The sequence below is a fragment of the Lathyrus oleraceus genome, chromosome 3 (assembly GCF_024323335.1).
Source record: "Lathyrus oleraceus cultivar Zhongwan6 chromosome 3, CAAS_Psat_ZW6_1.0, whole genome shotgun sequence".
NCBI lineage: Eukaryota > Viridiplantae > Streptophyta > Magnoliopsida > Fabales > Fabaceae > Lathyrus > Lathyrus oleraceus.
Window position 1 is genome coordinate 504,627,102 of NC_066581.1, and position 144,179 is coordinate 504,771,280.

General features: G+C 35.3%; 2 protein-coding genes and 2 long non-coding RNA genes across 4 annotated transcripts in view; 2 read left to right on the forward strand and 2 right to left on the reverse strand.

Moving 5' to 3' along the window:
• The first annotated feature begins 51,425 nt into the window (after positions 1-51,425).
• Positions 51,426-53,638, forward strand: LOC127128419 (pentatricopeptide repeat-containing protein At3g02490, mitochondrial). Its single transcript, XM_051057717.1, has 2 exons — positions 51,426-53,400; positions 53,585-53,638. The coding sequence occupies exons 1-2, from the start codon at positions 51,519-51,521 to the stop codon at positions 53,593-53,595; spliced, it is 1,893 nt and encodes a 630-aa protein (XP_050913674.1). The 5' UTR covers positions 51,426-51,518; the 3' UTR covers positions 53,596-53,638.
• Positions 53,639-85,061: 31,423 nt separating this feature from the next.
• LOC127128420 (uncharacterized) lies at positions 85,062-87,210 on the forward strand. The gene is made up of 2 exons (XM_051057718.1): positions 85,062-86,440; positions 86,731-87,210. The coding sequence occupies exons 1-2, from the start codon at positions 85,702-85,704 to the stop codon at positions 86,760-86,762; spliced, it is 771 nt and encodes a 256-aa protein (XP_050913675.1). The 5' UTR covers positions 85,062-85,701; the 3' UTR covers positions 86,763-87,210.
• Positions 87,211-139,634: 52,424 nt separating this feature from the next.
• LOC127128421 (uncharacterized) lies at positions 139,635-140,647 on the reverse strand. The gene is made up of 3 exons (XR_007805895.1): positions 140,615-140,647; positions 140,368-140,505; positions 139,635-140,095 (listed from the first exon to the last, which is right to left on the reverse strand). It is a non-coding gene; the product is annotated as an uncharacterized LOC127128421 (long non-coding RNA).
• Positions 140,648-143,602: 2,955 nt separating this feature from the next.
• The window catches only part of LOC127128422 (uncharacterized), a 1,757-nt gene continuing 1,180 nt past the window's right edge, over positions 143,603-144,179 (reverse strand). The window contains exon 2 of the long non-coding RNA XR_007805896.1: positions 143,603-143,888. This is a non-coding gene — a long non-coding RNA (uncharacterized LOC127128422). The remainder of the gene's footprint in view (positions 143,889-144,179) is intronic.

A 144,179-nucleotide genomic window follows, 5' to 3' on the forward strand; every position in this document is an offset into this window, starting at 1 on the left:
TTATTATCGATGTGCATGCAGTTCATACGGCTGCAACTTCATCGTTGACTTCATGGTCATTATCCAAATTTAGGTATGAATGCCAAATGAATTGAAATGTGAAAGTAACTTGGATTACAAACTTGGTAGAAGAAGTTAACAAATTATAACGAAATAATGAGGTTATTATCCTTACGTCTATCGTTCGAAGGGGATTCAACAGATTGCGATACTGGGTAATACAGTGTCTAGGACACCTGTTATAACTCATACCACGTGTCGACCATCTGCACCAAAAAGGTAAAAATATTAGTTAGAGATAATAATCGTTAGAGAAGTAAGTAAATATATAGCAATTTAAACAACTTACTTTTGTCCATACAGGAAGGTGAAAAGGTTGTTGTTGACGGGTGCTAGGGACGGTAGTCTTGACCAACCCCGTGCTTGGAGCAAAACAACACATCCAGAAAAGATAGATGTGTCTTTGTGAGTTTTTACACAAAGAGCTATAAAGATAGGTCAGACAAGCGGACCCCTGATCAGTGCATTTTAATGCACCTTCTTCTACAATTATACTTAGGAAAATCTATAGTTTATTATATTACTTTTACTATTTTAGTGTGTTTTAATATTTAAGTTTATTTTTGGCTTTATTTAATTTTCGTATTTTATTTTCAGCATAAATAGTTATTTGATACTTTATCACTATGCGAATCATAACATGGGTTATAGGAGTCGGATTAACGCGTTATAATATGTGTTGGAAAGATAAGAGAAAGAACTACAAGTTTCATGTTGAAGTCAACAGCTGATTATAAGTGAAGGAGGGTCGAATAATTCGTTGAAGTTCCATACTTAATTAAAATAGTTAGTTTGGATCAGTTTTTGTAATTTTCGGGTTGGATCCTATAAGGGCCCGAATTTTCCTTTCATTATATTAGGTCTTTCACTACTATAGTAATCGTAATTCTGAATTTTGATGATACAATATTGCTTAGAAGATTTCATGGAGAGTTAATTCCCAAAGAGCTGATCTTTTGTATTCGAATTCCACTTTGAGGTTTTTATTAATTTCAGTTTAATTTCAATTTATTTTCAATTCTTCCTATAAACTCGTTTGCTTAATTCGATTACTTTCGTTTTCTTAATTCGATTGTTTATTATAGGATAGAGTTGATTAAATTTGATTGTTTGTATGATCCTTAACTATAATCACGTTAGCGTAGCTTTTTTGTTATCGTGTTTGATTAAGTCGTGTTTGCTTAATTCGCGCCTGCTTAAATCTGTTTGCTTAATTCGGAAATTAGGAACATACATCATAATACCAATTTGCGCTTGTCAGTGGGTATTGTAATCAAATGGGATTGAATCCGCTAGGGAATTGAAATTATAAGAATCGATGATAAGTCAGAAATCGATACAATAGATTAGCTTATTTATCAACTTTATTTTACCCTTAATCATCTTCGATTTAAGTTTTGAACCTTTAAAAAACCCCTTCTTTTCATTCGTTTGGTTATAATATTCAAGAGTCCTTGTGATACGATATTCGAGTGCCGCTTCCGTTTTACTACACTTTTAAACTCGTTTTTGACCCGTGTGCGACAGCGGATCAACCCCCAACTGTAACTTCCTATTCTATCTACATGTCTTAGTAAAGGTAAATACATAATATGCATACTAGAACCACTATCTTTGGGAAATAAAAAAGAACCAATTAAAAGCATAATGTAACACCTAGTTTTTATTATTCGAGCATGGTAGAATGCTCATCTAAATGTAAACTGTGATAATATGACTTAAGGCGTGAAAGGAGTATACATTGACCTCTTGAATTATCATCTAACAAATCAGTATCCAAGAGGTCCATGCAAATTGAATTCGCATAGTTGGTTTTACCATTTACAACTTTACCTTCAATAGGCAGTCCCAAAAGCATGTAGACGTCTTCTAACATCACGGTACACTCACCGGTTGGAAGCCAGAATGTGTGTGTCTCAGGACGCCATCTTTCACACAAAGAAAGAATGAATTTATTATTCACCGGCCAAGACATAATTTTGCTTATATGTCCAAAATTGGCGAGTTCAACATAAGGTTGAATCATCGGGTCCATGTGGACATATTCGTGGACCCGAGTACGGAACCTTGAAACATCCTATAAAAGAAATAAAAAAGTACTTTACTAAGTTGATATGTTATTAAAATGTACTCTATTAAAAGGTACTCTAGACAAATAACAAAATAATAAAACGCTTACATAAGTTATTATGTTTGCAACTGTTCTTCTGTGTGATTCGCCCATTGTGAGGATAGACATCTTGTCGGAGATGAAAGAGGTTGGTGCAGATGAAAGAGGTTGTTGCAGATGAAAGATTTGATGTTGCAGAAGAAGTAGTGAGTGATGGTATGAAAGAAGTGTTGATGGTGTGGATGAATTTATATGCAAAAGTGTGGAGCATAGAAAAATATGTTTCCATGTGGTAACCAAATGAATTAGCGCCCATGTGCATTTTGTACATGGTGTCGCCATTCAAATTGGCGCCTCCATAGGTACATGCATGACACACCTAGGTCTGAATGCTTGGTTACGAGGTCTGCATACATGCAAGACATGGTATAGCCAAATGGATTGGCGCTCATGTGCAAGGATTGTAAGGAGGCGCCAATTCATTTGGAGCTAGTGCTTGCATGTGTGACACGTTGTTTTCCTCTCTCTTGCATGCTGGACATGTCACTTCAGAGTAGCTTGCATGTTTGACACATTATTTCGGACTAGCTTGCATGTGTGACACATCACTTAGGACTAGCTTGCATGTGAGACAAATCACTTACCTATTTAAGTGTCTTACTATCTACATCCAACACTCAACACACATTCATCTGCAGCAAGAAATTAATTTTCATCTGCATCTGAAATATTACAATGTCATCTTCACCGAAATATAGTGTTAGTGTTCATTGCAATGGTGAAATATACGAGTTTGAGTTATATGAATTTTGTTTTCGAAACACCGATACCATTCGACTTACGATCAAGAGAAATGCAACCTTCTTGCATTTGAAAAAAAGAATACAATCTTGTATAGGATCGGGTATTGTGTCAAAGATCACGTATCAAAATCCAATATTTTTTTAGAACAGTCAATGCAAGTTTTTCCCGCTTAAGGTACGGGATGATGAAGATTTTGAATACATGTTTGTTAGTCATGAATATTCAGGTTCCAATTATATTGAGTTGTATATTACTCTTCAACCATGTATACCATCTTAGTAGTCTCAAATAACCAGTCAGGATGAATCTGGTGAATTTGATTCACAATGCTCAGATGACATCGACCCAGAAGTAGAAGTCAATGTTGTTGATGAAGAAGAAGAGGAGACCGAGATACAGGTCGATCATATGTTGACAATGACATTGAAGATGATGATCAACCAGCGCCAATACCTCCTAGTCATGTCTATAATCCGCCTCAACATATGACAAACACGGATCTGCATGACAATGAAACATCCAACAGTGTTTTCTATAACCCATATCCATGATCAGAAGGCGAGTTAAAGGTGGGAGACATGTTCCGCACTAAATAAGAATGTGTGCGAGTTATCAAAAAATTCCACATGAACAACTCTGCTGATTTAACAGTGAAATGCACTGATTCAAGAAGGTATATCATCGAATGTCGTAACATCCTTTGTAAGTTTCGGTTGACTGCGTCTTACAAAAAGAAAAACGACTCTTGGGAGATAGCTTTAATAGACCCACATCACAGATGCATTGCAACTAACATTGAACAAGATCACCGTAAATTAAGCGTTGCATTGATATGTCAAGACATTCTGCCGCTGCTTAACAAAGACCCATCAGTGAAGGTTAGTATAATTATATCTCATATCAGAACAAAATATGATTATACTCCATCTTACAAGAAATCCTGGATTGCAAGGACAAAGGTTATTGAACAGGTATTCACCAACTGGGAGGATTCATACAAAGAATTAACACGGTTTTTGTGGGCATTAAAAACATATGTGTCGCACCTCGAAAAATATGGGAATACGATCTAGCGAAGCGCAATCGCACGCTCGCATGATGGACTAAACAGAGTCGCCACCGATATTTATTTATTCCTAAAAAGGAAAGGGGAAATATTAATAAAACCCAAGAAAGAACGACAATGATTATGGTCGTCGCAACCAATATTAGGGTTCGGGAGTCGATTACGCAAGGGGAAGGTATTAGCACCCCTTACGTCCGTTGTACTCAACGGGAACCATTAGGTTAATTGTGTACGTTATTGTTAGCTTAGAAATGTTAGGCTTCTCGAGTTATTAGGTGGGAAAGAAAGAAAGGGTGAGAGGAGAATATTTTTGGATTTTTAACGAAGGATTAAGCCTAAGTTTTTTATTAGTGGGCCTAACAAGATTTCGCAATCCTGCTCCTACGTATCTCAATAGAGAACTCAAGGCTTACGTAGTTATGGGTAGAAAATGTTTGTTTGTTGGTCGATTTTAGCGAAAGCTATATTGTATTAATCGACGAAAACATTGTTTTACCCAAAACAGATGAGGAGCGGACGTGTACCACACATCGAATGGATTTACAAATCAACATTCGGAAAACATCACTTATCTCAACTCAACAATTATGGCCAAAGCATTGCTTTACATCACCTTAAAACAAGATGTCTTTCGTTTATAAAAAGGGTTTTTCTAATCAATCGCACGGCGGCGAAAAAAGAGTTTGATTGGTTGAATGTATTTTTGAGCTTGAAAGACGAGTATTTATGAGTGACAAGCTCTTACAACTTGTGTCTAATACTCGGGACTACGACTGGATATTCCACCCAGGTAATCTTTTTCTTCCAATTTTATTAAGAAAAGACGTTTGAATATTTACAAATATTTTAAAGAGAAGACGAATACATAGGGCTTACAAGCTCTTACAACTTGGGCCTAATGTTCGGGATTACGACTGGATATTCCATCCGGGGCAATCTTTTTCTTCAGATTTTATTTATGAAAATGGTTTGGATAGATTTGAATTGAGAATGGTTTGAAGTGATTAAAATGATTATCTAAAAAGTTATTTGAAATTATTTTAAAATTGATTAGAGGTGTTAGTGAAGTTGAAATATTAGTAAGATGTTGAGCATTATTATTTACAACTGAGAGTATGAACATGGGAGAGATAAACCCTAATTAGAATGATTAAACATAATCTAACAAATCAATTAGTAAAAATAAATAAATATTAAAGCACATAAATAAATAAGATCTAAATAACAAAATAAATAAAGATTTTTAACAATTAAATAAATACTAAAATAATTAAACTAAATCAAAAAATATATAGAAAAAAAATATAAAGAAAAGAAAAGGTGAAATAGGGGTACAAGAATCACTTGGACCTGAAAAAAGAAGAAATGTTACTTGGCCCACTAATTAATTTACATATTATAATAAAAATTAAAAAAAAAAAAATCAATTTACATATTAATATTAAACTAAAGATATTAGTAAGAAAAAAAACAAATTGAGAGTGAAGGGACTCAGGGGACAGTGCCCCATTTTATTACCAGAAGAGACCAAACACATTTTTTATTCAAAACAAATTGGCCAGTGTAATGATGACACATGGCGTGGCAACAAAACAAAGTAAAATCCACTTTCTCTTTTTGTTTCTCTATGCTCTCTCGTGGCCGTGTTTTTTTAGAAAATAAAATCTCATGTTCATCTTTTTCAATCCTTTCTTCTCTCCTTCATGTTTTAAAACAAACAAAAATAAAACTAAGTAACAAAACTCAAATAGACATCGAAATAAAACCACAAACATACAAGCAAAACAAATAACAAAAAGAGAAGTAAAAGGAGCTACCGAGTCGGAAACTTAATGACAGATCCGGACAGCGGTGGTGGCAGTGTGTTTCGCGTCCTGTGAGGAGAGTTTGGTGGTGTTTTAATCTTGGTGCAACGGTAGTCGTCGCCCTTGTTACTGCATCGTTGATAGCATGAGGGTGGAGAAAATGTTGTCGGCATGTGGTTGTTTGTCGGCGACGTGTGTTTGGTGTTGTGAATGGAGATGCGTTTTATGTGGATGTATGAGGTGATGCTTGTATGATGGATTTACAGTGAGTATCTTGATGGCTTGTGTGTTTTGTTGTGGTATTAATTTGTTGGGAAAAAAGGAAGTAAATCACTGCTTGTAATAAGATAATGTAGGTTAATTTTCTTTGCTATAAAAAAAGGTGGTTCTTCCCATGAAGATGAAGTATTCTGTCTCATTTTAAGAGACATTGCAGCAAAATCAAGAAGACCAAAATCGCACTACCCTTTTCACTATCGGTTTTTATCTTTTCTTCCTTTTTCCACTCACTTTGATTTGAATTGGAGAGAAAGGATTGGAGGATGGGAGATGGCGCCGTTGGCTTTTTGGTCATCTCAATTGTGGATCACTCTCCTTAGTATATATATACATGTGGGATTTAGGATTTAGGGTTACTCTACTTTTTTAAAAATGTCAATAGTATCCCTTTTTATGTTTTTAGTGAATAAAATGAATTTTGAAATTAAATTAAAAAATAACAGATAAATAAAATCAAACTGAATACATCATTAATTCTAATTACTTTTTATGAACATTTTGACAACAAACAAAAAATATACGGACTCAAAATGAAAAAAAGTTGGGCGCAAAAGTGCTCGAAAAATTAAAATGAATGAACTAAAATGATCAGTGCAAAATAAACTTATTGGAAAAATACAGCGTTTCTTTTAATTTTGAAATAAATTTTGACCGGTTAAACCGGCTCGGGCTAATCAAACAGTGGCCAAAAAATTAGCTGAAAAATAAATCGAGCATATCAAATTAAACTACGTGAAACATAGATTAATAAAGCTGATGTCTGGAAGCTTGATTTTAAAAAAATTCGTCCACTGATTTGATGCACATCCATCAATTAGTTCAACCGGTTTGCCTGTAGATCCGAAAAAATTATTTTGACTGATATTCTAGGCACTATGCGGTATAGAATGCATGATATGCTATGTAGAGATGCAATAGCTATGGTGAATGTATTGAATCAGCGATTCAGGGTCAAAATTGGGGTGTGACAGTTGCCCCTATTTAGGTATCTTCAACATGAGAATATGAAGGAGTACACTGTTCATATGATCATAGTGGGAGATAGTTAAATACTAAGAAGACCTGGATTTTGATCCTGAAATGCAAATGATATGATATGAGATGAGATGCTATGAATGTATGAATAACTCGTTTTTGTTTTTGGTTTGCTAGGGATATGATCATACATAAGATAAACCCTAGCATGATGTTTTATAATGGATGCAGAATGAAACAAAGAGATATGTGATAATGATGGAAACATGTGGTAAAAAATGGCCCATAGAAAAAAAAAATAAGGGTAGAAATTCAATGGGGATAACAATCCTGCTGGAGGAAAGACAACTGAGGAATATGCAAAGAGATTTTAACAACAGGTTCATATATGACCTGACAACACTGGAATATTAAAAGACTTTTCAACAACAGGTTCAAACATCACCTGACAACACTTAAATATTCAAAGAGTGCTCAATTAACAGGTTCATTCATGACCTGACATCATTAGGGAACATACAAAGAATGTTTGAACAACTGGTTCAGACATTGATCTGATGACAACCTGAATATATAGGTAAGTTTAGTCAACAAGTTCATACATGACCTAACAACACTGGAAAAAAATCAAAGAATCCCATCAATAGGTTCACACATGAACTGACCATTGGAATATTCAAAGAGTTTCAATATCAGGTTCAAACATGACCTGATAATGTTGGGGGATATCAAAAGGTTCCATCAACAAGTTCAAACATGACCTGACAATACTGGAAACCATACAAAGAAAGTCCCATTAACAGGCTCATACATGACCTAACATCGTTGGAATATACAAACCATTTTAACAACAGGTTCTGACATGACCTGTCAATACTTGGAAAATTCAAAGCGTTTAAATAGCAGGTTCAGACGTGACCAGACAACACTAGAAAATCAAGGAAATTTTAATCAATAGGTTGATACATGACCTCAGCATTAGGATATTCAAAGAAAGTTTCACTCACAGGTTCATACATGACCTGACAACACTTGGTAAAAACCAAAGTCACATGTTTGGACATGACCTGACAACACTTGGGAAAAATCAAAGGGAGTTTTATCAATAGGTTCATACATGACCTGACGACACTGGAAAATTCAAAGAAAGTATATCCACAGGTTCATTCATAACCTGATAATTATGGAGGTTTCACGGATATTTTAACCATAGGTTCATACGTGACCTGACAACACTAGAAAGCCCAAAGAAAACTTCAACAACAAGTTCAAACATGACCTGAGAATATTGGAAAACATACAAAGCAAGTTTCATCAATAGAATCATACATGACCTGACACTTTAGAATACATCTGATAATTCTGGAGATTTCTCATAAGAAATTCATCCGATCAAAGATTTTGGAGATTCCTAATAGGGAATTCATACAAAACAAAGATAAACGGGAGTCTTCTTATAATTAGATCATCCACGCAAAAGGCTACGATGATTCTTTACAAAGAAATTAAACAAAACCAACATCATTGGAGTTTTCTAACACGAAAAACCATCCAAGCTTCTGGGAATTCCTCAAGATGATGAGTCATACATGACTTTCACGGAACCATCAGGAAAGACAGGGTAATCAAACTCTCTGTATGTGCCAACAACAATTGCACTTTGACCGTAAGCAATGGATTATAACCAAATTTTAACGGATTTTGCCAACAACAATTGGACTTTGACCGTAAGCAATAGATTACAACCAGCTTTTAACGAGTTTTGCCAACAACAATTGGACTTTGACCATAAGCAATGGATTACAACCAGCTTTTAACGGATTTTTCCAACAACAATTGGACTTTGACCATAAGCAATGGATTACATCCAACTTTTAATGGATTTTGCCAACAACAATTGGACTTGACCAAAGGAATTAGTAAAATAATTACCGACTACAATGGAGTTTGCCAACAACAACTGAACTTGAAATGGTGTTGGTGACAACCAAACTTTAGATACTAATAACAATTGTATTTATAAACAGAGTGACAGTGATGCCATCGATAATTGGGTTTAAAATGAGTTCTAGTAACCATTGAGCTTGGAATAATTCCTAGTAACAACTGAATTTTATGAGGCACCAATGAGTCTTGAAATAATGCCAGGGAATGAGATAGAGGTTCTGGAAGTGCGTCAGAACAAAAACGTCATGTCCGGAAATTCATCGGAGAGTAAAAGAAGCGAATTCTGGAAATATAACATAATTATAAGTGATATTCTGGGAAATACATCAGAATACAGACACATCCGGTAATACATCGAGGAAATTCTGGAAATACATCAGAATACAAGACAGACATATTTGAGAATACATCAGATAGGTGGGAAAACATCTGGAAATACATCAGACAAGTTATGGAAATACATCAATAAACAAAGGAGTAATCCGGAAATTCATAGGATAATCCAAAAATGAATTGAACCTCATGGACAATTTTTTTGATAGGTGCCAACTGAGTTGGACTTGAAAATGACTACGGAAACTGGATGATGGTTTAAGGGCACCAAAGAAAAACTAGAATTAGAGGTCAAAGAATATAGGATCAACAACAAGACCTGGGTCAATGCAAAATGAGCACGAAGTACATTTCGGCTATGCATGATTTGAATTTTTGGTATGCATGATATATGAATGATCATGATTATGAGAATGCTGACACTTGAGTGGACTGGGAGTTGTAAAACCTTTTTAATGGATATCATGATTCCTCAACACCAAGAACTCAACCAAATACATGTGATAGATATTGTCAAAGGAGAATCCTATCAGTCTTGAAATCCACAAACTTAGCCAATGGGATCCTTTTTGAGGATTAATGAACTATACTAGCATGATTTTCGGACACTCGTCTCAAACTCAATAGTTGTTGACGTATGGCAGAATTTGTTTGAGCAGTTTGAAAGCATGAAGGGGGTATGCCCCTCTGTGGCTCATCTTTCCCCAGTCTGTTGGATCTTTGAAAATGTTCACCTTGAAAGTGATTTTGGAACAGCTTGACATGAGACGATCTCGAGATGGCTTGCCCCAATGTTTGAATACCGCAATGATCTCACCCTGATTAACCAAAACCTGGAATGATAGACGTTTGATTGATTGTCCTTGTCTAGTTGGACTCAATGAGCTTTTGAGGTGGCTTGCCCTAGTCCGAGTCTTGAAGCAAATTACTCTTGGCTAACTGAACCTTGGGGTGATTGGCTCGGGACGATTGATGCTCAAAGTGATTTTCCCCTGACTAGACTTCTTTCACTTTATCAAGTTCTTCAACTGTATATTGTTGGAATTTCTTTGATGCTAAATGCTGACTTGCAAATAAGATTGTTCAATCAAAAAATGGCAATTTTAATGCAATGCTTATGCAAAAGTTTGAAATTAAAATTTATTGATATGAACGGGTGAAATACAGTGAACGGGTCACTGATAAGAACACAGTGATGATATAGATAATTCACAATACACATATTAGTGTGATCAAATGATTAACAAAAATCGTTTGGAGTCAGGTTAACACAACCTTGTTGTAGTATGCTTTCAAAATAGACTCTGCCTCAATTAGGTCTTTTAAGGGTTGTAATGTGGTCTGGTTCACGGTTTTTTAAACAAAAAGGATATAAGGCTCAAAATTTAATTTTTACCCACCCCTTCTTCTTGATGATCTCCAGTTCCTACGTTCAGTTAAATCAATACACGCATTCGACTTCGAAGGTGCGAAAGTGAAAATGAGGATTCAATATGAGATTTTCTATAGATGGAAATCACCTTATTTTGTTTTTGTTGAGGATTTTATTTACCTCTTTTGATTGATTTTCTTTATCCCTAATTTTTCCTGGACCGCTTCTTTGAAGCTTTCGATCCATCGGGATGCCCTGATTTTTGCCTAAGTCATTTTGTGGTATTTGACTTAGCGGACTTTTTTTCTGTTTTTTTTAAACGTGTTGATTGCCACATTATTGGTGGATGAGGATCAACCAACACTAATTTTAGCTTTTCTCAACTTCTTCGACATTTCAACATGTGCGCGAAGGATAACATGTGGTTGAACCTAATTGGAGGGCGTACATATGGACGAATTTTTTGAAAGATCGAATGCACGGTCAAACTATTTGAACACAACTACCCTGCCCCAGGTTAAGATTAAGGGTTTTAGATCCGAAATAAACACCAACTTCTAGGCTCAAAGTGGTTGTCTAGGGATTAACTCCTTATCACTTCAGTGTTTGGGGATTTGAAACAATGCCTTACATCATCAACAAGGTTTTACTCAAAAGCATACCACAACAATTTCAGGTGTTTCGTTTTCATCAACCTCCTTCCAATCTTTGTTAACATAACGGTTTGATAAACAAAAGTGAATGAGAGGAGTATTTTTGTTTTTAACATGAATGAAAAACGAGTGAATACGAATGGATTAATTCAAAAGATGCATAAACATTTCATTAATCTTACCAATTCAAAGAAAACAACAATGCTTAAAAGCAATTAACAATCAACATGCGAGGAAACTACAAAAGAAATGTTGAAACAACCAAATGATTTCCAGCTTTAGGGAATGACTTCTTCAAACTTGATCCATTAACTTATGGGGACACCCCTTGAGATCTTCACACTTATCCGGTTGATGGGTTAACGTTTACCACCAAGCTTCCTTCTTGAAAAGCTATGTACCCGTTGTCAATCAACTGTTATACTTTAGCTTTGAAAGCGTTGCAGTCTTCGGTTGAATGCCCTTCTGATCCGGCATGATATCCACATTGCACATTTGGGTCATACCCGGGTGGGTAAGGTTGTGGAATCGGCTTAAGAGACTATGGAACCACCAACGAGTTTTGAATCATAGGCTGCAGAAGTTGGCTATATGTCATGACGCTTGGATGACGAGGGGCATTTCTTCTTTCCAAATTAGTTTGGGGCCTAAGCTGATTTTGACGTTGATTTCGATATCTCGGGCCTTGGGCTTGTTGATTTGGATGAGGAGCAAACCCGGACTGTTTGTAATGAAGACCAAAAGGTATGGTTTGCTGGTATGGCACTTTGGGCATTGCTAACGGCTCATTTTCAGCCACTTGAAGGTTGGGATCAACAAGCTTTTTGACATTGGCACGATGATCTTCAAATTCTTTTCCTTCAATCTTATCGTTGAATGCAACCCTCTTGGATCCACTACTCACTTCTCTTTTTCTTTTGTTGGTATGGGTCGTGACATTGGAAATCCAAGGCGATATCTCAATGCTCTTACCAGGAAATAATGATATCTCATTAGCCACATCCTTGACCTCTTCCTTGTGGTATAAAACCTTGAGGGGTTCCAGGGGTCCTTTCCCTTTCTCATTACCTGACCCAGAAATCAAGATATATGTACCTGAGCCTTCCTCCTTGAGTGTTGGTGACCTTATGTCAATCAATCTTTGCAGCTTGAGCTTAAAACTCTTGCATTCCTCGATGGAGTGCCCCATTGTTCAAGTATGGTATCCACACTTGACCTTCAGGTGATCTTCTTCAAAGACTAAGCTCTTTTTGTTAATTAGTTCTCGTACCAAGGCTTTCAGCGCTAAGCAAGAATCCATGTCATATCCCACTGCCCCTTTATGGAATTCACATGTTGCATTTGGATTGTACCATGGCAGGTATAGTGACGTAGGTGTGAGAGCTCGAGAGGTCATCAAAGCATTCTGGATCAGTTACTGGTAGAGCTTGCTATATGGCACTGGAATCGGGTCATGGTGATCTTTGTTCCTCTTGTTCTGATTCTGATTTTTGTTCTGAACCTGACTTTGGTGATTTTTAGGAGGAATAACCAGAGGATGTTGATGATGACATCCTGAGGGAGGGTCATATGTCGGTAGATGAGGAGTTGCCACATAGAATTGCCCTTGACTTGGGGTAACACCTGATGGATGTGGAGTAGTAACTCCCTTTGTTACCGCAATGGGGGATGATCCTCTTTTCTCAATATGGCTTGCAGGGTTTCCAAGACCCATCCCATTTGGCTCTTCAAAATATTGAGTTCCTCCTTCAATGCTTCTTGACTTTTCCTTAGCTCGTCCATCATCTCTTGAGACATGGTTTTTTGTTCTAAACGTGTGTCAGGAATCACTTTGTTACTCATGGACAAAGGATGGATGAATTTTTTTGTATTTTGTCTGGAAAATGACATGCATTATGATGAGATGCAGATGCAATGGAATGTGAATGAATGCAATGCAAGCCATGCATATTTGTGTTTTCCTCAATACACGGGTTCACAAGTCTGAGGTAGTGATGAATCAGATTACTTTCCAAGAATAGGTTCTCACTGGGTATGATCTTGGGTTTCAAAAAAGTTCCTAGAGTCATGGATCCATTAGACTCTTTGCTGCCTATGGTAACTTACTTGCCGGGCATCAACTCCATCCAAAGAATCTACTCTAAGTGAGGTTCTCACATCGATCCAACGAGAAATTCATCTCGTAGACCCACACTACGCAACCATCTTTCCTAGTTGGACACATGATTAAGGTTCTACAAATGGTCCTCAGGGTCATGGATCCTAAAGAAAATATCGAAGCTTACGGCAACTTACTTGCCGAGAGACAACATCCTCTCAAGAATCTACTCTAAGTAAGGTTCTCGCACTGACCCAACGAGAAATTCATCTCGCGGACCCTCACTACTCAACCTCGTCCTATCTTATGTTTTTACTCGAGACTCGGGTAAAAAGTCTTTCCCTCAAGGTTTGCAATTAGAGTATCCAAGTACCAAAGCATAATGGAACCAATACAACAGATTTATATCAATATGACAATAAAGATAGCATAAGCAAGAAAGAAAATCCACACATGTAAACAAACAAAGGCACACAAACGACCTAACTAGGCTTGACTCACTTAGGGAGTTTCCCCAGCAAAGTCGCCATTTGTCGCACCTCGAAAAAAATGGAAATACGACCTAGCGAAGCGCAATCGCACGCTCGCATGATGGACTAAACAGAGTCGCCATCGATCTTTATTTATTCCTAAAAAGGAAAGGGTAAATATCGATAAAACCCAAGAAAGAACGACAATGATTATGGTCGTCGCAACCAATATTAGGGTTCGGGAGTCGATTACGCAAGGGGAAGGTATTAGCACCCCTTACGTCCGTTGTACTCAACGGGAACCATTAGGTTAATTGCGTGCGTTATTGTTATCTTAGAAATGTTAGGCTTCTCGAGTTATTAGGTGGGAAAGAAAGAAAGGGTGAGAGGAGAATATTTTTGGATTTTTAACGAAGGACTAAACCTAAGTTTTTTATTAGTGGGTCTGACAAGATTTCGCAATCCTGCTCCTACGTATCTCAATAGAGAACTCAAGGCTTACGTAGTTATGGATAGAAAATGTTTGTTTGTTGGTCGATTTTAGCGAAAGCTATATTGTATAAATCGACGAAAACATTGTTTTACCCAAAACAGATGAGGAGCAGACGTGTACCACACATCGAATGGATTTACAAATCAACATTCGGAAAAACGTCACTTATCTCAACTCAACAATTATGGCTGAAGCATTGCTTTACATCACCTTAAAACAAGATGTCTTTCGTTTATGAAAAGGGTTTTTCTAATCAATCGCACGGCGGCGAAAAAAAGAGTTTGATTGGTTGAATGTATTTTTGAGCTTGAAAGACGAGTATTTATGACAGACAAGCTCTTACAACTTGTGTCTAATACTCGGGACTACGACTGGATATTCCACCCAGGTAATCTTTTTCTTCCAATTTTATTAAGAAAAGACGTTTGAATATTTACAAATATTTTAAAGAGAAGACGAATACATAGGGCTTACAAGCTCTTACAACTTGGGCCTAATGTTCGGGATTACGACTGAATATTCCATCCAGGGTAATCTTTTTCTTCAGATTTTATTTATGAAAATGGTTTGGATAGATTTGAATTGAGAATGGTTTGAAGTGATTAAAATGATTATCTAAAAAATTATTTGAAATTGTTTTGAAACTGATTAGAGGTGTTAGTGAAGTTGAAATATTAGTAAGATGTTGAGCATTATCATTTACAACTGAGAGTATGAACATGAGAGAGATAAACCCTAATTAGAATGATTAAACATAATCTAACAAATCAATTAGTAAAAATAAATAAATAATAAAGCACATAAATAAATACGATCTAAATAACAAAATAAAGAAAGATTTTTAACAATTAAATAAATACTAAAAGAATTAAACTAAATCAAAAAATATATAGAAAAAAATATAAAGAAAAGAAAAGGTGAAATAGGGGTACAAGAATCACTTGGACCTAAAAAAAGAAGAAACGTTACTTGGCCCACTAATTAATTTACATATTATAATAAAAAATTTAAAAAAAGAAATCAATTTACATATTAATATTAAACTAAAGATATTAGTAAGAAAAAAAACAAATTGAGAGTGAAGGGACTCAGGGGACCGCGCCCCATTTTATTACCAGAAGAGACCAAACATATTTTTTATTCAAAACAAATTGGCCAGTGTAATGATGACACATGGCGTGGCAACAAAACAAAGTAAAATCCACTTTCTCTTTTTGTTTCTCTATGCTCTCTCATGGCCGTGTTTTTTTAGAAAATAAAATCCCATGTTCATCTTTTTCAATCCTTTCTTCTCTCATTCATGTTTTAAAACAAACAAAAATAAAACTAAGTAACAAAACTCAAATAGACATCGAAATAAAAACACAAACATACAAGCAAAACAAATAACAAAAAGAGAAATAAAAGGAGCTACCGAGTCGGAAACTTAATGACAGATCCGGACAGCGGTGGTGGTAGTGTGTTTCGCGTCCGGTGAGGAGAGTTTGGTGGTGTTTTAATCTTGGTGCAACGGTAGTCGTCGCCCTTGTTATTGCATCATTGATATCATGAGGGTGGAGAAAATGTTGTCGGCATGTGGTTGTTTGTCGGCGACGTGTGTTTGGTGTTGTGAATGGAGATGTGTTTTATGTGGATGTATGAGGTGATGCTTGTATGATGGATTTACAGTGAGTATCTTGATGGCTTGTGTGTTTTGTTGTGGTATTAATTTGTTTGGAAAAAAGGAAGTAAATCACTTCTTGTAATAAGATAATGAAGGTTAATTTTCTTTGCTATAAAAAAAAGGTGGTTCTTCCCATGAAGATGAAGTATCCTGTCTCATTTTAAGAGACATTGCAGTAAAATCAAGAAGACCAAAATCGCACTACCATTTTCACTACCGGTTTTTATCTTTTCTTCCTTTTCCCACTCACTTTGATTTGAATTGTAGAGAAAGCATTGGATGATGGGAGATGGCACCGTTGGCTTTTTGGTCATCTCAATGTGGTTCACTCTCCTTAGTATATATACATGTGGGATTTAGGATTTAGGGTTACTCTACTTTTTTTAAAATGTCAATAGTATCCCTTTTTTATGTTTTTAGTGAATAAAATGAATTTTGAAATTAAATTAAAAAATAACAGATAAATAAAATCAAACTGAATATATCATTAATTCTAATTACTTTTTATGAACATTTTGACAACAAAAAAAAAATATACGGACTCAAAATAAAAAAAAGTCGGGCGCAAAAGTGCTCGAAAAATTAAACTGAATGAACTAAAATGATCAGTGCAAAATAAACTTATTGGAAAAATACAGCGTTTCTTTTAATTTTGAAATAAATTTTGACTGGTTAAACCGGCTCGGGCTAATCAAACAGTGGCCGAAAAATTAGCTGAAAAATAAATCGAGCATACCAAATTAAACTACGTGAAACATAGATTAATAAAGCTGATGTCTGGAAGCTTGATTTTAAAAAGTTTCGTCCACTGATTTGATGCACATCCATCAATTTGTTCAACCGGTTTGCCTGTAGATCCGAAAAAATTATTTCGACTGATATTCTAGGCACTATGCGGTATAGAATGCATGATATGCTATGTAGAGATGCAATAGCTATGGTGAATGTATTGAATCAGCGATTCAGGGTCAAAATTGGGGTGTGACAATATGTCCCAGGAACTATGACAATTATGGAGACATTGTCAGCAATGATGCCAGACGGAACCTGTGTTACAAGTAATAGAATCTTTCACCATCTCTTTTGGGCGTTTGACCCATGCATCAAAGGTTTTGCATTCTACAAACCTATTATTCAAATTGATGGCACTTGGTTATACGGAAAATACAAGGGTACTATGCTTATGGCGGTTGCACAAGACGACAACAATAATGTCTTTCACATTGCCTTTCTCTGGTTGAAGGTGAAACGGCTGGTGGATGGGGTTTCTTTCTTCGATATCTCATAACGCATGTGGCTCCATAAGCCAATCTCTGTTTGATTTTTGATAGACATGTTGCCATTGAAAGTGCCTACAACAACCATGACAACAGATGTCATGATCCTCCTTTTACCCATATCTATTGCATTAGACATATTGCACAAAAGTTCATGCGTGCAATAAAAGATAAGAATCTTCGCAATAAGGTGGTGAATGTTAGGTATGCTCTAACTCAGTCGTCATTTCAATATTATCGTGATGAAATTAGACTGTCTAATGAAGATGCAGGAAGATGGCTGAATAACATACCTGTAGAGCAGTGGACAAGGGCATTTGATGGAGGTTGTCAATGGGGTCACACAACAAACCTTGTGGAATGCATGAACGGGGTATTCAAAGGAATTAGAAATCTGCCAATAACCGCCTTGGTCAGATCGACCTATTATAGGTTAGCTTCGCAACTAGAGGTGAAAGATGGAATGCGGTGTTAATGTTTGGGCAAGTATTCAGTGAGTGTTGCATGAAAGTCATGAAAGAGGAGAGCATCAAAACTAGCACATATGCTGTAACAGTTTTTGACTGTCATAGGTAAAATTTCAGCGTCCAGGAAACAATGGACCACAACGAGGGGAGACCAAATTTAGCCTATGTTGTTAGACTAAACAGAAGTTGGTGCGACATTGGAAAATTCCAGGCCTTCCGCATTCCTTGCTCCCATGTCATTGTAGCATGTGCATATACTCGTCAAGACGCTTACAGCCATTTATCTGATGTGTACAAGGTCGTCACCGTCATGAATGTATATAATAAAAGCTTCTCGGTGCTACCAATGGAGGAATAGTGGCCTCCATACGAAGGTGACATAGTTTGGCACAACGATGAGATGCGTAGAAAGAAAAAAGGAATGCCAAATAGCACATGTATCAGGACAGAAATGGATTCGACAGATAAAATGATAAGATTATGTAGTATCTATCGTCAACCAGGACACAACAAGAACAACTGTCCCAATCGAGGAGCATCATCTGGGTCATAATCTTTTTGTAACATTGTATTTTTGTAACCTTCAATTATTATATATCATAAAGTTTTTGTTACAACGAGGTTCACAACAAACATCACTACAAACTAAGCTAACTGAAAACACAATATTTCTAACTGATTACAACAATTAAGGTGATGTCATCTCGACCGAACATTATTTCTCTAGCATCCTTATCAGTTTTCATTCGCACCCAACCAAAGATATTGTCGAGTCTCTCAATACTTCTAATTTTTTTCCCTTCTGGTATTTTCCCATCTAACTAACAAACCAGCTTCCTCTTCAGTTGATCGAAAGTAGTGATGTTCCAGAAGAGCATCAAGAGCTGAGGTTTGTCTATCGCATAAATCACATTTCCGTAGCGGCGACGAACACCAAACATGATTGCCAAATGATGAAATGAGATGTGGAAAAATGATTCACACAACACCTCAATTTATAACAAAAAAAATTGTATTTTACACTGAGGTGTCAATTCAATTGGCGTCTCCTTTGGAAAAATACACATGGGCGTCAATTGAATTGGTTGCACCATGTGCCCTAGCCAATCCAATTGGCGCCTCCACTATATTTTTAAGAGGAGTCGCCAATTGAATTGACGCCTCCTCCTAAAAGTGGGGTACTTTGGATTTTTTTTTAAACAGAGTTATTTTAGAATTTTTCTTTAAAAATTGAATTATTTTGATAAAAAAATCAGACAAAGCCAATTCTCGAGCTCAAATGAGAGTGAATTAAATGAATTAAAAAATTTATTGGTCAAATGAGTCCAAAATGTGAAAAGAAACTTTGTTAAAGTGTTATTTGATTTACGTGCAAAATATGTGTACATTTGCATTTTTTAAATTAATGTCATGTCACTTAAAAATATTAAGTGACCTATGTGAAATGCCTAAAAATTTCTAATTAAGTAAATTTCAAGTAGCTACGGATACGACAATGTGTTATTCGTTTGTGGTCTCTGTGAACTTCAATGAGTTGTAAACTAGATGTGGTAGTTGGTTCGTAGAGAGACAAATAAAAAAATATTTTTTAATATTTTAATTTATTTTTATTAAACAAAAATTATTTTTTAATTTTTTAATTTATTTTAATTTTAATAAGGTGACAATTTTGTATTAGTTGTTCCTAAATTTAAATTTAAAATGTTAAGTACATTTTCACCTCAGAATTTCTCATTCGTGAAATGTATATTTGTGTGGATTATATTCGATATTAAATGTGAATGTACTTTTTTTTTATAAGCAATAAGAAAAGAAATAGAAAAAAATGTAAAAAGTTGATCAACCCAAAAATACAAAGACAACCAATCATAAATAGAGAGTGACACATGCAAAAGCAACAAACTACACAAGACAAGCACCGGATTTACACACCAATCCGGCCACCAATCACCCTCCTAAATTTATTAGAGGCCAGAAGTCCAAGATAAATGTTACATCAATTTTGATTAACATCCTCATTGAATAGAATAGAGTTCTTACAAGTCCAGATGGCCAAACGGATTTCTAGACCAAACAACCATTGGAAATCAAAGCCAGAAGAAGAAGTAGTATGCAACTATCGCATAATGAAAAATACAGAGTCGTCACCAAATTTTATTTATTTTAAAGAAAAGGGAAATATCGATAAAACCCTTGGAAAAAAATAAGATGATCATCGCAACGAAATTCGGGTTCGGAAGTCGATTATGCAATGAGAATGTATTAGCATCATTCACATCTGTTGTACTCAACGAGAACCATTTTGATTGCTTTCCGAGGATGAGTGTTATTATCTAAAGGTTACTTGCGATTGGTTTTAATTAAGAGGAAAATAAGATTTTAATTAATGTGTTTGCCAATATTTCAAAAACATGTGCCTACGAGTTATCATATTGTAATGAGAAAATCAGAGTTCTGTAGTCCATGGGGTAGAAAATAAGTGTTTGTTGGTTGTTTTTATTGAATGATGTTAACTTTCACATTCTAGCAGTTAAATGTTGCTAGTATACTCGCATGTGGAAGGTTTAAGTGTTGTTTGTATTGTGGTAGAACATGAGTAACATGTTCGTTTGTGAAAAGCTTTGAATGCTCTATGGCAAAAATAATGAATTTGATTGGTTGTGATTTATTTTAGTCTGAAGACGAATATTCAGACAGGGAGTTCTACAACAATGTCTGAACATTCGAGGAGAGGGAGTCTACATCCTCCTCCCTTTTATTCCTTTTAATTATGAAAATCTTCTTGATTTGAATTGCACTATTATGAATGGAGGTGAATACTTTAGACAACTGGGTCATGTGTCCCGTATCCAAAGATATTCAGAATGAGGATATGAATACACTATCTCATTCTTCTCCATTTTTTAAGGCTCATGACGCATAATTTGCATCGTATTATTTTAATGTACTTTATGGTTTATTAAGAAAAGGAGTTTTTGTCTTACATGAACAAATGAAAAGACACGATTAAAAGAATTAGGGTACCAAAAGATAGGGGATAAAGCTTAATGTTGTCATGTAAATATTTACCTATTTTTTAGGGTTTTAGAATGTGGGATTTGTATTTTTTTTTCTAGGGGATGATACATGGTACAAGTCCTAATGTTAATCTAATTCAAATTAAATGATTAAGGGGCTTTTAATCACCAAATCTAATAAATTATTAAGGGATCGAGTAATTGTTTACCTACTTTCTAGGGTTTTGATCATATAACTTATTAATCAAAAGGATTAACTAATATGATCAATGTCCTAAGGTCATTAACTTAATTAATTGATCAAAAATATATTTTAATCAATTAGTTAAATCAACAAAGGGGATCATGCAAGAAAAATAAGGAAAAAAACAATGCATGCACACCAAGCCATGCAAGAAAGTATCGTTATTAAACTCATGAAATTTTAAAGACAAATAAATCAAGATTAAAGTCATGGAACTCTAATTTTCTTTTACCTAATTCCAATATAATCCTAGTTAGGAAAATTAAATCCTAATTAACTAAGACTAAACCCAACTATAACTAGAAGTGATTTTGATGTATTAAAAAATTAAAAATGAGAATAAAAATAAATTTCCTAAGAAATAAATAAACCAATTTGTCAGGGGTGTGCAGAGTTGAAAATAGGTGCAAAGGGAAAAGAGGGCGATGGACCCAGAGTGTATGGCCCAAGGTTATTTGTCATTATTGTTTCAGAAGGGGTGTATAAGTAAAAGGAATGGTACGTTAAGCACAATGCCAATGGGTATGGGTTTATGGCCCATGGGAGGAGTCAGCATGAGGTAAAAGAGAGAAACACTCTCTCATTTAGCAATATCACTTTCACACTCGTCTCTCCCTTCTCTCACTCTCCTTAGGTCACCTGGAATCGCTTTCGTCGCACTGAGAATCGCCTCCGGTAGAGGATGAGCCTAGAAAACAACCAAACCACCACCATAGCCTCATTTCCTCACCCTCTCTCCATCCCCAACCTTCATTTCTCCTAATCATCAACCAAAACACTTATTTCACCCCAAACATTAAAATCATAGAACACTTCACATATAAATTAAATGCCACTAATCCATGAAATCAGAGCGCAACCTTATGGGTTTTGTTCAGCGGCATGGGCTAAAACATGGTATCAAGAATCAACAGAAAAGAAGAAGAATTGGAGGAGCTCGTGTTTATCTACAAGGCGGAGAAGTGCACTGGTTAGAGTTGCAAAGCGAGATGAAGATGAAGATAAAATAAGACTAGAGGAGAGATTCCAATGCTCGGGTAAGAGTATTTCCTTTATTCGTTACTTTTAACTGAAACTCTCTTCTTCTACCCCTTACATTGAATTTCTTGGTTCTTATGAATTTTGCAGTGTAATTATATTTTGTTGTTGAATAGAAGTAGAATAGGAAGTAATAGATGATGATGCTTGTAGGATATATAGAACTGTTCATGGCCACGAATTGTTAGGGTTGTAGGTTGAAGGTTAATGCTCAATTAATTCATAGCTTCAACTTGAAGCTTTGATCAATGATGGATTTATGAGCTATAAAGTGAGGCTTTGTGAGGTTTGGGGTGACAAATTGACAAAGTAATCTTAGGATAAAAATGACTTTTGAGTGAAGCAATGAATGTGTGTTTATATAGAATGAGAGGTGTTGGAATTAAGAGGGACAATCAATTAGAAAGTTAGTTGGAAGAGAGTGATTTGCAGCCACAAGATTGTGATATGTGGCTCACTTTGATCAAGGGTGGAAAATGTTTGAGAAGTTAGTTAGGTTTAGGTTTTGTTGAGTGTGAGAAAATTGAGAGGAATGTGTTTCTTTTTTACTAATTTTAGTGTAAAAATTGAATAGAGGGTGTTTTAGTTTGGTAGTTAGGAGGTTGTTAGGGTTTGAAATTGGCTGGAGGGAAACAATGATAACAAACTCGAGCAAATGGTTATGGCAATGGGCCAGGGTTAGTTAAATGGTTAACTAACTTAGTTGCAGGGAATTAATTTGAGGGAAAATGGCATTGTGTCAGTTGGAGGATTGAAACTAACTTGGGATGTTAGTTAGACTAATGGGCAGTTGGTCATGTTGGTTAATTACTGAAATTCGACAGATAGTTTTAGGGTTTATTAGTTGGTTGAGAATGGTTTAAGGTAGTTAATTGCAAGTTAGGTCAGTTTTTTAGGTTGGAAATTGGTTATAATGATTGAATGATTATGTCAATTGGAATGACAATGTATGTGGACCTTATGTCATGGTTGTTATGTATGTGCGGCAACTGAATGTAATGATATGGCTATGTTTGTGTCATGATGCATTTTATGATGATGTATTGTTTGTGGTGGGATGGATGCTTGGTTATGTGGTATGGTGTTTTGAAATGACATAGCATGGAAAACGCATTGTATTATGTTGATGTTATTGGGTTTGTTTGTCTTTTTGAATTTATGTTTGGACTGGTATGACTATAATGAATGGCATACCATGATGAATGCATAGCACTATGTTGTATTGACTTGCATTGCTCTTGGTCTTCTGAGTTAGATTATGTATGTGTTTGAATGCATTTCTTAGATGTATTATATGTATGCATTACACTGATTGTTAAGCTTGTACTATGCTTTGATGTATGTTTGGATTAAAGACCTATTTTGAATAGTATTTAGTGCATTATTATGGAATTGTATATTATGATATGGATTTGTTTGTGTTTTGGTGCTCAAGATATGCATTCTACATGCTGAACCGATGTATGTTTTTAACATTTTGTGTACATGAACATGCCTTTGGCTAATGGTGCAAGCTTGTTTGAGATGCATTGCTTTGTGTGTGTTGTTCTGGTTTTGAATTTGCATTGTTTGCATTTGAACTTAGGCATGTGAAATCTATATGGCTAATGTATTTTCATCACTTAAATTTATGAGTTTGAAGCTTATTTGGTTGCAAACTGATGCGTGTTCATTTGTGCAGATTTGTGGTGATATGGAATCAAGGTTAGCAAGTTTGTGGTAACTTTAGTTGGATAAAGATGAAGGGTGAAAGATGAAGGTCTTGGAAGAACAAAATGGAGGATGAAGATGTAGGTCTAAGGAGATGTGGAGTCAGATTCTACCTTTGGTTAACTGTTTGACCAAAAGTCAACAATTCACCAAAAATCAATTGTGGGCCAAAATAGTGTAATTTCCATGTACTTTTAATTTTAATGCTTTGATCCTTGTATCTTGAATATTATAATGAGTATTGACCTTTGACTTACAACTTTGATTTTTGTACCTTGTTCTCCAAGTAATTAATTTGCTTAGTATTTTCCCATCAATTTGAACGAATCCACTTAAATGAGGAACTTTGACCAAAAGACTAATAGCCCATCCATAGTTTAAATAAAGAAGAAAATCTAAAAGACTTGGTCAACTATTTTGACAAAAAGTCAACAGTTGACCAAAAGTCAATTGTGTCATGAATGACTTTCAAACCCTTTCCTTCTATGATGTACATCAATACAATAACTATGCCTTGAACATGAATGGAGATTCCAAAGATTAGGTCAAAAAGTCAACATTCAAAGTTGACTTTGACCAAAAACTCAACGGTAACATAATAGATCCTTTTCCAAGCAACCCTCCATACATGATGACTATTGAACCAAAGCAGCACAAAAAGAAACCCTAGTTCATAGCCTTTTCTGAAATATCTTGTACCATAAGTAACTAAGGAGAACCAATAAATCCTTTGATCAAATTACCCATATAAAAGTATTGAGAGATCTAGTTGAATTCATGAACCTTTTGAACTAATGATGCTACCTTATGCAAATGAAAATGAATGGTTGGGATAAATGAATGCTTAAAAGAAACATGTATGCAAATAAGTAGAGCATAAGCCAGATGAAATTGAATTGAGGGTAGGGTAAATTTGGGGTATGATAATTGCCCCTATTTAATCTTCTTAAACCTGAAGGCGTAAATAGAAACGACTTTCAGGCATTCGAGGTAGGAGATGATTAAATACCAAAAGACCGAAAATTTATACTCCGAAGAGAAGAGGAGGGTAAAAGTGTTTACGATTTCCTTTATTTTGCCTCCACTAACAAGTTTTGGCAGGTATTTATAGTTGAGATATTCCTGCAGGGTTCCATTAAGGTAAGAGAGACATGATTGAGTACTTGCAAAAGGCAAGGTATGGTAGTAATTTGAAATTTTCTTCTGCAAAAGGCAGAGAGATCTTGCAAAAGGCAAGTATTGAGATTTTCTTCTGCAAAAGGCAAAGAGATTTTGAAAAGGGCAAGTGAGACTTTGCTGGGGAACGATGGGATTTTCTGCTACAAAAGGTAGAGGATACTTGCAAAAGGCAAGTAAAATAGTATGATGTTTCCTCATGCAAAAGGAAAATGAGGATTCTTTAGTAAAATGCCAAGAAGACATCTGAATGTGAGTGTGATTTTCTCACGTAAAAGGCAATGAGAACTCTTTAGCAAAAGGCTAAGAAGAAGGATGAAATCATGTAAAACACAATTATATGCAGAAAAATTAATATAACATGTTATGGGTCTGGCGAAAAATATACCAAGTGGAAAGAAAGCCTAAATTATAAACTCATCAAATGTGGTGTGTGAAAATCAAGCATCGACTTATAATTAGTCAGAGAAAAAGAAATCAGTGACATCCAAGTAATCCTACGACTCATTGTGTTTTACAAAGTCCCTTCCCAAAACAGTTATAATGAACCCCTATATAAATTGGGGGAAACGCGCCATTTGAGGGTAATCTCCCTCTCATTCAAATTTCCTTATCCTAACTTGGGTTTTGGAGTTCTAATCTTGCAGGTTAGCTCTATCCACTGTATTGGAATATAGATCTACCATAACACAACACTCCAAGTATACTGTTCTGATTCATCATTTAGTTCTCCCCCAGAACATTGACATCATCTGTAGGAATCGATGTTGTAATCTCATGACTATCATGATTCTTTGATTTCAAACCTAGATTCACACTGATCAAGGTGCAAATCTACACTCCTAATCAATCTTATTGAATTTGCAACCAGATATCGTTTCACTAGAGGTGTCACATGATGGCACCATCGAAGGTTACCTCTTCCACCGCTCATTGATTTATTGTGGAAGCCATAGGCACCGTGCAAAATTTCCTTCAACCTACTCCTCACATACATCAATAACTTTTAACACACATGATGTTCTCCAAGGAACACTTTCATCCTCCTCAATTCACAATGAATACCCAACAATAAATCTCCTATGCCATTTCTGAAACTCACTCAGATAAAGGAGAGTCTATAGAATACTTTGTCAAGAGACTATAACATCCAAGAAGCGACCTCACAGAAGGTCTCAGAACCAAGGAAGGGACATGAAGAATCCCAAAGATTGCCTCTCCATCAAGAGCTCAAATAATGTACCCCTGTGCCTAACTACGAGGGAATGAATAATAGTCACGCTCTTCTGAAAGATGTAGGTCATCCAGAAAAGAAGGGAAAAGGGAATCCATCTCAACACAACCTAAGAAGAGGAATCCGTGAGCATTCACACCCTGGATGACAAGATTCCACGCTCCTTGGTGTCGCATCTTGAAAAATATAATCCTTCACGATGGTCACGGAAAAAAATAATTCGAACAGAGTCGCCACCGAACTTTATTTATTCTAATGAAGGAATAGAAAAATATGGATAAAACCTTAAAAATGGAAAATGGTTGTCGCAACCAAATTTAGAGTTTGGGAGTCGATTACGCAAGGGGAAAGTATTAGCACCCCTCATGTCCGTTGTACTCAACGGAAACCTCTTAGTTAAATTTGAGATTGAATGTTAGCTTATGTTTATTATTTTCTTCGAGTGATAAAATATGCAAAAGAAAGGGGTCGCAAAAATGTTTTTATTAGGGTGCTTGACGATATTGTGGGTCTCGCTCCTATGTATCCTCGAGTACAATGAGGAACTCAAATCTTCGTAGTTTGGGGTGCTACGGTTTGTTAGTTAATTTGTTTTAGTAAACAAGTGTTTATATCACATTCGAACGATTAAATGTTGCTTGTCCTCGCAATTGGAGACCTAAAGCGTTTATTTGTATTCATATTAGAATGGATTAAACAATATTCTTTCTGAAAAGGTTTTGATCGCACGGGGGTGAGAAAAAGAGGTTTGATGTGTTGAGTGTTTTATTGGATGACGATTACTCAGATAGTCGAGTAAGGGAGCTTGTATCCAAATAATCGAGGAGAGGAATGGAAGACTCTAAACCATCTCCCTTTTTATCCTTAATTGCAAAAGGATTTATATGGTGTTCGGGTATTTTGAATGAACGATGAATACTCGAATGATCGAGTAAGGGAACTCGTATCCAAGTATTCGAGGAAAGGAATAGAATGCTCTATACCACTTCCTTTTTCGTCTAAGGTATTGTAAAAATGATTTGGATTTGATCGGATTAGGAATATTTAAGAGATGACAATTGTTTGAATATTCGAGTAAGGGAACTCAACCCAAATAATTGAGGACGGGAAACGAAGGCTCGAGACCATCCTCCTTTTCATCTCTAAATGAAATGGTGTTTTAAGTATAATTAAGTATATTAGTTTAATTTGGATAAAATACTCGATATAGATCGAGGTTTTGATTTGCACTTGAAACAGAAAAGGATTTGAAAATGATTTTGAAAAATGTACTTGATGTTGATCAAACACCTTTGATTTTAGTATTTTTGAAATGTTAATTTTAATAGTTATTTTGTCTTTTTGAATTAACAATTATGCATCAACTAAAAATATAATAAAATAAACTAAAAAATAAAGCAATAAAAAGGTAAAAGAAATAATAAAAGGGAGGGGCGCATTATCAACACAAGAGGTAAAATAATTAAAAAAACTAAAGGAAATAAAAGAAAGAACAAAAATAAATAGATAAAGCAATAATAAAAAAACAAAATGTATACAAAAAACAACAAAACAGACTGAAAATTGGGGGTGTGGCTAGAAAATTGTTCTAGGCCCAAAGGAGGGGGGGGGGCACAGGGGTGTGCTGAGCAATCAAGGGGTGTGGGGAGACTTCATCTTCCTCAACCCCACATTTGGTTACTAATCCCGTAGCAACAAAAATGGAAGAAAAAGGTTACAACAAAAACGTAAAAACACCATAACTTTCTCAATTTTTCATAAAATTAAAGCAAATAAATAATGAAAATATATCTACTTGATCTCCCAAACACAATGGTATATTCAAAATCAGAAAATAAACAACAACAAAAATTCGAAAATCAACAAAATACAGCAGCATATATTTGCTTTATTTGACCATTTTATTCACCCTCATGACAAACGAACTATGGATTTATGCTTGGGGTGATGTTGGAAGTTATTTGATACAATATTTATGTAAAACAAGCATCAATTTGCATTTGACCATTTTTGTTCATGGAGGTTCAAGAACTCTTTAAACTCTTGATTTTGAAATCAATTGAGTTTCCATACAAAATGGTGATTATTAAGATACTAAATAAATAAAGTAAAAGTAAAAATACAATATAATTAAATAAAGAACAAGCATAAGAGTCATTTAAACAACAATAAATCACTTTTGCTTATGAAGGTTCAATAACACTTTTCAACTCTTGATTTAAAATCAATTGAGTTTCCATGCAAAATAGTGATGATTAAGATACTAAATAAATAAAGCAAAAGTAAAAATGCAATAGAATCAAATAAAGAATAAGCATAAGAGTCTACCTATTCAATAAAAAGAAATAAATGACTTGAAAGAAAATGAAGAGAAAAATGGAGAGTTTTGACTTAGTTTTTGTGAATGATTGGTGATGTGATTTGTGAATGAGAATAGTTTTATTTATAGACTCTAAAAATGGTAGTTTATGAATTACACAAAGAGTGTGAGTGCCTTTTAGAAACTTATTTAATTAAACAATGAATAATGATATAATATATGTGTGGAATAATAATGTAATATATGTATGGAATAATGATGTAATAAATGAGAGATATTTTGGGTCTTCTAGAAACATTAATTCTTGCTTTATGATGCATGCAAATGATTAATAAAATTCAAATGGATATTTTGATGATAAATCAAATGATCATTAATTTATTTTTTAAAATGCATAATGAAAAAAAATTCAATTTTAGTCAATTTCTTCAACATGTAAAATATTGACTTTATGTTGACTTTTTTTCACTATATATGCATAATTATGGTGACTTTATTTGATGATAAAAATGTATATGACTAAAAATGCAAAATTTGACAAATGGACATATATTAGATGAATTTAAAATGCTCGGACAAAATTGGAGTATGAGAGTTACCCCTATTTAAATATCTCCAACTAGAGAATATGAAGAAGGTCACTATTCATATGATTGCAATAGGAGATAGTTAAATACTAAATGACCCAAATTTTGTCCTTCAAAATATAGAGATAAAATGCAGAGATAATAGTGATGAAATGAAGAGACGAAATACAATGAAGTTAAGAAAATAATTTTATCGGGATAGGATACTGGATCAATATCAACCCTCAAGTTGATACTAATCAAACTACGTAGACTGTCATCACCAAAAGGATGAGGGTAACATCATAATGACCAAGATCTCCATTACCAAAAGGATGATGTTTAAAATGAATTCAACAATCGCCATCACCAAAAGGATGATGGTTAAATCATAACTTCAAAGATCGTCATCGCCAAAAGGATGATGGCAAGATCAAAATGACTTCAAAGATCGTCATCACCAAAAGGATAACGGTAAGATCAAAATGACTTCAAAGATCGCCATCACCAAAAGGATGATGGTAAGATAAAAAACAACATCACCATCACCAAAAGGATAATGGTTAAATAAACTTTAAAGATTGATATTACTAAAAGGATAATGGTCATCACTAAAAGCATGATGATTAATTCACAATGACTTCAACGATCATCGACACCAAAAGGATGGCGGTAAGATCAAACAACAAAACATGTTATCACCAAAATAGTGATAGTAAGACCAAAATGATTGCAAAGGTCACCATCAACAAAAATATGATGGTTAGACCACAACTTCAAGGATCGCTGACACCAAAAGGATGACGGTAAGATCAAATAATAAAACTTGTTATCACCAAAAGGATGATAATAAGTACACAACTTCAATGATCACCATCATCAAAAGGATGAAGGTAAGATCTACAATAATGATTTCTATCATCAAAAGGATGATAGTAATACCATAACTTCAACGATCACCATCACCAAAAGGATAAAGATATGATCAATCAAAAAAACTTGTTATCACCAAAAGGATGATAGTAAGACCACAACTTCAACGATTGTCATCACCAAAAGGATAATGGTTAGATAATACTGAAAAAGATTTGCCATCACCAGAAGAATGATGGCCAAAACCAAAAGGATGATGATAACATGATAATAACAAAAGTCGCCATCACCAAAAGGATACTGATTAAACCAAACTTCAAGAATCTTCATCACCAAAAGGATGATGGTTAGATTACAATGACATATATCTCTATCACCAAAAGGATGATGGTTAAACCAAGACTTCAAATATCACCATCACCAAACGGATGGTGGTTATCACAATAAATCTTGTCATTACCAAAAGCATAATGGTAAGCCACAAAGATTTCAAAGATCGACATCACCAAAAGCATAATGGTAAGCCACAAAGATTTCAAAGATCGACATCACCAAAAGGACGATGGTTAGATCACCACTTCAAAGGTCATCAAAAGAATGATAGGAAATACCAATTATCAAAACTTTTCCACCACCAAAAGGATGATGACCATCACCAAAACAATTATGATTAGATTAATGACTAAGGGACTATCATCAAAAGGATGATAATAAAAGACTTGTTAGGTAGTATTGAAACATCAATGGGTAAGACTTGCTTGGGGATATCATTAACAAAAGGTTAAATAAAAAGATTATTATTAAGAAACCCCTTCCTTATCAATAAAATGTTAAAGGGAAATATTCACTGAAAGATATAATTTCCATAAATAGAAGCTTAAAGGAAACAACTCACTAGGGAACGCTCAATGAGAAAATAAGCAAGGTGGGAACTCATCAGAGAAATATCAATGACTTAGCTAAGGATTGACCTAGATACTTATGATTAACCCTGGATCCTGATTCGTGTTATGTGCATTTGATTTTTGTATGGTATTTTTCATGTAGGAATCAAAGTGATTGACATGATTTTGTATAATGTCTCATCTTAGCAAAAATGTTATGTGTGCAGTGATGCATGGTATATTTTTTACTTTTGTTTAAACTTCTCTTTTTGGACGGAACGTTATGCATGAAATGGTGCATGTGATGAATGTTTGAATGCAAATAAAATGATTGGATGTTTAGGATTTGTCTCCCTTTTTCGAAGGTGAGATATTTTATGGATACCATTATCAATTGGATTTGGTTTTATGATGATGCCAACAATGTTGACTTTGGTTTTTTTGGTAGTTGCCAATATGATTTCTACTTTTGTTGGTAAAAGGATTTGACTTCCTAATACTCGGTCTTTGACGATGCGATGATTGAAGGAAACGACCGTGGATGCTCTTAGTGCCCCAAGTTTGAACTGTTGTTGATAGGTTGCATGTTTGTTCTTGAGAGAACCTCAACTTCCTTGAACGATATGCCATGACAGTTGGCCAATGACTTTATGAGCGTAGCGACGTGATCAATGCATAACGACTGATTGGGGCTCTCGTATCAACCCAAGGATCAAACGTCTCGTAGGTTCATACTACATAACCACCACAAATTTAATAGGTTAAAAGATCCCTAGAGTCATCAATCCAGCTCAAAAATATTATCATCTTGGCGAAGGCTCTTCGGACAATAACATCTCCAAGAGAGTCTACTCAAGGCAGGGTCTTCGTATCATCCCAACAAGGAATGCTCCTTGCGGGCCTCTACTACAAAACCACCATCCTAATCCTATGGTTTTTCTCAGACTCGGGTAGAGAGCCTATCTCATAGAGTACCAATAATCAGAGAGCCCCAATAGCAAAATTATAACCAACAACCAATTACAAATAGTAATAATACAATGAGATAAAGAAAAATATATAGAAGAAAACAAATAAATAAAGCTAACATTAATCGCAAATTCAACTAACTTAGGCTCGACTCTCTCTTGCATGGAGCATTGTCCCCAATAGAGTCGTTAGTTATCGCATCTAAAAAAATATGATCATTCACGATGGTCGCAGAAAAAAATGATTCAACAGAGTCGCCATCAAAGTTTATTTATTCCAATGAAGGAATAGGAAAATATCGATAAAACCTTTAAAAATGGAAAATGGTCGTCGCAACCAAATTCAGGGTTCAGAAGTCGATTATGCAAGGGGAAGATATTAACACCTTTCATATTCGTTGTACTCAACAGGAACCTCTTTGTTAAATTTGCGATTGCATGTTAGCTTATGTTTATTATTTTCTTCTAGTGATAAAATATGCAAAAGAAAGGGGTCGCAAAAATGTTTTTGTTAGGGTGCTTGACGAGATTGTGGGTCTCGCTCCTACATATCCTCGAGTATAATGATGAACTCAAAGCTTCTTAGTTTGGGGTGCTACGGTTTGTTTGTTTATTTATTTTAGTGAATACGTGTTTATATCGCATTCTAACGGTTAAACGTTGCTTGTGCTCACAATTGGAGACTTAAAGCGTTTGTTTATATTCACATTAGAATGGACTAAACAATGTTCTTTCTGAAAAGGTTTCAATCGCACGGAGCCGAGAAAAGGAGGTTTGATGTGTTGAGTGTTTTGTTGGATGATGATTACTCGGATAGTCGAGTAAGGGAACTCGTATCCAAATAATAGAGGAGAGAAATGGAAGGCTCTAAACCATCTCCCTTTTCATCCTTAATTGCAAAAGGATTTATATGGTGTTAGGGTATTTTGAATGGACGATGAATACTCGAATGGTCGAGTAAAGGAACTCGTATCCAAGTATTCGGGTAAGGGAGTATAAGACTCTAGACCACTTATTTTTTCGTCTAAGTTATTATAAAAATGATTTGAATTTGATAAGATTAGGAATGTTTAAGAGATGGCAATTGTTTGAATATTCGAGTAAGGAAACTCAATCCAAATAATTGAGGAGAGGAAGTGAATACTCGAGACAATCCCACAGGGGTGTGTTGACTAATCAATGCATTTTGATGCACCTTATTTTACTATTGTACTTAGGAAAATCTATAGTTTATTCTATTATTTTTACTATTTTTGTGTGTTTTTATATTTAAGTTAATTTTTTACTTTATTTTATTTTCGTACTTTATTTTCAGCATAAATAGTTATTTGATACTTTGTCACTATGTAGATCATAAATTGAGCTATAGGAGTCGGATTAATGCATTATAATATGAGTTGGAAAGCTAAGAGAAAGAGATACAAGTTTCATGTTGAGGTCAAAAGAATATTCAGAGTGAAGAAGAGTCGAATAATTCATTGAAGTTCCAGACTTAATTAAAATAGTTAGTTTGAGTCGGTTTTTGTAATTTTTGGGTCAGATCTCATAAGGGTCCAAATTTCCCTTTTATTATATTAGGTCTTTCACTGTTATAGTAATTGTATTCACTATTCACGAAATATTTCTAAAGTTTTATACAAACGAACCTATGGATAACTAACAATCTCGGAGTTGATCTACTGTAATTGCGCCTCCATCATACTTTGAGGTTTTCATATTTTTCAATTAATCTATTTTCTTGTAAATTCTTCTAATTGATAATCAAATGCTTAATTCGATTTCTCTTAGGGTTGATTTATTTATTTCGATGATTGTGTGTTTCTTTACCTTAAATCGCGTCTGCTTAATTCATGTTTGTGTTATCGCGTTTGCTTAATTCGCAATTGTTTTAACCCGTCTGCTTAATTCAGAAATTAGGAATATATATCTTGTGGTGTCAGTTGCGCTTGTTTGATTGATACTGTAATCGAAAAGGAATAGAGACCGCTTATGGATTGGGAATTATTTGGATCGATGATAAATTAAGAGACCGAACAGTAATTCAACTTATTTCATAATCACTTAGAATCACTTTTTATAATCACTTATTCTGAATCAAATCGAACCCCCTATTTCGTTTTATTATTTGGTTAACTTTCTAAGAGCCTTGCGACACGATACTCGAGTGTCGCTTTCCTTTTTACTATGTTTTGTCTTAAACTCGTTTTTGAACCGTGTGCGATAGTAGATCAAATTGTCGCTGTTACCAGATACTTTTGTCGATTTTAAGCAATATTAGAGTCATAGGTATTGTGTTTGAGCATTCTTGCCCTAACTTTCTTGCGTTCTAGCATTTTTGCGTTTTAGCATTAAAAAATCGATTTTTAAGAAAACTGTCTCAGATTATTCCGATTCTCTGTCGATTCGTTAGAAAAAAATCAAGGATCGAAAACCTCTCTATTTAGAGACTAAATAGTGGACGTCCCCTAAAAATCTGAAATTCCTTATTTTTTTTTTCTGTTTTGATAGTTTCAGAAAATTCCGAAAAAATTCTCAAAAATCTTATTTCACTTAATTAGATTAAATTTTATATTTTTGTATTTTTCTGAATTTATTTTAATCATTGTTTCCATATTACAATTGTTTTTGCTTAATAGGGACATTGTCAATATTTTCCTATTTGTTGCTGCATTACTGAATTAGTTATGTGTTTTCTCATTACTTGTTGATTGTTTTTTCCTTTTCTATTGAGTTTAACATGTCTGACCAAAAAACTCTGAGAGAACTTGTTGCCCCTAATGTTAATTATAATGGTTTATGTATTGAATATGCTGATGTTGTTGTTCCTTTTGAATTAAAATCTGGTTTAATACACTTGTTGCCAATGTTTAGTGGTCTTGTAGGTGAGGATCCACATAAGCATCTGAAGGAATTTTAGGTTGTTTGTTATACACCATTGAGGTCTGAAGGAATCATAAAAGATCATATCAAGCTGAGAGTCTTCCTATTTTCACTACAGGGTGCTGCCAAAGATTGGTTATACTATCTTGAGCCAAATTCTGTCACAACCTGGAATACTTTTAAAAAAGTCTTCCTAGAAAGATACTTTCTTGCCTCTAGAGTTGCATAAATCAGAAAGGATATATATGGTATTAGACAGGGCAATGAGTCATTAGCAGAATACTGAAGAAGATTCAAACAATTAGTGTCCAACTGTCCTCAACACCAGATTACCGAGCAATTAGTTATCCAATACTTTTATAAGGGATTGATACCAATGGAAAGAAACATGTTAGACACTGTTAGTGGTGGAACACTTGTTGATAAGACTCCAACTGTTTCCAAATCCTTGATTGAGACACATGTCACTTAACTCCCAACAATTCACAACAAGGGATAATTTTATGGTCCAAGCAAAATGTGTGAGTGAGATTCATGTTTCTTCTTTCAACAAAGCTCTAGAAATCAGAATTAATGAACTTACCTCTTTAGTGAAACAGTTGATGCTACCCCTGCCACCACCACCATAGAACCCTACCCAAGTAACCACCTTTGCACCTTTTGGACCTTCACTTGAGGATCTTGTCAAGCAAATGGTTGTAAATAATCTGCAGTTTCAATAAAAAAAAAAGATTATAGTATTCAGAATTTGCAAACACAAATTGGACAACTTGCCACTTCAATGAATGCCATGCAACAAGCTCAAGAATCGAAACAATTACATATCCAAACAGCAGTGAATCCATAAGGCCCCAATGTGAGTGCAATTTCCTTGAGATCCAGAAAAATTGCAGAACCAACCCCAGAAAAAAATAAAAAAAATGTTATTGCAGCACCTAAACCTTCTGTTGTTGTTGAGGCTGAAAAAGAGTATGTACCATCAATCCCTTTCCCACAAAGGGTTCTAAAAATGATAAAATTGATGAGGAAGACAAAGAGAGAGAAATTTTGGATGTATTCAGAAAGGTAACAGTGAATATTCCACTACTTAATGTGATTAAGCAGGTCCCGAAATACGCAAAATTTTTGAAGGATTTATGCACATACAAGAGGAGGCTTACCATAAACGAGAGAGTGAATTTGGGACGAAATGTTTTGGCCTTTATTCAGCCTAACACTTCCCCTACCAGTTCACCCCCCAATCAGGTCATGCCACAGAAATGCAAGGACCCTGGAACTTTTGATATTCCATGTACCATTGGAAATAGTAAATTCAAAAAATTGCATGCTTGATATAAGAGCGGGCATTAATGTTATGCCTACTTATGTGTATAATAATCTTGACCTTGATCCTTTGCAATATACAAGTTTAATCATTCAACTGACGAACAGAAGCAATGATCGCCCTATTGAAGTAGTGGAAGATGTGTTTGTTCAAGTTAATGACTTGATTTTCCTACAGATTTTAACATTCTGAACATGTATGGAGAACACAAATTCAAGCAGATCACCAATCATTTTGGGCAGACCGTTCATGAAAACGGCGAAAACAAAAATTGATGTTGACAATGGAACCATGTCCATGGAATTTGGTGACATTATCGCAAAATTTAACATTTTTGATGCTATGAAACATCCCTTGGAAGAGCATTATGTTTTTCAAATAGAGTTGCTTTTTGAAGTTGTTGATGAAGCTTATTCTGATTTGTTTTCAACTGATTTTCCAACTTATTTGGTTTTGATGATATTTACTCATATGATGATTGTACTAACACTAACCTTTGTGTTGTTTGTGTTGAGATTGAGGTTGCCTTGTAGGTTGACATTTTTTCTACAAATGAAGTTGTAGATGAAGTTGTTTATGTAGTTGAAGCTCTCTCCATCCCGTCTTCCCCAACCAAACCGTTCATTGAACAACCACCTTCTCTAGAACCTAAACCACTTTCTGAAGATTTATATTGTTCATCAAAGGTCCTATTTGAGAAGGAAGATAAATTGTTGCAGGAACATAAGAAGGGAATTTGATAGACCTTGGTTAGAACTCATAATATTAGCCCATCCACGAGTATGCATATGGTATCACTTGAAGATGGAACAAAAATAGTGGGGCAACCCCTTAACCCTTTGATTCATGATGTTGTAAAAAATGAGATCACTTTCACATGCCCATTCAACACTTTTACTTATCGAAGATCCTTCTTTGATCCTGAAATATAAGATGAAGGCACTACTAAAAATTTCAAGAATAATGGACATTGTCCAAAGCTACTCCATGAGAGCTCCATTTTGGAAGTAGAGACTGTATAAGAGATCTCTTTGGGAAAGACTACTTATGTGATCATATATCCACCTTGACTCCTCGGGTGTGTTCTTTCATATCTCTCATCTCTTTTATTTTATATTTATGTTCTTTCATTAAGGACACTGTATGTTTTAAGTGTGGGGGAGAAAACCATTTACTTTGTTTTATTTCATTCAGTTTCTTTGTTTTTGTTTGTTTTCTTACATGAAAAGAAATGCATGTTTTTCTATGGTTTTTGAGTTACAATTGTGAGTATTTTCTATGTTCTCTTGATTAAAGACTTGTGGTGTGATGTGATTGATTACTTTTGTGCATTCTTAGTATGATATGAAGGACTAAACTCTAAGTTATACATCATCTGTGGCAGATCAATTAACCTTGTGAGATTTTGAGCCTTTTAATGAATAACATTAAAAAATCCATCTCTTTCTTTCTTGTGTGTTTCACTCATGTCTGTTAGTCTTTAGAACTTGAATTGACTCTTGTTGAAACTTTTTGTTTACTTATGCATATTGATATGATAAAGGAAACTTGTTTTTGTTTTGTTTATTTTTTAGTCAGTAGCCAAAAAGTCAACCTTGAATAATATCATCCCTTATTTGAAACCCCCTTGAGCCTATTATCCCATTCTTTGCTTAAACTCATTATAATCCTGAAAGTGAAAAACAATGTTATCACTTACTTATAGGATTGAAAAAGTATTGTTGGAGTTGTGTATGGTTGAATAATTATAGTTGTGATATTTGATTAAAAGAAAAAGTTGGCAGAACAAAAGAAAAAAATAGAAAAAGAAAATAAGGATGTCATTACATATTCCTTCTGATCTGAAAAAAAAAAGAATAAAAAGATAAAAGAGAAGAAAAATAGCTGAGAAGTTGTTGTTTGAAAGTTAATGGAATGTTTTTAGTTCAACTCCCACAACTCTTTCAATTTTCTTTTGACCCTTTGAATTTTAGCCTAATACCTCTTTAGGATTTATCTCACTCGTACCCTGACTAAGTTACAACTGAATAAAAGTTCTTTTGATATTTGTGTGCATGTAATTCAATTATGGATGTTAGAGTCTTTTCAAGCTTATGGTAGTACTTTCTTTCATGATGTGCTTTGAGTGTAAACAGTCAACCTAAACACTTGAGAGTTGAGTGAATTTTATCTTGTGAGGATCTTGCTGCTTTTGATGTACTCTTTGGTAATCCATTTTTCATATTTGCTTTGAGTGTCACAAAAGAGTTACTTACTAATTCTATTCTCTTGAAACTTAGACTTAGAATTTTTCTTGCACCTTGTATCTTCATAATCTTTGGAATTGCATGTTTTGTTTGTTCTTCTTTTGAGTTTTGAATTTATAATTTTGCTCGGAGTATAAAAGTTCAAGTGTGGGAGAATTTCATTAGTACATTTTGATGCACCTTCTTCTACTATTGTACTTAGGAAACTCTATAGTTTATTCTATTATTTTTACTATTTTTGTGTGTTTTTATATTTAAGTTTATTTTTGACTTTATTTTATTTTCGTAATTTATTTTCAGCATAAATAGTTATTTGATACTTTGTCACTATGTAGATCATAAATTAAGCTATAGGAGTCGGACTAACGCGTTCTAATATGAGTTGGAAATCTAAGAGAAATAGCTACAAGTTTTATATTGAAGTCAAAAGCAAATTCAGAGTGAAAGAGGGTCGAATAATTCGTTGAAGTTCCAAACTTAATTAAAATAGTTAGTTTGAGTCTGTTTTTGTAATTTTCGGGTCAGATCCCATAAGGATCCGAATTTCCCTTTTATTATATTAGGTCTTTCACTGCTACAGTAATTGTATTCATTATTCACGAAATATTTCTAAAGTTTTGTATGAACGGACCTATGGATAACTAACAGTCTCGGAGTTGATCTACTGTAATCGCATCTCCATCATACTTTGAGATTTTCATATTTCCCAATTAATCTATTTTCCTTTCAATTCTTCTCATTGGTAATCAAATGCTTAGTTCGATTTCTCTTACGGTTAATTGATTTATTTTGATGATTGTGTGTTTCTTTACCTTAAATCACGTCTGCTTAATTCACGTTTGTGTTAATGCGTTTGCTTAATTTGAGATTGTTTTGACTTGTCTACTTAATTAAAAAAATTAGGAATATATATCTTATGGTGTCAATTGCGCTTGTTTGATTGATACTGTAATCGAAAAGGAATAGAGACCGCTTAGAGATTGTGAATTGTTTGGATCGATGATAAGTTAGGAGACCGAATAGTAGATCAACTTATCTCATAATTACTTATAATCACTTATTCTGAATAAAATCAAACTCCCATATTTTGTTTTATTATTTGGTTAATTTGTCAAGAATCTTTGCGATACGATACCCGAGTGTCACTTCCCTTTTTACTATGTTTTATCTTAAACTCGTTTTTGACCCGTGTGCAACAATGAATCACTGAGCAATCAAGAGGTGTGGGGAGACTTTATCTTCTCTAACCCCACATTTGGTTACTAATCCCGTAGCAACAAAAATGGAAGAAAAATGTTACAATAAAAACGTAAAAACACCATAACTTTCTCAATTTTTCATGAAATTAAGCAAATAAATAATGAAAATTTATCTACTCGATCTCACAAACACAATGGTATATTAAAAAGAAAAAATAAACAACAAAAAAATTCGAAAATAAAAAAAACACAACAATAAATATTTGCTTGATTTGACCATTTTATCTCCCCTCATGACAAACAAACTATGAATTTATGTTCGGGGTGATGTTGAGAAGTTATTCAATACATTATTTATGTAAAACAAACATCAATTTGCATTTGACCATTTTTGTTCATGGAGGTTCAAGAACACTTTAAACTTTGAGTTTCTATACAAAATGGTGATTATTATGGTAATAAATATATAAAGCAAAAATAAGAAATAATCATAAGATCCATTTAAACAACAACAAATCACTTTTGCTTATGGAGGTTCAAGAATACTTTTCAACTCTTGATTTATAATCAATTGAGTTTCCATGCAAAATGATGATGATTAAGGTACTAAATAAATGAAGTAAGAGTAAAAATGCAATAGAATTAAATAAAGAACAAACATAAGAGTCATTTAAACAACAATAAATCACTTTTGCTTATGGAGGTTTAAGAACACTTTTCAACTCTTGATTTAAAATCAATTGAGTTTCCATGCAAAATGGTGATGATTAAGGTACTAAATAAATAAAGCATAAGTAAAAATGCAATAAAATTAAATAAAGAATAAGCATAAGAGCCTACATATTCAATAAAAAGAAAGAAATGTCTTGAAAGAAAATGAAGAGAGTTTTGACTTAAATTTTGTGAATGATTGGTGATGTGATTTGTGAATGAAAATAGTTTTATTTATAGGCTCTAAAAAGGATAGTTTAGGAATTACGCAAAGAGTGTGAGTGTCTTCTAGAAATTTATTTAATTAAATAGTGAATAATTATGTAATATATGCATAGAATAATGAAATAATATATTGATGGAATAATGATTTAATAAATAAGAGATATTTTGGGCATTCTAGAAACATTGATTATTGTTTTATGATGCATGCAAATTATTAATAAAATTCAAATGAATATTTTGATGATAAATCAAATGATCATAAATTTATTTTTCAAAATGCATAATGAAAAAAAATACACTTTTAGTCAATTTCTTCAACATGTAAAATATTGACTTATTATTATTATATATGCATATATACATAATTATGGTGACTTTATTTGATGATAAAAATGCATATAACTAAAAATGCAAAATTTGACAAATCAACATGTATTAGATGAATTTAAAATGTTCTGACAAAATTGAGGTATGGGACTTGGAACAACCACTAAAATTGCAAGATTACAATGAAGAGGGAGATCCTGAAGAACACCTCGAGCATGTGAAGAGTCATCTAAACTACTACCATGCAAACGAAGATATAAAATGCAAATTGTTTGCGGCGCATGACAAAATCTTCACGAGATTGGTACAAAACCATTTCTGATGGAAGCATATACTCGTGATCGGAGTTTTATGAGACGTTTATAACATATTTCACCTCGAGGAAGAGACAACTAGTGAGTAAGACCGTCCTTAGTGTTGTAAGTCAAGACAAGAAAGGAACTCTCCAATCGTACATCGACCGCTTCACCAAAGTATCAGTAGTTATGGGTGGAACCGATGAAAGTCTTAAGTGTTAGATTTTTGAGAGGGGGCTCCAAATTGATAATATATTTAGAGAGAAGCTGAGTCGCAAAGAGACCCATAAGGCTTAACAATACATGTTACTAAAAAATCTCAAACCTACAAATCCACCATCACCTTATAGAACCAAACACTCATATATTTGAAGTTTTAAGAAATAAATACAAAATGAAAAAATTAATTCGTAAATACTACCATCACGAAATACAAAGATTTGATGGATAAGGTGTATGAAGAAAAATTTACCTATCACCATCATACCTATACCTTTCACCTCTACATCATGAATGAATTGATTGATTTTCTTTAAACTTTTTAAGTAAAAGAGATCATTTTTCTTTTCACAATTTTCCGCATGTAAATGCGAAAAAAGTTGTATTAATTTTTTGAATTATGTGTTTTTTTTACTACATATTTAAGTTAAATATGCAAAAAAATTAGTAACCATCAACTTATCATGACTAAACATAATTTAAAAAAATATATATTATCATAACTAAATGCGAAATATTTGCATTCGCTTTTTTCAAACTAAACATGTTTATTGCAAATTTATGCTAAATATATAAAAAAATTATAAAATAAAAAATTGCATAAAATAAAAATAAAAATTATTTTTAATTAAAGATTAAAAGACAGGGGATCGTGAGCCGGGTTGGTTCGGCTTCGAGAGAATTCAATGCCCAACTTGATTAAAAATATACATATTAATTTTGATTGAATTTATAAATTTTTTATAAAACACAAACTCAACCGAGCTTAGGAACAACATGTTGGTTTGGTTTGAATTGATCGAATATATTAAAAAGATGCAAAAACATTTGAATAAAATAATTTACAATTATTTTTTGATAATATTATAAAAAATCATAGTATTAATAATGTTCAACTATAAGCACTAAGTGTAACACCCTTCTAAATACCCCAAATTATTTAATTAAAATAGCAACATATCAATCAGAGTAATTATGCCCCGAAGGGTGTCACACAATAATTTCACAACCATCATCAACATATCCTGTCATGCTCATTTATTTAATCAAAATAAGGTTCTTTGCATAATTCGCAGCGGAACAAAATTCAACTCAATGTAACACATGTAACACAATACATGTAACTCATCAACAACCAATATCAAATCAATTAAGACATCCCCTCCCGATGTTACATCTATCAGAGCATGACCATAAGAACTACTCTAGACTCCAAGCATTAGCTTCTACTCAACTCATTTCTCGTTACCTGAAAAATAGGTTGTAAGGGTGAGTTCCTCAATCAATATAATAAGCATTATAGAACAACATGTAATGCTAAGTAAATAACACATTAATTCACCCTAACCAGACTACGCATTCAGCAACGGCAATATCCGTCCAAACATCATATTCAACAATAATATATATCATATGTATAATCCTCAAACCATATTCAACACCAACAACACAACACAACGATTTACTCACTAATTCCTCACAATGGGAATTAGCTACAGCCCCACAGGCTATGCCATGCATTCATTATGCAATGAGACTCAACATATGCGGTACCGACTATTCTTGAACATATAGTTCAAGCTCACCGATCAATCCAGATACGGCTACTAAGCTCACTAGTCCCACTCATTTGAGATCTAATGACTCACTCACTAATTCCTCACTATGGGAATTAGCTACAGCCCCAAAGGCTAGACTCCACAATGATTCACTCACTAATTCCTCACTATGGGAATTAGCTACAGCCCCAAAGGCTAGACTATGCAAGCTAATCATCTAGCATGCAACATCAACAACAATTATCACAACAATTCACTCACTAATTCCTCACAATGGGAATTAGCTACAGCCCCACAGGCTATGCCATGCACACTAATCATCTAGAAATGCAGCATCAACAACAACTCACAATGGACATATACTCACACTCTAAGCCATACAACAGTCCATTCACAAATACATGCATAATATATACATTCACAACATTTTGCATATCCTCATACATCATCAATACATGTATCAACACATCATCAACACATGTATAAAACACTTCCTCAACACATGTATGAAACACCTCAGCAACGCATGTCTAAACACTTCTTCTGCCTTGCTCGCTAGGCGAGGCAGTGGCGAAGCTCTGGTTCGCTAGGCGAGCTCAAGGCGAACAGCTCCAGGAAATTGGTAAATTAATTCGCTAGGCGAGCTCAAGGCGAAGGTAATAGCGAACTCATTCTGTTTTGGTGAAAAACACAGCTAGCACTCACTCGCTAGGCGAAGCTCCAGCGAGTCCACAGCGAACATTACAGTAGCAAAACCTCTCAAGCTCGCTGGGGCGAGGTTGAGGCGCGTTCCTTCGCTAGGCGAAGGTTATGTTCGCTAGGCGAACATGACAGTTCACCAGACGCGTTTTCTCTGGGCAGGGATCTCATGTGCCCATCCCAGACCCTTCCCACTCAAACTTACTCGTCGCCATTCATCACCAATTTATCGGTTTGATTACACACAATTATCAATTTGATTACGGTTTTCACTCAACCTATTCATCACAAATTTTCAGCATTTCAAATCCCAATTAGGGTCAAATTGACGGCTTATCACTACCCATGACATATTATCCCAAAATACCCATTAATCGACGATAAACCCCCCTTACCTTAACAATCCGGCAGAATCTTTGAGCTTCAAGCTTTCGTTCTCCAACCTTTGCTCTTCAGCTCCTCTTCTCTGCCCTTTTTCCCTTTTTCTCACGATGCTTCTCTGTTCTGTTTTCACGTGAAATGCCTTTCCCAATGAGAACTTTTCCTTATTCCAACATATATATATTTTCCAATTTATTTTATTCCAATAATAATAATAATTCAATAATTCCCAAAAATAATAATAATAAAAATTCCAATTATTTAATTAAATTAATAAATATATTATTAACTCAATTTAAATAATTATTTTATTATTATCGGGGTGTTACAACTCTCCCCCACTAAAAGAGTTTTCGTCCTCGAAAACATACCTCAAGCGAACAACTCTGGGTAAGACCCCTTCATCTTACTCTCAAGTTCCCAAGTCACATTGCCACCTGCTGGTCCTCCCCATGCTACCTTCACCAAGGCAATCTCTTTACCCCGCAACTGCTTCAACTCTCGATCCTCGATCCTCATAGGTGGTGTTTCAACAGTCAGGTTATCTCTCACCTGTACATCATCTATTTGGACTATATGCGACGGATCATGAATGTATCTCCTCAACTGAGACACATGAAAAACATCATGCAAATTCGCAAGCGACGGCGGTAAAGCGATACGATAGGCTACCTCTCCTATCCTTTCTAAAATCTGATAGGGACCAATAAATCGAGGTGTCAACTTCTTTGACTTCAAAGCTCGACCAACACCAGTTATCGGAGTAACACGAAGAAACACATGATCTCCCTCTTGGAACTCAAGTGACTTCCTCCTCTTATCATGATAACTCTTCTGACGACTCTGAGCAATTCTCATCTTCTCCTGAATCATCTTAATCTTTTCCGTAGTTTGTTGAACAATCTCCGGTCCAACCACAGCACTCTCACCGGACTCATACCAACATAAAGGTGTCCGACATCTCCTACCATACAAAGCTTCAAACGGTGCCATACCAATACTCGAATGAAAACTATTGTTGTAGGTAAACTCAATCAAAGGTAAATAACAATCCCAAGCACCTCCCTTTTCCAAAACACAAGCTCTCAAAAGATCCTCCAATGACTGAATCGTCCTCTCAGTCTGACCATCAGTCTGCGGATGATATGCAGAACTCAATCTCAACTTAGTTCCCAAAGCCCTCTGCAAACCTTCCCAAAACTTCGATGTAAATCTAGGATCTCTGTCCGAAACAATACTCGACGGAATACCATGTAAACTTACAATCTTCTCAATATACAACTCAGCCAATCTCTCTAACGGATAATCCATTCTGATCGGAATGAAATGAGCCGATTTTGTCAATCTATCCACAATCACCCAAATAGCCTCAAAATTCTTAACTGTTCTCGGCAAACCAGAAACAAAATCCATACTGATACTGTCCCACTTCCACTCTGGAATAGCCAACGGTTGCATTAGCCCAGACGGCTTCTGATGCTCAATCTTTGACTTCTGACAAGTCAAACAAGAATACACAAAACTTGCAATTTCTCTTTTCATTCCCGGCCACCAAAACAACTTCTTCAAATCATGATACATCTTCGTAGCTCCAGGATGAATACTCAAACCACTACGATGTCCTTCTTCCAGAATACTCTTCTTAAGTTCCATAACATCCGAAATACACACTCGATTACCAAATCTCAAAACACCATTCTCATCAACTCTGAATTCACCACCTTGGCCTTGATTCACTAAAGTCAACTTATCAACCAAAAGCATATCAGATTTCTGACCCTCTCTGATCTCATCCAAAATACCACTTGTTAACTTCAACATTCCCAATTTAACACTATTGTGAGTACTCTCACATACCAAACTCAAATCTCTAAACTGTTCAATCAAATCAAATTCCTTAACCATTAACATAGACATATGTAATGATTTCCGACTCAGCGCATCAGCCACTACATTTGCTTTACCCGGATGGTAATTCAAACCAAAATCATAATCCTTCAGGAATTCTAACCATCTCCTCTGTCTCATATTCAGCTCTTTCTGATCAAACAGATACTTTAAACTCTTATGGTCACTGAAAACCTCAAATCTTGATCCATACAAGTAATGCCTCCACAACTTCAAAACAAATACCACAGCTGCCAACTCTAAATCATGCGTCGGATAGTTCCTCTCATGAACCCTCAGCTGTCTCGAAGCATAAGCTATAACCTGCTTATTCTGCATCAACACACCACCTAAACCCAACAATGAAGCATCACAGTAAACTTCAAATAATTCCGACGAACTCGGTAATATCAAAATAGGAGCAGTAGTCAACCTTCTCTTTAATTCCTGGAAACCTTCTTCACATCTTGAGTCCCAAACAAATGCTTGTCCCTTTCTAGTCAACATCGTCAACGGTAACGCCAACTTGGAAAATCCCTCAATGAACTTCCTATAATAACCAGCCAACCCAAGGAAACTTCGAATCTCAGCAACCGACTTCGGAGCTTCCCACTTAGATACCGCTTCTATCTTAGAAGGATCAACAGCAACACCACCTCTTGAAATCACATGACCAAGAAAACTAACCTCTTCTAACCAAAATTCACACTTAGACAATTTAGCAAATAACTGCTTTTCTCGCAGCACTCCTAAAACCACTCTCAAATGCTCAGCATGCTCTTCTTCAGATTTCGAATACACCAAAATGTCATCGATAAACACCACAACGAACTGATCTAGATACGGATGGAAAATTCTATTCATGTACTCCATGAATACTCCAGGCGCATTAGTCACACCAAAAGGCATCACAGAATACTCATAATGTCCATACCTCGTCCTGAAAGCAGTCTTCTGAATATCCTCAGTTTTCACACGTATCTGATGATACCCAGATCTCAAATCTATCTTGCTGAACACACTCGCACCAACCAACTGATCCATCAAATCGTCAATCCTCGGCAAAGGATACCGATTCTTGATCGTCGCTTTATTCAGTTGCCTGTAGTCCACACACAACCTCATAGTACCTTCCTTCTTCTTAACCAACAACACTGGTGCACCCCACGGTGACACACTTGGACGAATAAACTTCTTATCCAACAAATCTTCCAACTGACTTTTCAATTCAGCTAACTCAACAGCAGACATACGGTACGGAGCCATCGATATCGGTCTAGTACCAGGTACCAATTCAATCGAGAACTCAACTTCACGCTCTAGCGGTAACTCATTCACTTCTTCCGGAAACACATCAGGAAAATCACACACCACAGCTAAATCGCCAATCACCAGTTTACCTTTAGCCTCCAAAGTCGCTAACAGCATAAACAACTCTGCTCCACCAGCTACTTCCTCATTCACTTGCCTTGCCGATAGAAACAAACTCTTTTCTTCTTCAATCTCAGGAAAAATCACAGTCTTATCAAAACAGTTGATATAGACTCGGTTAAACACCAACCAGTTCATACCCAGAATAACATCAATTTGCACTAACGGGAGACACACAAGGTCTATCCCAAAGTCTCTACCAAAAATACTCAAAGGACAATTCAAACAAACTGAAGTAGTAGTCACTGAACCCTTCGCAGGAGTATCAATCACCATACTACTAAACATCTCAGATATCCCTAACTTAAGTTTCACAGCACAATCCAAAGATATAAAAGAATGAGTCGCACCTGTGTCAATAATAGCTACAAGAGGAAAGCCATTAATATAACACGTACCTCGGATCAAACGATCATCTGCAGAAGTCTCAGAACCCGATAAAGCAAAAACCTTGCCTCCTGACTGATTCTCTTTCTTCGGCTTAGGACACTGTGGACTGATATGACCCACCTCTCCACAGTTGAAACAAGTCACATTCTTCGACCGGCACTCTACAGCCAAATGACCACCTTTTCCACACTTGAAACACTTCATCTCAGCACTGGTACACTCATGAACACGATGTCCAGCCCGACCACATCTATAACACTTAGCAGGAGCACTAGAGTCTCCCCCACTAGGCCTCTTCATCCCACTCTGCTTCTGAAAACCTCTGCCAGCTGCATACGGTTTTCCACGATCCATCTGATTCTTACCCTTCCTATCAACCCTCTGCTGATAGCTCTCTGCTCTAGCCTTGGAATCCTGTTCAAAGATTCTGCAACAGTCAACCAAGTCAGAAAACACCCTGATCCTCTGATATCCAATAGCCTGCTTGATCTCGGGACGCAACCCGTTCTCAAACTTCACACACTTCGAAAATTCTCCAGCAGCCTCACTATAAGGAGTATAGTACTTTGACAGCTCTGTGAACTTCGCAGCATACTCAGTAACAGACCTGTTACCCTGCTTCAATTCCAAGAATTCTATCTCTTTCTTCCCTCTGACATCCTCTGGAAAATATTTCCTCAGGAATCTTTCCCTGAACACAGCCCAAGAAATCTCAGCATTCCCAGCAGATTCCAACTCAGTGCGGGTAGCAACCCACCAATCATCAGCTTCTTCTGACAGCATATGTGTACCGAACCTGACCTTCTGGTTATCAGCACACTCAGTTACTCTGAAGATTCTCTCAATCTCCTTCAACCACTTCTGAGCACCATCTGGATCGTATGCTCCCTTGAACATTGGAGGATTGTTCTTCTGGAACTCACTCAACTGACGAGCAGCTCCCATTCCCGCAACATTCGGATTTCCTCCAAGTACTCCAGCTAGCATACCCAGAGCCTCAGCAATCGCAGCATCATCTCTACCTCTTCCAGCCATCTCTATTCTGAAAACCCAACAAGCCAAAACAATAAGTACTGATAGGGTTACACAACACCTATCCCGTACAGGGGAAACAGAATAATTACGACTCGACACGACCGACTATGCTCTGATACCACTAATGTAACACCCTTCTAAATACCCCAAATTATTTAATTAAAATAGCAACATATCAATCAGAGTAATTATGCCCCGAAGGGTGTCACACAATAATTTCACAACCATCATCAACATATCCTGTCATGCTCATTTATTTAATCAAAATAAGGTTCTTTGCATAATTCGCAGCGGAACAAAATTCAACTCAATGTAACACATGTAACACAATACATGTAACTCATCAACAACCAATATCAAATCAATTAAGACATCCCCTCCCGATGTTACATCTATCAGAGCATGACCATAAGAACTACTCTAGACTCCAAGCATTAGCTTCTACTCAACTCATTTCTCGTTACCTGAAAAATAGGTTGTAAGGGTGAGTTCCTCAATCAATATAATAAGCATTATAGAACAACATGTAATGCTAAGTAAATAACACATTAATTCACCCTAACCAGACTACGCATTCAGCAACGGCAATATCCGTCCAAACATCATATTCAACAATAATATATATCATATGTATAATCCTCAAACCATATTCAACACCAACAACACAACACAACGATTTACTCACTAATTCCTCACAATGGGAATTAGCTACAGCCCCACAGGCTATGCCATGCATTCATTATGCAATGAGATTCAACATATGCGGTACCGACTATTCTTGAACATATAGTTCAAGCTCACCGATCAATCCAGATACGGCTACTAAGCTCACTAGTCCCACTCATTTGAGATCTAATGACTCACTCACTAATTCCTCACTATGGGAATTAGCTACAGCCCCAAAGGCTAGACTCCACAATGATTCACTCACTAATTCCTCACTATGGGAATTAGCTACAGCCCCAAAGGCTAGACTATGCAAGCTAATCATCTAGCATGCAACATCAACAACAATTATCACAACAATTCACTCACTAATTCCTCACAATGGGAATTAGCTACAGCCCCACAGGCTATGCCATGCACACTAATCATCTAGAAATGCAGCATCAACAACAACTCACAATGGACATATACTCACACTCTAAGCCATACAACAGTCCATTCACAAATACATGCATAATATATACATTCACAACATTTTGCATATCCTCATACATCATCAATACATGTATCAACACATCATCAACACATGTATAAAACACTTCCTCAACACATGTATGAAACACCTCAGCAACGCATGTCTAAACACTTCTTCTGCCTTGCTCGCTAGGCGAGGCAGTGGCGAAGCTCTGGTTCGCTAGGCGAGCTCAAGGCGAACAGCTCCAGGAAATTGGTAAATTAATTCGCTAGGCGAGCTCAAGGCGAAGGTAATAGCGAACTCATTCTGTTTTGGTGAAAAACACAGCTAGCACTCACTCGCTAGGCGAAGCTCCAGCGAGTCCACAGCGAACATTACAGTAGCAAAACCTCTCAAGCTCGCTGGGGCGAGGTTGAGGCGCGTTCCTTCGCTAGGCGAAGGTTATGTTCGCTAGGCGAACATGACAGTTCACCAGACGCGTTTTCTCTGGGCAGGGATCTCATGTGCCCATCCCAGACCCTTCCCACTCAAACTTACTCGTCGCCATTCATCACCAATTTATCGGTTTGATTACACACAATTATCAATTTGATTACGGTTTTCACTCAACCTATTCATCACAAATTTTCAGCATTTCAAATCCCAATTAGGGTCAAATTGACGGCTTATCACTACCCATGACATATTATCCCAAAATACCCATTAATCGACGATAAACCCCCCTTACCTTAACAATCCGGCAGAATCTTTGAGCTTCAAGCTTTCGTTCTCCAACCTTTGCTCTTCAGCTCCTCTTCTCTGCCCTTTTTCCCTTTTTCTCACGATGCTTCTCTGTTCTGTTTTCACGTGAAATGCCTTTCCCAATGAGAACTTTTCCTTATTCCAACATATATATATTTTCCAATTTATTTTATTCCAATAATAATAATAATTCAATAATTCCCAAAAATAATAATAATAAAAATTCCAATTATTTAATTAAATTAATAAATATATTATTAACTCAATTTAAATAATTATTTTATTATTATCGGGGTGTTACACTAAGAATTTTGAGTATGAAATTAATCACTTCAGTTAGTATGGTAATGAAGATGATTCTCAGCTATATGTTCGATTAACATAATACATTAGTAATTTTTTAATAAAAAATTGAAATCAAATTAAATAACATAACATGTCCACAAACAAAACTTCACTTTTTTCTTTTTAAAGTTGAATGCTTGACACTAGTATCCGTGATAACGATGATATGAGTCATGAAAATTAATTATGGTTGGTTCGAATAGACAAACTTGTGGGTAGAATATTAGAAATCTGATACCTGAATCAATTACTATTATGTTTCATTAATCTGGTTCGATCTTTGCTCGAACTAAAAAAGAGCCCAACCCAAATACTATGATTTGGTTTGAATAATGGTTTGCTCAGGATTTGTTTGAACCACTTAATATCCTATTAAAAGAGGTGGGAGGTGTGGCAAGTAAATTAAATTGCTCCAATAGCCTTCCATTGATAAAGATGGTTAGAAGTAAACACCTAGTCCAAATTCAGAAGCCCAAACCAAAAAAAAAAAACTAAACTAAACCCTAAAACCCTAATTTTCTTCTCTCTCTTCTCTCTCTCAATTTTCAAATCTCAATCCCTCGATTCATTCTCTACAACAATGAGACATCAATGGCGCGTTCTTCATCTTCTTCTCCGCACTCACCACAAAATTCCCAATCAATTTCAGGTACTTCGCTCTTTCTCTTCCATTCCTCTTCGATTCAACCCCAATCATTCCAAATTCCCTATAAACCCTAGTTTCCGCCATTTCTCTTCCGAACCCGTTCTCGCTGATGTTGATTCCGACCACACTCTCATCGTCGATATATTCTCGAAACCTCGAGATCTCGACGATGTTAAAAAACAGCTCGATTCGAATAACGTTTCGATTAGCCACGACGCTGTTAATGCTGTTTTGAGGAAGCTTCAGTCTGATCCTGATTCAGCGAGGAGGTTTTTCCGATGGGCATTGGAGAATCATCCCGAAAAGTTGAGCTCCAGATCGTATAACGCGATGCTGGGGGTTTTGGGAATTAACGGGGCTGTTGAAGAGTTTTGGGATTTGGTTGGTGTTATGAAGAAAAAGGGTTACGGTGTTTCGAAATGGGTGAATGATAGAGTGTTGGAGAGTTTTGAAAAGGCGGGATTGGATGGCGAGGTTGTGAAGTTGAAGGGGTTGTTTGATAAGGAAACTGCTGAGAGGAAAGTTTCTAATTTGTGTAGGATTGTGAGGCGGAGTGTGTGGAGTGATGATGTTGAGAAGGAAATTAGTGATTTGAATGTTGGGTTTTCTAGTGAGTTGGTTAAGTTGGTTTTGGAGAGTTTAGGTTCGGAGCCGAATAAGGTTTTGATATTTTTCAGGTGGGTGGAAGAGAGTGGGTTGTTTAAGCATGATGAATGCACCTATAATGCGATGGTGAGGGTTCTCGGAAGGGAGGATACGATAGATCGATTTTGGAAGGTTGTTGCTGAAATGAGGAGTGCTGGATTTGAGATGGAAGTGGAGACTTTTGTTAAGGTTTTGGGACGGTTTTGTAAGAGGAGAATGATTAAGGATGCTGTTGAGCTTTATGAGTTTGCTTTAGCTGGTGCTAACAAGCCTACGCCGACGTGCTTTACCTTTCTGTTGAGAAAAGCTGTTTCTTCTAAGGAGTTGGATATGGATTTGTTTTCAAGGGTTTTGAAGGTTTTTACCGGAAATGGGAGTACTTTGACAGATTCCATTGCTGATGCTGTACTGAAATCTTTAACAAGTGTTGGTAGGATTGGGGAGTGGAATAAGGTTTTGAAAGAAATGGAAGATTGTGGGTTTGTTGCTAGTGGTAGTTTGCGGAGTAAAATTGCATTTCGACTTGGTGCTACTGGTAAAAAGGAACAAGCTAATGAGTTTGTGGATAGAGTTGAAGCATATGGGTCTAGTACAGATCACAAGATGCGTAAATCGTTAGTCGAGGGGCATTGTGTAGGTGGGAACCTTGATAAGGCATTTGATTCTTTCAAAGAGATGGTTGAGAAAGAGGGAGTTGCATCTGCAGGATATACTTTTGATTTGTTAATGAATTCATATTGCCAAATGAATAGAGCAAAAGATGCATACAAGATTCTATGTCAATGGGTGAATGAAAAAGAGTTGAAGCCTCGACATTCTACTTACAAGCTGCTGATAACCAAGTTATTGGCTCAAGGAGGATTCAAAGATGCCTTAAATCTTTTGGCTGTAATGAGAACAACTGGATTCCCACCTTTCACCGAACCCTTTATCGAACACATATCAAAGCGTGGAAGTGGTGATGACGCCGTTTTGTTACTCAAGGCAATGACCTCAAAGAAGTTTCCATCTACATCTGTTTACCATGTAATGTTTAACGCCTTCTTCAAGCAAGGAAGGCACGGCGAAGCACAAAATTTCCTCTCTAAATGTCCAAGCTACATTCGTGACGATGCTGATGTCTTGGATCTCTTTTGTTCAATGAACTCTAAAAAAGCCGTTCCTTCTTCTGGTATGTTGGCTGCTTAAGTTTACATAATGTATCTCATATTGTACTCTCCAGATGATTGTGCAATGGCATTTGTTCAAGAATTTTGATGAGAATTTATTCTCTGTCCTTGATCTATATTTTTGACAATCTAATTTGTTTCCATGCAATTTGTGTTTTACATGTACGTCACAATAAATGTCTCAAGAATCATTATAATGTTGATTTATAGACAACAAACATATGCTTTGGTCGGTGTCTATCGATAGACTTTGTAGTTTTCTAGACATTCTAGTTTAGACCGACTTAATATAAATTGTAGATCAAGATGATGCTATATGAGCAGCATTTTTACATATACAAAAATGGGTACAATTTGTTCCTGCGTGAGGTTGGTTCATGTGTTGTTTTGAACAGCATTATCAGAAATTTTAATGAAATTTTTTGTCCTTGATCTAAATTACTTATCTGAGAAATTTAATTAGGCCAAAAAACCCAAATAAATTTGTTAATCTTAGATGTGTTTTCTTCCTGCAATGTGTTTTCTTCCTGCAATGTGTTTTCTTCATGCAATGTGTTTCCTCTGATTTTGATTTGGCTTTATAATGGAGAAATCCAAAGCGAGGAAGAGAAAGATATTGTGATGCAATCTGTTATTTATCTTGATGATATTTACATATATGTTTGGAGGAGGTGAGAATTGAGTAATAGATGATTTTTTTTTATAAAAAAATGACATGAATAAGGACGATTTCAGTGTTATTATTAAATTTTAAATAGATTTGTTCATAAATGTTTTTATTACTAAATTAACTATATTCTTTTCAATGCGTCTTCTTTTGTTTTTGTGAAAAGTTTTCAATGTGTCTTCTGCATTTCAATGTGCCATCTTTCACATCCTCGGTTATGGTATTAATGTAAAAAATTCTAATAAATTCTAATAAGAAACATGCACTGCCTTACCATCTTTTTAACCTATATATCCCATTATACCACTCTTTGAAAAATATATACCAAAATACCATGTTTTGAGAAATCTTCAACACACAGCCGCCAATCCATTGGACGATTGAGTGTAAAAAATTAATGGACCGCCCATTCATTTGGAGGCTGTGTTGAAAACATAATTTTTTTTCCAAAATCAACATTATATGTAATATATTAATATTTAGTATTATTACATTATTAATTAAATTATTATTGATTTTGTATTAATGATTTTGATTTTTCAGTAATCAACATTATTATTAAAATTAATTATTATTAATGATTTTGTAAAATTAATTATTATTAATAAATTTTGTAGATAAAATAATTGTTTAATTTATAACAAATATGATATATGTTACAATTAATATTGATTTAATAAAAATTTCTATTATTAATAAATATTATACATAATAATTTTTTTTAGTAAAATAAAATATTATTAATAAGTTGGGTAGATAAAATGTTTGTTTAAATTAAAATAAATATAATATAATTTATAATTAATTTTGATTTAGTATAAGTTTCTATTATTAATAAATATTGTATAAACTTATATAAACTTATAAGAAATATTAATTTAGTAAAATTATAAGAAATATTAATTTAGTAAAATTATTTCTTATAAATTAAAGTTGTAGGTAATAAATATTTATTTATAAATAAGTAAATTGCATATAAATTAGAAAAAACATTAAAAATAAATACAAGGAATTTTTTATTTATTGATATAATAACAAGAAAATTACAATGAACCCCACTTAACCATGATTTTGACCGGGACGTAGTAAGCGGTGACCAGTTCCACATGAAGGAGCAAAACCTAATCGAGTAGACCTTCTTTGTGGAACTCGGTTCTCACCCTGATCAACATTCGAAGGCCCCGCCTCATTTGTTGGATTTATGAAGTCCTCGAGAGCGTCGTTAGATATGAAGTCTGTCGCACTGCCATAGCTTAATCTGGTTCCCTCGTAATTCCAGTTTGGTTGGGCATATGGGGGCATTGAGGTTTGCATGAAAGGGACGTAGGGTTCTTGTGGTGTTTGGAAGTTGTGCTCTTGTTGGGTAGTTTGTGTGAATGCATATGGATTATGGTGGATGGTGTGTGGTGTATGTGGCTGGGTGTAAGATGTTGAGGGGGTAAAATTTTGGGAGGAGTTATAATGTTGTTGTTGTTGTTGATGATGGGTGTTGTAGAGGGGTGGGTTAAATGGTTGGTATTGTTGACTGTAGTGTTGTGATGGGGTATAAGGTGGTTGGGTTGGGTTGAAAGGTTGTTGGGTATGGTAGGTGTGTTGTTGGGTGTGAGAGGTGGATTATTGGGTGTAGGTGGTTGACGGTCCGGTGTGTTGAAAGTTTGAAGGCGCGGGTTGGTTACGAGGATCAAATAACAATCTATTCTGCGATAGATACAAAGTTGACACAAATCTATACCAATCCATGTAACCCCTACTCGGTTTACACTCATCTGGCATTACAAAGCCTTGCAAGACAGTGTTGCGACGATTTTGCCATTGACGACGCTCTTGCTTGTAATGGTCTTTCCAATTAAGGAATTTCCATTGGTCGGATGCTTTACTCGTGTGATACTCCTCCATGCATTTAGGAGAATCCGGGATGTCTTGTTGAATGCCATATTGGAGTTTCACTACAGTTGAGATGCATCACTCCGATAGAGTGAAACTCCAATATGGCATTCAACAAGACATCCCGGATTCTCCTAAATGCATGGAGGAGTATCACACGAGTAAAGCATCCGACCAATGGAAATTCCTTAATTGGAAAGACCATTACAAGCAAGAGCGTCGTCAATGGCAAAATCGTCGCAACACTGTCTTGCAAGGCTTTGTAATGCCAGATGAGTGTAAACCGAGTAGGGGTTACATGGATTGGTATAGATCTGTGTCAACTTTGTATCTATCGCAGAATAGATTGTTATTTGATCCTCGTAACCAACCCGCGCCTTCAAACTTTCAACACACCGGACCGTCAACCACCTACACCCAACAACCCACCTCTCACACCCAACAACACACCTACCATACCCAACAACCTTTCAACCCAACCCAACCACCTTATACCCCATCACAACACTACAGTCAACAATATCAACCATTTAACCCACCCCTCTACAACACCCATCAACAACAACAACATTATAACTCCTCCCAAAATTTTACCCCCTCAACATCTTACACCCAGCCACATACACCACACACCATCCACCATAATCCATATGCATTCACACAAACTACCCAACAAGAGCACAACTTCCAAACACCACAAGAACCCTACGCCCCTTTCATGCAAACCTCAATGCCCCCATATGCCCAACCAAACTGGAATTACGAGGGAACCAGATTAAGCTATGGCAGTGCGACAGACTTCATATCTAACGACGCTCTCGAGGACTTCATAAATCCAACAAATGAGGCGGGGCCTTCGAATGTTGATCAGGGTGAGAACCGAGTTCCACAAAGAAGGTCTACTCGATTAGGTTTTGCTCCTTCATGTGGAACTGGTCACCGCTTACTACGTCCCGGTCAAAATCATGGTTAAGTGGGGTTCATTGTAATTTTCTTGTTATTATATCAATAAATAAAAAATTCCTTGTATTTATTTTTATCGTTTTTTCTAATTTATATGCAATTTACTTATTTATATATTTATAAATAAATATTTATTACCTACAACTTTAATTTATAAGAAATAATTTTACTAAATTAATATTTCTTATAATTTTACTAAATTAATATTTCTTATAAGTTTATACAATATTTATTAATAATAGAAACTTATACTAAATCAAAATTAATTATAAATTATATTATATTTATTTTAATTTAAACAAACATTTTATTACCCAACTTATTAATAATATTTTATTTTACTAAAAAAAATTATTATGTATAATATTTATTAATAATAGAAATTTTTATTAAATCAATATTAATTGTAACATATATCATATTTGTTATAAATTAAACAATTATTTTATCTACAAAATTTATTAATAATAATTAATTTTACAAAATCATTAATAATAATTAATTTTAATAATAATGTTGATTACTGAAAAATCAAAATCATTAATACAAAATCAATAATAATTTAATTAATAATGTAATAATACTAAATATTAATATATTACATATAATGTTGGTTTTGGAAAAAAAATTACGTTTTCAACACAGCCTCCAAATGAATGGGCGGTCCATTAATTTTTTACACTCAATCGTCCAATGGATTGGTGGCTGTGTGTTGAAGATTTCTCAAAACATGGTATTTTGGTATATATTTTTCAAAGAGTGGTATAATGGGATATATAGGTTAAAAAGATGGTAAGGCATGTTTCGATTTATTACGCTGTATTTATGGAATGAAATAAATTTCCATTTCCTACACAGCCGCTCTTTCATTGGGCGGTCCTTCTTTAAATTTTTCAATATACACACAGCCGCCCTTTCATTGGGCGGTCCCTTATCACTTTTCAACAGGGTTGCCCTTTCATTGGGCGGCTCTTATAGGATTCCAATTTTTTTTTTTTGAACAAATGGTAGTTTGGGAAATAGGGAGTGAATGGATGGTAGATTGGAATATATTTCTTTAAAACATGGTATTACTGTAAAAAAATTCCCTTATAATAGAATGTGCAGAGAGCAGTGCATGTCTATCTAGAAAAATTGCTACTCTTAAACTAATTTGTTATATCTATACTGCATTTCACTCATTAATACAACGAATAGTGAAATATTATAACATTTTAAAAAAATAAATATAAAAAAACATTATTTTTTATTTTTTATTTTTAAATTGAATAATATGGATATAAAATTGGGTGATTAATCAGCTTTATTAATTAATTTTTTATATTTTATTAATCAATTTTGTAATTTTAACTAGTTTATTAACTAATTTCATAACTTTATCAACAACATTTTCTTTTTATTAATAAACTTTATTTTACTAAAAAATATTTTTATTATTTGAATGTTTATTAATCAATTTTATCATTTTATTAATTAATCTTTTATATTTTATTAATTAATTTTATTTTAATATTTCAAAGTTATTGATTATGGGTAATATTTATATATATTTTTTTAAATTTTAAAAAACACTGTTTATACGGAAAATATCATATGTATTTGGTGTAAAAAAAGTATAATTGTCATAATTGATCATTTTATATGGATTAAAAAAATATAATAAATGAAAGAGAAAATAATATTTTTATCAATCTATTATTTATTATTGATGTATTCAAATTATTATAACTGCAGAGTGAGAGAATATTAATTGAGAGTAATAATTAAAGGACATAATTGAAATATAAACATTAAAAATGAATTAGAAATTAAAATGTAACACTTATTTTGGGACAAATAATCTTATAAAATGCGACAATTATTTTGGGACAGTATTATTTTTCGATTATGGATGTATTATTATTTTATAAAATGCGAAAATTAATTTTATAAAATGTAACACTTAATACAATCCAACAAAATATAATACATATAAAACTAACAATGTTTGACTATTGTTAATGTTGTAGTTGTTTAGAAAATCCTAACATCCAAGATGTTACTTCCGAGAAACGTCATTTTTATTAATCCAATGTGATTTTTGACAACAAAAATATTTGCTTCATTTTTACTTGAATAAAAAAATAACATAAAAAGTAGATTATATGTACTTTAACAAATATAAATATATAATTATGTGAACCAATAATTTTTGTTTACAAAACCAATGCAATAAATAAAGATGACAGATGAATGTGAAGTCGTTGTAGGAAAGAAAGTTAGACTACAATATCCTAAATAGAGAAGAATGGCATTATACTGATTTGTTATCACATAATCCATATTTGGTAATTGTAAGACCTCAATTTTAACCATAAGATCCCTCATGCAATTCCATCATAAACATAAGCATTGGGATCATACCTTGACATCCTCCTTATCCCTTTTCATTGGGTTTGTTTTGAGAGAGATCACTAAGCACTTTGTGATTACATCATACTTGTATTTTTATCATTTTACTAACCAAAATACCAAAAATACGTCTTTGTATCTATCTAACTCTTTTGTAGGTAGGGCTTGAACTCATTGATTCATCAAGTTTACATCTAGGGTGTGAGACCCTCATGAACAAAGAGCACAACCAAGAGTTGGTTTAAGAATGGTTTTAAACATCATATATGAGTTCCAATGTTCTCTACATGTTATATTGATCAAGTTTTCTTCAAGAGTTTGAGGGTGATTTGCCTTGGAAACCCTAGTTTGACTGAGTATCTTGAGTAACTTCTCCAACAAGCTATCTCACCAATTGATCAAATTTCTCAAGGGACACTTCAAATTTCATCATCTTATGCATATATGATCTACCATGAGCCAAGAAAGTCAAGAGAATTGGAAATTAGCAAGTTGGTTGATGGTGGTTGGCCAGATGAATTCATCTGATCAAAACTGGGTCTCCCTAGACCCTATCTCCTACATTTTCACCATATGAAAATGATTCCAAGAGAAAACTTACTCTAAATGACATTATAAACAACTTTCATGTTGAGACCTAAAGCTAGTTTTGCTTGGAAAATCATTTTCTATGTTGAAACATTATAGGTCATTTTGTTTAAACCCTAATTTGAAAGTCAACTTCCCAAGGCCATAACTTACTCAATTTTTATGAGATGAAAGATTTCCAAGTTGCACAATAAAATTCAATGTGTCTATTTCAACTTTGATGTTTGATAGGGGTGTTCGCGGTGCGGTTTGGGCGGTTTTTGCGATAAAAATCACCCGAACCGCAAGAGAAAAAAGCATGCGGTTTGGTTTGGTTCGGTTGACTTTTAGAAATAAAACCAAACCAAACCAAACCAAATCAATGCGGTTTGGGTTGGTTCGGTTGGTTCGGTTTTTTATAATATTTTTATTGAGCCATATATACTCCTATAAATAACGACATAACTTTGTGTTTAGTCATTCATACATTACTAAATAACATCAAAATTCATCATATTTAGACAAACGTTCCATTCAATATACAAAAAACCAGATTAGAAAAAAGTGAAATAAAAGACAAATATAAATAGTAGTATAAAATAATATCAAAGACATTATAATAAAACATAAAAAAACATATGAGATGAGAGATTAGAAAAGATGAAAAAAATAACATAAGAGATGCGAGATTGAGAAGAAAAGTGCAATAAAAACGTAATTAGAAGAAAAAATAGTAACATAAAAGATAAAAAAGAAAGAACATAATAGAGGACTTATTAGAGTAGAATACGCGAGACCTACATGGAAAATAAGATGAGAAGAATGTGTGATACTACTATGAGAGATTTAAGAAGGTTGAAATTGAAACACTAAGTATGATTAAGAGAAAATCGTTTGTAATTGTAAGGTTAAGGCATACTAGGTTTGAGGTTTGGGTTGGATGTGGGATAAGTGAACTTTGGGTTGTAACATAATGCGGTTTGGTTTGGTTTAGTTCGGTTTGAAAAATACAAACCGCAAACCAAACCAAACCGTGCGGTTTTGTTAAAAAATGACCCAAACGAATCCGAACCAAATGCGGTTTTTTGCGGTTTCGGTTTGATTTGGTTTGGTTTGTGATTTTCTATTGGGTTGGTTTGGTTTTGAACACCCCTAGTTTGAGGTTTGTGTTGGATGTGGGATAAGTGAACTTTGGGTTGTAACATAATGCGGTTTGGTTTGGTTTAGTTCGGTTTGAAAAATACAAACCGCAAACCAAACCAAACCGTGCGGTTTTGTTAAAAAATGACCCAAACGAATCCGAACCAAATGCGGTTATTTGCGGTTTCGGTTTGATTTGGTTTGGTTTGCGGTTTTCTATTGGGTTGGTTTGGTTTTGAACACCCCTAATGTTTGGAATGGGAGCAAATTCAAATTTTTTGAGCATGTGATATGAGGCTACATTATAAGTCACTTTTGACCTATACCATTGATCAAGTGATTTTTCCAAACTTCAAAAATGCATAACTCTATCATTTCAAAACCAAATGACATTAAATTGGTGACTATTTTTAAGGTCTTTGAGAGAGCTACAACTTTGATGAAGACACTTTCTCATTTGAAGCTCCCATAAAAAGTTAAGCAAGGTGGAATATTGAGACATATGGCTTGACACTTAAAAAGTTTTTGATATGTCAAATTTTTCCAAACTTCCACCTCAAATATCTCCAAGTTCCAAGCTCCAAATGAAAAAGTGTTCAACATCAAACTTGTTCCTCTTGATCTCACCTTTCCAAAGAGCTAAAATTCATGCATTTTGGATGAGAAATGCATAGGCTGCGCATGGCTTAAACAGGTTGATATCATTTGGCATGGATCAATCTTCAAGTGACAATGCACATGTACCTTGCAATCCAATCCATCCTCAAAGCATCTGATCATTCATTTGGACTTTCAAACCATCATTCCACGGGCCTATGCGCGCCCATGCAGCATGGCATCATCATTTTGCCAAATTTGGAAAGTGGAAAGAGTGTGCAAATATCATTTGATTTCTCTATAAATTGAAACCCTTATGCTCAGAATTCACACACACCTTGCGCCAGCTTTGAATCCCCATTGAAAACCCTTCATTCTAAGAGGATAACCCTGATAAATTCATTTGAATTTGAGCTTGAATCTCCACTGTTTTGGAATTCAATTCTCCAGGAATCCATTGCTTCTAAGCCTTTCCATTCCACTCCTGCAAGCAATTGAAGTGAAGCCAAGCACGATTCAGATCAAGATCTAGCAAGCTCAGACCTCCATTGAAGGTAATTTGCAGAAATTTTAAACTCTTCGATTCTCCTTGATTCTTGCTCAATTCCATTGATTCTTGAGTTGTCTGAAGTCCTACCAATATAGGCAAGAAGATTGAGTTGCTTTGAGGCCAAATTGAAGCAACTCAGATCATGAACCTCATTTTTCAATTCCACATATCTCTCAATATAGTTGGAATTGGATGAATTGGAGGTGATATTCGTGCTCAGTGACGTTTTCTCTTTAAAATCATGTCCCTGTTTTGAATTTTGATGATGATTCATGTTGACCAGTCCGGTGAAGCTCACCGGAGAAGACAACCGGAGCTCTGGCTCCGATGATGATGTATCTTGAGTCTGAACCGTATGATCCATGTTCCACGTTTTAATCTTAGTCGTGCCTTGTGATTACTCATGTTACAGCGCTGTTGACTAGGACATTGGTGGAACGCGCGTTGTGGATCATCAGATCTGCCACCTCAATTAATGAGGGAGATCTGATGGTCCACATATTTTTGGATTTTCTGAATTTCCTTTTAATTCCATTTTCTTCAATAATTCATAATAAATTTAATATTGATCCAAAAAATATGAGACTTTCACAAAAAAAATTCAAATATTTTCTCTTTCATATTCTGAATTAAAATTGTTTTTTGGATCATTATTAATATTTTTCATGAATTAATTGATTTTTCATTTGTTTTTAATTGTTAAAAAATATTTTTAAATGTCCAAAAATTATGAAATTTTTTCTCCAAGGTTTTTTGACCTTGTTTGACCTATGATAAATCTCATGGCCATTTATTTGGTGTTTTGATGAGATTTTAGGATTTGGACAAAACAAATTTGAATTTAATGCATTATTTTATTATTTTTAATTGAATAAATGCCATTTTAATTGTGTTGACCATTTGGATTGACTTAATTGAGTTTCTCATTTGTTGTTGGGCCTTGGTCAAGGTTGATTTGACTTTGTCAAGTTAATATTATTGGATTTAGGGGATTGATGGAATGGACATTCCATCTCCCAAAATGAATGAATAATATTAATTTGGTAAAAGTCCTCCTTTGACCAATTTGTGATCTCATTCATCCCTTTCCCTCTTCATCTAATTCCCCTTCTTCATCCATTCATTTCAATTGGCCAATGACATCTCAAAATCCTAATGCTAGTTGATTGAAAGATTAACATGAGTATGGATGAGATTAGGCCACACCTTTGCATATTTTTTGTGTGTGGTATGTTTAATGAACATAGTTCATAATACTATGTCTCCAACATGCATTAACACCAAAAGTCTATTGCCCGACCTTAAATAGTTGTGACTTCTACGTAAGTCCAATTACGATTGGTTAACATAGCGCTAAATTTGTGACACAAAGGCATAAGCATTCTAGTTAGTGAGATTGTAAGTCTCCCATCTTCCATGGTATTGTGTGGAAATTTGACCTTCTTTCCTTCCTTTGGAAGATGTTTTGGTTCAAGGATCCATGCGTGTGGTAAGTGGGTTGAGTTTTCTCCAAAGAATGTCTTAAAATCAAAAGTAAAACAAAACCAACTACTAACTTACTAACCATTAACTTTTAATTTCAAGTCTTTACTTTTATGCAATTTACTTTTAGCACTTTATTATCATTTGCCATTATACATATCATTCTAATTGTTTATGCTAATGTAATTTTCACTTTGTCCAGTTGGACCATATTGTGTGATATACTTTGTTGCTTTGCTTGTTTGTGTGGTCTTTGACCACTAATGCACATAATAATAACAAAAACCCTAAAAGACTTTTGAGTGGGCTGTTGGTTTGATTTTGCCCAATTGGACTTAGAACTTAGGCAACATCCATTTGCTACTAGACTTGGCCAATGTCAATTTGTTGAAGAACCAAGAACTTGCAATTTGAATTCATCTGATACATCATTCAAGATATCTCTAGTTTCATCTGCAACATTGATCATTTGTTAAGCTGTTATGTTGAACCTGTGACTTGTGGAATTCATTAAGCTGTTATGAAGAAGACCATGAAGTGGATAAGCTTGGATGAGACCATCTTTATTTGATGCCTTTGCTCTTCAAGATTGATATAATTGTGCATTTGTGTGTTGCTTAAAGTCCAAGGGAATTCTGGGTTTCTATTGACATATTTGTCTATTGGATTGCTCCCATTTGGTCAGATCTTTTCAACTTTAAAATTTTAAATTTTTGTGCATAGGATAGTCTCTTCATCTTCTCCCCATTTCTTTAATTTCAAAATTTCTCCCTCCATTTTCAAAACCTTCTTTGTGTGAACTACTTTTGTTCTAAACTTTGACCATTAAAAAAAGACAGAAACTTTGGCCTTATGCCATTGCATTTTCAAACTTACTTTCTTAAATCAAGCTTGTAAATAAACCTAATCATACTTGACTTAAAACTTTCAAAAAGCCAAAAAGAACTAACTCATTCAAACCATTTTAGGCCTTTGTGCCTTTTAAACTTAAATTTTGTTAAAATCAACACACTCATTTTGAAATTTCTAGCACAAACTACGCGGTTTTGATCCCTCATTTTTATGTTAGTACGTAGGCACAAGACCGAAGGTCTTGTCAAACACAAAAATATAATTAATGAATTCTTTTCTCATCCCCCCACTCTATTTGTTTGTAAACATCACTTTGTACAAAATACATATGCACACAAAAAGGGCTCCCTAGGAGTACCTAGGACACTTTGGGTGATAACACCTTCCCTCTGTGTAACCAACCCCCTTACCTGTGATCTATGACTTTTATTAGTTTTTATTTGAAAACTTCTTACTATTTGGGTTTTGTTCATACTTTTTTCCCTTTCCCTTGGAAACAATAAAAGCGCGGTGGCGACTCTTGTTAATTGATCTCTAGCTTGTCAATAGCTTGATGATCATGAATTTCCCGCTATAGTAATGCCATCCATTTCTTTTGTGGTTGAGAACCTAAACATGATATCGTCAAAGATTCTCCAACTTTTGATAATCGATCTCCAAATAACTTCTCATAGAAACTTAATCTAGCAATCATTTCATTATCCAAGTCTCTACGGATAATGGATAAACCATCCTCATCATATCCATGCAATTCTACAATGACTCTAAACCACAATTTCCACCAGCTTCAACATTAACTGTATCATCAATATATGACATAATATATTTAGGAAATTGAGCAATCAATTGATTTTGAAATGGTTAATTCTTAGTGAAGGTGAGAAAAACAAGAAAGGGGGGTTTGAATTGTTTTAGAAAATAAAAGCTTTTTCAAAAGTAAGAACACACAGAATTTTATACTGGTCCGCTTATAACACAAAGCTACTCCAGTCCACCCGACCAAGGTGATTTCGCCTTCAAAAAGGACTTAATCCACTAATCTTGAAAGATTAATACAACCAAATGTCTAAGAGAGTGATCTCTTAGTCCTCCCAAGTATACAGATTACGCAAAGTCACTTGAGGAACAAAAGCAATTTAGCAAAAATAGATTTGTAATCGAGAGTGCTTCTAAGAGTAAGCAAATATTACAGCAGAATAAGCAAGCAAGTGTTTTCACGTATGAGCAGCAGCTCGTGAAAAACTAAGAGAGAATGTAAAGAATTTTCTGCGCGTTGTTGTATCTCTCACTGAAGTATGCCGTCCTTTATATAGTGGTGAAGAGGACCGTTGGAGTGATGACAAAATATTGGCCTTTGATGAGCATTCAATGTCATTACTTCTGTGTTTCTTGCCATAACCAATTTATCTCCCTGAATAACTTCTTTCTAAATATACTTTCTTTCCATTTGAAGAAGTTCTTTCTGTTACTCTTTCTGGATTTGGAGAATCTTCATCAGAGTCTTTGTTATCTTGGAGTTTCTGTGTCAACCGGAGATTGCGTTGAGGTTACGTCAGAGCTTCTAAGAGTACTGGTCTTTTATATCATCAGAACTGAGTCCAGTGGAAGTTTAGAGCTTCTGGTCTTTCTGCGTCTTGTTTTGCTCAGAATCAGAACTTCTAGAGCACACTTCTTCTTCAGATGCTTCTGATCTTCTAGTACTTTGTATCTGATCAGAGTTTGTATCTGATAAGATGATCAGATTCCTTTGTTTCTGTTTAGAGTCCTGCACACTTAGAGAATTTTCGTTAGGGTGCCATTTTTGGTTTCATCCTTTGTTATCATCAAAATCCTGGAATTACATTGTAGAACTAATTTTGTTCTTACAATCTCCCCCTTTTTGATGATGACAAAACAATCTTAATTATGAGATGAAACATTTAGAGCAGATAGACGTGAGCTCCCCCTGAGATAAGTCTGGGAGTTCAGAAGTTCTTACCGGAGCTTTCATGATATGATGTTTCTAGATACTCTTCTGCAAATTTCTAAGTCAAAAAGGATTAGAACCAAAAATATTAAACAATGTTTGCAGAGTACTAAAGGATTTAGATATGTTTTCATCAGAACTGTTTTTAGTTCTCCCCCTTTTTGTCAGAATAAAAAAGACTTAGCAAAATAAAGGAAGGGCAAAAGTATATATATATATATATATATATATATATATATATATATATATATATATATATATATATATATATATATATATATTCAGATAGAAAACACAAACAGCAGAAAGCGAGAACAAACACAACAGAAAGCAACAAGCAAATCAGCAAAAAAAGAGTCCTAGGTGCCTAAGGGTTTGGAGGTGGAGGCATCCTCTGAAGCAGCTGGGTCAGCAGATTCTGAATGTTGACATTGACTGAATGCTGTTGATACAATCTAGCTCGGACTTCTTTCTGCTCCTTCTGAAGATCTTCAAGCGTCTTGAGAACCAGAGGGACAAAGGTGGAAGACTCCCCCTGAGTCATAGCATCCGGTTCTACCCTATTGGCAGATTCTTCAGCACGACGAACTTCAGCTTCAGCAGCAGCTTTAGCTTCAACTTCAGCAGCAGCTTTTGCTTCAGCTTCAGCTGCAGCAGTGTCAGCTAGAGCTTTGGCTTCAGCTTCCTTAAGTCTTTGCATTTCCTCTTGCCTTGCTTTTTCTTCTGCTTCCTTTCGGGCTTGCTCCTCAGCTTCTCTGGCTAGGCGCTCCTGTAGTCTTACTTCAGCATCTCTGATGAAGTCGTTTCTGACTTGCTCAGAGAGGCTCTTCAGTTTGAAGGCTTCAGAGGTCATCCAGCCAATAACTCTATTCCAGTGTGTCCTAATAGCTGAAGGATCATCACTGATGCCAGAGTTGATGGTCAGAGACTTGACCTTGTCAACTGAGGCTCCTGCAAACAACACTATTGCTTCCTCTAGGGTTGGCAGGGTGTTTTCTGGGTCAGAGGGTGGAGGTGGAGAAGTGGGAGGGTTTAGGTCGAGAGTGGGAGTTTGTGGTTCAGCGGATGTATTTGGTGGGTGTGTGTCAGAGTTATTTGGTTCAGAGGGTTGAGGGTCAAATGGTGTTGGGTTTGGTTGTTTTGCGGGTGGTGAAGTGACTTCAGGTTCATGTGTGGTTTGTGTTGGCTATTGTGAGGCCAGAGTGGGAGATGAGGGGTCAGAGTGTTCTGTTTCTGATGAAATGTTGAAGTAGGGGGGTGATTCTGGAGAAGAAGATGAAGATGGTGAGGTGGTTTCATTCAGCATTTCTGTGTAGAAAGAGGTAAGGTGGTGGTGGCAAGGTTAAATTTCTGGGATGGTTGATGAGATGTTTTGGTGGTTGAAGGAGGGGTTTCTGAGTTGGTGTAGATAAGTGTTGGTTGAGGGATAGAAGAAGCAATGAGATGTGTTTGTGCAGAGGGAGCAAGAGAAACAGACTTACCAGAAGGCTCATGCAGAGGTGCTAGAGGTCTTGATCCGGAGGATTCTCCTAGTTTTGCCTTCTTTGCTTGCTTCGCCTTTTCAGAGGGTCCTCGTGAACGCTTCATGAAGTTCGGAGGCTTATCTGGTAGATCGCTTATGTTGAAGTGTGAGATATCCACTCCTTCTTTCTTCAAATCATCTAGATAATAAAGGATTACTTCTCGGGGGTCTTCCTTTGAGAACAGATAGAGTCCATTAGGGATCTTCCTCTGATCTTTGAGAGCTTCTCAGGAGGTGTCCAGAGTAGGTTTGAATTTGACTTGATCCAGAATCCCCATGCTCTTCAGATTTTTGGCGTTGAGAGGTTTTCCAGTGTCGATCATCACGTCGTCCATGAGTCTGAGCTTTAATAGGTGGTCCACAAGGCGACTTTCAATCAGGATGTCAGAGATTAGCCTTCCCAGAGGAATGTAGTTTCTGGGCTTCATGTTGTTTCTTGTATCTCGTACAGAGTCTCTGAGATACTTGAAAAGAAGTGCTGGAAGGCAGAGCTTCAGACCCTTGTGGATGCAGTACAAAATGCACTTCTGGTCTATGTTGATGTAGTCTGAGGAGTTTGAAGCTGGGCGACGATGGATGGTACCCAGAATGATCTTCAGCCAGACACGGAGGTCCTGATGTAGCTCCTTGTTCTTGTAGAGGTTACCTTCAGCGTTCAGCTTGAAGATTGTTGGGTTAATCTCATGGGACATGTATTTTGCCCTAGGATTGATGTTGTAGATTCTTCTACCTCCATCTTTATCCATGCCCAGAAGAGCAGCAATGGACTTCTCAATTATCACCATTTTGACTCCCAGAACATAAGAGACAATGAAGTGATCATCAGCATCAGCGAATCTCCAAAATTCCTTCACTAGATTTGTGTAGACAGGACCATACAAGCGTTTGAAGTAATTTCCCCAACCTTGATTTCTGAGTTCATCAGTGAGGTCAATGCCATTTCTACGCATGTTGTCAAAATCCACCAAGGATTCATATAACACCTCCAGTTTCTCAAATGGTGTTGCTAGATTGATGTGAGGCTCATGATCAAGGATGCATGGTTCTTTGCAGATGGGAGTTGAGACTACACCGGTAACCGCTGGGTTTGGGTTGCTTGAGCTTGGAGCTTGTTCGCTTGAATCCATTTGTTGAGAGAAGTTGTAAACAGATTGTTGTTGAGCAGCCATGAATATTGTTGAAATCTGGGATGAAAATGAAGGAATGCCTTGAGAGAGCTGACCTTGCAGAGGTTTAAGAGTGTGTGAGAGTGAAAAGTGTGCAATGTGTGAAATGAATGTGTTTAAATGCCCAAATTAGGGCGCATGCAAAACGACACACAAAACAGAGTTTAGCACAAAAACCAAGTCAGCACGTATAGAGGGAAAATGATTACAGCTCATTAATGATGTCTAATCCCAACAGTCAGTACACTGCTCGAGGAGATCTCAAGAGACTGTTCCTTGATTACTGCTAGACAGCTGTCTAGAAGTTCCAAGGTCAGATGCAAGGTACTCCACGTGTTTGCTTTATCTGATCTTCAGGAATACCAAAGGATTGGTTCCTGGAGATTTCTAACTCAGATAACTTCTAACTTGGTAGGAGTATCAGAGTCAGAGGCAGAATCCATTGTGTTTACATTAGAATCTCATTTTACAACCTCAGAGGCACATTTTATTCAGGGCAATTTTGAATGTTCAGATTCTTTAAGATGAAGAGGAATTTATCTTCAGCTAAGGGTTTAGTAAAGATGTCAGCCCATTGATAATCTGTATCAATGAATTTCAATGTTACTACCCCTTTCTGAACATAGTCTCTGATAAAATGATGTTTTATTTTTATGTGCTTAGCTCTGGAGTGTAAAATAGGATTCTTGCTTAAACAATTGGCAGCAGTATTATCACAGAAGATAGGGATGTTACTCTCAAAGATTTGCAGATCCTCTAATTGATTCTTCATCCAGAGCATCTGAGTAGTGCACAGAGATGCTGAGATGTATTCCGCTTCTGCAGTAGACAAGGCTATGGTTGATTGTCTTTTGCTGGCCCAGGATCTCAGATTCTTTCCCAAGAGCTGACAATTTCCAGATGTACTTTTTCGTTCCATTCTGTCTCTTGCGTAATCTGCATCACAAAAACCAGATAGTCTATACTCTGATGTTTTCTCATACATCAGGCCCAGGTTAGGAGTTCCTTTCAGATATTTGAGAATTCTCTTAACTGCTGCTAAATGAGATTCTCTAGGATCTGATTGGAATCTGGCACAGAGACAAACACTAAATAGAATATCAGGACGAGTAGCAGTCAGATGGAGAAGGGAGCCTATCATACCACGATAGAGCTTCTGACAAACCTTTTGACTGACTTCTTCTTTTTCAAGAATGCAGGTTGGATGCATAGATGTCTTTGCAGGATTGCATTCAGCCATTTCAAATTTCTTCAGAATGTCTTTTATGTATTTACTTTGATGAACGTACGTGAATTCTGAAGTTTGATTGATTTGAATTCCTAGGAAGAACTTTAGTTCTTGCATTAAGCTCATTTCAAATTCTGCCTGCATTAGCTCAGAGAATTCTTGACATACAGAGGCGTTAACTGAACCAAAAATGATATCATCAACGTATATCTGGCATATCATGAGATCATTATTAATGTTTTTACAGAAGAGTGTGGAGTCAACTTTCCCTCTGATAAAATCATGTTCCAGAAGAAAATTACTTAATCTTTCAAACCAAGCTCTGGGAGCTTGTTTAAGTCCATATAAAGATTTCTTAAGTTTAAAAACATGTTCTAGATAATTTGAGTTTTCAAAACCTAGAGGTTGTTGACATACACTTCTTCTTATATATACCCATTAAGGAATGCGCTCTTGACATCCATTTGATACAATTTGATAGAATGATTTATAACGAATGATACAAGTAAGCGAATAGATTCTAACCTAGCGACTGGAGCAAAGGTTTCATTGTAGTAAATACCTTCTTGTTGACTGTAACCTTGAGCCACCAGTCGAGCTTTGTTTCTGACAACTTCTCCTTTCTCATTCAGCTTGTTTCTGAACACCCATCTGGTTCCGATAATGTGAGTGCCTCTGGGCTTAGGAACAAGATCCCAGACGTCGTTCTTTGTGAATTGATCTAGCTCTTCTTGCATGGCTAGAACCCAGTCGCTATCTTGAAGTGCCTCATCACAGGAAGTAGGCTAGATCAGAGATACTAGTCCCAGAGGAGTTTCTTCAGGAGTCTTGAAGGTAGACCTAGTTCGGATAGGTTCGTCCTTATTTCCCAGAATCAACTCTTCAGATATGTTGAGGCGACTTTTAGCTTTCTTTGGGATTATTGGGGATTTAGTTCCTTCTGAAGTTTGAATGGTAGTTGCTTCTGGAGCTTTAATCTTCTCGTCAGAACCTGCAAGAGTGATCTCCAGATCTGCAAGTTTCTCAACTAGCTTTGACTTTTCAGGGTCAAGCTTATCATCAAATCTGACGTGAATTGATTCTTCCACAATTTTGGTTTCTGTATTGTATACTCTGTAGCCTTTAGAGCGTTTTGAGTATCCTAACATAATACCTTTTTGAGCTTTGGAATCAAACTTGTTCAGATGTTCTTTAGTATTTAAAAAAAAACAGGAACATCCAAAAGGATGAAAATAGGAAATGTTTGGTTTTCTTCCTTTACACAGTTCATAGGGAGTCTTCTCCAAAATAGGTCTTATGGAGATTCTATTATGAATGTAACACGTTGTATTGACAGCTTCGGCCCAAAAGTGCTTAGCCACATTTGTTTCATTGATCATGGTTCTGGCCATCTCTTGGAGTGTCCTATTCTTCCTCTCTACAACTCCATTTTGTTGTGGAGTTCTAGGGCAGGAGAAATCATGGAATATTCCATTAGAGTCAAATAATTCCTCAAAAAATTTATTTTCAAATTCCCCACCATGATCACTTCTGACTCTGATGATTTTAGAGTCAAATTCGTTTTGCACTTTGGAACAGAAGCTAGTGAATACAGAGTGAGACTCACTCTTGTGCTTTAAGAATTTTACCCATGTCCAACGACTGAAATCATCAACAATGACTAGTCCATACTTCTTTCCATTGACTGATGCTGTTTTCACAGGATCAAATAAATCAATGTGAAGAAGTTCTAGAGGCTTAGAGGTAGAAACAATATTTTTCTTTTTGAAAGATGTTTTTGAAAATTTTCCTTTCTGACATGCTTCACACAGAGCATCTGAAGAAAACTTCAGCTTAGGTAGGCCTCTGACTAACTCGAGTTTATTTAGCTGAGATAATTTTCTCATGCTAATGTGGCCTAGGCGTCTATGCCATACCCATTGCTTTTCGTGAACAGACATCAGACATTTCACATTTTGTTCTTTTAAATTAGAAAGATTTATTTTATAGATATTATTTTTCCTCTTGCCAGTGAATAGGACAGAACCATTATTTTGATTTATGGCTTTACATGTTTTTTGATTAAAGATTACATCATATCCGTTATCACTTAATTGACTTATTGATAACAGATTATGCATTAATCCTTCTACATATAACACATCAGATATAGAGGGAAGAGTACCATTACCAATAGTTCCGGAGCCTCTGATCCTTCCTTTCTGATTTCCTCCGAAGCCTACGAATCCAGCATCTTTAAGTGTAACACCTCAAAATTTGCCCTCCTCTCTTGGGACTAGCATAACATATTTGCATATCATTTTAGGTCATTAGGCATTTCATATTGCATATCATGTGGTTACATTGTGCAAGTCATCCTCCCAAGTCTGGTTCAGAAGATGAGGAAGTCAAAGTGCAAGCTAGGGTTTATTGACTGATCATGGGCCATCTAAGGATTGGGCTGTGAATTAGGGTTTTATGATTCTCCAAGGATATTGGTCTTCATCTTGATTGAAGTGATACATCATCATCACCATGGTTTGATATCATCAGAAGATGCAAGAAATTGAAGCTGATTCCTTGAGATTAGGGTTTTGACCACTGGTCAACCCTAATCAGTTGCATTGGGCCAATCAGGGCTGGATCAGGAGATGGGGTTCATGATGGTTTTGAGGATCGTTCTAGGATTATATTGTGATTATTGAAGTTAGGGTTTCATGCTTGAGCCATTTCAGTTGAAGGTTGAAGCTTAAATTGATCTATGCATTGCCAGATTCATCTGTCAGTTGAAAAGTCAACTGTGGTCAACTGTACATGATCTGATGGATGTGGAGGTGGAAATGAGTTGGATACACTTCATTCATGTTGGAACAAGTGTTAAATAACATCTCAAAGCTTAAGAATGAAGAAAATCAAGTCAGAACAAAAACTGCCAAAAATAGAAAGTGACTTGTAATGGAAGTTTCCAAAAATGGAAAGTTTTTGACCTCAAAGCCACGTGTCCAAAGAAGCCTCAAATGAAAATTTGTTCAACATGAAAGTTGTAGATCTTGTTCTCACCTTTCCAAAAAGTCCAAGTACTTGAAATTCCCATGTATGGTTGGAAAGTTGTGGCTCAGTGAAATTCAAAAATGACCCATAATCAGGAGGCCATAACTTCCACATGGTTTGTCCAAATTGCAAGTTCTTTATACGCACAAACTCCATTTGACATGTACTTTCATGGTGCATAATTGGATTTTTCCAAAAGTGGTCAATGCAAAAAGTCAATTTTCAACTGGACAGTTAAATTGGACCAAGGGCAAAATTGTCCAACTTTCAAAATAATTGGAATTTTTGAGTGGGGATTTTTGCTACACCTCATAAATGGCATTTAAAATTTGTTGGAATCATCACTTCATGCATAGGCCTTGTAATTTGAGAATTGGTTTGAAAAATGAAATGGCTAAATTTGGACATAAACCATACACATGTGAAAATGCAAATTACACATCCAATGAGAGTGGGACAAGTTGCAACAGCTCACACATGTCATTTAGAGAGTGTGTGAGCTGTCATTGAGGTGGCATGAGCTGTCCTATGGAAATTCCATTTTTGCCCTCACTTGAAATTTCACATTTTCACTAACAATTCCAATTTGGCTAATTACATGATTAAGGGATGATTAAGCTCACATATATAAACCTAAACACTCTCTAATCATAACAGAAAATTGCATTCCCCAAGATTGGATCAAAAACCTCTCAAATTCATCAAAATCTCAAGAACACTCCAAAAACCAAAATCCATCAATCTTCCTCAAATCTCAACCAATCTTCGAGATTTCTTTTGCATTCAACTCCTATAATCATCCTCTAGATCTGTTTTGATAGTTTGGAAAGAAAGGAATACGAAATCGTGGCTGTGCAAGAAGCATCATCAATGGTGAAATGGTGAATTCATGCGCTAGAAGCTCTTGTAATGGAATCTAACTTTTCTATTCGCCTTCCTCATCATTCTTCTTCAACTGTTTGAAGAGAAATCGTGCAAAGATCAACTGTAGTCACACTGCCATTTCCAGGTTGGTAAAATTCGAATCTCACGAAATGCCTAATGTTCATATGCGTTTGAAAGAGCATGCTACGTAGGTTGTAGCGATACCTTTGGTTTTGCAAATAGATAAGTATATAGGAAGAAATCTAGATTTGAACTTTCGTGTCCAAACCCTAACTCACACGATTTGGAAGATAGAGGAACTTTTAGGAGAAATTAAGGTGATATTTGGATTGTGCTTGGTGAGACGGTTCCAACGAGTATTTGTTTGCTCGTTTTGGTGACGATTTGATGTTCGTCGTATCCATGCGTTTCTGGAAATTATCGAGGAAGACGATGAGCTTCTGCATTTTTTCTTCTGTTTGATCCAAAATCCCATTTGAAAATTCGAATATCATGTTTCCCGCTCCCGCCTGATTTAATTACCAAACTGCCATTGTGCAATTTTATTTATTTTAATTAATTGTTAAAGATTCATAACATGTTAGAAAATCCATAAAAAATTGTAGAAAATTCATAAAAATGTGAGAATTTTTTCTTTGACCTTGTTGTTGACTCTAGAATTTGTTTGACCTATTGGTCAAAGTTGTGCATGGTAGAATTATCATTGGACCTAGGCTTCTCTCACATGTATGATGTTTTGATACCTTTTACCAATTTGTTCATGAAATACTCATAGTGTTAAATAAATTCTTGAAAATTTTTGTGATGATTGTGGACTCATTGATGCTCATTTACATGTAAATTTCATGCATTTTTGATACCTGGTCATTGAGCAGCAAATTCTGGAACTTAGGTGTGACAATTTGTGTCACACCTCATTATGTCAACTTGCTGGATTTTTTTGAGTGACCTATACTTGTTGGATTAATGTGAAATTTTGCATGATGGTTGATTAACATGTTTAGATGTTGTATGAATTTTTTTGGAATTTTACATTGCATTTTCAAATTGATTGTGATTTTTCATTTCTGTTGACCAATTGTGCAAGCTTGTGTGACATAGGTTGGTAGATTGAATGAGAAATGCTCATATGGTATTGGATTGTCATGAAATTTGATATGTTTGTAATAGACACATAATGTGACATCCCTGTTTTGGTCTCATCCATTTCTTTTTTGTTTTCATTGAGTTATGAATTTTTGAAGTGGAAGCATGTATTGATGTTGTGATTTGGAGCCTATAATTGTGTCTGTTTTTGTTGATTTTCATTGACATGGTTCCATTTGCCCAATTAAGCTCAAATTTGACATGGTAGACCTTGATTAGCCCCTGTTTAGGTGTAATTTATTTGAGAATTTTTGGAAGTGTTTTGGTGTGGATTTGAATGCAATAGTTCTGTTTGTATGCTTGGTGCCTCATTTGAACTAGTTTGCCTTATTTTGTGCATAGCATGAGCATAATGAATGATATAAACATGAGACCAATGATGTTTGCTCTTGTTTGACTTTAATTTGAGATAGGTTTGTGAATGCCTTGCTGTTTAAGGATTTTTTCTTGTTTTGGACCCTAGGCTTAGCCTAGTGGTCTAGTTGCTAATATTTGCTTGATTTTTCAGGATCAAAAGCATAATGCACATGGAGAATGAATCAAGTTAAATTTAATTGATGTTGTTGATGTTTGTACACTAACATAACATTGTTTTGTAGGTGGTGAAGCTTAGGCTTGAGCTTTGAGCTTGCTTTATTGTGCATTGCTTTGTATAGTTTGATTGATTGAACACTTGCTGTTTGGTTTTGTCTGTCTGAGTACTAACTGTGTTGGATTGTTTCCAGGTACTTTAGTTGCTCAGTTCCTTGTGAACTTTTGCTTTGCGTTGCTTAAGCAACTTGCATTGAGGTAAGTCCTCTCGACTTCATGTAGTCTGGAGACCCGGCTGTTACCGGGCCGGGCAAATAAATGTCTGAAGTCCTCCTTAAGAGGCGATGATTGTGTTTGTTTAATTTTAAGCCCAAGCAGGTGAAAGTCCTTTAAATAAGGCAATTGGTGGAAGGTAGGGGTATGCAGTCTACCCCCCACTATTCAGTTGAGTCTTTTCCTTGCTCCCATTACATGGTTGTAGCATTGAGATCAAAAGCCCAAGATCCTGTGCAGTGCACATTGTGTCTGAGTCATCGAGTATAGAAGGGTTCCCCTATTCTGGACCCATGCTCATTTGTCAGAAGCTCTCCCTGGTTAGGGATAGGAGCTGTGAGGTCTGATCCTCACTTCACCTTTTCATCTGCTTCACCTTAGCCTCGTAATGGCAAGGTTAAGAGCAAAACCAGCCTGTACAGACGACTTGCTTAGGCAGTCAAACCTGATTGATTGAGCCCCCTTGTTTGGCTATAGTGTGTGATATGTGGATATCTGATTGACATGCTTGTTTGAGATGCCTGTTCTCATTTGATGTATGCTTGAATTATGCTGTATGCTTGTGTGCTAGCTTCTTTCCTGGTTAGGATAGGCTTGTTTATGCAAGTAGGATAGAAAACTGAACTTAGGGTAAGCGATGCATGACAACATTAGGCTCGAGTCTCAGCTCCCTAGTCGTGTGTCTTTCCCCGGTTTCTGGTTAGCAATTCAGTCCCTTTGAGGGGAACTACATCGCCCTGATCCTCGTTCCAGACGAGGTATGTAGGCAGGTGGTCGTGCGAGACCACTCCGGGCAACCTTTTTCTTTTTTGCGTGCGTTTGTTTGTTATCTGATTGTGTTTGGGTTCGGATGCCGACGTAAGCCCAGGATTGGCTGTCGGGCTCCATGTTTGCCCTTTTGAGTGTGTTTTGGTTCGGATGCCGACATAATTCCATCCAGTGGTTGTCGGGCTCCATGTTTGCCACCCTTGCTTGTTTGTATGTTTTGTGTTGTTTGGCGTGCGTAAGCCGAACTACAGTGGCTCTGATTCTTGTTCCGGACAAGATATGTAGGCCTAAGGTGCGATACCTTATCGAGCTCCCTTCTCTTAACCCCACCTGCGTTCCCCGTGTGTGTGTGTGATGTTTAGCAACCTTTTCTTTATTCTAGGACGTGGATCCCGTCGAGTACGACGGACGTGAGGGGTGCTAATACCTTCCCCTTGCGTAACCGACTCCCTTACCCTTTCTCTTTGGTCGCGAGACCATGTCTTTCCAGGTTTCTCTGAGCGTTTCCTTTCCCTATCTTGGGATAAATAACGTTTAGTGGCGGCTCTGTGTGTGTTTTGTTTTTGAGCCTCGCCGGTTGATTTTTCGCAGGATGCGACAGCTTAAGTTCCAGGCTTTGGAACATAGACTTTCTTCCCGTCATGTGTCGCGAGCATCCAGAGTTCAGGTACCATGACTGGTGTTTTAACTCTGCTGCATAAGATATCTGCAACATAAACAATCTTATCCTTTGGTACCCAGAGTCTTTTGCATCCTTTGTGATTAGTTTTCCCAGAGTTTCTTAACACTTTGGGTTTTCTAGCATTATTAAATTGTTGCTCTTGTGTATGTGTATAGTGATATGAAAATGGAGATTTAGGTTGGTCATTAGTAGAAGTTTTATCTTCACTAGGATCATACCCAATTCCTCTTCTATTGTTTTGACTGACTCCATAAATCATGGATGCCATTATACTCCTCCCTATCCCATTTTTCCGAAACTTTTGAAAAGATTTTTCATATTTATAAATTATTGTGTTTGAAGTTTGTGGAGCTTGAGATAACGCTTCTTCAAGTTTTGAGCAATTTTTCTTTGTTGCATCTCTTTCTAATGTCAAAGTTCTGTTTTCATCTTTTAGTTCTAAAATTGTTATCTCAAATTTGCCACATTCTTCTAATGTTTCTTCAAGAACGCCTTTTATAGCTTTAAATTTTTGTTTGAGTTTCTGATATGAGCTGAGAGTTTCAGACAGACATGATTCTAGGTCGGATCGGGAGAGTTCAGAAAATACCTCTTCTGATTCAGATTCTTCATCTGAAGTGTTCTTGGATGTGGTAGCCATGAGTGCCACATTAGCCTGTTCATCAGAGTCTGATTCTAATGAGTCAGATTCGCTGTCATCCCAGGTAGCCATCAGTCCCTTTTTGGTTATGAGGGAATTTTTCTTGAAGTTCTCTTTTCTGGAACTGTCTTTCTTTAACTTGGGACATTCGTTCCTGTAGTGACCTGTTTCTTTACATTCATAACAAGTAACATCTTTGTTAGTTTTACCTTTTGAGGTTGATTCTGATCGGTCCCCTCTGGGTCTTGGTCTCCTAAAGTTATTATTCCTCTTTCTCCAGAGTTGTTTTACTCTTCTGGTTAGGAGGGATAATTCTTCCTCATCGTCAGAATCTTCCTGTTCAGAGTCATCAACATCTTCTGTTTCGGCCTGGAAGGCTTTGTTTCTGTCATACTTGCGCCTTTCAGATCTCGACTTTAATGCTACAGACTTGATCTTCTTCTGAGGCTCATCTTCCTCCAGTTCTATCTCATGACTTCTGAGTGAACTGACAAGCTCTTCAAGGCTGATGTTGTTCAGATCCTTTGATAGCTTTAAGGCTGTGACCATGGGTCTCCACTTCTTTGGCAAGCTTCTGACTATCTTTTTGACATGGTCTGCAGTTGTGTATCCTTTGTCTAGCACTTTGAGACCTGCAATAAGAGTTTGGAATCTAGAAAACATTACCTCTACAACTTCATCATCCTCCATTTTGAAGGCTTCATATTTCTGGATTAGAGCCAGAGCCTTTGTTTCTTTGACCTGAGAGTTTCCTTCATGAGTCATCCTTAGGGAGTCGAGTATATCTTTAGCTGTTTCCCTGTTGGTGATTTTTTCATACTCATTATAGGATATGGCATTGAGAAGTATCGTTTTGGCTTTGTGATGATTTTTAAATTCACGCTTCTGATCATCTGTCATTTTACTTCTGGGAACGGCAACTCCAGCATCTGTTACATGAGGTTTGTATCCAACTGTGACAATGTCCCAGAGATCAGCATCATAGCCCAGAAAGAAACTTTCGATTCTCTCCATCAAAGACTGGAGGCTTAGCGTTGTAGCTGTCTCTTTCATTGGTATTGGCCATAGTTTTTCTCGTTCTGGATCTCTCTACATTGTTAAGTGTTTGATTAGAAAATCAATAACAAAGCCGAAGCTCTGATACCAACTGAAGGTGAGAAAAACAAGAAAGGGGGTTTGAATTGTTTTAAAAAATAAAAGCTTTTTCAAAAGTAAGAACACACAGAATTTTATACTGGTTCGCTTATAACACAAAGCTACTCCAGTCCACCCGGCCAAGGTGATTTCGCCTTCAAAAAGGACTTAATCCACTAATCTTGAAAGATTAATACAACCAAACGTCTAAGAGAGTGATCTCTTAGTCCTCCCAAGTATACAGACTACGCAAAGTCACTTGAGGAACAAAAGCAATTTAGCAAAAATAGATTTGTAATCGAGAGTGCTTCTAAGAGTAAGCAAATATTACAGCAGAATAAGCAAGCAAGTGTTTTCACGTATGAGCAGCAGCTCGTGAAAAACTAAGAGAGAATGTAAAGAATTTTTTGTGCGTTGTTGTATCTCTCACTGAAGTATGCTGTCCTTTATATAGTGGTGAAGAGGACCGTTGGAGTGATGACAGAATATTGGCCTTTGATGAGCATTCAATGTCATTACTTCTGTGTTTCTTGCCATAACCAATTTGTCTCCCTGAATAACTTCTTTCTAAATATACTTTCTTTCCATTTGAAGAAGTTCTTTCCGTTACTCTTTCTGGATTTGGAGAATCTTCATCAGAGTCTTTGTTATCTTGGAGTTTCTGTGTCAACCGGAGATTGCGTTGAGGTTACGTCAGAGCTTCTAAGAGTACTGGTCTTTTATATCATCAGAACTGAGTCCAGTGGAAGTTTAGAGCTTTTGGTCTTTCTGCGTCTTGTTTTGCTCAGAATCAAAACTTCTAGAGCGCACTTCTTCTTCAGATGCTTCTGATCTTCTAGTACTTTGTATCTGATCAGAGTTTGTATATGATAAGACGATCAGATTCCTTTGTTTCTGTTTAGAGTCTTGCACACTTAGAGAATTTTCATTAGGATGCCTTTTTTGGTTTCATCCTTTGTTATCATCAAAATCCTGGAATTACATTGTAGAACTAATTTTGTTCTTACACTTAGATGGTTGTTTCTTAAAAGATTGAGATAGTTGTGTACTTGACCTCTTTGACGATCTTTGAGAATAAGAGTATGCTTGGTCAACATATTCATAATATGAAGGATCCCGATAAGCATTATATCCCACTAATTTCTTCCATTTCTTCTTCACTCAACATTTTTATTTTATTTTTTTGAGGTGATGGGCACATTGAACTCATAGTGGGGTAACCAATTTCACACACTCTACTTTTCAATGCTCTTTTCCTTACAACATTCAATGATCTAAACCTTTTCCACAATGCTTCTACTGCACTAGTCATGTCCAACCCTGATCCATCATTAATGTCAACCTCATGCTAACCTTCCATGCTTTATTTTCTCAAATGAATATGAATAATACCAATAGATATCGAATCACCACCCATTATGTATCTTCCTAACTCACAAGTACAAGGCGACCCATACAATGTTCTATGAGTACACCTTAAAATTCGGGTGTCGGTTCCTATATAATCAACCTTCAGGAACTCTTCAACTATGCATCTCAAAGCACCTCTTAATAATGATCCACATAGATTCTCATAAAATGGACTAGTGTGAACATGATCAACTTCTTTAAAGCTCCTATGAAAAGAAGCTCTAATGTTGCTCAATTGTAACTTCAAGTTGTTGTTTATAGCCTATCAACATTTGCACGTCACCTATACATTTCTCTAACATCAGTTGTAATTTTCAATCAACATACTCAAATCTAAAATGAAAGAAAACATAAAATAAGCCGACTAGAACCTTAAAATGATAAAAAAAAATTAAATTAATACAAACTAAAACTACTAAAAATAGATATTGATTAGTTATGGTGTTGCCCAAATGTAGCACTCAATTGATCCATGCTCCAACAAATCTATGTATATGGGGAGTCAATCATATGTCTTTCACATAATCAATGAATTCAACACAATCAACCTAGGATTGCTCAAGTTGCTGTTGATGATACTTCATCTCATTATTGACCTATACAAGTTACATCCATAATGTGTATATCTCTCTTATTGCATATCACTAACACCATATTTCTTGCATCTTGCTTGAACATTTTTTGTTGATGTGAAATCGACAAAGAAAATTAATTATCCTTGGAAACACAACTTTAATTGTTTTCATCAAAGCAAGATCTCTATCAGTCAAAATTACTTGTGAGCATAACACTTTATTCCTAAATAATTGTTTCAACTTATCCAATAACTAAAAAAAATGCTCTGTCTGCTCAGATTCTATATAGGCAAGTGCAACAACAAATGTCAACTCAATTGACGTCATACCAACAATTTCAAACAAATATTATCAATATTATTTTGTATTGTATATGTTATCCACAATCAATATAATAAGGAAAATATTAAACAACTTTACTGAATCTGAGTGGACCGAAAAATATCTCACAACATCAGAGTCATTCTTCGAATCTCACTCTTGCATGGAAAACAATATGTGTCTGGGTGAAACATGACACTTTGTCAAATCAACATGGTGATGCTCATCTGAACTTAGACGACCAACAAATAAATGACCTTCAAAAAATCGATAAATCGTGATTTTGAATTCCATATTGTACATCAATCTTCAATCCTTAATAATCTTTAGACGGTGTTGATCTGATTTTGAATGGACAACCACATTTTTTAGTAACACTTTATGTTGCATTATCTGCTTCCTTATATTTTTCACCTTTATCACAACCAAGATTATTTTTTTGTTTCTCCCTCTCTTTCTCATTTTAATATCTGAATGAGTAATGATAGCTGATACTTTATGTCTGATTCCAACCTCATTAATCTATCTCATCACTTCTTCTCATATATCAAATTTTAGTAGAATTACGAATGGATCAATAGTATCCACACACATATATATCTATCAAGAGATCTCCATATTTGTAAATTATAAAAAAAAAAGTTGTACAAAAATTCATATTAGATAACTTATAAATAAGTTATTTGATGAATAAACATGAAAATAACGAAAAATTTATCAATAAATTATCCAATAAAGATTATAATACCAAATAATTATGATATAAGTTATCCGATAAAAAAATCATCATACTTGAAATATTTGATAACAAGTTATACAGTGAAGGGAAACTATGTATGGAAATTCTTTAGTTTTCTGATAACATGATGTAGGAATGCATAATTCTCCAATTTTAAAAAGGATAATGCTAACTTGTGTCCCGAAACCACAAGTTAAGAGATAAATATAGAAAAATTTTATTGAAGATTGTGTGTTAAATTTAATACATATTTATAATTAATGATTTTATTGTTTTTTAATACAAATTTTTTATTTATAGATTTTTTAACACTTGTCCCAAAGATACAAGTTAGCATTACATTTTTAAAAAATTTAATCGTGATAAATAAAAGTTAAATAATAAAATATTTGATATATAAAAAAGTGAAAAAAAATTAAAATATTTTAAAAATTGTAGAGGTGAGAAGATAACATTAGGAATATGGGAAGTATGAGGTAAAATTTCCTTTCATTTGGTTCCATGGCCATATTGTCAGATGATTGGGCCCATTAAAGCATATTAGGATTTTGAAGCCCATTCTAACTTTTAAAGGATATAAATATTTATTTTGTTTTCATGTGTATTAATCTTAATAGAAAGAAATATTTTAAATATAACGACGTGTTTAACTTAATTCAAGATAAGTTAGGAGATTTATTTAACAAAGCTAAAAAAAACTTTTCAGTGTCATAATTCAAATAAATTAAATGACAAAAGTAACCTAAACTTAGGAGTTATGATTATGACTATTTATAATACATTTCATTAAAAAAATCAAATTAAATCGAACTATAATAAAAAATAAACTAAATCGAAATATTTTAATTTATTCAAAATCGAATCAAAATTATTAATTTAATATATTAGTTCAGAATTCCGAATCGTACAAACTGTTAGAGGATTATTTTTTTAAAACCAAATCATTTGTTAAACAACTGAACCATTATATCCATTTAACTTCAATTCGATTATGTCTTTGAAGGTGAGGGATTCGCCCCATCTAAAATAGTCATGTTCCACTGAATTTACACACATTCACTCACTACCTTGTTCAAGTATTGTCAAAGTTAAATTATAGTTAAATATGATTTTATTAAATATTTATTAAGTTAAATCGTAAATACATAAAATCTCCATTTGTTTTGTCATGGTTAAACAATATCAAATTTACACAGAATTTTCAAAGTATTTTTTTATGAACCCTAATTTTGGATTATCAATGAAATGAGTTTATTTTGTCTAATTTTCATGTCACACGTTTGCTTGATAAAATAATATGAGCAAACTATTACCAACCATGATGAGGTGTGTGTCTTTTTACTTAGTATAAGTATTATTATTTTTTTCTTTTTCCAACAACCCTAAATATTATAACTCCAAATTCACAAACCCAAACTAATTTCTAACTTATATAAACATTAATTCTTCCTTTGTTTGAAAGCAAAGTTGAGTTTTCACTTTTCATGGTATACAATATTTTAGGCAGGTTCAGGTTTGATGTGATTGAACAACTAATCACCAAATCTAAAACTAACACCTTCTTAACTAATACATCTAGACAAAAAAGATAATAATCAAACAAAATATTAATGTGGCTGGAAGATTCCTTAATTACTCATTAAGCAACAATCCAAATTTTAATTATTTATGTTATTTTTATTAATAAAAACAAAATATGAATTTCCACGATATGCAACTTCACAATTTCTACATTTTCTTATCTTTTTATATATTTAAAATATAGGTTAAATTATAGCTTTGATCATCTAATTTCACCTGATTCACAAAATTAATCCTCATATTTTATATTTAAATAGTTTTGATCCTCTCACATTTTTTATTAAATATTTATGAGATATTTATTTTTTAAAATTTATATTTTTATCTATAAAGTTCCATAATAAATTTAGATATGATAATTTATCAGATTTCACAAGAAATTATTAGATTTCACAAGAAATCCGTTATTTATAAAATAAAAGAATGAGAAGTGGACCAAAATTTTGAGAAATCATTAATTTTAAATACAAAAGTATAGGTAATGAATCAAAATTATTTAAATTTAAAATAAAAAAATTAATTTCATAAATTAAATAAAATAGAATGAACAAAACTATAATTAAACCTAATATATAAGTTAAACCTAATATATAAGTGTCACTCTCTTGTAGTATAAATGAAGAACTTCATAAAAACTAAAATTTACACTTGTTTTTGAAAGAAATCTGATTTCCATAATAAAAGAAATTGGAGATAAATCTGAAAAACTAATTTATGATATTTTTGAATATTACAATTTAATCTTTCTTTCTCTCTCTCTCTCTCTCTATATATATATATATATATATATATATATATATATATATATATATATATATATATATATATATATATATATATATGTGTGTGTTAGAATTAGCAGCTTATTATTATGTACAGCAGTCCCACATTAGCTTCCAATACTCTTTACTCTTGTATATATAAACAGTTTGTATCTTATCTTTAATCAATCAATGAAACAATAATCTTTCTTCTTTCTTCTTCTTCTTGAATGCAACTGTTTTCATCTTCTTCTCTAACTGTATAACAAACTTCTGGTGCATAACAACAAGCTCTTTCTCTCATTCATGGTGAGTTCTGGTGCATAACAACAAGCTCTCTCTCTCTCTCATTCATGATGAGTTTATGCACTGTTAATATGGTATCAGAGCTATCTCAGCTCTGGTAGCCATTGTTCTCCTTCTTCCTTTTCTTCTTGTTTCTTTAACTCTGCAACAATGACTGCTCAGAGTTTTACGAATTTCGCTACCAACTCTGCTAACCCTTACTACCTGCATCCGAACGAGAATCCGGCTCTTGTTCTTGTTTCTTCACCGCTCGATGACAAAAAATACCACACCTGGTCGCGCTCAATGCAAATTGCGTTGATCTCCAAAAATAAGGACAAATTCATCGACGACACTCTTCCAAAACCCTCTGTCTCAGACGTTCTCTATGAGCCGTGGATCCGTTGCAACACAATGGTTATTGCGTGGATACAATGTTCAATCTCTGCACCAATTGCGCACTCAGTTCTATGGATTGACACAGCTGCAAGCGTTTGGAAGAATCTGTAAATTTGATTTTCTCACAGTGACATTTTCCGCATATCTGACATTCAAGAAGACCTCTACATGTTCCGCCAAGGTACCTTAGACGTATCCAACTATTTTACTCATTTGAAAGTTCTATGGGATGAATTGGAAACTTATCGTCCAATTCCATCTTGTTCCTGTGCAATTCCCTGTTCTTGTGGCGCTTCAGAATCGATTCGTCGATATAGGGATCAAGACTATGTTATTCGATTTCTTAAGGGTTTGAATGAGAAGTTTACTCATTCCAAGAGCCAAATCATGATGATGAATCCATTACCTGACATTGATAAAACCTTTTCTTTGGTAATTCAGCAAGAAAGAGAAATGAATCATGCTAACCCTGTAGTTATTCCAAGTATTGGCAATAATGAAGAGAGCATAGCCTTGAGTGTATCTCATGATGTTCAGCCAAACAAATTCAATTCCTACAGAGGAAAATATCAGGGTACAACTGGTTCAAGAGGCCAAAATCGTGTCTGTACTCATTGTGGAAGAAATAACCACACCATTGATACTTGTTTCATCAAGCATGGGTATCCACCAGGATTCAAACACAAATCCAAAGGTAATGGCTTCAGTTCTCAGCAATCTGCAACAACTAATACTGCATCAGAGATAACTGCATCAGGTTCAAGTTCCAATAACTCCTCTTATGGCTTGACTCAAGAGCAATACAACAACATTTTGGCACTGCTTCAACATTCACAACCTGTTTCCACAGCCAATTCAGTGTCTACATCTCCTCTTGTGCTAAATTCCTTGTCATCCAATGCCAATGGTAAGCCTCATTTCTTGTGGATCCTTGATACAGGAGCTACATACCATATATCCTTTAATCTTTCAGCCTTTAATAGTTATCACAACATTGTTCCTATATCTGTCACTCTACCCAATGGTTCTCAATTATCTGCTTCAATTTCTGGTTCTGTCAAACTTACACCATCTCTAACATTGCACAATGTTCTTTATATCCATTCTTTCAATGTCAATATTATCTCAGTAGCAAAATTATCTCAAAACAACAATTGTTCTGTTCAATTCAATTCTAACTCTTGCTCTATTATGCAGAATCCTTCCATGGAAATGATTGGTATAGCTGATCTGCAAAATGGTTTATATGTCCTTCATTCCAATCTATCTCCTCCTTCCTGTAATTCTGTATCTACTGATGGTGATATATGGCATATGAGGCTAGGCCATCCATCTCATAAAGGTTTACAAACCATAGCTAATATTTTCCCTTTTGTTTCTTGTAATGACAATGTTTCCCCTTGTGATTCTTGTCACTTTGCCAAACAAAGAAAACTCCCATTTCCTGATAGTATTACTTGCACAAATGAGGCTTTTAACATTCTTCATGCTGATTTATGGGGCCCCTTTTCTACTGTCTCTATGTTAGGCCACAAGTACTTTCTCACTCTAGTTGATGACCACTCTAGGTTCACATGGGTGATTTTCCTTAAAACCAAAGCTGAAACTAGAGATAGCTTTATAAACTTTGTAGCATGTGTTGAGAAACAATTTAATAAACATGTAAAATGCTTGAGATCTGATAATGGTGCAAAATTTCTTGCCTTAAACAGTTTCTTATCTGCTAAGGGCATTCTACATCAAAAATCCTGTGTTGAAACCCCTCAACAAAATGGAATTGTTGAGAGGAAACATCAACACATTCTTAATGTAGCTAGGGCCCTGCATTTCCAATCCAATGTGCCTTTAACCATGTGGAATTTTTGTGTGCAGCAAGCTATCCACATCATTAACAGACTACCTACCCCTTTACTCAAACTAAAATGCCCATATGAAATTCTATATCAGGAGCATCCCTCCCTCATGCACCTTAAAGTGTTTGGCTGTTTATCCTATGCTACATCTCTTATGGCCCATAGAACCAAATTTGACCCTAGAGCATGCAAGGCTGTTTTCATAGGTTATAAAGAGGGCACTAAAGGCTACATCATGTATGACTTGACTCATCACAGTATTTTTGTCTCAAGACATGTGATATTTTATGAAAACACCTTTCCTTTCAAATATCGATCTCATTCCCAAGACAGACAAAGCTCTGCTCCCAATGACAGTACCAATCCTGCTTTTACTTTATGTGATGATACATCCCCTAGTGTACCATCAGACAATATCCTGCCTGAAATACAACCACCATGCAATCACTCTCCTGCACTGCAACCATCAGACAATCATCCTCATGAACTACAACCAACAGATAATACCCTACCTGCTCTGCAACCATCAAATAATATCTTGCCCAATTCAGGATCTCCTCCTAATCTCCTCATTAATGATAATCCCAATCCAAGCCCTCCTGTCCAAAGCTCTCCACCATCTCCCTTATCCATCAGTCCTATTCATCCTCATGTCAATCTTAATGATGATCAGCCTCATATAAGACACTCTACTAGAACCTCTAACCCTCCCTCATATCTTGCTGATTATCACTATTTTTCTACTTCTGCCAATACTCCCTCTTCTAAAGTTAATTATCCTCTGTCTTCAGTTTTGTCCTACAACAATTGCAGTCCAGATTTCCATCATTTTTGTTGCTCGATTTCCCCTAATCATGAACCATCTAGTTTTCTGCAGGCTAACAAATTTGAATGTTGGAAGCATGCTATGAATGTTGAATTGCAGGCTCTTGATGATAACCATACTTGGACATTAATGGATCTTCCACCTGGTAAGGTACCAATTGGATGCAGATGGGTATATAAAGTGAAATACAAGGCAGATGGATTCATAGAAAGATATAAAGCAAGGCTTGTAGCAAAAGGTTATACACAGATGGAGGGAGTAGACTACTTTGATACCTTTTCTCCTATGGCTAAGATAACCACAGTTTGAGTTCTTTTGGCTATAGCTTCTATCAAAGGTTGGCACCTAGAGCAATTAGATGTTAATAATGCTTTTCTGCATGGAGATTTACATGAAGAAGTGTATATGACATTACCTCCTGGACTTGTCACTTCCAATCCCTCACAGGTCTGCAAACTTCATAAATCCCTATATGGTTTGAAGCAGGCTACTAGGCAATTGTATGCTAAACTTTCTTCTTTTTTAATTTCTCTTGGCTATTCACAATCTCAAGCTGATTGCTCTCTGTATGTTAAATCCACCTCCACAAGTTTCACAGCTTTACCAGTGTATGTGGATGACATAGTTCTAGCTGGTAATTCCCCTGATGAAATTAACTCTGTTAAGCATCTTTTGAACCAATAGTTTAGCATCAAAGGCCTAGGTAAGCTGAGGTATTTTTTGGGTTTTGAGATTGCTAGGTCAACCAAGGGCATTTTCATGAACAAAAGGAAGTACACTTTACATCTGCTTGAAGACACGGGATATTTGGCAGCCAAACCATCATCCATACCTTTTGATCCCAATTTAAAATTGTCTGCTTCAGTTGGCCAACCTCTTGCTGATCCATCATCCTACAGGAGACTCATTGGTCGCCTAATCTACCTTACTAACAGCAGGCCTGATATCTCTTATGCTGTACAACATTTGAGCCAATATGTTGCAAAGCCTCTTACTCCTCATTACCAAGCTGCCACAAGAATATTAAGATACCTCAAGTTTGCACCTGCCAAGGATATTTTCTTCTCTGCTGTTAGCTCCCTCAAACTCTATGGATTTGCAGATTCAGATTGGGCCAGATATCCAGAAACCCAAAAATCCATCACAGGCTTTTGTGTTATCTTTGGTTCCTCTCTCATTTGCTGGAAATCTAAGAAACAAAACACCGTTTCCCGTTCTTCCACTGAAGCAGAATATAGAGCATTGGCCTCTTTATCTTGTGAACTACAATGGCTGCAATTCCTCTTTCGTGATTTCCTCATTGAATTTCCTCAAGCTGCTGCTGTTTACTGTGACAACAAATCCGCCGTGTATCTTGCCCACAATCCTACCTTTCTTGAAAGGAGTAAACACATTGAGTTGGATTGCCATGTCATTAGAGAAAAGATTGTATCCAAACTCATTCACTTGATGCCTATCTCTACTAAAGAGCAACTGACAGATGTGTTCACTAAACCTTTACATTCTCCCCTTTTCACTTCTCTTCTATCCAAGCTAGGCCTTTGTAGTATCCAAAGTCCATCTTGAGGGGGGATATTAGAATTAACAGCTTATTATTATGTACAGCAGTCCCACATTAGCTTCCAATACTCTTTACTCTTGTATATATAAACAGTTTGTATCTTATCATTAATCAATCAATGAAACAGTAATCTTTCTTCTTTCTTCTTCTTCTTGAATGCAACTGTTTTCATCTTCTTCTCTAATTGCATAACAAACTTCTGGTGCATAACAGCAAGCTCTTTCTCTCATTCATGGTGAGTTATGGTGCATAACAACAAACTCTCTCTCTCATTCATGACGAGTTTATGCACTGTTAATAATAATAATAATATATATATATATATATATATATATTATATATATATATATATATATATAATATATATATATATATATATATATATATATATATATATATATATATATATATATATATATATATATATATATATATATATATATATATATATATAATATTATAATTTAATAACTAAATTTAATAATTTAATAACTTTTTTATATTTTAAAGATATTAATTGTGAATATTACATATTTTCTAGTAATACAAAACAAAATCCAAATTTCAGCAATGTGCAACTTGACAATTTTTATATATTTTTATTTTAAAAAAAAATCATATATTTTTTAAATGTTGTTAATTTATAAATATAACAATTTATTTATATTAATTTATAAATATAAATAAACAATAATTCATATTCACTTAATTTTGTATTACTAGAATATATATATATATATATATATATATATATATATATATATATATATATATATATATATATATATATATATATATATATATATATATATATATATATATATATATATATATATATATATATATATATTGTTTCTGTTTCACCTCATTCATCTGAAAATCTTTGTTGAATATAAAGTCATTTTCATGTTATGTATGACAGAATTTACCATTCTGATAACATAAAGGATTGAATGAGACTTAACAACAAATAAAACGTGATGACTGAAGAATTGAGTGTGACAATAGAAGCACAAGTAATGTATATTTTTTTGTTTTCTTATATTTATTCCTCCTCAATATTCAAGTTGTTTCAACAATTTTCTAATTGGAATTTAATGTTTCTTGGAGCTTTATGCAGTTATATAGAAGACAAGTCATGTTGTTACATATAATGTGACAAAAATGCTATCATATCTTTATGATTAGTAACTGTTACTCCCCTCGAATTTATTGCGTATATCTTCAAGAAAAAAATGGGACCAAACGTACGTTAAAAGAAGAAAAAAATTGTACATATAAATTTGAATTGATTTAATTATGTTTTTTTATAAGCATTTAATTGTGTATATATTGGTTAAGGTTTGATTTTTGTTAAAACGTGGAGTTGATTTTTTAGCATTAATCCTTTGTGGATTTTGTATTCTTTAGTGAAATTTGCATTTGACATGACTCAAAATAATTTATGTCATTGCATTTGAAGAGACAATTTTGATTAAATTGTTGTAATTTATGAAATATAAATGTTCTGTGTTGTTGTGTATGTTCTAAAATGATAAGAAAAGTGAAAGTGAATAAATGTTAATAAATATTTGGGAATTAGTCTCACATAGAAAATGACACCCTTATTAAAAGTATTTATAAAAAGTTATATTTATTAACTCAATAAAAGGATAAAAGAGAATAAAGTATCACATGGACAAGTGTAGTGGTCTCAAGCATTATGCTACTTGTCTCCTCCATACACCTATTCGTCGGTGTCGCCACATCGGCTCTGGGTCTGAGGGCGTGGGCGTAGATGTGGCTTGTAGGCGACACTTGAGCACTTGTTTTTGATCGTTGCTTGAGTTTGAAATTTGATTTCGAAAATAGGGAACACTTCATGAAGTGTTGCTAAATGAAGAAATGCAACTCTTGGAAAACGTTGTTGTTGGAGAAACAACACATCTTTTGGTAAAAGTGAATGGTAAAAATCATTCCGAATTCAGAAATCACATCACAAAACACATATCCTCTTCAAATAAATTCCAGAACATATTTCCTACATTTGAGTTTTCATCCGCTTTATACAAACTCGAGTATAAGCTGAATTATCCTAGGTATTCCTGCATAGAAACTCTAAGACATTTGAGAGTACTTGAAATACTATAAGGAAAGTGATTCGTTCAAGATTCCATCCTGAATCCATTCAATATAGAAGCTTTATCTAACAGTCTTATAGTATCTCAAATCATGGTCACCGACGCTTCTGTTTCAAGCATCAAAGTGATGAACCATGACCTTGTTCTGTTGGATCGTTTCGATGGAATAAACTTCACTCGTTGGCAAGACAAGATGACATTTCTATCGAATGCCTTGAAGATTCACTATGTCTTAGATCCTGATTTGACCCCAATTTCAGAACCAACAGAAGATGACACCGACGAAGTCAAGAAGGAATGAAAGAAACGAAAGGAAAATGAATTGCTATGTCGTGGACATATTCTAAATGCATTATCTGACTCTCTCTATGATCTATACACTGATACCTAATCTATAATAGAGATCTGGAAATCACTCCAATTTAAATTCAAGGCTGAAGAAGAATGTACGAAAAAGTTTTTAATTTCAAAATGTTAGATTGCAAGCCTATTCTTGCACAAGTACACGAGTTACAGGTTCTCGTGAATAAAATAAAAGCTGTAAAAATAGATATTCCAGAAGCTTTTCAAGTTGGTGCAATCATTGCAAAATTGCCACATTCGTGGAAAGGATACAGGAAGATATTGCTGCATAGTTCTGAGGATTTCTTGTTGGAGAAACTTCAGAAATACCTTCGAATCGAGGAGGAGACGAAGGATAGAGAAAAGTAGGAATCCGCTGGATACTCTAAAGTCAATAATGTGATTGCAAAAGGAAAGAGGAAACATGATGGCATGAAAAACCATATTGGGCCTAAGAAGGAACATAAAACAAGTTCCAGAACTCTAGCGAAAAAGGACCAAAAGGCGAATGCTATGTGTGCGGAAAACCAGGCCACTTTGCTCGAGACTGCAGGCATAACAAGTCCAAAAACGAAGTTAATGTTGTTCATGCCAATGACGACATAATTGCTATGGTAAGCAAGATTATGGCAATCAACGACAAAAGGCAAGGATGGTGGTATGATACATGTGCCGTCGTACATGTTTCTTATGACAAAGAACCATTTAAAACCATTCTGAAATAAATGATGGACAAGAAGTGCGGATGGAAAATGAAGTACGATCTAGAGTCGTTGGAGTGAGATCCGTCGAACTAGATTTCACTTCCAGAAAGAAAGTCACTCTTGTCAATGTACTTCATGTCCCCCGACGTGAACAGGAACCTTGTTAGTAGGGACTTGTTATGAAAACCAGGTATTAAGTCTGTATATGAATCGGGAAAACTGTTAGTTGTAAATTTACGTGTCGGGTTTTTGTTATCGTATCCACAGGGATTGCAAGATATCACCGCCGTTCGATGGTTGTATTAATTCTAACTCAATGTAACAATAAGGTTTTGGTTGGTTGTCACGTTATCTTGCATAAAAAGGTAATAAATTGCGGTAAAAGTTATGGTTTGAATAAATGAGAAATATTGCCAAAGTTAGGGTTTGATGATCACTTTGCATGTATTTGTTCGGTCAACAATCTTATAAACTCCTTTAGATGATAAATCATTTCACAAAGTCCTCCCAATATGTTTCTCTCGAACACACATTGTGAGTTTTCCCATTTTGATCCATTGTTTCTCTCGAACACAATCTATCAAAATGACAACTTTTTGGTTCAACCTTATAGTGAACAAAATCATTCATTACTATCTCTAGCTAACAAACAAGATTGGATATGAAAACCTAGGTCAAGAGTTGGTAAACATCTCTCGATCATAAACCAACACAAAGAGTTTTAAATAGAAACAAAGTTTTCATCATATATTCACCATTAAAGAGTTTACACATGAAGATCCTTACATTTACACACAAAGCTAGTAATCACCTACATCTAACCTTGACAAATGGAGGACTTAGCTACTCATTTTCATGGTAGCTTGGTCGGCAAGTTTCGGAAGAAGGTTGATCAACATCCAAGTCGGATAATCGATATTGGATGGGAATCCACCTTCTTTTTGTAGAAGATGGTTACAAGATGAAGAGAAATGAAATCTAGGGCATAAAAGATCCTAAGAACAATGCTGGAAAAATATCTAACAAAAGTACAAAAGTGGAAAAATGAGGTAAAAACTAGGTATGGCTCTCAAAAGTGGCACTTGCTACTTATAGACCTGTGCTGGGCTGTCATGCTCGCTAGGCGAGCAGAAAGGCTCGCCTAGCGAGGGTCTAATTGTGGCACACAAGGCATCTGTGCCCAGAGAAACAGGGTCTGTTGAACTGTCATGTTCGCCTAGCGAACAAACCTTCGCCTAGCGAAGGACACGCTCCAACCTTCGCCCCAGCAAGGTTGAGAGGTTTTGCTACTGGAATGCTCGCTGGGGACTCGCTAGAGCCTCGCCTAGCGAGTGAGTGCTGGCTGCGCTTTTCACCAAAACTGAACGAACTCGCTACCACCTTCGTTAGGATCTCGCCTGGCGAATTTCTTGGCATTTTACTGGAGCTTTTCGCTGGAAACTCGCCTAGCGAGGCCTTCGCTTCAGCTCTCGCCTAGCGAGCAAGCTGATGAATGCAAATTCTCTTTGGTTCCTTTGCCAACTTCTTGTGTCTTTCATTTTCTATTGTTTCATGCCTTCTACCTGCACAATAACACACAAATCAAAGGTACCAAGATCGTTTATCAATGTATTGCATTTCATGTTAGAACAAAGGTGGTTTTGACAAAAGAGCAAGGAAATAGAGTGAAAAATACCCTTAATTGATAACTCAAATAAGCACTTTTGGGTATCTAACAACTCTCCCCAACTAGATTCTTGCTTGTCCTCAAGCAAAGTATGCCTCTTGAAGGACAAGAGGATTTGCTTTAAGAAAAAGGTTTCTCCGAAGTTGGATAAACGGCTCAAACACAAGCGAATCAGCATATACAAGTTTCCAACGGTTCGAATAAAATAATACACAAGAACTAAAACTTAATAGCTATGCGAAATATTTATCTATCTGCAACAATATTATTCTGAATGAATCACCCTATCTCTCCTCTTCGAATAAGGAATGAAGAATTTACGCGTTTGCAACCGCGGGAATAATCTCACTCTCTAACAAACAATGAAGAAATCAAATAGATTCATACAATGTCTAACAATCATAAGTGGTAATGTGGAAGCATAAAGATCACTAAGGGCTTTTCGGTTGAAGCTTGGTTAGGTTAACAAACAAGGGTCATTTCTAAGGCCATTGAAACGAAAGTGCCGATACAAAAGAGACATTCACAGTATATTATTCACACATCTCGACTTTGTTTCATTTGTTTCTTATTTGAAACCTTCACAACTCATATTTCACAACTCAATTTTTATTTTTCACTATTTTTCTTCCAAGCAAGCATTCATTTTCATTCTTTCTATTTTTGTTCTTTTCTTTCACATCATATTTACAAAACAGATGTTTCTTTTCTATATTTTTATTTTCAATGCTTGCTCGGTTTTTCTTTTATTTTTTTTAAGAGTTGTGGTACTTACCGATTCTCCCCAACTTATTTCTTACTCACCCTAAGTGAATGCTCTTAACTTTTTACGGCAAAAGAACAATAATCAAGATTTTCCGGGTTGTAAAAAAAAGATTTTTGAAATCTCGCTTTATTTCAAGCTGAGATTCAACTGTTTAAGCTCAAAGGGGTTAACGAATACTCTCTGCTCACAGGTAAGTTGTTTTTGGATGTAGTTGTGCTCGAAAGAAAACAAGTGCCTTGATCATTTCTAATTGCTTCCACAATTTCACAATAATAAAAGACAAAGCATGAATCAAATGAATCAACAAAAGTTATTAGAATCCAGCATTTAAGTGTACAATGGAGGTTTCCTCACAATTTGTGGTTTTAAGTTCTAGATGAAACATTCATTCAATTATGTTGCAAAAAGACAATATTCAATTTACCAAAAAGAGTAAAGTTCCTAATGCATTCTAAAATTCTAGCCGGAGGTAACCATGTACCTTAGCTTCATTCACTTGTTTATTCTTATCATTGCCATCCAAGCTCAGATGCACCTTCATTGGGTACTTCTTGAGGAGCAACCAATCTAGAAGGTTTGCCACTTAATCACCCAAAAATTTATTAAACAAACAAAATTAAAAACATAAATAAATAACATTAACTGAAAATATAAATTTGTTCATGGGGGACAAAACACCCCAATAGTACAACACCAAAGTCAAGATACAAAATCCGAAAATACAAATAGAAATAAACATAAAAACTGAAAAATACAAAAACTTAACCCTCTAAGGGCTCAGAACTCCTCCTCGCTACCGACTTCAGAACCGGTAGCCTCATCATCAACATCATCATCATCATCATCATTAGTTGCACCACCAGAAGACGCACCAGCGCCCACCCCCTCACTATACACTGGCGTGTCCACAGGCCAGTTGGCGTTAAGCAGAAACTTCTCACGCGTCATCAAAGCATGAGCACCACTTCCTTGCAGCTGTAACCGCTGCATAGAGTCGTGCATATCTATCATGGCTCTCTGGGATGCCGCCATCCATTCAAAACTATAATCGCACACAGCTCGGAGGTAGGGATCTAGTCCAGGAGTAGAAGTACTAGGACCATTAGAAGCCCTGGTACTCTCTGTAGCAGCACTGCCTCTAGCATTCTTCGCTCTACAATATTTGGCCACATATCGGTCATCGATAGGTGGCGGGATCCTTACCTGACCCCGAGACGGAAGTCTCACCCTTGCCTGAATGCACAAACTCATGATCAAGCACGGGAAAGCTAGGGGACAATTTACACGAGCCCCCGACTTTAGCCCGCTCTCTATCACGGACTTAAGCTCATTGGCGATGATCCTCGCCACATCGATCTGGATGTTGGTGAGGATAGAATGGACCAAATGTGCCACTGGGATCGGCACTGTAGAGGTGTGGGACTTCGGCTGTATGTTGGTCAGAACCAAAAGCAGTATCAGTTGAGCCATGGGAGTCATGTCCTCCCTGTGATACCTCATTGGAACCCCAGATGGGTTCAGCTCAACAGATTTCCCGCTTAATAGCAGGGCGACACTAATGGATGGAACATCACGGTGAAGCCGTAAATCTGTATGGTATGTGTCCCTCTCTTCAGCTCCCAGCTGGAGCGGTTCCCCAAGGACTCGGTTGATGGCATCCCGATCAAATGCTACTGGACGCCCGACCACTTTAGATACCCAAGTAAAGGGCTCGTCGTCATCGGGCAGTGCGTTAGCATAAAATTCCCGCACTGTTGCTATGTCATAATGTTCCAAAGGATTAATCAACCGATCCCATTTCTTCGCGTCAATCAACCCGGCAAAATTTCTGTTCGTGCCCTGTGGGTTGATTAGGAATCGCTTCTCTGGAAGAATTTTCCGCTTCTCCAGAGCGATGTACCTTGCAGCCTGTTTTGGACCGACAAACTTGTCGGTATCGAATTGGATAGGCACAGTCCGGGAAGTAGCCGCTCCCTTTCTTTTCTTAGACGCTCCAGACCTTGACTCCATCTGCAAAATATGAGAGGAAACAACACACACCAAACAAACAGATTAGACATCAAAGCAATATTCAAAAGACTGACATGCTCGCTGCTGCTTCGCCTAGCGAAGTGGCAGCGAACGCTCGCCCCAGGTTCGCCTAGCGAGTGCTAGCGAACCTTACGGGTTTTGGGGTTTTTCAGCATGTTCAGAGATTCTCCCCCAAAACCCATACTCAAATGGTTCCAACATCAGAACCTAATGATTTATCAAGTAAATAACCGTTCTATGCTATTGGGGATTACATATTTGCATTCAAAACCTAAAATCCCCAATTCTAAAACCTAAAATCCGAATTTGCAAAACCCTAAATACCACATGCAGACCTAAAGTTTCCCATACCACACTCATCCTAATTGACATTCAAATTGGAAATATAGAGTTCAGCATAAAGAAAATGTAGTAGGGCAAACCTTAGTTACAGTGATAGGTTGAAAATGTGAAGTGAGTAGGATTTGCAATCGACCGAGTAGGAAGAGAGTGTTAGTGAGAGAGATGCAAATGAGAGATTGTGGAGAGCTCTGTAAAAAATGTTCTCAGCAGGGTTGCAAGACAGCAAAGTTGTGTTAGGGCAAAAATGAGTCCCCTGTTGAGTTTTTAAATAAGTGCTGTCATGCAGCGCTCGCTGCTGCTTCGCCTAGCGAGCAGCTAGAGAATCAGCTCGCTACTGCCTCGCCTAGCGAACAGCAAGCGAGCATGACAGCAATTGCCTTTTCAAAGGCAGCAATTCATGTTCATACAGCATGGTTTAAGCCCAAAGAAACCCAACACAACACAACACAAAAAACAGTAAATACTTACAATGTTGGGGTGCCTCCCAACTAGCGCTTGTTTAACGTCGGCTAAGCTCGACGGTGCGATGCTCACAGAGGAGCATCAAGCGGCAAAGCACAGCTCTCGCGATCCACATGACCGCCGAGATAAACTTTCAATCGTTGGCCATTCACGGTCCAACTATCTTTCTTGTCTATGTCTTCAATGACAATAGCCCCGTACTCCTTCACCTCTTTCACCCGAAATGGCCCGGACCATTTTGATTTCAACTTCCCGGGAAACAATTTCAACCTGGAGTTGAACAATAGGACCAATTGTCCGGGCACAAATTCTTTGTTACGGAGCTTCTTGTCGTGATACTTTTTTGCCTTTTCCTTGTACAACCAACTTGAGTGGTATGCGGCATTGCGCATCTCTTCCAACTCAAGTAGTTGCACTTTTCTTTTGTCACCGGCCAACTCATTCTCAAAATTTAAAAATTTTAGGGCCCACAAGGCTTTGTGCTCCAATTCAACCGACAAATGGCAAGTTTTACCAAATACCAATTGAAAGGGAGTTAGGCCAATTGGAGCTTTAAAGGCCGTACGGTAGGCCCATAATGCTTCGTCCAATTTTTGGGACCACTCCTTTTTTGAATTAGACACGGTTTTTTCGAGGATTCTCTTAATCTCACGATTAGAGACCTCAGCTTGCCCATTAGCCTGTGGGTGATACGGAGTTGTCACCCTATGCGATACACCGTAATGTTTTAAAATAGTTTCCAAAGGTGCATTACAAAAGTGTGACCCTCCGTCACTTATCAACACTCGGGGGGTTCCGAAACGGGAAAATATGTTTTTCTTCAAAAAATTTATCACCGTTTTCGCGTCCGCCCGAGGTGAGGCAATCGCCTCAACCCACTTAGAGACATAATCGACTGCGACAAGCATGTACTCGTTCCCATAAGAGGGTGAGAATGGTCCTACGAAATCTATGCCCCAACAATCGAATACTTCGACTTCTTGGATATTTTGGAGAGGCATCTCATCTCTCTTACCTATCCCACCGCTTCTTTGGCAACTGTCACAACTTTGCGCATGGGTGTGTGCGTCTTTGAAAATAGTGGGCCAATAAAATCCCGATTGGAGAATTTTAGTGGCCGTTCTCACCCCATTGTAATGTCCGCCGTAAGGCGAGTTGTGACAATGCCAAAGGATGCTCTGCGCTTCATCGCCAGTCACGCATCTCCTTAATAGGTTATCACTACCCAACTTAAACAAGTATGGGTCATCCCAGACATAATACTTCGCATCCGAAAGGAACTTCCTTTTTTGGTTCGAAGTTAGGTCGGAAGGCACAAAACCACTAGCCTTGTGGTTTGCAAAGTCTGCAAACCACGGCCTAACTTGAACTTTAAACAGTTTTTCATCAGGAAATTCTTCCCGGATTTCTTTTTCAGACGCGGTAACCTCCACATTCACTAAGCGGGATAAATGATCCGCTACCAAGTTTTCCGACCCTTTCTTGTCTTTTATTTCCACATCAAATTCTTGTAACAAGAGGATCCAACGGATGAGCCTTTGCTTCGAATCCGGTTTGGTTAGCAGATATTTAATCGCCGCGTGGTCGGTATACACTACGACTTTAGACCCTATAAGATAAGACCTAAACTTTTCTAGCGCATACACTATTGCAAGTAGTTCTTTTTCCGTGGTGGCATAGTTTATTTGAGCCTCGTTAAGAACCTTACTTGCATAATGTATCGCATGAAATTTTTTATCTTTTCTTTGGCCAAGTACCGCTCCAACTGCGTAGTCGCTCGCATCACACATTAGTTCAAAATTTTCATTCCAATTGGGAGCGACTATTATTGGAGCGGTAACCAATTTTTCTTTTAAAGTTTCGAAAGCTTGCAAACAATCATCGGTCAAGAGAAATACCTGGTCCTTAGCGAGCAAATTGCTCAAAGGCTTAGCCACCTTTGAGAAGTCCTTGATAAAGCGCCGATAGAACCCGGCGTGCCCCAAAAAGCTACGGATGCCCTTCACATTCACCGGAGGAGGTAATTTTTCTATCACTTCAACCTTAGCTCTATCCACTTCAAGCCCCCTTCTAGAGACTTTGTGGCCTAGCACGATCCCCTCGGTCACCATGAAGTGACACTTCTCCCAATTAAGCACCAAATTGGTCTTCACACATCTCTCCAACACCGTCTTCAAGTTCGCCAAGCATTGACTAAAAGACCCACCAAATACCGAGAAGTCATCCATAAAGACTTCCATTGTTTTCTCTATCAGATCGGCAAAAATGGCTTGCACACATCGTTGGAAAGTCGCCGGTGCATTGCACAGTCCAAAGGGCATTTTTCGGTATGCGAACACTCCAAACGGACACGTGAAGGCCGTTTTCTCATGATCGGCCGGGTCAACCGCAATTTGATTGTACCCGGAGTAGCCGTCCAAAAAACAATAGTATTGTTGGCCCGATAGTCTTTCGAGCATTTGATCCATAAATGGGAGTAGAAAATGGTCCTTTCGAGTTGCGGTATTCAACTGCCTATAATCAATACACATTCTCCACCCCGTTGCAACTTTAGTGGGGATCAATTCATCCTTGTCATTCCGGATCACGGTAATCCCCCCCTTCTTCGGAACAACGTGCACAGGACTAACCCATGGACTATCCGAGATCGGGTAAATCATTCCCGCATCCAATAGCTTTACAACCTCCTTTCGAACAACCTCCTTCATGGTAGGATTTAAGCGGCGTTGTGGTTGAGCTACCGGCTTGAAATCCTCTTCCATCAAAATCTTGTGCATACAATAGGATGGACTAATTCCTTTTAGATCGGAAAGAGTCCAACCCATGGCTTCTTGATTTGTTTTTAGCACAATGATTAGATGGGCTTCTTCTTCATTTGTCAAAAGGTTGCTTATGATGACCGGCTTTGCCTCGGTCTCATCTAGGAATACATACTTCAAAGTAGAGGGAAGCACTTTCAATTCAATTGGCGCTTTTTCGTCAATAACCTCCTTCTTCAAGTTTTCCTCCTCTACTTCCCATGGTTGTAGGTCGTCTAAACTATCAAGTTCCTTTAAGAATTCCTCAAGAGCTAGCTCTTCTTCAACAGTGAAAACCTCCAATGAGTCGTCAAGAGCTAACTCCATAGGAGATATCTCATGAATATGCTTTGAAACCTCCATAATAGCGTCTTCGATCACATCGATGCGAAAGCTATCATTTCTATCTTTTGAATGCTTCATTGCCTCGAATAGATCGAATGTCACTTCCTCATTTTGAACTCTCACCTTCATTAAACCGGCATCAACATCTATCATCATTCGCGCGGTCTTCATGAACGGTCGGCCCAAGATGAGCGGAGCATCATCATCTTCCTCCATATCAATAACAATAAAATCGACCGGGAAAAAGAATTTGTCGACCTTCACCAAAACATCTTGGGCTACGCCATGAGGATGGGTCGTCGACTTATCCGCCAATTGCAACGTCATTCGGATGGACTTAATCTCAATGTTGCCAAGTCTCTTGATAATTGACAAAGGTATAAGATTAATGCTTGACCCCAAGTCAATAAGTCCTTTCCCGACATAAACGTCACCAATTTTAACTGGCAATGTAACTCTTCCCGGATCAACCTCTTTCTTAGGAAGCGTCCTTTGAATAATGGCACTACAGCTCGCATCAAGGACGATGGTCTCCGGTTCCGTATACCTCCGCTTTTTTGTTAGTATGTCCTTCATGAATTTGGCATACTTGGGCATTTGCTCCAAGGCTTCGGCAAACGGAATGTTGATTTGTAATTGTTTAAAAATATCCATGAACCGGGCGTAATGTCGTTCATTCTCCCTTTTGGACGGGGCATGAGGATAAGGGAGGTTTTGGATTGGAGTAGTGCACACTACCTCCTTTCCCTTTGCAACTCTAGAACTCCTCCATCTAGGCTTTTTCACTTCCTCACCCCTTACTTCATCATTCGTATTTTTCTCAATCTCCACACTTTTTTTTCTTTTCAACTTCACCATTCTTTTTATTCTTTTCAACTTCTTCACCCTCACTCCACTCTCCTACTTCACCATCAACATTTTCCTCCAATATTTCCTCCTCAATTTCTTTCTCTTCCTCTCTTTGTTCACTCTCGACTCTTTTTTTATTCTCACTACCCAACTCCCTCCCACTTCTCGTCATGATCGCCTTACAATGTGCATTAGGATTTGTTTGCGTGTTTGCCGAAAAGGAAGGACCGGTTTGTTGTTCCGCGAGTTGCTTAGCAAGTTGCCCAACTTGAGTCTCAAGATTTTTTATGGCCGCGTCATTGCTCTTTTGGTTAGCCATTGACATTTGCATGAATTGCGTCAATGTCTCTTCCAATTTAGAAGTTACGACCGGCGGTTGTTGAGGTTGAGGTTGATAAGGATTTTGGGGCGGGTTTTGACGGCTAGAAGAACCACCTCCATAACCTTGGTTATGATAATAGTTGCTTCTAGGTTGGAACCATTGGTTCCCTTGGTAATGTTGTTGTTGATTTTGAGGGTGCGGTTGATAAGGTTGTTGTTGTTGTTGTTGTTGTTGTTGTTGTTGTCTCGGTTGATAGTCCCGTTGATTGGCCATGTAGTTTACTTCGTCAAAACCGGGAGGTGGACAGAATCCGGTGTCATGTTCACCTTTACAAAGTTCACAACAAGCTATTTGTTTAGCTTTTGACGGTTCTCTTAACTCTTTGATTTGTCGTGTTAAGAGTTCCACTTGTTGTGAGATAAGCTTGTTTTGGGCAAGGATGGCATCGTTCGTCCCTAGCTCAAGCACTCCCGACTTCTTCAAAGAGTTTCCTCGACTTTGACTCTGAAGATCATTTAAAGCCATTCGATTTATGATGTTCGTGGCTTCTTCGGCACTTTTTGACAATAAAGAGCCACCCGAGGTAGCATCCAACAACGTTTTGCAGTTTGGTTGAAGTCCATTTTTGAAGATATGGATTTGAGTCAATTCATCAAATCCATGCCCTTTACATTTCCGAAGCATGGACTTGAATCTTTCCCACGCTTCATTCAAAGATTCACTAGTTCCTTATGAAAACACCGAGATGGCCGTCTTGGATTCCATGAACCGGTTATGGGAGAAGAATCTTTCGATGAATTTCTCTTCTAACACGTTCCAGTCTGTCATTACGGCTGGTGTTTGATCTAGGTACCAATCCTTTGCTTTACCGAGCAAAGCGTGGGGAAATAATCGTCTGAACAACGGAAGCTCCTGAGCCTGATCCACTCCGGCAGCCAATGCTATCTCATAAAATTTTGTGAGAAAAGCAAATGGGTCTTCATGGTCCATTCCGGTGAATGGACTTCCATATAATAGATTTAGAGTTCCCATTTTCATCTCAGCTTGCCTTCCGGTGTGGTTGGCAAACTGAGCGGTGTTCCTTGGACTATTGATGCATGGAGTAGAAATAGGTGGTGGTGGTTGTGGCTCCATGTTTGGTATGAATGGTGGTGGATTTGTGTTTGAAGAACTTTCTCCTTGCTCTTGGCGTTGTCTAGCCTGTTGCCTCCTACGTCTCGTTTTGCTATTGAGCCTCCTTGCGGTTCTCTCGATCTCAGGATCAAAAAGAAGTTCGTCCATAGGGATTTGCCCTCGCATAAAACGTAAGCTGCACACTAAACCAAACAGATTACAAGCACAAGTCAAAAATTCACAAGCTAAAACTTAAACAACCATTGCGATGCTCGCAATATCAATTTACAATCCCCGACAACGGCGCCATTTTGTTAGTTGTAAATTTACGTGTCGGGTTTTTGTTATTGTATCCACAGGGATTGTAAGATATCACCGCCGTTCGATGGTTGTATTAATTCTAACTCAATGTAACAATAAGGTTTTGGTTGGTTGTCACGTTATCTTGCATAAAAAGGTAATAAATTGCGGTAAAAGTTATGGTTTGAATAAATGAGAAATATTGCCAAGGTTAGGGTTCGATGATCACTTTGCATGTATTTGTTCGGTCAACAATCTTATAAACTCCTTTAGATGATAAATCATTTCACAAAGTCCTCCCAATATGTTTCTCTCGAACACACATTGTGAGTTTTCCCATTTTGATCCATTGTTTCTCTCGAACACAATCTATCAAAATGACAACTTTTTGGTTCAACCTTATAGTGAACAAAATCATTCATTACTATCTCTAGCTAACAAACAAGATTGGATGAAAACCTAGGTCAAGAGTTGGTAAACATCTCTCGATCATAAACCAACACAAAGAGTTTTAAATAGAAACAAAGTTTTCATCATATATTCACCATTAAAGAGTTTACACATGAAGATCCTTACATTTACACACAAAGCTAGTAATCACCTACATCTAACCTTGACAAATGGAGGACTTAGCTACTCATTTTCATGGTAGCTTGGTCGGCAAGTTTCGGAAGAAGGTTGATCAACATCCAAGTCGGATAATCGATGTTGGATGGGAATCCACCTTCTTTTTGTAGAAGATGGTTACAAGATGAAGAGAAATGAAATCTAGGGCATAAAAGATCCTAAGAACAATGCTGGAAAAATATCTAACAAAAGTACAAAAGTGGAAAAATGAGGTAAAAACTAGGTATGGCTCTCAAAAGTGGCACTTGCTACTTATAGACCTGTGCTGGGCTGTCATGCTCGCTAGGCGAGCAGAAAGGCTCGCCTAGCGAGGGTCTAATTGTGGCACACAAGGCACCTGTGCCCAGAGAAACAGGGTCTGTTGAACTGTCATGTTCGCCTAGCGAACAAACCTTCGCCTAGCGAAGGACACTCTCCAACCTTCGCCCCAGCGAGGTTGAGAGGTTTTGCTACTAGAATGCTCGCTGGGGACTCGCTAGAGCCTCGCCTAGCGAGTGAGTGCTGGCTGCGCTTTTCACCAAAACTGAACGAACTCGCTACCACCTTCGCTAGGATCTCGCCTGGCAAATTTCTTGGCATTTTACTGGAGCTTTTCGCTGGAAACTCGCCTAGCGAGGCCTTCGCTTCAGCTCTCGCCTAGCGAGCAAGCTGATGAATGCAAATTCTCTTTGGTTCCTTTGCCAACTTCTTGTGTCTTTCATTTTCTATTGTTTCATGCCTTCTACCTGCACAATAACACACAAATCAAAGGTACCAAGATCGTTTATCAATGTATTGCATTTCATGTTAGAACAAAGGTGGTTTTGACAAAAGAGCAAGGAAATAGAGTGAAAAATACCCTTAATTGATAACTCAAATAAGCACTTTTGGGTATCTAACAAAAACTAATATTAACCCATAGCAGTGTATTTATAGGAAAATGATATTCTGTTGAGGGAATGATCAAACTTCGTACTACCGATAGTATTATAAATGAAATTTCTAATTCTGCTTATATGCTTGAATTTATTTCTTGATTGCATTCTAGATTAACATATATTGGTATTAGTACTATAAATAGATTAATTAAATTCAGATTGATCTCATGCAATGTTCATGATTTCGAAAAATGTGAAGTATGTATTAAATAAAAAATGATCAAGAAACCTTTCAAAACTGTTAAAGAAAATCAGATTTGCTTGATCTTGTGCACTCTAATTTGTGTGAATTTAATGGCATGTTAACCTGTGGGGGAAACCGATGTTTCATAACCTTTATCGAAAATTGCTCTAGGTTCACACATGTATACCTTTTAAAGCATATGTGAGTGTATTATTTTGTTTAGATATGTTTTGAATGATGTCAAAACTAGAAAATAGAATTTATATACATTGGACAATATCATCCGAGTCTAGCTGTGCATTTTAGCGTTCTTGCATTAGGAAGCATGTCAACATTGTTGGAAATGGTTCGCAAAAATATTTGTGCATCAAAATAATGTGTTGAGCATGAGAAACTTGGCTTTAAGTGAAAAATCCTCATTATAGGTCGACACATACGACTACAGGTTGACCTATAGATAACTTTTTTTAAACTTCAAGTCGAGACATAGATGGTACATGTCGACACGTACGCTGCAATATTAAAGTCAACAACTTCTGTCTCATGTGCCGAGTCTTAAGGTCGACCCATAGGTAGCACATAACCTTACAAATCGACACATGCTTCCAAGAGGTCCACACATGACTTGAATAGGTCGACACATGACTCATATAGGTCGACCTATTGATTAATTTTTTTAAAAATTGCATTTGTTTCCATTCCTTTTGCTTCTTCTCTCTCTCTCTCTCTCTATATATATATATATATATATATTTATATATATGTATATATATATATATATATATATATATATATATATATATATATATATATATATATATATATATATATATATATATATATATATATATATATATATATATACTTGATACATGCTTCATTATCTAGTAAGGTTTCTAGAGTGAGTAAAACCTACACGAATCCAGGATTTCAAAGCATCTTATCATCTTTAATTCAATCTATGTATACATACAATCAAACTACACATAATCATTTTTTGATTGGGTGCCATATAGATTAGGATTGATAATATCCAATTACATTTGTTATACCAAAAATATTGGTTTCTGATCTTTGAGGGATTCAAATAAGAAAATTGAGGTGGGGTTTTCCTTCAAGATCTTTATGGTTTGAAGGTTTTGGAGAAGATTGTGCAATTTGGATTCGATCGAGTGAAAAAGTCTTAAGATAAGAAGGTCGTGCAAGTGAGTAGTGTGGAACGGTGGATCGCGTTGACAAATCTTAGGTTCGACAAGTGTATGCTTGGGATTAAGTCAGTTGAGTGAAAGACTTGAGACAAGGAGGTCGTGCAAGGATGTAGCAACAACATGTGAATTGAAGCGGCATTGTTGGTTACATGATCATGTGCTAGGGATTAATTCATTTGGGTGAAAGCCTTGGGACCAGGGCTGCCTTGCAAGGAAGTAGCAACAAGAGGTGAATTGAAGCGGCTTGGTTAGTTAATTGATCAAGACTGATCAAGGTTTTTTGGAGGTGCTAGAGTCAAGAACAAACTTAGGGTTTGTGGGATTTAATTTCTCATCTCTTGTATTCATACATTTGCAAAGTAAGATTTATTATATTAATATCTCAATTCGAATTCGAATTGAGGGCAACATACCCATAGCGAGGTCGAATGGGAACTGCCTAAACAAATCCTTGTGTACTCTCTCTCTCTCTATCTCTCTCTATCTCTCTCTCTCTTATTTTTCGGTTCACAAATTATCGATTACTTTGATCTCTTGATCAATATTGTTTGGATAATAATTTTTGAAGCATTGTGAAATTTGTGTTGTTGTAGTAATCACATACCATTTGGTAGTGATTAGATTTCTAAGAACTACAAACACTATAAAAACATCCAAACTTTGTTAATCGCACGCAAAATGTTCGACAAGTTGTTTCAACTAATTTTTTTGTGTGTTGGTATCATTGGAGATAGACCGTTTCTAAAGTAGAGTATTAAGTTTGTTGTTTAAAGTGTTGTTAATCAACTTGTGGATTATTATCATACAGTTTACACTCTTACGCATATCCGAGCTTTTCAATAGTAGGTTCAGTTAGATGATTTTTGATCCAGGAAATATTCGAAACTTGATTCCGCGTCATAACTTTTTCTAAATCGAATTTTTGAATTTTTTTTTTAACTTGGGACCTATTCACCCCCTCTAGATCTAGGTCTATCGTCTAACAAGTGGTATCATGAGCTCCAGTTGTTTTCAGTCTTAAGATTTGCTTATTAGATATTGGCTACCGAACCTAAAGGGGCATATTTTTACCGGCAAAAATTATGGCTATTGGAAAGCTTGTATGCGTATCCATATCAACTCCGTTGATAAGGGTGTATGAGACATGATCATCAGTGGTCCTAACGAAATTACAATGATCAATGGTGAAGGTGTCATCGTACCAAACCCGGAAAATCAATGGAATGATAATGATAGGAAGTTGTGGTCTCATGATTGAAAAACACAAAATATTCTCATATCCGCATTAGGTGTTGATGAGTATTATTCGTGTTTCTCATTATGGAACCGCCAAAGCTATGTGGGACGCATTAGAAGTTGCCCATGAGGGGACTAATGAGGTCAAACAAGATAGAATCAACATATTAAACCAAGAGTTTGAACTCTTTCGTATGAAGCATGGTGAAACCATTACCGACATGCAAAAGAGGTTCACAATCTTATTAATAGATTGAATGCTCTATGTAATCCTATCTCCAATGCTATTGCTACTAACAAGGTTTTAAGATGTCTTAACAGGGAATGGAAACCCAAGGTCACCGCGATCAGATAAGCGAATGATCTTAAAGGACTTGATCTTACTACTTTGTTTGGTAAATTGAAAGAACATGAGCAAGCACTCACTTGCTTGGAAAAACATGAAAAAGAGTATGAAAAGAAGATGAATAAAGAGAAAGGAAAAAACAAGGTGGAAGAGAAGAAGTCCATTTCTCAATAGACTTCTAGTTTCAATACCTCAAAGAATGAGCCTAGTGAGTGTGAAGAAAGGGATGACAAGAACTCCGATGACGATGGTATTGGGCTATTTATCAAGAGATACCAAAGGTATATTCGAAAGAGAAAAGTCAAACACTCCGAAGAAAACTTAGCTAAATTTAGAAAGGAGTCTAAGTCTTCAAAAGATGGTGAGAATATGAAAGGTAAATTTAGAAGCTCTTGTTATAATTATGGTGAAATTGGTCACTATAGACCGGAATGTCCCATGATTAAGAAAGACAGAGAAATAGGACATCACAAGAAGTCTAGTAAGTCTATAAGAGGTTATGTAGCTTGTGAGAGTGCAAGTGATTCCTCAAGCGATGAAAGCTCCACTTTAAGTGTAGGATCGTCCCGAATTTGTCTTATGGCAAATGGAAGGAAGAAGAAACAAGTATGTCCTTCTAAACTTGAGCTTACTACTGATTTATCTTATTCTCAATTACAAAATTCATTTGAAAATCTTCATAGATAGGCCTTAAATGCTTTTAACAAATTAGCTTCACATGAAAAAGTATTTTTACACTTAGAAGCTAAAGTGTTAGAATCCAAAAGGAAGTTGGGAGCTATTAAGAGATCTATGATATATATTAAAAGTGACAAGAATGAGGATGAAAAACCTTCTAAGTTTGGTTGTGAATCTTGTCATAATTGGAAAAAAGAGATAAATGCTCTTCAAGTCAAATTAGATAAAGCCTTACAACCAAAGATTGCTTATGCTATTGATTTGTCTAAGTATGAAAGGTCTTTGAACCATTCATATAAGAAACATAAACTTGTTAAAAATGAGTCTAATAGAAAAGGCACATCTCATCGTAACTTGTTTTGTCTCTTTTGTTGCAATAAAGGTCATACTATTGAAAATGAAAATTTAGGAAACTTTTAGTTCCTAAAGGAGCCTTTCAATGGTTGCCCAAATGCAACCTTGTTTTCACTCACCCCCAAGGACCCAATGAAGATTGGGTACATAGCACTTGTTGTTGATTTTATAGGATAAATGTCTTGGATCTATGAAGAGAGTATGAGATCTTGTTTGTGGATACTCAAGACATGTGATGTGTTACATCTCCCTATTTCGTTGACTTTGTGGCAAGGAAGAAGGGTTATGTGACAAAAAGGAATCAACATTTAGTGTTCTTTAATTGGTAAAAGCGTGTTGATTATTACTAATGTTTTCTACCCGAGAAGTGTCGGAAAAGGTATTGTTCTTAATGATGTAGGTTATATTTGACAAGACATACTCAAGTTCATCAAGTTAGGGATTGATCAACCTAAGATGAGAAAACCTGAGGAGGATCAAGATGATAATTATAATTAAACAAGATTGGAAGTCCAAGTATTAGTATGATCATCAAGTCAATGAGACACTTGGGTACATTATTAATAACACTCTCAAATACTTGTACAAATATAAAAGTGGTAAGAGCATTTTGGTTCTATTTGTGTTTGTGGCACTTGTTGTATTCATTTCAACTTTCATTCAAAATTTTCTCGTGGAATGCTTGTGCATCCTCTGTCTTCCGTACGGTGAGGTTATATTGTTTCAATCATTTTTCTTATTTTGTAAGTGATTATTTCTTTTACACGTTTCTTTTTCAAAGGTATATGATGTAGTATGTGTATGATATGTGTAATATTTATTCACTTCCAAAAATCTCAATGAAACCATTGTGTGTTTCATTTCATATGTTTATAGTGACTTCATACTAAATGTTATCATATATGATCTATATATTTTGCCATCTCATGCTTACTCTTGTGTTTGCATGTTAATTCCATTCAAACCATTAAATCATTGCATCTGCATAGTCTCTTATTTATAAGTTATAAATAAGTCATAAAGCTGAGTTTTGTCAAGTTTTGTCCATAATGCATCAACACATGGTCGCATAATTTGAATTTTTGTATTTGTCAAAAATGCTTTAGGATATGAAGACGCATTCGTGGATAGGTCGACATGTAGAATTAATTTTTCTATTCTTGATTAAACGCTTCAGTATGTGCCGACACGTAACCTTAAAAGGTCGGCACATTAACTCAGAGGTCAACTCATATTCTCTCTTTAGTAAAAAATTCTTCATTTCACATTCATGCACCCAAAGCTCTCAAGTCTCCAAGCTTCATCTCATCTCATAAAAATCATTCAATCTCGTTAAATCTTATTTGTCTCTCTCAACCCATTTCATCTTCATTCACATTTTCATCAAATCTCCTTCATTCATCTTATTTTTCCATCTTTCTCTTTCAAAAACCCTCTTTTCACCCTAAGTCACAAAAGTTTCAGATTCTTACTTGCTTTTGGTTTATCTTCTCATCTTTGTGTGCTTCTGTGATTGTGTGTCTTGCTTGAGTGTGTGAGTATTCAAAATTATTTCATACTCATTCATTTTTCATTCAAACATTTCATTAAACACCTGGTGTGCACACGCTCGTTTCAATATTTTCATGGCTTCAAAGATTTTTAAGTCCAAGAGTGATGTTATGGGTAAAAGCAAGGCTACTAACTCTACTACTGCTACTGAAAATCCATTTACTTTGGTTTCCAAGAAGTATGCCAAGCATTTTGAGTTAAAGAATCAAACCCGTCTTGCAATGAAACAATTTATGTGGAAGCAGGTTACTATTGGTTCTTTGGATAAACCTGATGTTGTTAAGCTTATTGAGCATCAACAAATTGACTATTTCCTACAACTTGCTCAAGATTACAATGAGGATCTTATTCGCTGATTTTAATCAGGTCTACATGGAAAACAAGATTCTTTAATAGGACATGCATATGGAACAAGACGAGAGATATGATGAGGAGTGCAAGTGCCGAGAGACCTTTGAAGCTGCACAAATGGAGCAGTTATGTCTGATGCAGCAACACATGTCTACTAAAGATTCCAACTTTGAGGCTTTTGCTTCATATGTAACTGAGTCTTTGGTGTCCTTATGGACTGATATGAATGCTAATCATGCTACTGTTCTGGCTAAGATTACTCATCTGATTTCAGCCCAAGAAAAGGATTTTGTGCATTATGAAAGGTTCTACCGTGAAATGTGTGATTTCTTGGACTCTCAGTATCGCGATGAAGGACAAGGATCACATAGGGGTATGCCAAGAGGACGTGGAAGAAGATAAAGTGGTGCTAGACTGATGTTTTATGATAGTGTATTGGTTTATGTCTTTTTGTCTCTTGTGTCAGTATGCATTTTGACAAATCACGTGTGGAGTCGGTATGCATTTGTATTTTGAATTATGGTTTGTTTTATCGTTTGGTTTATGTATTGGAATTTACTACTTAACTGTTTAAAGTTAAGACAATAATTGTTTTATGGTTGTTGTGTTAAATGATTATGGTTATTGTTGTGTTTTTTGTTTTGTTTATTAATCTTGTGTGATTTCATATATGATGAATATATGTGAGCGCATTTATTCTCCTTGAAATTGCCTCTGTATTGTATATTGAATATGTGATACCCCTAAAGTGTGCTTTGTCTCCTTTTGATGTTGTCAAAGAGGGAGAAGTATATGATGCACATATTCAGGGGGAGCTTTCCCTGAACAAGAACGCATCGTCTCATGTTTTTCCATCATCAAAAAGGTGGAGTATGTGAGTGTATAATTCCATTTACATATGTTTTGAATGATGTCAAAACTAAGAAATAACATTATTACATTGGACGGTATCATCTGATTCTAGTTTTGCATTTTAGCGTTCTTGCATTAGAAAGTATGTCAACATTGTTGGAAATGGTCTAGAAAATTGTTGTGCATCAAAATATTGTGTTGAGCATGAGAAACTTAGTTTTAAGTTAAAAACCATCATTATAGGTCGACACATATGGCTACAGCTCAACCAATATATGATTTTTTTTAAACCTCAGGTCGACACATAAATGGTACAGGTCAACACGTACGATGTAGTATTAAAGTCTGCAGCTTCTATCTTATGTGCCGAGTCTTCAAATCGACCTATAAGCAGCATATAACCTTACAGGTTGACACATGCTTCCAACAGATCGACCCATGACTTGAATAGGTTGACACATGACTCGTATAGGTCAACGTATTGATTAAAGTTTTTGAAAAATTGCACTTGTTTTTATTCCTTTTGCATTCCTTTTGCTTCTTATGAGTCTTATTTATGTATATACTTGGTGCATGCATCATTCTCTAGTAAGCTTTCTAGAGTGAGTAAAACCTTCATGAATCCAGGATTTCAAAGCATCTCATCATCTTTAATTAAAACTATGCATACACATAATCATTTTTTGATTGGGTTCCATCTAGATTAGGATTGATAACATCCAATTAAGTTTATTGTACCAAGAATATTGGGTTGTGATCTTTGAGGGATTTAAATAAGAAAACCTATTTAGGATTTTCCTTTAAGATCTTCAGGGTTTGAAGGTTTTGGACAAGATTGTGCAATTCGGATCCGATCAAGTGAAAGCCTTGAGACTAGGAGGTCGTGCAAGGGAGTAATGTGAATCTATGGATCATGTTGACATGTCTTGGGTTCAACAAGTGTACGCTTGGGATTAATTCAGCCGGGTAACAGACTTGAGACAAGGATCAAGATGATTATCATAATTGAACAATATTGAAAGTTCAAGTATTAGTATGATTATCAAGTCAATGAGACACTTGAGAACATTATTAATATCACTCTTAAATACTTGTGCAAAGAGAAAAGTGGTAAGAGCGTTTTGGTTCTGTTTGTGTTTGTGGTACTTGTTGCGTTCATTTGAACTTTCTTTCGAAATTTTCTCATGGAATGCTTGTGCATCCTCCGTCTTCCATACAGTGAGGTCATATTGTTTCCATCCTTTTTCTTATTTTGCAAGTGAGTATTTCTTTTACCTGCTTATTTTTCAAAGGTATATGATGTAGTAGTATGTGTATGATATGTGTAATATTTGTTCACTTCCAAAAATCTCAATGCAACCATTGTGTGTTTCATTTCATATGTTTATAGTTAATTCATACTAAATGTCATAATATATTAACTATATCCTTTATCTTCTCATGCTTACTCTTGTGTTTGCATGTTAATTGCTTTAAAAACATTAAATCATTGCATATGCATAGTCTCTTATTCATTAGTCACAAATAAGTCATAAATGTGAGTTTTGTCCATAATACATCGACAAATGGTTGCATAATTTGAATTTTTGTATTTGTCAAGAATGCTTCAGGATGTGTCGACACATCCGTGGATAAGTCGACCTGTAGAATTATTTTTTCTATTCTTTATTAAACGCTTCAGTATGTGTCAACACATAACCTTAACAGGTCGGCACATTAACTCATAGGTCGGCTCATATTCTCTCTTTAGTAAAAAATTCTTCATTTCACATTAATGCACCTAAAGCTCTCAAGTCTCCAAGCTTTATCTCATCTCATAAAAATCATTCAATCTCGTTAAATCTTGTTTGTCTTTCTCAACCAATTTCATCTTCATTCACATTTTCATTAAATCTCCTCCATTTATCTTATTTTTCCCTCTTGCTCTTTCAAAAACCCTATTTTCACCCTAAGTCACAAAAGTTCCAGATTCTCACTTGTTTTTTAATTATCTTCTGATATTTATATGCTGTTGTGATTTTGTGTCTGGCTTGAGTTTGTGGATATTCAAAAATGTTTCACAGTCATTAATTTTTCATTCAAACATTTCATAAAACACCTGGTGTGTGCAATTTCGTTTCAATTTTTTCATGGATTCAAAGATTTCTAAGTCCAAGAGTGATGCTAAGGATAAAAGCAAGGCTACTACCTCTACTATTGTTGCTGAAAACCCATTTACTTTGGTTTCCAATAAATATGCCAAGGATTTTGAGTTAAAGAATCAAACTCGTCTTGTAGTGAAACAATTTATGTGGAAGTAGGTTATTGTTGGTTGTTTGGATATACCCGATGTTGTTAAGCTTGTTGACATGGACACTGTAGTATTAAAGTCTGCAGCTTTTGTCTTATGTGTCGAGTCTTCAGGTCGACCTATAGGCAGTAAATAACCTTACAGGTTGACATATGCTTCCAACAGGTCGATACATGACTTGAATAGGTTGACACTTGACTTGTATAGGTCAACCTATTGATTAATTTTTTTGAAAAATTTCATTTGTTTCTATTCCTTTTGCATTCCTTTTGCTTCTTATGAGTCTTATTTATATATATACTTAGTACATGCATCATTCTCTAGTAAGGTTTCTAGAGTGAGTGAAACCTACATGAATCCAGGATTTCAAAGCATCTCATCATCTTCAATTCAAACTATGCATACACATAACCATTTTTTGATTGGGTGCCATCTAGATTAGGATTGATAACATCTAATTAGGTTTATTGTACCTAGAATATTGAGTTTTGATCTTTGAGGGATTCAAATAAGAAACTGAGGTGGGGTTTTCCTTCAAGATCTTTAGGGTTTGAAGGTTTTGGACAAGATTGTGCAATTCGGTTCCGATCGAGTGAAAGCCTTGAGACAAGGAGGTCGTGCAAGGGAGTAGCGTGAAATGGTGGATCATGTTGACAAATCTTAGGTTCAACAAGTGTACGCTTGAGATTAATTCAGCCGGGTGAAAGACTTGAGACAAGGGTCAAGATGATTATCATAATTGAACAACATTGAAAGTCCAAGTATTAGTATGATCATTAAGTCAATGAGACACTTGAGTACATTATTAATAGTACTCTCAAATACTTGTACAAAGAGAAAAGTGGTAAGAGAGTTTTGGTTCTGTTTGTGTTTGTGGCACTTGTTGCGTTCATTTCAACTTTAATTCGAAAGTTTCTCGTGGAATGCTTATGCGTCCTCTGTCTTCCGTACGGTGAGGTCATACTGTTTCGATCCTTTTTCTTAATTTGTAAGTGAGTATTTATTTTACATGTTTATTTTTCAAAAGTATATAATGTAGTATGTGTATGATATGTGTAATATTTGTTCACTTCCAAAAATCTCAATGCAACCATTGTGTGTTTCACGTCATATGTTTATAGTGACTACATACTAAATGTCATCATATATGATCTATATCTTTTCCCATCTCATGCTTACTCGTGTGTTTGCATGTTAATTGCTTTCAAACCATTAAATTATTTCATATACATAGTCTCTTATTCATAAGTTATAAATAAGTCATAAATGTGAGTTTTGTCCATAATGCATCGACGCATGGTCGCATAATTTGAATTTTTGTATTTGTCAAAAATGCTTCAGGTCTGTCGACACATTCGTGGATAGGTCGATATATAGAATTAATTTTTATAATCTCGATTAAATGCTTCAGTATGTGCCGACACGTAACCTTAACAGGTCGACACATTGACTCAGAGGTCAACTCATATTCTCTCCTTAGTAAAAAAGTCTTCATTTCACATTAATGCACCCAAAGCTCTCAAGTCTCTAAGCTTCATCTCATCTCATAAAAATCATTCAATCTCGTTAAATCTTATTTGTCTCTCTCAATCTATTTCATCTTCATTCACATTTTCATCAAATCTCCTCCATTCATCTTATTTTTCTATCTTGCGCTTTCAAAAACCCTCTTTTCACCCTAAGTCATAAAAGTTTTTAGATTCTTACTTGTTTTTGGATTATCTTCTCATCTCTGTGTGCTGCTGTGATTGTGTGTCTTGCCTAAGTGTGTGGATATTCAAAAAAATTAATACTTGTTTATTTTTAATTCAAACATTTGATCAAACACCTGGTGTATGCATTTTAGTTTCAATTTCTTCATGGCTTCAAAGATTTCTAAGTCTAAGAGTGATGCTAAGGGCAAAAGCAAGGCTACTACATCTACTATTGCTGCTGAAAATCCATTTACTTTGGCTTCCAATAAGTATGCCAAGGATTTCCTACAACTTGCTCAAGATTACAATGAGGATCTTATTTGAGTGTTCTACTTAGGTCTACATGAAAAACAAGGTTCTTGCTTTAGGTTTTTAATAGTATATGCAGATGAAACAAGACAAGAGATATGGTGAGGAGTGTAAGTGGTGAGAGACATTTGAAGCTACACAAATGGAGCAGTCCCGTCTGATGCATCAACACATGTCTACTAAAGATTCCAACTTTGAGGCTTTTTCTTCATATGTAACTGGGTCTTTGGTGTCCTTATGGACTGATATGAATGCTAATCATGCTACTGTTCTGGCCAAGATTAATCATCTGATTTCAGCCTAAGAAGAGGATTTTGTGCATTATGAAAGGTTCTACCGTGGAATATGTGATTTCTTGGACTCTCAGTATAGCGATGAAGGACAAGGCTTACATAGGGATATGCCAAGAGGACGTGGGAGAAGATAAAGTGGTGCTAGACTGATGTTTTCTGATAGTGTATTGGTTTATCTCTTTTAGTCTCTTGTATCAGTATGCATTTTGACAAATTATGTGTGGAGTCGATATGTATTTGTATTTTGGATTATGGTTTCTTTTGCTTTTGGTTTATGTATTGGAAATTACTACTTAATTGTTTAAAGTTAAGACAATGATTGTTTTATGGTTATTGTGTTAAATGATTATGGTTATTGTTTTGTTTTTGTTTTGTTTATTAATCTTGTGTGATTTCACATATGATGAATATATGTGAGCATATTTCTTCTCTTTGCAATTGCGTCTGTATTGTATATTGAATATGTGATACCCCTAATAGTGTGCTTTGTCTCTTTTTGATGTTGTCAAAGAGGGAGAAGTATATGATGCACACATTCAGAGGGAGCTTTCCATGAACAAGAACGCATTGTCTCAAGTTTTCCCATCATAAAAAAGGTGGAGTATATGAGTGTATTATTCCGTTTAGATATGTTTTGAATGATGTAAAAACTAAGAAATAACATTTTGTACATTGGACGGTATCATCCGGGTCTAGTTGTTCCTTTTAGCGTTCTTGCATTAGGAAGCATGTCAACATTGTTGGAAATGATCTAGAAAATTGTTGTGCATCAACATATTGTGTTGAGCATGAGAAACTTGATTTGAAGTGAAAAATCCTCATTATAGGTCGATACATATGGCTACAACTCAACTTATAGATGGTTTTTAAAAAAAAATTCCAGGTCGACACATAAATGGTACAGGTCGACACGTACGCTGCAGTATTAAAGTCTGCAACTTCTATCTTATGTGCCGAGTCTTCAGTTCGACCTATAAGCAACACATAATCTTACAGGTTGACACATTCTTCCAACAGATCGACACATGACTTGAATAGGTTGACACGTGACTCGTATAGGTCAACATATTGATTAAATTTTTTGAAAAATTGCACTTGTTATAATTCCTTTTGCATTCCTTTTGCTTTTTATGCGTCCTACTTATATATATATATATATATATATATATATATATATATATATATATATATATATATATATATATATATATATATATATATATATATATATATATATATATATATATATATATATATATATATATACTTGGTACATGAATCACTCTCTAGTAAGGTTTCTAGAGTGAGTAAAACCTACATGAATCCAGGATTTCAAAGCATCTCATCATCTTCAATTCAAACAATGCATCATAATCATTTTTTGATTGGGTGCCATCTATGTTATGGTTGATAACATCCAATTAGGTTTTTCGTACCGAGAATATTGGGTTGTGATCTTTGTGGGAATAAGAAAACCTGGGTGGGGTTTTCCTTCAAGATCTTTAGGGTTTGATGGTTTCAGACAAGATTGTGAAATTCGTATCCGATAGAGTGAAAGCCTTAAGACAAGGAGGTCATGCAAGGGATTAACATTAAATGGTGGATCGTGTTGACAAATCTTGAGTTCAACAAGTGTGCACTTGGGATTAATTCAGCCGAGTGAAAGCCTTGAGACAAGGAGGTCGTGCAAGGAAGTCTAAACAACGGGTGAATTTAAGCGGAATTGTTGGTTACATGATCATGTGCTAGGGATTAATTCATCTAGGTGAAAGCCTTGGGACAAAGGGTGCATTGCAAGGAAGTAGTAATAATATGTGAATTGAAGTGGCATGGTTAGTTACTTGATCAAGATTGATCAAGGTTTTTTGGAGGTGCTAGAGTCAAGAACAAACTTAGGGCTTGTCGGATTTGATTTCGCATCTCTTGTATTCATACATTTGTAAAGTAAGATTTATTATATTAATATCTCAATTTGAATTCGAATTGAGGTAAGACGTACCCATAGCGATATTGATTGGGGAACTGCCTAAACAAATCCTTGTGTATTGTCTCTCTTTTTCCCCCCCTCTCTCTCTCTCTTTTATTTTTTGGTTCGCAAATTATCGATTACTTTGGTTGCTTGATCAACATTGTTTGGATAATAATTTTTGAAGCATTGTAAAATTTGTGTTGTTGTAGTAATCACATACCATTTGGTAGTGATTAGACTTATAAGAACTATAAACTTTGTTAATCACACGCAAATTGTTTGAAAAATTGTTTTAACTAGTTTTTTGTATTGTATTATTATCATTGGAGATAGATTGTTACTAAAGTAGAGTATTCAATTTGTTGTTTAAAGTGTTGTTAACCAACTTGTGGATTATTATCATACCATTGACACCCTTACACATATCCGAACTTTTTAATAGTAGGTTCAGTTAGACAATTTTTGATCCGGGAAATATTTGAAACTTGCTTCTGCGCCATAAACTTTTCTAAATCAAATATTGGAACATTTTTTTAAACTTGGGATCTATTCACCCCCCTCTAGATCTAGGCATATTGTCTAACAACATAAATATGATTCCTTTAAAATTTATAAAACGGAAATATAAAATCAATTAAGTAGAAGTATCAAAGTCCTTAGGAGTAATAATGGAGATGAATACTTTTCTACAAAATTTGATGCATATTGTGAAGAATAAGGCATTATACATGAATGTTCCGCATCTCGTACACCACAACAAAATGGTCTAGCTGAGAGAAAGAGTCAAACATATCAAGAAATGATAAATGCTATGTTAATGTATTATGAGTTTCCATTTAATTTGTGGGGTGAAGCATTACTAACGACATATCATATAATGAATATGATTCCTTTAAAGCTAACTGGTATTTATCCATATGAGATATGGAAAGGTAGATCACCAAATACCAATTATTTTAAAGTGTGGGTGTATGTAGAATATTACAAGAATATGAATCCTAAAAGAACTAAATTGGGTCCTCGAGGGATCAAATGCGCTTTCATAAGATATGCATCCAACAACAAAGCATATCAACTTTGAAATCTGGAGTCTAATGTAATTGTTGAGTCCTGAGATGTGGAGTTCTTTGAAAACATTATCACGAAGGATAAGAAATATAAGATTCCCATGAATGAAGAATCTCGTGATGAATATTCTCCACAGGTTGTTGAAATACAACCTGAAAGTATTTCACGGATTACTGAAACATAACTTGAGCCTAGGATAATCAAAAGAGCCTGAAAAGCTAAAGTTCTAGGACCAAATGAAATTGATTCTCAACTCATTTACTTTTATTTAGTTGAAGGAAATTTTAAGAATGATGTTCCTAAGATCCTTATTATTATTCAATTAGAGGATGATACTAAAACCTGTAAAGAAGCAGTGGCTTCAAGGGACTCTTCCTTTTGAAAATATGTTATCCAAGACAAAATGGATTCAGTTATTTCAAACCACACTTGGGAACTTGTCGATCTTCCAAAGGATTCAAGGTCAAAAAAAGGTGTTGATTATTTCGACACATATGCATCAGTAGCAAGGACGACGACAATAAGAGTATTGTTTGCACTAGCTTCTCTGAATGACCTTATAGTTCATCAAATGGATGTTAAAACAACATTCTTAAATGGAGATCTAGACGACAAAATCTACATGGAATAACCATAAGGTTACGTGCTTCCTGGAAATGAAAAAAAGGTATGCAAACTTGTCAAATCCTTATATGATTTAAAAAATGCACCAAAACAATGGCATCAAGAGCTTGACTATGTCATACTTTCAAATGGATTTATTCCAAATTCTTGTGGCAAATGTTTGTATACAAAGGTGCGTGAAAACATTGTAATATTTTTGTGTCTATATGTTGATGATATGTTGATCATTAGCAATGAGATGAATGGATATTTAGAAACAAAGAGATTTCTAACTTCCACATTCAAGATGAAAGATCTTAGATTAGTTGATACTATTTTAGGGATCAAAGTGAAACGAAATAGTGGAGGTTATGAATTTAGTCAAACACATTATACTGAGAAAATGTTGGATAAGTTCAAACACATGCATTTTAGGGAAGTAAACAATCCATTTGATCCTAGTGTCAAACTTCAAAAGAACAATGGAATAATTATGACCCAATTGGAATATGCAAGTGCAATTAGATGCCTAATGTATTTGATGCAATGCACCATACCTGACATAGCATTTGTAGTTAGTAAGATGAGTAGAATTGCTAGCATCCAAATGGTGAACATTGGAAGGCCATACCTAGGATTTTTGGTTACCTTTTAAAAACTAAGAAACTTGTCCTTCATTGTGGTAGGTTTCCTGCCATACTAGAAGGATATATCGATGCAAGTTGGATATCAAGTGTTGGTGATTATAAATCTATAACTGGATGGATATTTACATTAGCTGGAGGTGCGATTTCTTTGAAGAGCAAGAAATAAACATGCATTAGTCTTTCGATCGTGGAATCAGAGTTTGTGGTTCTTACTTCTGCTGGTCAAGAAGTAGAATGGTTAAGGGAACTCCTGTTAGAAGTTCCATTGGCTAAAGACAATATTCTGAAAGTGTTGATACATTGTGATAGCCAAGCCACCCTAGCAAGAACATTCAACGAAGTATACAATGGAAAGTCTAGGCACGTAGGGAATTAACATTTTTTCATGAGAAAATTAATTAAGGATGAGATCATTTCACTGACATATATACGAACAAGCTATAATTTAGCTGATTCATTTACTAAGTCATTAACAAGAGACTTAGTAAAGACTACCTCAAGAGGTATGTGATTGAAACTCCTTAAATTAGGGTTCTGACAAAGGTAGCAACCCAATATGAAAATAGGGAAAACACATGGCCATAAATAGTGTTAGGTTAGATATGTAGACGAAAAACCATTAAAGAGTGTGTGTAAGGTAACACCGATGTAATCACAAGGAATAACAGTTCAAAGCATTTTTACCTAACATTCCGATTATATTTTGCATTATCCTTACTAAGGTTAAGTACAAATCGAAAGATACTTAAATATATTAACATTCTTTGTTTCTCTTTTATGGAATTGATCTTGTCATTATTAGAACAAGTGAAGGATTATTGTAATTTATGAATAATAAATATCCATGGGTATGTTCCAAAATGACAAGAAAAGTGGAAGTGAATAAATGCCAATAAATGCTTGGGAAATAGTCTCACATAAAAAGAGACACTCACATTAAAAGTCTTTATAAAGAGTTACGTTCATTAACTCAACAAAAGAAAAAAAAAAGGATAAAGTGTCACATGGACAAGTGTGGTAGTCCCAAACATTGTGCCACTTGTCTCCTCCATACACCTTCTCGTCGGTGTCGCCACCGGCTCCGGGGCCGGGTCTGAGGGCGTGGGCGTAAAGGCACTAGTGGCGGCTTGTAGTCGGCACTTAGGCACGATGCATCGAAGGAATTGGCTACTCGCAGTGTTATACGGCAACGTCAGTGGCATTCCGACGATCTTAAATGTTTGTTTCTCTTGTTTTTCATCGTTGATTGAGTTTGAATTTTGAATTCGAAAATAGGCAACACTCCGTGAAATGTTGTTGAATAAAGAAATGCAACTCTTGAAAAATATTATTGTAGGCGAAACAACACATCTTTTGATAAAAGTGTTGTTGAAAGGATGTTGTTTCATCAAGGGTCGTAACCTTGTGAAACAACATAAACAAGATCTATATATAAATCATTATGAATTCAAAAAACATATCACAAATCACACATCCTCTTCAAATAAATTCCAGAATCTCTTCCCTACCTTCGAGTTTTCATCCGTCTTGTGCAAACTCGAGTATAGACTGAATTATCCTAGATATTTCTGCATAGAAACTCTAAGACATTCGAGAGTGCTTGAAATACTATAAGAAAAGTGATTCGCTCATGATTCCATCCCGGATCCATTCAATCTAGAAGCTTTATCTAATATAAATTATTTTAACATATCTATTTATATAAATTTGGTGAGACTACAGTTTAGGGAAATTTATAAAAATAGATCATGGTGTTGTTCATAAATTTTTAGTTTACTCTTATAAATTATTAACAGGGCTAAGCATGACTAACAAATTCACTGAAAATTAGGAATTGGGACGTGGGAAGAGGAAGAAAAAGCCAAGCTAAAAGATACAAGAATCACACTAATTGGCAAACACTATTAGATAATGGAATGAGGAAATGAATTTAGCATGACATATGATGATTAGTCCTCCTTTTTATTTGATATCTTTATTTCTTACTTGAACATTTTTTTCTACAACATTCTCTTACACTATAATCATTCTATTAGTTATTTTCTCATACCAAATATTAAGAGAATTTCCATTTCACTAAATACACTAATTTTCCCTTTCAGTATTAGTACTCTCATTAAATTGGAGCTTTCACATCATCATGGAAAATAACACACACATGAAAGAAATATACGCAAAGGTGAAGAAAAATGTAGAGGACATAACTCACGTCAATGGAATTATACAGAGCCAGATGGAACACTTGGAATCCGCAAATCAAGCTCAGATAAAACAGATGGATGTGATTCATATGATAAGTGTATCTATGGCTTAAGTGGTACAACGCCTGCAAAACCTTTTAGGGTCTTCCCATGGTGTCATGGACTCAACCAAAGAACCTTTGAGGAATGCATTTTAGGTGAGATTTGTCAAACTTGATTTCCCTCGATTAGATGGTAAGAATATGATGGATTGGATATTTAAAACAAAATAATTATTTAATTATTATGCTACATCTTATTCAGGTAGATTTGTTATTGGTTCTATTCACCTTGATCATGAGGTTGTGCCTTGGTATCAAATGATTCAAAAAAAAATTGAGTCATTCATGTCATGGCAAGCTTTTACTTGAGCCTTTGAAATTTATTTTGGTCCGACTACGTATGATTGCCCTTGTGCTACACTTTGAAAACTCATGCCATCTACTACTGTTTATGATTGTTATATGAAATTCATGCACTTGTTAATAGAGCAAATATATTAACTGTTGAAGTTACTATTGATTGTTTTGCAAGATGAGATCATTAAGTATATCAAAGCCATAAAACCTAGAACCATAACCAAATTTGTAGCACTTGTTAAAGTGTTTGAGGAAAAATACTCACCAACACCTAAACCAAAATCATTCATAAATATACCAAGAAATTCAAACCATATCCTCACTTATACACACAAAATAACCAAAAACAAGAAGTACACACCGTAATATGTTGTTGTTACCTTTAAGTGGAGTTTTTATCAAGGCCTCTTAATAATAGAGGTAGTAAATATTTTAAAGTCAAAATGATTGGATTTTTTTTATTAATCCTTTAAAATAGTGGATTTAATTTTGCTCATCTCGATTAATTATGTTTACTAATAAAAAAGTTAAGTTTCTAAGCCTATTATAGAAAGAAGGTGAAAATAAAGTTAGGCAGGGGTACAAAAAGAAAAGACAAAGACCCAAAACAAAAAATGATGAAAATGGGTCATCCAATCAATTGACATTATGAACCAATCGATTGGATCATCTCAAAACTCTAAAATTTGAAAGTTGGTGCACACCATACAGCTAGTTAGTTGTGAAATTAATGCAACGACTATTTGTAATAGCTAATTCTAAAAAATTAAAGCTTCCAATCCATTGGCACATTCATCCAATCGATTGGACAAAATGCTATAAATAGAGGTAACTTTCTCATCTCATCCTACCTTCTCTTGTGTATTGCATTAGAAATATTTTAGCTCTCTCGATCATCCATCATCACCTCAAATGACACCAAAGAGAACCCGATCCTCTTAATCATCACCATCCTACTTCTCAGAGTTTTTCTCCACTAAAGAGCAAGAAAACACTTTCAATCGGTACAATGTTGATACATAAGTGTACATCTCACTACTTGGATGAATAACTCTTTAAGGATTTCCTCATTGTAGAAGCCTTCAACTTTGTCGACCTAAGAAACTTCATCTTTGAAAAACCTCAAAAGAGGTATTCTGAATTGGTGAGAATATTCTATGCAAACCTCACCTCCAAGAAGGTATTATTAACTTCTAAGTCAAGAAGAATCCCATCACTCTGTCTCTTGAAGATTTTGCACAAGCTTGCGACACGCCCTTCATCCAATAAGACTACGATCAAAAGGACGATGAAGGTAATGAATTCAACTTTGATTTCTATGATAAATCCTTTCTAATTGATTTGTCCTTTGGAATTCCATCTCCATTAAATGTCAAGATTGTACGCCCGAAAGGTAGATTAATTCACTATACAGTGTATCATGTCCTTTTCTAGAGGAAAAGCAACCTTATCACCATCCAAAAAAATCAGATGTTCCTGCAATTTCATTTTTGGAAAATCAAGTTGAGAAAAATTGGGTAGATGTTATGCTTCATCACATGTTGGATAGAAAAAAGAAGAACATCATTCTATCCTATAGTGAATTAATCACAAAAATATTAGTTTACATCGCCTATGAATTGGAAGAAGAAGAACCAAAAATCATGCACTAAAAAAATAGGGTAAGGCATCTTTAAGCAAAATTGAATATAGTATTAAGGAAAGATAAGTTGTTGCACTACCTCAAAGAAGGGTAAGACAACAAATAAACAATGACCTCCCTTTATCCTCATCCAACATTCTCAAGGATATCCATGATGATTAAAGAGAAATGCACTCAAAGATTAACAAACTTATCAAGAAATTAAAGAAAACAAAACTCATATTTCCAATGGTGTATAGCGAGGATGATGATGAGATGAACTAATTGTTTTTTATATTTTTTGCTGCTTGTCTTTCCTGCAATTTCCCTTTTATACTTTCCCTTAAATTAAATAAAAATTTTTTTTCCCTTTCCTAAATGTTTATTTATGAATATGTATACATATTTAAATTATCGAAATGCATCTTTACCCGCCTTTTTTTTTTAATTTTTGACAAAGGTGAGAAGTATACTCTCAAGGGGAGTAGAGTATACTCTCTACTTAATTAAGGGGGAGTTTAATCACTCCAAACATATATCTGTCATTTCTTTTATCGTCTCCCTAAGAGGTGCATTGTCATTATCAAAAAGAGGGAAAATGTGGAACCATGTTGTGCAAGTTATTGATCAAGGAAGCTCTCTTGAAGATGAACATGTTTTTGATGATGACAACTAGTTTTCAGTGATAACAACTAAAGTCAATTATAAAGTGGTTAAAGATGTAAGCAGACCAAATAGGATTTGATGAGTTTGATCCTCTGATAATGTCATCTAAATGGAATATAAATCAAGCATCATATCCAAGTAAAGTTCAAGCAAATTTCTATAATATTGAGGTAACTCACAACTCTTGAAGTGTGAAAGCTCACCATAATGCGTCTGTGTGAATAATATATTGTAAAAGCATAAAGTCTTTCTCGTGAAGTTACACACACACACACACACACACACATACTAAACCAAGCTTTATAACTTATTTTTCTTAAGAAAATATTTCTAAAAATATTTTAAATCCATGTGAGTTTAATCAGGAACTGTCAGAAAAGTTATATAATTTTTTTTTTGTATTGGCCAATCGATTGACACTTATACCCAATCGATTAAGTTAGTAAAAAAATATGCCTGAATGTTTAGGGAAATGTCTTAATTAATGATAATAGCTATATATCTTTTTTTACCTTTTAAAACCTTTTAATCAATTAATTTTATGAGAACCAATTGATTAAAGCATGATGCCAATCGATTGACTCATTAATTTTGGCCACAAAACATTTCCTTTTATATGACAACCTCTAGTCTATAAATTGAGGTATATTACATCATATTTTCACATCCGTAATCATAAACTCTCATATCTCACTCCTCACCCTCGCTCTAAAAATATTTTCTCACTTTCGCTCACAAAGAAATTTAGCCGTAGTGCTTTCGAACATGAAACTTTTTTTTTACCTTGGTTGAATAATTTATCTAATTAGGGATTGTTTATTTAGGTTCTAAGATAATCCCTTTAAAAGATTTGGTTTTGGGATTTAGTTACTAAGTCGCCGGTTTGGTTCATAAGTTTTGTCTGTTCAAAAGCTTTCATCGATTCCAAAGCATCCCGATATAAAATCTCATATTGATTCATGGTTATCATGTGTAGAACCTCAGTTTATTTCGCAAGCTCATCCTGATTAAAAGCTTGCTAAGGTTGGATATAAGCCCGATTTAAAATGTAATAGGTATGTGGTCAGCTCGTCAAAATCCCGGTTAGGTTCGTGAGTTCACCCCAGATTAAAAGCTCACCCAGGTTCAAGATCAACCAATGTAAAATCTTAGTTTAGCTTTGGGACTAACCATTTCAAGTTTGGAAAGAAGACAAGTAACCTCAATTATTTGTTTGGAAGAAAAACTCACGACTTCTCTCCTTGTTCAATGTTTGGTTGGAAGTTAGCCAAAAACCTCATATTCCTTGTATAAGGGGGTTCGAGAGTTTAATTTACTAAAAGATCTTAAGAATTTACTATATACTCTCAAGAACAAATCTTGGGGAGAGGATTAGGTATTTTCTTTTTGACCGAACCTTTATAATTCCCGGTGTTATCTCTTTATCCCTTAACTTTTTTACTTCCTCATTTTATTTTCGCTGCTGATTTCTAAAATCTTTTCAAAATGTTTTTAAACTATGAAATTGATCCTAATTTTTTTTTCAAACTACAATTTTTTGAAAACACACAATTCACCCTTTCTCGTGTATGGAGTCATGTGTCTAACATATGTATCTCAACTAAAGTTGTTCAAAGGGAAGGCTCTAGAACCTTATATGCTTATCTACCCTTGACAGTCTCAAAAATAGAACAAATTATGCAGAGCCTATGAAAGTCCTAGCGACTAGAACCATCATCAAAGGGTTACATCATGTTGAACAAATTTTGGTGCAATAGGAAAATAGCTTACAAGAAAAGGCTACATAGGAGGATAGGGGGGGGGGGGGCATGACAACTAGTTTTCCAATTTTCATTAATAAAGCCAACCTTAAGGATAAGGTTGTTTTAAAAGGGGAAGGTAATGTAACGCAGTCACGTGGTGGGCATGCTAACATTAATGATGATTCATTGATGATGCCAAGCATGAATAAAGAATTCACTGAAAATCAGGATTTGGGACTTGGGAAGAGAGAGTAAAAGCCAAGTTGGAAGATACGTGAATCACACTAATTGGTATGTGGTTAAGTAGTGGAATGAGGAAATGGATTTGGAATGACATATGTGTAACACCTCAAAATTTGCCCTCCTCTCTTGGGACTAGCATAACATATTACATATCATTTTTAGGTCATTAGGCATTGCATATTGCATATCATGTGGTTACATTGTGCAAGCCATCCTCACAAGTCTTGATCAAGAAGATTTAGGAGGTCATGTGCATGCTAGGGTTTCAGTGGATTGGATCATTAATCATCTGAGGGTGGTGATTCAAATTAGGGTTTTGTGATTCTCAAAGAAGATTGATCAGATACCTTGAGATTAGGGTTTTGACCACTAGTCAACCCTAATCAGTTGCATTGGGCCAATCAGGGCATAGCAAGGAGATGGGGTCTATGATTGATATGGGGATCATCATATGATTTTATTGAGCTTATGGAGGCTAGGGTTTCATCCTTGAGCCATTTCATCAGAAGATTGGGGCTTAACTTGATCAGTGCATTGCCAAATTCATCTATCAGCTGAAAAAGTCAACTGTGCTTGATTTTATGGATTTGGAGGTGGGAGAGAGTTGGATACACTTCATTCATGTTAGAACAAGTGTTATTTGACATTGCAAAGCTCAAGAATGAAGAAAATAAAGTCAGAACAAAAATTGCCAAAAATAGAAAGTGACTTGTAATGGAAGTTTCCAAAAATGGAAAGTTTTTTACCACAAAATTACATGTCCAAGGAAGCTTCAAATGAAAATTTGTTCAACATGAAAGTTGTATATCTTGGTCTCACCTTTCCAAAAAGTCCAAGAACTTGAAAATCCCATGAATGGTTGGCAAGTTATGGTCCATTCATTTTCCAAAAAGACCTATAATCAAAGTGGCATAACTTTCACATGGAGTGTCCAAAATGAGTTATCTTTTTATGAGCAAACTCCATTTGACATGTACTTTCATGGTGCATAATTGGAATTCACCAAAAATGGTCAATGCAAAAGGTCAATTTTCAAGTGTACAATTAAAAGTCCAAGGGCAAAATGGTCCAAGTTGAGAAATAATTGGAATTTTGGCATGGGAGTTTTTGCAACACCTCACATATGCCAATTGGAGATGGTTTGAACTGTCATAAGCTTGCAAAGTGCAATATTTGGCCAAGTCATTTTGAACTTGCACTTGAAAATGCATTTTGTGGCATAGCATAGTGAAATTGGAAAATACAATGCCAATGGATGTGGGACCAGTGCCAACACATCACAGCTGGTATTTGGAGAGTGTGTGAGCTGTCATACAGCTGTCACAAGCCCCAGGGTGAAATGTCCATTTTGCCCTTGCTTTGTAAAATTGCATTTTTGCTAATTACATTGCATTTGGTTAATTAGTGATTAACAAGGTGATTAGAGCTGGAGTATTTAATCCTAATCATAACTGAATTGCACAGAATCACAAATCACAAGAAATTCCAACTGTTTTTCCCTCCAATTCTCCAAATTCATCAAGAACCTTCAAGAACAATATTCATCCAAACTCCTTCAATTCTTCATCAATTCGAGTGATTCTTTTTGCTGTGTGCTCTATGAACATGGATCTTCAACTGTTTTAAGAAAGCATCTCCATAACCATCACGAATCTCAACTGTTCATTCTTGGTGCATCAATGGCAAATTGCATTTTCTTCCAATAGAAGCAACCTTGAGCTTACCTGATCATTCCAACTACCTTGCTGAGCTTCAATCTCCACCTGTTTCAAGGAATCACGCGCAGAAACCTCAAGATTCCACACTGTCTTCAATTTAAGGTGCCAATTCGAATTTCGCTATTGCTTAAATTGAGATATGTGTTTTGTAGTGTGTTCAGTGTAGATCATTGTGATACTCGTGTTTTTGATTTTGATTAAGTATTGAAGAAGATATTTCGATTTGAAGTTTTGTTGTCAAACCTTTAATCGCTCGATCCGTGAGCTACAGTTAGAATTAGGTGAAATTAGTTACGTATTCGTGATCCTCGTGCTTAGACCTTTCCAATGACTATAAGCATGTTAATTTCTGTTGAGATTCGATGTTCTTGGATTTTATGAATTTTCTGGAAAAATGGATGAAGTTGATGATGAATTTCTGGAAAAAAGCTTGTTTGATCCGTTTTGTTCGCGTGCATTTTTGAATTACTGTTTCCCTCCGCTCCCAGCCAATCAGCGCATGACACTGGATTAATGAAGAACGCGGTCGTTTTGGTCCTTGGAAGCGTAATAACGAATGTGCCACTGAATCTATTTAATTCATTAAAACATTTTAATAATTATTTCAACAATTCATTTAACTTAAAAAAATCATAAAAAATTAATTATTAATCCAAAAATAGTGAGACTTTTTTTGATAGATCCCAAATTCTCTCTAGTTTTTTATAGGCATGATATCATAAGTTGTGCATGGAGAAATTTTGACCTTGCCTATTGATCTTTGACTTGTGTACATTTTTTGCATGTTTCACCATATCTATCATGAAATGCTCATACCTTTGAAGAAATGGATGAAACTTTTTGTGCTTATTCTGGACATGTTGATGGTGATTTTCATGTAGAGTTTGTGAATTTTGGATACCTGATGATTGAGATATGATTTTTTGAAGTAAGGTGTGACAATTTGTGTCACACCTAGCTAGGGCAACTTCACGAATTTATTTGCATGACCTATGATTGTTTGATTGAGTTGAAATTTTGCATGGATGATCATTGATATGTCAAGATAACATGTGAATTTTTCTGGATTTTTCTATGGCATTTTCCATTTGATTGATAATTTTCTTCACTGTATGCTCATTTGGTAACATTGTGTGACACATGTGTGTATATTGTTTGTGAAATTCTCATATGGTTTTGGATGAAGATGAAATTTGGTATGCTGATTGTAGACACAATATAGGACATCATAGTTTTGGTCCCATTCATTTTTAATATGTTGTCACTGTTTTGTGAATTTTTGAAGTGAATGCATGTGTTGGTGCTATGAATTGGCTTGAATAATTGTGTCTGGATTTCTTGATTTTTATTGACCTAGTTTCTTTTGTCCAATTGAGCTGAAAATTGACATACTACTTATTGATTGTGTCCTGTTTAGGTGTGAATTATTTGAGGATTTTTGGAATTGATTTGGTATGCTTTTGAGTGAAATAGTTCTGTTTGGTCAATTGGTGTTGCAAATTACATGATTGATGTTAAATTGTGCATGAAATGAATATGGTGAATGGTATGAGTATGGGACCAATTGCATTTGCATTTGATTTGTTTTAATTTGATTTTGGTTGAATATTACTTGCTGTTTAGATTTTTTTGTCACCTTTGGACCCTAGGCTTGGCCTAGTGGTCTAGTTTCTCACATTTGGTTTGGATTTTCAGGTTAAAAGTGCAAAAGGCTTAAGAAGGAAATTGAAAAGTGAAAATTGAATTTGGTTGATGTTGTCTACTAACATGACTTTGTGTTGTAGGTTGTGAAGCTTGAGCTCGAGCTTATAGCTTGCATTTGTGTGCATTAACTTGTGTTGCTTGTACAGATTAATTGATTAACCATTTGCTGTTTACTGTTTATCTGTCTGAGTACTGATGATACTTGATTGATTTCAGGTACATTTAGTCGCTTACAGTTCTTTAAGAACTTGCTTGCTGCTGCTTGGTTTTTAAACCACTTGAGGTAGGACTTCTATTCTTCATGTAGTCTGGAAGACCTGGCCTGTTACTTGGCCAGGCAACTGTCTGAAGTCCTCCTTAAGAGGCGATGTTTGTGGTTGTTTACATTTGTGCCAAGCAGGTAAAGACCTCTATGAGGCAATTGGTGGATCAAAGGGATATGCAATCTATCCCCCACTATTCTGTGAGTCGTCCCTCTGCTCACACGGCTGTGTGTTGATGCATTGGGACACAAACCCAAGATCTTGTGCTGTTGCACAATCGAGTCAGAGTCTTTGAGCGTAGAAGGGTCCCTCCATTCTGGACCCACGCTCCTTTGTCTAAAGCTCTCCCTGGTCAGGGATAAGAGCTGTGAAGTCTAATCTTCACTCACCTTTCATCTGCTTCACCTTAGCCTCGCAATGGCAAGGTTAAGAGCGAACAATACCCATGTACAGATGACTTGCCTAGGCAGTCAAACCCATTGTTTGAGCCTCACTTGATTGGCTATAGTGTGTGCTTTGTGAATATTTGTTTGCTCTGTTTGCTTGTATGCTTGTATGCTTGCTTTCTTCCTGGATAGGATTAGCTTGCAGTTGTGCAAGTAGGTAGAAACCTCAACATAGGGTAATGATGCATGACAACACTAGGCTCGAGTACAGCTCCCTGGTAGTGTGTCTTCCCTTGGTTTCTGGCTAAAATTTCTTTCCCTTTCAGGGGAACTACATCGCCCTGATCCTCGTTCCAGACGAGGTATGTAGGCAGGAGACCGTGCGAGGTCTCTCCGGGCACCTTTTTTTTCTTTTTGTGTGTGTTTACTTGTTAACCTGTTGTGTGTCAGGATATGGACGTAAGCCCAGCGATTGGCTGTACGTATCCTGATTGTGTTTGTTTGGTTCGGAAGCTGACGTAATTCCATCGAGTGGTTGTCGGGTTCCAGGTTTGCTTGTGGGTGTGTGTGTCTTGTTTGGCGTGCGTGAGCCGAACTACGGCAGCTCTGATTCTCGTTCCAGACGAGATACGTAGGCATAGGATGCGACGTCCTATCGAGCTCTCTTTCTCTTAACCCCACCTGTGTTGTCTTCGGTGAGTGTGTGTGTGATGTTTTAGCAACCTTTTCTTTTCTTAGAGCGTGGATCCCGTCGAGTACGACGGACGTGAGGGGTGCTAATACCTTCCCCTTGCGTAACCGACTCCCTTACCCTTTCTCTTTGGTCGCGAGACCACGCTTTTTCCAGGTTTCTCTGAGCGTTTCCTTTCCCTATTTTGGGATAAATAACGCGCAGTGGCGGCTCTGTGTTGTGTTTTTGTTTCAGCCCGCCGGTTGTTTTTTCGCGGATGCGACAATATGGTGATTAATCCTTCTTTCTCTCTTACCTGAACTTTTTTCCTACAACATTCTGTTACATTGTAATCATTCTATTAGTTTTTTTCTCACACTGAAAAGTAAGAGATTTTCCATTTCAAAAACAAAAATAATTTAGAACTTGGCAGAGAATCAAGATGGAAATCATATAGAGAAACAATAAAGCAATAAAATCCATTACATTATTGCTCAAAATGTGAAGATTTTAATGAAGTTGATTGATAAATATGATATTTACACTAACATAAAGACATATACTAATGAGGAAGAAAATGTAACATTAACTACATATGTTCAAAATATATCAATGACATGTGAATAAGATTTTATAGAACCTAAAATAAAAAAAATAAAAAATTATCAACACAATATCGGCAAAATAACCTTTTTTTGTCCCGTATCTATAGGGCGGGGTTTATTTTGGTCCTTCAATTTTTAAATCAACCATTTTGGTCCCCTCAATTTATTAAATTTTTAAGGGATATCCTTTCTAGTCATTTTATGTTAACGTTGTTACAAAGTATAATGTTCGTGTCTAGGTCATAACCACATGACATCTCCTTCCCTATAAATCCAGAAAACACAAAACCATTCTCCCAATTAGGGTTCTTCATTTTCCCAGCCTCTTATTGAAACGAAAATCCAATTGATTCATGTTCGTAATTTTCCCATCTTCTTCTTGAAATGAAAATCCGATTGAAGAATGGCTCATACAAGTTCGTCTCCATCTCAAAAAGTGTATGGTAACGATGGAGAAGCTAGTTAAAGTTCCAAATCTAGGCTTTATTCTTCTTCTTTAAAGAATCAATGGAGACCTAATTGTTAGTGTGGTACTTTGGCTGTGCTCAGAAGGGAAACAACAGTTAAAAAATTTGAGAAACAATTTTGAGGATGCCCTCACTATAAGGTATGATATATCTTCTTAATTTCCAATTTCAATTTGACATAGTGGGTTATATTTTATTCAACTTATGAAAGAGAGTGCAAGACCCTAATTTTGACCCTAAGATCCCTCATGGCATCATATCATTGCTCAATGCATTGCCTCAAGGAGCATAACATGTGTGGCTCCTTAACCCTAGGGGTGGGACTTGTGTGAGTTGGTTTGAGACCACCAAGCATGCTTGTATTGTATATTATTGCCTTTCTTATTTTGATTACTAACCAAAAGCATAAAAGTATGTCACTAACTCTTTTGTTTTGAAGCTTAAGTGATCATGTGCTCCCTTGCTCCTAGGAGGCTCCTAAGCTCAATGAAATGGCTAGATGAAGATGAAAGCAAGCATGAAAATGGTCCCTAAAGTTCCTAATCATCATATATGTCTCCCAAGTATCTCAACTTATCAATTTTATCAAGATAACCCAAAGGGCTTGAGGATTGTTTCCCAAGGAAACCCTAATTCAATTGTGCTTCAACTGTGCCTTGCTCATGAAGCAACCTCAACCTATGATAAAATTTAATCAAGGGAAGTTATTTAATTCATTATTTTATGAATATATTATCCTATGTGAGGCCCCTCAATCATTCATTCATCAAGATTTGAAGTTTGGCCTTGAGAAGTTGACCAGTCAAGTCATCTGACTAAACTGAGGATCACTGAGATACAACTTTTGATGTGTTTGTCAAATGAAGATGACCCTAAGAGAAAAAATGTTCTTAAAAACCATATGCACAACTTTCATGTTCATTGAAAATACATTTGAAACTTTTAAGGCCATCATTCATTTCAAAACATTATAGGTCATTTTGACTGAAACCCTAATTTTGGGTCAACTTCCCAAGGACCTAACTTCCTTAATTTTTAGGATTTTGTGGTGAGACCAATTGCATTAGAAATATTAAGATGTCTAATTCAAATTTTATGTTGGACAAAATTTCATAATCCTAAAATAAATACATGTGATAATACAAAACATTATAGGTCACTTTGGACCTAAGTCATTGAATTTGAAAAATGTCCAACTTCAAGTGCCCATAACTTTCTCATGAAAAATCCAAATGATGAAAAATTTAAGTCTAAATTTATCATCTTGAAAATATATACAACTTTGATGTTGGAGGTGTTTCCATTTGAGGCTTTCATCATTGAAAAAGAAGGGCTTGAAGATGCTTGCTTTTGGTAAAAAAATTCAAAGGGAACCTAGACATGTTTTGCACCCAAAACTTCACAGCCAGTTTTCATAAATTTCCAATTTCCAAATGAATTTTTTCCTAACATGACTTTTATTCCTTATTTCAAGGGCTTTCCAACCATTACTCACATTAATTTTTTGGACTTTTCATGAGTGAGTTTCGAAGAGCTTAATGTTTATGTTCATTTTTGCATTTCACTTTGTAACTTCATGTGCAAGCAAATGCCAAGCCAATTGCACGTCCAATTCCCTTCAATTTGATCTCAGCATGGTTTTCCATTCATTCTTGGGCCTCACACGCGCCTGTACAGGCCCATGCAAGGATATTTCAAACTTCATGCACACGAGCCAAGCATTGCCTTGCATCACATTTCAGCTATAAATAGAAGTGCATTCTCATTCAAATGGTAACCAAGTGGAGATCTGAAGTGCTGCTGAATTGAAAACCAAACCCTCACTAAAGGAATTTCCAGTTTTCTCTTTCAATTTCAAGCTTGAATTTCAACATCATTAGTTGATTTTCAAAGCTCAATTCCTTAACCTTGCATCATCATCACACTTCCAGATCAAAAGTAGATCAAGATCTTGGACAATTCGTGTTGTTTGAAGCTCCATTTCAGAGGTAGAATCTCAATTTTCTTTGATTCAGATCTTGCAATATGATGTGAATTTCTTTGGTTTATGCTGTTTTCTGAAGTCCTCATGCATGAGGCAGGCCAGTGGTGGTCTTAATTTTGCAAATCGTGCCATTTCAGTTCATGCACCATGATCTTCAAGCTCATGTTTCTCTCTAAATAGGAACTGTGAGGAGGATCCATGGTTACAGGGGTGATGTACATTACCTCAACTTTATTTTGATACCTTCATTTTTCATTTTTATTAACATTTGATTTCCTGCGTGTGGTGGCCGGATCTAGTTAGATCGTCGGAGAAGATGGTGGTTTCCACCACCATCCCCACGTGGGAGCTTCAGAGCCTTTGGATCATGATGAAATATTTCAATCCTGGCCTTGCATTGTATTGACTTGTTTTAAATCAAACTGTTGCGCGTATGACCAATGCATATCGTGTATCCGCGCCTCTGGGCCACAGGATCATTGCCACATCAATTAATGAACCATCTGAGGGCGCTGGACTTTCCTGATTTTCTTATTTTTGTTTTAATTTCATTTAATTCCTTTTATTTTCAAAAATTCATAAATATCTTATTTGAAGTCACAAAAATATGAGACCAATGCCAAAAAAATTCTTGAAAAATCTAGTTTCATATTTTGATTTTTAATTATTTTTGTGACTCCATTTAGTATTTTTTGTGAATTATTTGGTTTTTAATAGTTTTAATTCATTTTAAAATACTTTTTGATATTTGAAAAATCTAAAAATATTTTCTTAACACATATGGATCATGATAAGTCAATGAAAAATAGTCTCATCCATTTCTTAATTGATTTGATATTTATTTGAGATTTTAATTCATATTGTGTTATTTTTAATTGTTTTTAATTGTTTTTAAATAGTTTCTGATTTAAAAAATTATTGAAAAAATTTGTCAAAGTTTGTTTGACCATGTTAGACCTATGAGAATTCAATTGGACTTGTTGAAGTTGATTTGAATTGAATTTGAGGTTTGACCATATTTTGTTTATTTTATTTTGCATTTATTTTTAATTCAAAAAAATACCAAAAAAATATGTTTGACTTGTTGACTTGTAATCTTCATTTCTCTTCTGTTTAGCATTGGTTGATGATGACTTGGTTCATATTTGATCAATTGTGTTTGATGCTTTTATTTCTTTTTCCATCCATTTCATCTTCATCCCATTTCTTTTTATTTTTGGCCAATGAGTTAATGTCTTATCGTTAGTCTTGACAAATGAGAGGTTTAACCTTCTTTGATTCAAACCAAACTCAACTTGATCTAAGATCAAGTGAGTTGTTTTGTGTCCAAGATAGCTTGCTTCCTGGTAAAGCAAAAAACCTAAAGTCCATACGAGGCTTTTCTCTTTTCTTTTGGAATGGTAAGTTTTAGGAGCTTGGCTTACTAGTCATGATCTCTAACTTGTGTTTATTTTCCTATAGTTTTATTGATCGGCCTCAGATAGGTGTGACTACTACATTAGTCCACTTACGATTGCTTAACATAGCGCTACATTGTCTTATAACAAACTAACATAACTTCACTAATTACTAACTTTAAATTCAAGCATTTAATTTCTTGCAATTTACTTTAATGCACTTTATTTCTTGCTTATTTATTCATATTGCTTTTTATTTTGCTCACTTGAGCACATATTTTATGTTTATGTCATTTTCCTTTTGCTCATTTGAGCTCATTATCGTATATAAATATATTGTTGTCTTGTGTTTGTTTTGTCTTTGTTTGTGTGAACCTAATGCAAAAAGAGAAAGGACTTAGAATTAGGACATACCTATGCTTAAAGGAGTTCAAGAGCAACTAGGCCTCATGCCTTTATAATGCTAAACTTGTTGAAGAGCAACTAGGCCTCATGCCTTTAGAATGCAAAATCTCAAAGTTGACTTCAAAGGACTTCCTTTCCAAAACTTATTATTTGTCCATTCATCTTATTGTGTTGGGAACTTTTTGATGTTTGCTCTTGTGTGATAGGGATTCCATCTTGAGATAGTAAGGAGGACCATTGTCATGAGTAGCCAAGTTAAGAGAGACACGCCAAATGGAGATCCTAGGAGCTTGAATCCAAATTGTGTGATTGCTTGTTTGTTTGCTAAGTCCAAAGGAAAGGAGCATCTTGAAATATCTCTATGATTTCAAGAAAAGGAACTCCAAGGGTTTTATCTTCTCTCTTATCTTTGTATGCTTTAGGACTAGCCCTTCTCTTCTTCTCGTCACTCTAACCCAAGCCAAAAATCTTTTATTTCAAACTTTGACATTGTTTTCAAACTAGAAACCTAGGCCTTATGCCTTTGACTTTTCAAAAATCTTTTCATTAATACTCATTGTGAATAAATCTTAATCCTACTTTGACTTCATTTTGTAAATAAACCTAATTTGTAAATATAACTCACTTCAAGTTGATTTTGTGGTTCCAAAGGCCACCCTTGATTGAAATCTTTTCAAAAACATTAGTCATAGGTTTGAGTTATCATAGTGGTTGATGTAAATCTCACCTCATCCTTAGTGGTTGGATTATAAGTCTTCCATGCTTATTATAGGGTTAACCCCTCACTAGCATGTTGAAGCCTTCCTCACATGGTGGATTGTTGGTTTAGGTTGAATTTTCTCCCTTTGATAATAAAAGACTTTAAGGCTTTTGATCAAATCAATTCACCAATTTTTTGTGATTTCTACCCTGAACTACGAGGTTTTGATCCTACCTTTGTGATGGTACGTAGGCAATGGGTTCATCCATTCAAACAACAAAATTGTAAATATAATCTATTCTTTTCTCATCCCTCCAATCTTTTGCACATATTTTCACAAATACCAACCTACAACACATGTTTGCAAAAAGAGGTTCCCTTAGAGTACTAAGGATGTTTTGGGTGCGTAAAACCTTCTCATTTCATAACCAACCCCCTTACCTAGATCTCTGACATTTTTATTAGTTTTTGATTTGATAAAACTTCTTACTTGGCTTTTGTTCGCTTTTTAGCCTTTCCTTTGGACAAATAAAAGTGCGGTGGCGACTCGAATTGTATGTTTACTTTTGGTTTAATCAATAAACCTAAAGGTAACGAAAACCCCACTACAGGGAGTACAAATAATGGATATGATTATTTTGATTTGTATTATGATGAAGTGAAAGACGATAAAGACATGTTTATCATGAAGCAAAAAAAAAGGTTAGAAACTTTAGCAAAAGAGAATGAAGATGCACATCACAAATTGGTTCAATATATGAAGGAAGAGTCGAACGACAAAAGCAAGACTTAGAGGAACTCGAGTTGGCTCTTAAGAAAGTAATTAAGTGGAAAACAATTTGGAAAATTTTATGTTTTGTAGTTATAAGTGTATTAATAGTCAGCTTGATAATGTAATGAGATGTTGTTTCTGCAATGAAATGTCATGTTGTAGTTCTATAGAGTACTAATGTAATGAAATATTGTTTTTGAAATGATAATGTAATAAAATATCATTTTTGCAATGAAATATAATTTTGTTATAAGTGTTGTTTAACTGGTTTCTGCAATGTAATGAGTTGTTTTTGCAATGAAATGTTGTTTAACAAGTTTAAGTTTTTGAAGTGGTATAAAATTGATAACTAGTAATTCCATAATGATTGGTAACTGATGATTCTGTTACAACTGGTATATGCTAATTCTGCTATAAGTGTTATAAGTTGATTAATAACTAGTAATTATGTAATGAAATTAAATTCTTCTATAAATGGTAATCAAAATCATAAACCAAAATAGAATAACTAAAATATTAATCTTCATTCATTAAGTACCAATATTAAATGATTCCAAAACATACTAGCAAAATATAACCTAAAACATCATAATGATTCCCCTACAAGGGTTCCAAAAAGACCTAAAACAGAATTACAAAAGACACCATAACAGGATTACAAAAGATACCTAAAACATTTTAAAAAACTATTTTTTCTTTTTGCTTGTTTGAGATGCACTAGCCTAGTTGTAGGGTCTGCTATATTCTTTGTTGCACCAAGCTTGGTTGTAGGACCAAGTGTTCTTACACTTCTTGTTGGTCTCCTAATGCTCAACTTTTTGACTAGAGTTCTTGATCCACTTGCTTGAGTCGGTGACTTTGTTTTTGCAGGTCTTGATCCACATGTCATAGTTGGTGCTTGACTAGTCTGAGTTGCCTGAGATTGAGTTGCTTGAGAGTGGCCTTGTTGAGGTTGAGTCTGAGTTGCCTAGGATTGGCCTTATTGAGTTGTTTGAGGTGGATACTTGCAAGTTGCCTTGTTATGACCAGGTTTAATGCACCTACTGCATTTAATATGTAATCATACATTTTCCAGAAAAACAAACAAAAACCCTAACTCTTAACATTTCCAAAGGAACAAACAAAAACCCTAACACTTAACATTTGCAGAAGAACAAACAAAAACCCTAAATCGAGTTTTATACATGAAATCATACATTTTGCAAGAAAGTTTGCACTTAGTAACGTGAAAACCAACTAAACCATATATTAGAAAGAGGCGAAATTTAAAAACCCGATAAATCATAATTTTAAAGAGGCAAAACTTTGGACTTACCGGTAAAGTTTTCTTCCTATTTTCAATTTAGCCTTAGTTGATTCGTTCTCAGACTTCGAATCTACGTGAGAAGCACTTCGTTCCCATCTCTTCGTTCTCGCCACTCCGTTGTCTTCGTTCTTTCCATTCTCATCGTTCCTAGAAAATTACAAACAAATGAGGTCAAATGAGGACAATGAATCTCAAATACACTTACATATTCTAACTGAGCCAAAAATAGTATATGTAACCAATTACTAATCCACACATGTGGCATATGACATCCTCAATTGACTTCAACTAACGTCTTTAATGCCAAGGATAAATTTGACACTGCTTAAATAATTAAAAAAATAATATGGTTATTTTTTAAATTAAAAAACTAAACTGAACTCTCGTCAAAAGATCCGGGACCAAAAAAAAGCTATTAAGACTATAATATCTCTTTAAAAGATAGATCACTTGTTTAATTAATTGAATTTTTTATATATTTTATTTTACTTTATTTTTTAGGTTAGGTAGTCCCACATTTTCTTTTCTCTTTTCAAAGAGTTTTAGTTTATAAAAAAAGATTTAAATTTCTTTAATTGTGTGGCTGTGAATGGTATTTTATCATAGCTTTAATCATATGTCTATTTCAAACCTTGTTGCTTGAAACCAAAGATTTGAGATTTGCTTTGTGGATAGAAAGCATTTTGAATGGTCCATGTATATAACGGCTTATTTGTAGGATTGCTTTAGTGCACCATTGTGATTCTATCTTATAAATAAACAAAACCAAAAATGAGATGAGCCGTCGGGTACTTTAGAGTTTGATTGGATGAGTACTTATCCTACATAGATACGTATTTTTTATTATCAATTTATTTTAAAATATAAAATAAAATCTAAAAGAATTTTGAAGTCGGATTTTTTAAATATTTCACGCATTTATGCATTTGGTTTATTTATAATTGTTGAATTGAAATTAAACATTTTTTATATGGTATAAGTTTTAACCGTTATTTTAAAAAAAAAATTGTCAATTTTCAAATCAAAATATACTGAATCGAGTTAGACTTTTTCAAATTTAAATTAGATTATCTGATCTGTTAAATAATTCAAAATTTAAATCTAATTTATGATCTATTATATATTTATTTTTATGTCTGAATTTTAACCTACTTAAAATCTATTTTATTTAAACAATTATAAAAACATAATTCAATTTATTTCTAAATGTTTGTTTATATTGATTTATTCAGATTTATTTAATAACATAAATTTTATGATACTATCTATCTTAAAAAAATTTCAAAACAACTTATAATATTGTTTACAATGTATTTTTCTTTAGGATAATTAAATTAAATTTTTTATTTTAATTTAAAATATAATAAAATAATAATAATAAAATAACTCAAATTTATTTAAATAAATTGTCCTAATAGACTTAAAAAAACTTTTTTTATAAGATTAGGTGGTAAATCCTATTACTTGACTTATGGTCGTATGGTCGATAACCACAAAACTATAGAATACTTGAATGCCTCACCAATTCACCTCATGCTCTAATAAGTTTTTATTTCATAATGAGTTAATTCGTTGATAATTTCATATATTAAAAAAATTGAATAAGTTTTTACTTCTTTCGTACCAGAATGAGAATTATATTTTTACTTCTTTTGTTTCATAATATGTTTTTATTTTTTTCGTACCATAATGCGAATTATATTTTTATAAAATATCCTTATTATATATTGAGAATGATAAAAATAATATTAATTAGATAATAAAATTAAAAAAAATATCTTAAAAATTAAAATGAGTCATTCATTTCGATTTTTTTTTTTAAAATAAATTATTTATTGTGAAACGGAGGACATAAGTCAAATAAAAAAAGCCATAACACACTACATAATTTTCTAAAAGGTGTCTTAATTGACTAAAAAAAAAATATCAACAATATTCAAGCCTTAAAAACTTGTGTGGTCATGAATACATGGACGTCAATATTTTTGCTCTTTAATTTACAAATGAAGCAAATGAAAGAAAGAAAAAAAAGTGAATTACAAAGGGAGGAAAAAAAATCATTTTTCACATTGGTAAAAAGTAAAAATAAGAATCCAAGGACCAAAAACTGAATTATTGTGTTGGAAGTTCACTATTCACAGATATAAAGTGTTTGTTGGAATCTTATCAAGATGTTAAAACATCATTTTCACAAAGTAGAAGAAAATGTGACACTTATTGTTGAAGAGAGAGTGTGAAATAAAAAGCAAAAAGTAGAAAATTTGGACAAGTTGTTCCCTCGATCAATCTTTTCCTTTAGCCATGCTAGCACCAACACTGTCCTTTATCTTATGGACACATGAATCACTTTTACTTTCTTGTCTAGGACACTCTTTCTCACATTATTGCTAATTGTTATGTACTTTTGGTTCAACCATTGTGTCTTGGAAATTTTTCTCTTTTTGGTTTTCTTATCTGTTCTATATGTGTAGTTAATTGATTTGTTTACTTAAGTTGTTGATGCAATTAATTATAAATAGGACACTATGGTTCTACTCTATCTAGACACTAAGTTATTAGTAAGTGGTGTCACATTCAGGGCACAACATAGTATATGTTTCATCTGCCCTGTTTCTACATTATATATTATATCTATTTCAAGGTTTACATATTAGCTTATACTACCATAAAAATTATGTTTAAATTAAACTTATAAATTTTAATTTTTAATAAATTAATTATAGAGATAAAATAAATTTTACTTAAACATGTTTGAATTAATTTGATATCTCTAAAAATAACTTTTTTATTTTAAAATTAAAATTAAATATATACAATTTTAGAACTCTCTTACACGATAAAAAATCCTAGAGGAAAACAAAGAAGGGTTGAGTCAGAAAGATTTGGGTCAAGAGTCTAAGGCTCAAGGTGAAATCAAGTGTCTGATCCATAAGAAATATCAAAAGACTTAAATGGTTGGAGGAATGTGGCACACGCTAGTAATATGCGTGTGAGTTTGAATTCAGCTAAGCAAATAAGATTCTAGAAGATATTTTTAGTTATGCATTTTCCTTGCTTACATGTCAAACTCTTACAATAGTGAGTTGTAGCAAATTTGATGATATGATGCCAATAGCAGAATGATAAAACTTATGCAATGATTACAAACTGAATCTACTCTCCTCCTTCCCTTTTCTTAGAATCACTCAGAACTCGAATATGAGAATTAATCTTCTTTCTGCTTTCATCACACATCAACTAGTGCTTTCATTGTAACAACCCGTATAATATATATCTAGAATAATATCATACAAGTGTTAATAATTGGTACTGATCCAACATAAGTGCCTAATGGCATCAATATATATATATACATGTCCAAACTAAAAACATCAATGGAACATGTTATACAATAATGCCTAAACAATAAAAATCTAAGAACTATGTGCAATATCTTCATTGCACACAACTCCACGGCGGAAGATCATGATAAACAGCATCCCTTGAAACATCCATAACAGCTTCTCATAGATTCAACCTGTAAGGATTACCTGAAGAATAACAACAATGATGGAATGAGATAATAATCTCAATGAGTTCTCCTATCCTATGGGTCCACTCGGCTCTATAGGGTTTCTAATCAATATTCAACTCATATCCAACTCAAGTCAACAAGGGAACAAAGACTTGAGCGATGGAGAAACTATATCGCAATTGTATGGCAACATGCATCTGAGTTCTCATAACTCAACCTCGATCATTATTCAGATCACGACGCATCAATTCCCGAACGGACTTACGTCTAAGCCAGGCCCGGTTCATGCATGCTTGTATGATTCGAC

Coding starts and splice junctions, on each gene's coding strand:
- LOC127128420 (XM_051057718.1), top strand. CDS start 85,702: ATGTTCCGCCAAGGTACCTTAGACGTATCCAACTATTTTACTCATTTG. Junction 86,441..86,730: donor CTTGTCATCCAATGCCAATG/GTAAGCCTCATT, acceptor TCTATTATGCAG/AATCCTTCCATGGAAATGAT.
- LOC127128419 (XM_051057717.1), top strand. CDS start 51,519: ATGAGACATCAATGGCGCGTTCTTCATCTTCTTCTCCGCACTCACCAC.